Source organism: Amblyomma maculatum, chromosome 6 (genome assembly GCF_055883805.1).
Source record: "Amblyomma maculatum isolate TAMU_Amacu chromosome 6, ASM5588380v1, whole genome shotgun sequence".
NCBI lineage: Eukaryota > Metazoa > Arthropoda > Arachnida > Ixodida > Ixodidae > Amblyomma > Amblyomma maculatum.
The window spans coordinates 34,063,648-34,207,826 of NC_139349.1; the positions used below are offsets into that span (position 1 = coordinate 34,063,648).

The 144,179-nt window shown below is 45.1% G+C and overlaps 5 protein-coding genes across 6 annotated transcripts in view; 4 read left to right on the plus strand and 1 right to left on the minus strand.

Moving 5' to 3' along the window:
* Nucleotides 1–1,129: 1,129 nt before the first annotated feature.
* On the plus strand, nucleotides 1,130–42,887 carry LOC146185465 (venom allergen 5-like). Its single transcript, XM_084606430.1, has 9 exons — nucleotides 1,130–1,219; nucleotides 22,215–22,533; nucleotides 30,129–30,216; nucleotides 32,861–33,030; nucleotides 33,347–33,453; nucleotides 37,019–37,143; nucleotides 38,250–38,393; nucleotides 39,641–39,906; nucleotides 42,225–42,887. Exons 1-9 carry the CDS (start codon nucleotides 1,143–1,145, stop codon nucleotides 42,321–42,323), a joined length of 1,395 nt encoding a protein of 464 aa, XP_084462556.1. The 5' UTR covers nucleotides 1,130–1,142; the 3' UTR covers nucleotides 42,324–42,887.
* Nucleotides 42,888–46,534: 3,647 nt separating this feature from the next.
* Nucleotides 46,535–111,921, plus strand: LOC146185466 (CRISP/Allergen/PR-1-like). Of its 2 annotated transcripts, none has more exons than XM_084605533.1 (14): nucleotides 46,535–46,746; nucleotides 80,578–80,751; nucleotides 81,852–81,986; nucleotides 84,143–84,230; nucleotides 85,210–85,379; nucleotides 86,511–86,614; nucleotides 93,613–93,734; nucleotides 94,790–94,846; nucleotides 98,233–98,289; nucleotides 101,653–101,763; nucleotides 103,550–103,621; nucleotides 105,237–105,353; nucleotides 108,662–108,768; nucleotides 111,773–111,921. In XM_084605533.1, exons 2-14 carry the CDS (start codon nucleotides 80,590–80,592, stop codon nucleotides 111,782–111,784), a joined length of 1,314 nt encoding a protein of 437 aa, XP_084461659.1. In that variant the 5' UTR covers nucleotides 46,535–46,746; nucleotides 80,578–80,589; the 3' UTR covers nucleotides 111,785–111,921. The 2 variants fall into 2 exon arrangements, with proteins under 2 accessions (XP_084461659.1, XP_084461660.1); XM_084605534.1 differs by lacking the exon at nucleotides 46,535–46,746 and adding an exon at nucleotides 61,555–61,675.
* LOC146185467 (uncharacterized) lies at nucleotides 59,065–65,996 on the minus strand. The gene is made up of 6 exons (XM_084607826.1): nucleotides 65,241–65,996; nucleotides 62,952–65,078; nucleotides 62,652–62,897; nucleotides 61,361–61,478; nucleotides 59,828–59,908; nucleotides 59,065–59,216 (listed from the first exon to the last, which is right to left on the minus strand). Exons 1-6 carry the CDS (start codon nucleotides 65,889–65,891, stop codon nucleotides 59,065–59,067), a joined length of 3,375 nt encoding a protein of 1,124 aa, XP_084463952.1. The 5' UTR covers nucleotides 65,892–65,996.
* Nucleotides 111,922–131,496: 19,575 nt separating the features above from the next.
* On the plus strand, nucleotides 131,497–139,449 carry LOC146185468 (endothelin-converting enzyme 2-like). Its single transcript, XM_084607827.1, has 2 exons — nucleotides 131,497–131,958; nucleotides 137,434–139,449. The coding sequence occupies exons 1-2, from the start codon at nucleotides 131,497–131,499 to the stop codon at nucleotides 139,447–139,449; spliced, it is 2,478 nt and encodes an 825-aa protein (XP_084463953.1).
* A 4,715-nt stretch (nucleotides 139,450–144,164) lies between these two features.
* Nucleotides 144,165–144,179, plus strand: part of LOC146185469 (uncharacterized) — an 8,656-nt gene continuing 8,641 nt past the window's right edge. Inside the window, exon 1 of the mRNA XM_084607829.1 lies at nucleotides 144,165–144,179. This exon is cut by the window's right edge and continues 65 nt beyond it. Within this exon, the coding sequence (XP_084463955.1) occupies nucleotides 144,165–144,179 (15 nt within the window).

The window sequence follows — 144,179 nt, forward strand, 5'->3', positions numbered from 1 at the left end:
TTACGATCCGTGTTCAAAGATACTGGCGGTATACAAGCTGAACGAGGAAAGACGCTCGGATTTGCTTCAATAAAATTGTAGATTATCCCACAGAGTGTGCGTATCCAGACCTACCGACTTTGAAGAGACTTCACAGAGAAAGTTCGTTAAAAGCCTCTGGAAATTAACGGCTGCCACTCTGGAAGTCTGAGTTTTAATAGTTCATTCTCGTAGCTAGCAATAAACAGTTCGTAGGTGACATGAACGCCAACCCCACGAATACACTTCAATAGTCCGCCAGGTACGGGATATGGATGTTTGCTCGACATCGGATAGACTGGATTTCGGAGGCGCAAAGTAGACTCCATAACGTTTTTTTTTGGCCATAACGATCAGCGCATGGTGCTTGGATGGATCAGCTGATCTTTTATAAAATGTAGGAGATCTTCCTCGAGTGAAGTAACAGAGGCTTGTAACACTCGGAATGCATATACTACACGCAATAAACTAATAATGACGCATATTACGTCTTTGTTAGTGCGTGCATTCAAGCATATGATGCAACAAAGGCTCGACTCAAGGACGAGACGTCAAGGGCAACAAATCACCTCCTTTGTCTTTTCTTTTCCCCGCTTTTTGTGTCCTACATTCGGTCGCGTCAATTACATGCCGCACGTGATTACGTAGAGATAACGTAAAGAGGCTCCTTTGCAATTTGGGCATTGCCAAAAAAATAATAATTATTTCTCACTAGGATGCGTTGAGCGTGCTTTGGCAGATGGTAGGTAGCAGGCGAGATGGCCGAGCACCCATTCGTCGATGAGTTATGTGACATAACGATAGCACATGCTATCACAAAGTTGGCAAGAGCTGCAAACTCGGGCGGCTCATTTGAGGGGGAAGGTTGCGAGAGGAATCAGCCTTCCAGGCACCTTGGATGACGACGAAGGCACGCAACTCCTAGGCCACGCAGGCGCGATCGTATGTGGCTTGGTTAAAGCGCGCGTTAGGCCTATATCGGGTGACAAATTACGATCGTGATAGACATTGCTGTGGTCTGATAAGAGTGTGCGAGATATTAAAGACACAAGTTAACGGATTTGTAGTCAAGCGCACTGAATCTAAAGGTGCTCAACGAGAATAAGGGGGTGGTGGTGGTGAAAATGTTTAATAAGAAGAGCGAGTTACATGGGGGAGTCGCCAAACGAGACCCATTAACGCTAGCTGTCACGCTCATAGGGTGAGTTTGACTGTCGCAGTAGTTTTAGAAAGCTATCGCCGCCGTAGCCACTTCAGTTTGGTTTAAATGAATGTTTCATATGTGTAACACGTTTAAATACACGTGTAGAAGCTACAGCATGAGTTGCAGGCTATACCGATGTCGTAAGTGCCAAATTAACCGAGGTCATATTTGATTCTGTAACATGCTCTGAATTCTGAGCACGTAAGCTTTATTTTTAATTTTATTACTTTACCACAATTTGCAGGATCTTTTTGCCGGGATTTGATCGTTATTTATCGCTCTCTGCAACTGCGCGCTGCGGAAAATGAGCAACCGTGCAGATTCGTTTTGGCAGGGACGTCGAACTTCCCAGAAGAGAGGCGATACTTTTTCTGCATTCTGGCCTATGCAGTTGTAACGATGCTCTGTGGTGAGCCATTCTTGAGTGCTCGCATGCATGCCGACTCCGTGGCTGTCGTAGTACTACTGCTCCGTACATGTTGTGACTAAAAGCGCCATTCGTCTTGCCGAACACGGACAGTTCTCCTGTCTTCTAGGGGCTCATTCGGGGCGGGGCGCTGGCCGCCGCTTAGCTTCCTGCAGCGAGGCGTCGAAGTACTGCCTGCGTTTTTTTTTTCGGCTGTTTGCTGGCGCATCATCGTCATGGCTTCGAGGAGACAGCCGATGCTGCTGCAGAGCGGTGAGCCAGCCGGTTACGCTGTAACGCAAACGCGCGTGCATGATGACCTTGAGGAACGCCCCCGCTCCCCCTCTCCCCGCTGCCGCCGCAATATGTATATACCTACATCCCGTGTCGCACCAGCGGCGAGTGCAGAACGCGTTGTGCTCCTCTGGCTGGACCAGCTAATCCTCCGCCGCCAACCGCGTGTGCAAGCGTTAGAGTGGCCCTGGTTTGTCTTCCGGCCTCGGACATCGACACTTCTTACACGCTGGTGGTCTGCTGCACTGCTTCCTGCGTGTCTCGTGTGCGTGAGCTGACAGTGACGAGGTTGCTCTGGAATCAAGCTTCGCGATTTCTTCTTGGTTCATCGGTAAGTCATTCTATATGAAAGAAAAATGACGATGCACGCTCGGTGTAAAACACTTTGGGCTCCAGAGTAACTAACTGATTAATGCTCTGCTCGTGATATCGTCGGAACTTGGAAAGGGAGAGCTCGAATATGAATATTCTTTTGTTGCAGTTTTGCTCACGTTTGGGTTTAAACAATATTATGATCGGCTGATCCAGGAAACTGTCAGTTTCAGCAGCAAAGAAAAGCAGCAATACTTTTTGGAAAGTTGCTTACTTGAGCAAGAAGCGTTTCGGTTTAGCGGAACCATGCACTATTTCTTTTTATTTCTCGCATTTACAGTATTGGTTCTCTTAATGTATTTTCCATCGACTCTGCAATAATTCTTTCACTATATTACTGGAGGCTTGGAATGATCACAGCTTTCAGTAATTAAGCCCATTATTATACTGAATAACATTTCAATTTTTACATTGTGATCCTTCGTTGCAAGCCTGTACTTATATTCAATGGTTGTTCACTCACTTGTATACGTACTGTGGTACATAGATGCCCTCTGACTACCCAAAGGCGTTGTCAAAGCCATCTGTGCCCCCTCCTTGACTGGACCGCCGCGGCATGCTCGCATTGGAAGATGAGGGAGCTGGGTAGAAAGAGATTTTTGGGAGCAATAATTTTCGATGTTCGTCGTGGATTAGAGAGCCTCCTCCTTATTGCGCTAATGCCGCTAGTTTTCAGCCGTTTCACCACCTATGTCGCTTGCTATGTCTGGCTATCTCCGGCTAGGGAACCTCAAAGCTTGTGCGCTATCCCCTCGCCTCCCGACTTTATTTTTCTTTAGCCGCGCAAGTAGGGCACAAGTGTGTTGTCCGCTATGACCCGCCATTTTGATTACCACACCGTAGAGAGCAGATGTGTGCCGTGCAGCTGCATGTAGCGTTGTTCCAAAATTTATTAATAATTGGTTCACAGGAAAGGAAAGGCGCAGTATCTGTCACACTTGTAGCTGTGGACGCCTGAACCGCGCCGTAAGGGAAGGGAGGTAGATGGGAGTGAAAGTGAATATAGAGAACAGGTCTCTCTTCCAAAAAAGTATGTTCCGCTTTTAGATGATAAGGATAACCCAATTTAGCATCGGTATAGTATAAAAAGTCCTCAGATTGACATTACCCTGCTTTCATTTTAAATTCGGAATCGCTGATTACCGTTATTATGGAGTTTTAGGACTGTCAGAGTACGGCTAATGAGGTAACCAGTTGCTGAGCTTGCCTGACTGCATTAGTCATTCAGTTGTTATTATCTTAGCCTTTATACCATAAAGCGATGCTATGTTTTTCGGGCCCATGCTCTCCTGAATGGACCCAAAAAGAGCGTGCAGTACCTTAAACGAATAAAAAGAATAGAGGGTCTCTTAGATGTCTTAGGAAAAGAATGGTGAAAGCCTACCCTCCTTCTTGAATCATTCATCTCTTATCATTTGCCCCTTATTGGCTTTCGTTGCAGTGATACATATAATTATAATTGGTTTACAGGAAAGGAAAGGCGCAGTATCTGTCACTTTCTCCGACAAGTGTGTTTGGACGGTACACTATCCTATTACGTGGCGTTCCTTGGCGCGCGTTCAAGTGTGGCATTGCAGATGTCAGGAACGCTAGATAGGACCTAATATCAACGAATCTAGAGCACAGATCTCACGCACAACTCCCGGGCACGGGATTTCGTTCCATCAGCCTAGAAAGGCTTTATAGCCTTAAAAATAAAGCTCTCCACTGGCAACAGTAAGCCACCCTCCTTGACTGCTGCGTCGAAGCGAATCAACATTTAGATATGGTTTTATCGTTCTGAATTCGAGTAAGACGTGCGAAAGCTTTTTGCCCACAGATATGGAAGTTTATAGAGACGATGATGTGCAATAAACAGTGCATGAATATGTCGCAGTCTGCACATAGGACGATCGGCTGCGGTGGTAGCTACGACTAAATAACCAATCATCCTATCCTAGAGATCATCCTATCTACAGACGAAGTTCGAACCGAAGTGGCACTCACTCTTAGTGATGTGCTCTTCATGGTCTCATGCCTAAAACTTCGTTGACTCAGCGTGTCCTGTTGCGCGTTATGTTGGTCTGACACTGTTTTCCTGAACAATAGTGTATAGTTCATGTACATAGAACATATTTTTGTTAAGACGTACACTACTCGTTATAAAATCGTCTTTTCCAAGTGCTTGCTTTGGGCATATGTGCGAACAACGTGTGGTAATTACTCTTCGGGATACGTTTCACCCGTTACCGCTTATGCGACATGTCAATTTCAGTCACATATTTGGAGTGTTCCCAAGTGGGTTCTACCTCAGGATTTGCAGGCTTGTCCAATTTGCCACCCTACGCGATTTGCTGTATTCTGCAAAAGTTGAAGTACTGCCAAGTTTAGCATCACCAACGCAACCAAGATGGGCATGTCACAAAGGGCGCAATTGGGATTATATCACTCCTTTCCGCATTATAAATGCAATTTTAGAAGCCGCATCACGAAAAAAAAAAGAATCATAACGTTGTTAGCAATAAATTCAGCTGAATGGGAAATATATTGGTGATGTTACAGGGTTACATATGGCCTAGCGCAGTGGAGGGCTCGGCAAAAGTTGCAGCTGCGCTTGGTGGTAATGTGCAAATATGCCTAACAGATCGCGCGACAGACTGAAATGGACCCAGAATCGGCACTCCATGTGTGTACTCAAGCAAATAGTTTCCCGCAACGGAGCGGGCGACGGCGAAAGTGCGCCACTCATGGTGAAGTATCGATGGCTGCTCAGACTCGGCCTGTACACGAGCATCAATGACGAAGAAAAAAAAAAAAACAGGCTATGCGGACTTCAGACTTTAATACTACCTTATTCTCAAGGCGTTCCATTATGGAATACATGCCAACTAAATTTCCTTTGAAGTTGTATTACTGACAGCGAAGCATTTTCATGGCCGTTATGAACTATAGGTACTAGGTGAAGGGTGGCAGTTCGTGGCCCTATGGGGCTGGGACGGTAGGTCAGCGCCACTTGCGGCGGGAGCTAGCCAGCTATCAAATTTTTATCTGTTGTAGGCCGTCATTGCACCCGCCACCGCTTAGGTGGTGGACGACGGCCGTTGTTGTGGCGCGCGTCTTTCTCTCTCTCTTCGTTTTCTTTCTTCTCTATTTTCTTTTTTGTCCGCACGAGGCAGCAGAGGTGGAAGTGCTTGAGATGAGCTAGTTGGAACATCTTCTTACAAACGCTGCGCTGCTTAGTTTTAGACGGACAAAGGAACTGGACAAACGCTGAGGTTAAGTGCAATCTACCAACTGAAGTTTTATTTCTATGCAGTTGTAACGATAAGGTGTTTATTTTTAAGATTTTCATGGTTTCATTCCTTAGTTGTTCTTGCTGTTACAGTGCACTGTTTTGATTTATGTGTATTCACGATCCTCAGATTACGTCGTGCGCTTGTGTTTCCTTTTTCCTTTTCTAAGAAATAAAACTTCAGTTGGTAGATTGCGCTTAACCTCAGCGTTTGTCCAGTTCCTTTGTCTGTGTAAAACTAAGCAGCGCAGCATTTGTGAGAAGCGGAGGTGGCTCAGCTGCAGAGCCAGTAACAGGCCCGTGCATTTTCTTTTCCTTCTTCCTACAGCCACAACAACAACAGCAATAACAACAACTTCCTTTATTTGTACACTGTACATTATCATGCTAACGCACATGAGAAAATGTCATCATCATAAGCTACATGAGCGTGCTTTAGATAACATTTGGAGGACGCTTGAACTTCGCCTTAAGATTAGACGCGATGACGCCTTCTCCTCCTTTTTCTTTCTCATTTTTCCTTGACAGCGACATTGCACTGATTACCGCATAAAATGAATTTTTATATTTGCTTAAATCATAAAAAATTATTGAATGTTGGTAACCATCCCAAGCAGACGTTCTTTAGTCATACGCACCACAACGCGTTCATTTTGTGCGCATGTAACACGCTTGAGCCAACTACCCTTCGCTTCTAGACACTTTGATCGCCTTTTTATGCTCGGACAAACCCAGCAATGACAAAACTGTATCAGTGGTAGGTGAGTTTGACAGTGTCTCTGGAGCTCGGATCCATCGTTACAGTAGATCTGACGAGCGGATTGGTTCAAGGGGCTCAACATTACCCATATATACCAAAATATAATGGACTGTATGCGAGCTGCTTAAATATCTCGGTGTTCCCCTTCATGCATTTAGGTCTGGTGTACATTATTGGAGCGCGCGGGTTTAGACCCCTGAGCGTTTTGATCAAATTTTCGTGTCTCATCGGTTTTCTTTTTAGGATGGTTGTTTGGTCGCCCAAATTCAAAGCCATTCCGGCGTCATAATCGTTACTGGTCTGTTTGAGCAGAGGGATGACTCTTAGCGCACCTGTATGAGAGGCAGTCAGTTGTTCGCTTCTGGGTTTTTAAGGTGAAAGCTTTACTAACCCTATTAAATTAACCGAAAATTCGTCTGTCGTCGGCGTTGTGAACATTCGATAATACTCTTCAAGGTGGCGCTGCAACAACAATTCACCGCTGAAGCGGCTGGTGTTATGACCCAGCAGATACCCCTGTGGCAGAGTGAAATGCTTCGCTCTGCTAAAGCATATGCCCTTAACACCAAATGTTTAAAACCGCTATGGCGTAAAGAAAACAACACGCATGTGGTTTCATTTTCTTTCTTGTGTTGTCGTCTTTGCGCTGTAGTGGTTTTAAAGTCAGGAACCAATTCTCCACAGGCCGTCATTCTAAAGTACTAAATCTTCACCGTGTTCTTTTCGCAATCCTTTTTTCTTGGCCTTACCCGCAAGCGCGAAGTGCCCTTTAACGCGATATTGTTAAAAGGCACATTACGAATAAACTCTGGCCTCGGCGTTTTGAGTGGGAAATTCCGAGTATGGTGCTGACAGTAGCTGGCATGACCGGGCAATGATCCTTCGATGGTTTGTGCGACTTAACAAGACCTCACAGTATCAGAATGTTGATAGTAGCTGACTACTGGGGTTTGTAATTTGAGGTGGGAATGTGGAATAAGAATGAATTTTTCAATGCTCTCGGACGTCGAGTTTCCCATTCTACACCTAGGTTATGCAGGCACATCCATACGGCTCGTTTAAAGCGGGGCTTAATTTATATGTAGGCTGGTTGCCTATACGCTACTGCTTAATATCTGTGTAGGCGGAGCTTAAGTGACCCCTATAATTTTTACCTAGTTTGCTGAGGCATCTGAGAAAGTTTTGCTTTTGAACGAAAAATTGACCATCAGTTCATCACCACTCATCATTTATCGCTTACTATTTTGGATGAAAACTAATATAAGTCCCTTGCAATAGCAGCGCATCGAGCAGAAGAGGGAAGCAAGCTTGAAGCTCGTCGTACATAGCACTGTATTGTGCACGTGGCGTTTTCTTCGAAACAAACAAACAAACAAATAAACAAACAAACTTAACGAGTTATAGCAGGTTTATGTCGTTGCGCACACAGTAGCCGGTTTTTAGCAAATATTAAGATCAAGGCATTCCATGATGGGAAAAATTTAGAGGACATTTAACGACACCATCTGTTTAGAATACTATAGCATATAATCTTGAAGTGTGCTTGGCTCGATCCTCCATCATTGCGGCTCACCGCATGGTCTAAGCTTGCACAATCATCGATACTCCATATTCAGCGACACATATCGTTATTTCGAATCCTTATAGAAAACTGGCATCTAACTTGACTAACAGAGATGTACGCTAAGTGGGAAGCAACTTGGTATGACAGCCCCACTAACGTTGCAAAAAGAACAGTCGCGTCCAAATTTGGATACGAAGTCTCATGATAGTTTTAGCACCGTTTCCTGCTGACGCCACCCATGAGGCTGGTTATGAATTCCGCGTTAATTTCAGCTTGATTTGCTGCTGAGATACGTAGCATTAGCAGAGGTGTAACCGCAATGCTTCACGATTCAGGGTCGTGGTCGCTGTATTCCATCGGAGTGGCTCCACATGTATCGACTGCAAGTGCCTTTTTGTATTCGATTCTTGGAATGTCCTCGCTACGTGCGCTTTATGAAGACATGACATGAAACCGGTCGCGTAAACAGAAAAAAAAAACCGCTTTAAGAGAGCGTGAGTTCGGTAGACCATGAAGACATGTGCTGTAAAAAAGCGTTAAGTAGCATAGTTTTAGACCACGCGACCGCATGACTGCCACGCACTTGGAGGATGCACGCTTTGTGTGCACAGCGCATCGTCATTCCCGTTGTTATCGGGATACAGCGAGGTTTTCTAGTGCTGTTTACCACGCGTTCATGTGGATGTTTTTAAAAACCCTCACCGGGACATATTTGTACGAACGTGAATTCAGTAGACCATGAAGACACGTGATTTAAGAAGCATTCAGCAGCACAGTTTCAGACCACGTGACCGCGTGACTGCACACGCACCTGTTGGTGACACCATGAGTTGTGTGCTCAGCGCTTCGTCGTTCCAGTTTCCTGTTATCATGATATAGCGAGATTTTTCAGTGCTGTTTACCAGGCGTTTGTGTAGATATTTTCAGAGGGCACACTGGTTTTTAGAACGAGCATTCCAACTAACTCCACATAAATGGAAAAGTAATGTAACCCAGTATAAAAGCAGCCCTCAAGGCTCCGGCAGAACGTTGTCAAGAGCACACATAGAAAAGCTCCGTATGTCAAATCGCGCGTGGCACGTTATAGACGGTCGTTGGCAATAAATGCTTAGTTTCTCAGATATTCGGCTGTACGTAAAATGTCTAGCAGCTAGTGAAGTGTTGCTTTGGGTTCGTTGGGGAACCATTCTTCACACAAACCACGCGGAACGCGAACGGAAAAATGATTGAAGACGGCAGACAAGCGCCAAGTTTTGATGATAATTTATCAGAACGGTCTGTAGAAAAACAGGAGACTGCTCCTATATATATCGGCTGATCTCTCAAATAAAATTGAATTATAATTTAGCGCCTCTATACCGTCTTTATTCACTCGTACCTGCGTTTCCTGGGAGCTTTGTTCCGGGTCTAGATGCTAACCTGATGACTGGCCGATAACGATGTGCTGTTGTTCTTGGAAGGTCTCAATATTATATCGTCATTTTCTTTTAGTTCCTGTCCAGCTCTTCGTGTTTGTAGAACTCCCGAGTTAGGCGACCGTAAGGCTGATTTATATGATTGTAGGTTTCCACATCTGCAGCATTATTTTTATATGTATACGCTAAGGAGCTGCTGCGGCTAATGACTGCGGCTAAGGGGGCTGCTGCGGCTAATGACACATCAAATGCAAATTTGGAGCGCCACCGAATTCTCCTGTTCAGTACGAGCCCATCTTCGTATTAGAAACGGCTTTCTCCGCACCATGCCGACGACTCCTCAGTGAATGCTTGCGTTCAAAGAGGCCCTTATATTAGTTCTGACACATGCATACACACATACATACAAGACATCGCGATGCAGAAGGACACAATGATGGAAAATGTTAGCTGCTTCCGGCGACACGATTGCTATTGCATTTCCCCTGCCCACCGCGTAATTGAGTTGTCAAACGAAGAGGAAGAGTCGCGGCCTCAGCTCCAAGGGAAAGCAGCTTTTCCTGACAGGCAGCTGCCTAAGCTTTGCCGCGTGGTCACGTGACACCAGGCGTAGCCGTGGGCGCATGTGCTAGTGACTCACTGGCGACATGAGCGGCATAGGTGCAGCATACACCTGCTGGCTTCTCTTTCATGCCACTACATTCTAATAAAGAGCGATGCTTACGTTTGGTGGGCCCTGTTTGGAATTCCTGTTTCGCAGCACGAAAAAAAAAAAGGCCTGTGATGCAGACGGAATTTAAAGTCACGAGGTGAGAGTTATGCACCAGCCTTGATTTGCGGGGAAGTTGTCAAGAGAGCACTGAAGCCGCGGCCAGTGGTGACATAAGATATCACGATGCGGAAACATTTGGAGCAGCGAGAAATCAGACATCATTCACAAGTTATGCGATTTCCATCTTCTAAGGGTGCAAGCGACGGTGCTGTGTGATGTTTTCGAGATTCCCGTTGTGACCGAAAGTTTTTTTTTTGCTCCAGAGATAATCAATCAATACCGGTAGTTAGCCGATTGGTTATAGCTCATTATGAATTGCAGCGCGATGGAAACACGAAGGAGAGATAGGCAAACAGGCAAAGTTCCTTTTCGTGTCTTGCTATCTGACCGCCGTTTTTTCTTGCGCTGCAGATTTTCAGAAAGTACTCTTCGCTGAAGTCACTGGAAGCATGAAAAATGAACTCTACAGGTACCTCGCAGCAATGAGCAGTGCTAAAATTATAGTGATGGAGCATGAAGATACTATGAGCAGGACATCGTAACTTGCTTTATATATAGGAGGGCAGAACACATCTTCTTCGGTACCTGTTTTGGCGCTGCGGAAAATAGAAACAATCTGGAACTTAGCGCGTCTTCAAAACGCGAAGTCAATATGTTTCACAAAATAAAATAACGCTGCAGTTAATCAGGAGGCACATTATAGAGTATGATACAGTGGCGTATAAAGGAAATAAAAGAAGTACCTGGAGCAGCGCTCAGCAGAGAACATAAATATTTAACACCGTGTTCGAAGAACTGTTTCCGTGAGTTGATCACGCCCTCACCGGCGGCATCTTCAGTCGTTCCATGGTAGATGCGGCGCCTCAGAGGATGCTGGTCTCTAGGTTCAATAACCGCGGTACGAGGGAGCTCTAAGCATGTCAGAGCCAGGTGCACGCAGCCAAATGAAAACACGAATGCCGAGTGAAAGAAAAACCAGTAAAAACTGCTACACCTATCATCTTATCAGTGGAGTTAATTTTCTAGGGGTATTTATTTATTTCCGCGTCATCCAGTTCCCGCGCATTGAGAATCTGAAGTGAATATATGGTATGAAATCAACATGCGTACGAGGAGCATGAGCGCGCAATTTGAATGTAATCGGCCCTGCCCTTTCGACTAGTCTTCGGCATGTTGTCTTTATTCATTCCAAGGCTGAATGCCAAAGGAAAATGCTTATGTGTATTCCTATCTTTATTTCCAAGCGAATTCCTCTTTCCTTTCTCAAAGCCCTAGAGATGCTAATTTATGAATGACGTAATGCAGAAAAATTGTGGGGGTTTAAGCATGGCTTGAACCTAGTCATATACAGCGAAAGCTGTTGCAGCAAATGTTTCTGCGGACATCTGGATTTAATGTGCCGCCGTCACAATGTTCGAACGACCCTTCTGTCCTAGCAACTCGTTGTGGTCGTTCGCCTCTACAAACTAGCTAGTTATGTCTTCTTCGTCTTCTTCTTTTTCATCTTCGTCTTCCTCTTCTTCTTCTTTTCATTCTTCTTCTTCTTTTCATTCTTCTTCTTCTTTTCATTCTTTTTCTTCTTAATTTTCATTTTTTTCTCTTCTTTTTATTCCTTTTCTTCTTCTTTTTTTTTATTGTTGCTCATCTTCTTTCCTCCTCCAACACCTGGTCCAGCTATAGGTCTATACCACATGACAGTTGCTAGGCAACGGCATACACAGTGCCAAGCCGACGGCTTGAAAACCTAGCGCAGGGTAGCTTTCGCTGAAATAACCTTGCGACATGTCCTTCCACAGTATTGGTAGCAACTTGAGCTTTAAAACCGGCAGTGTCGAAAAGGATTGAATTAATTCCATGGTATCCAGCTTTACAGCGATAATAGTGCAAGCAAAATCTGGTTCGAGCCATACAATCCAAAGCGGGAATTTGATGTTCTTGAGAATGCTTTAAGCTAATGGGCAGTTCCTTTTGCCAGAAAATTAAAGAAGCTCAATGACACCAACAATGAGACCTTATGACCATCAGGGTCATAAGAATGACCAGTAAAAAGTGTTCTACCAGTGCCTGCCTTTCTTGCCTGTTTTGCGATCTCTATCGTTAGCTGAAGCCATGCGAGCCGAACTACTCCGAACTCCCCTTCGAGGAGGACAACCACCTGGTTTACAAATCCAATCGATATGCTTTCCGAATACAGCCTCACCTTGGCTTCACGTAAATATGAAGGCTCGTCTTAGAAATTTTCGCAAATGCAAGGTACAAAATGGGGCAATTACCCACAGAATAAGACGTGCTGAACTCTGAAAATACGAAAAGCAAAATGACCTTGGGCTCAATCCTAGGCGTCAAATAACTTAAATGATCAGTCCAAAGTAACGCAGTAAATTTTCGGCCCTATTCATACGTCACGCAGTACACCCCGTTTTCTAAACACTGTAAAAAAACAAACCCATTGTTGTCTCTCAGGGCGGGAAAATATAAGTCGGCGATCAGGTCACATTTTTCTCCGCTTATGAGCTAGCGGCAGAGCAATGCGAATTCACATAGAATTCACGCATCGTCATTGCCATCATTATCATCATGTGGACTGTACTCACTGCAGAGCGAAGGAATTTTCCACAATCCTTCATACCCGGTCCTGTGCCAGCTGCATTTACTTGATCCCTGCAAACTTCTTAATCTCATCTACACTCACATAATTTTTGCCCCCTTCCTCCTGCTAAGCCTTCCTTGCCTTGAAATTAGATTTGCTATCCTTAGCGACCATCAGTCATCCCCTCTCTGCATTACATGTTCTGCCTATGCTCAATTCTTCATGATTTTTGTTAGAATGTCATTAACTCGAGTTATTTCACTGACCAACTCTGCACGCCTCCTATCTTTTAACGTTACAACTGCCATTTTTCGTTTCATAACTGGCTGCATTGTCCTAAACTTAAGATCAGTGCATAATGACTGGAACTCTAAACACGCAAACAAAGATGCGAGAAGGCAATTCAGCGCAAAAGTTTCTGCTCGTTTACTTCGCATATAGTATGCCATAATGCTTGCTCACAACACAGTCCTCTTTCACCGTCCGGGTCCTACTAAAAACTTGTCCAATTAACCGACTGTTTTGAATTTACTGGCGTTGGTAGTTTGGAGCTGAGTGTGAGATATTGGGTCCAGCCTATATTGCTATACTGTCCACGCCCCCCCCCCTCCGGTGCGGCACAGTGGTTAGCGCGCTTGACTGCTGTTCCCAAGGATGCGGGACCGAATCCCGGCCTCGGCGGAGTGCACGTTGGAAATTGCCGGAGTCATCCACTACGGCGTCTCTCATAGCCAGAGTCGCTTTGGGACGTTAAACCCCAAAAACCAAACAGAACCTATACTGTCCACGTGATGTTCTTCTGCATGGGGTCTGCGTCAGGTGCACCTAATTGCATTGCCCGATGAAAATGAAGAAGAGAACACGTTTCCATACTTCCAAGCGATCAGTGTGGACACTAGAATCAATTTACTGGCAATCAATGAAGGGATGCTTGAGCATTCTTCGTTGATTCGTGGATGCTTTTAAACTTTGGACGCGCATGTACGCAAATTATGCACAGCAGTCCCATAGAATATGCATCAGCGTGCTTTCGTGATGCCTCGTTGTTATTTCCTCAGAGCAGAGGGATAAAGCTCGGTTTAGCTTGCACAGCTGGTCGGCACGGAAGCACCATCACTTGGCCTAGCTGGCTTCTGTGTTAGATCAGTGTCGAAAACAAAAGGCGAGGCCAAAGCGGTGCACTAGCTAGATGAGTCATGGCATGCATGTATTCCTTTCAACGCTATTCTATTCCTGTTCGCGGACAGGAATAAATGCAAGTGATGACTCTTCTATCTAGCGTGCCACTTTGGCTTAGCTTTGGCCAGCTCGTGGCGGTATATTGCATAGGATGTGGCTAATTAACATTCTCGTAATTTTCTTTTTCTTTTTTTTGTTGGGTCATTGGAGATTGCCATTGCGCAGGCACTGTTCGTGACATCAGATAAAGCGAGACTCGCTTTCACTCGCAGGGCGAAGCCCACACGTAGCTAACTCTATCATCCCTTGTGGTCACACGCGCAGTATCCTATTTAGTGTGTCCATGATGTCAAAAGAGAGCGCTAAACCGAACAACGGACAAGTGAAGAAGCACACTACAAGTACTACCTTCCTATACTTTTTTCAAGTGTTTCTTCTCTTGTGCGTTGTCTTGGTTTTCCACTTTCTTTTACATCATGGAACAATAACGACTAGCCCCAATTTCCACCCTTGTCACTCAGTGTGTGTGTTTACTCACTGCAGTCAAAACAACACGCGGCCTTCCACATAGGGTTCCAGACAAGTGAAGCGAGCGACAGCGCCACAAAGGCGGGCCTGCTTTGCAACACTCCACCGAGTACGCATGACGAGTGCTGCTTTCGAACAATAAAGAACGGTATGAAAGGTTTCGCTTCGCTTGTACAAAACGTAGACAAGGCGAGTTTTCATCTCTTGCTGCCAGGGGAGGTGGAAGGGGGGGTAAATACCTTTTAAACTCTGTGATTTTGTTATCGTTGCTCTCGTCGTCAGACGTATGCAGTCGGAAGGACGCGGTAGCCTTTCAGCGCTGCCTGCAACGTTATAGCAACCTGTAGCGGATTTTGACTGGGAAAAGAAAAACCGGGATAAGCATACACAAACAAAGAAGTGCGACGTGGATCTGGAAATCACATCAAGTTGGTGAAAAGTGCGATGAGAAACAATTAGTACGGTTCGCTCTGCCCACAATCTATGGCTATTAAAGGTAGGTTGGTTGGCTAGTTGGTTGGTTGACATATGGGGTCTGACGGCCCAAAGCGACTCAGACTATCAGAGACGCCTTAAGGCAGAGCCCAGGCGATTTCGACCACCTGGGATTGTTTAACGAGCACTGACGTCGCACAGCACGCGGCCGCCTTGATTTTCGCCTCCACTGAAAAACGGCAGTCGCGACCGGGATTCGATCCTTCATCTTTGGGCTCAGCAGTCGAGCGTCCTAGCCACTGCGTTCTAGAGACGGGGCTGCTATTTAATGGAAGCAAAATTTGATTCGAGTTTGATTTACCATTTTAGCATCTCTATAAAGTACTATGAGTACCTATTGTTAAAATATCTTATATCTATACCTAGAAGAACGAGGCGCGAGTGCTTTTTATGCCTCCAGTTCAGCATCCACCTGGAAGCTACTTAGTCCATAAACCCTTTCCATATCGATGGGTTTCGCGCGCAGGGCCTGCATTGCAACATCTGAGACGACGATCCACCGGCTGACGTAAATGACCCATGCGTGACGCGCGAATGATTCTTTTTGTTTTAAATATTTTCACTAAATCGTATTAATATGCGCACTGAGCTTTTGTGTCTTTCATTTAAAATACGAGATGGCGACCTCAGAATGATGCAGCTGACCATAAAACAGGAGGAATGAATAACAGCCTGATTAAAGGAGTTTTACTTTTTACGTCACTATAATTATTTTTGAAGAAGCATGCGACGATGATTCGGGATAGCTATTGTTTATTTAAACATGCTGTGCTTCTTGTCGGCGTCTGCCACCCATAATGATGTTAGCTGCGCAGCGAGATAAAGACGCCGCTGCATGTGCGGCCTCGTCCAAGTAGCCTGTCCAACCCTCGTTTAAACGGTAGCTTGACCTTGCTGTTTCAGATATCTCGCTTTACAGCATGTGCTGGGGTTATCTTGGCAGCTAGCGCGTCGCATCTCCTACAATTCTTTGACAAGCCTGGAAGTTTCACGGTTAGCAATGACACTAATATTGTCTCTCCGTGCGAATTTCTTGCTGCATTGGGTATGAAACGGCGGGGCGTGGTTGTTTTCATTAAGTTCGAGCTTTCCAAGGGATGTCTACTGCGTAATCGGGCCTGTGTACGACATGAGCCGTTCATCTGCCCTTTAAGGGCAAGCGAGCCTCATTTCAACGACGCGGGCGGAAACCAGCCTCTGCCATTATTGTTCGACTATGCGGACGCAGGTCACCCGTGGGCAGTATCGCGACACAAAACCGGATGGGTTGATGCTTGGTGAGCGGAAACGCTGCGCCGCGGCTGACATTCCACCTGGTGGTGTCGTGACGGCATGAATAGTTTTCCGACGCCGAAGCCTCTCATCATGTACAGTCTTTGTCAAAAGTATACGGCCCAATGGGTTCGTTTCTAACCCCTGTAAAGCGGCTCCTGGCTGCATTACTGGAATACGAATGCATACTAGACGAGAATGAGGACTAGCTTTGTCATCTATGAGATTTCGAACGCTAGAGTTGCGTTACGAGCCCTGTTACGGGGCCGAAAAGAAAAACCCCTGGGCTGTATATTTTTGACAGACTCCACATATAATTACTCGAAAGCGAAAAGTGCAGAGTTCTACAGACGGCTTGTGCTATTGTGTGTTGCGGAGTAAATAAATCAGAATCATGATGTAGGCATTACTTTCGACGTATGTATCTTGCATCTGTGAAATTTATTTTTGTGCTCGTGGTTGCAATCGCTTGCAGAGAGCACACCATCCAGTCAGACTGTGTACAGGTGCCGTTTTCCATAACGTGACAGAACACCTGTCACGCGCTCTTTTGTGTTTCCCGGGCTGTGCCTCGCGGATATGTAGCATCACACTACCTTCTTCTGTGGGCAAAGTCAGCCAGTGGTCCACGGCATCATACCATGAATTGAATCCTGGTACCTAGTGCTGCAGCACTGTTTTAATCAACAAATTGTGAGGCGCCTGAACATTGCGTATCAATATATAATTAGATACATGCTTTAAAAACTCATCACTCTTGCTATAGTGAAATGTGTGTCCAAAAAGCGTTACTTATGCTAAGGGCAACGTTTATTCAAGCTTGAATAGTCATCTGTGTGTTCAAAGAAGGCCATTTCGGTCGGTACAAGCGATGGCTGCAGCAGATAAGCTCGTAACGAAAAATTTAGGTTCGATTTCTTTCGAAGTTATTTCCACTTGATTGATATTCTGCATTGGTTTTGTTGTCCACAAAGAAGTATAACTGCAGTCAAAATTGCCTGGCATGTTTAATGGGTTCGGAAAACTCCACGAATCTGGCAAGCCATAAGCGGGACTTATCAACGAGTTAGCACATGGTGAGTTGTGATGAAAAGGGTCGGAATATCCTTCTCATATAAATCGCTTTCAGCTGTACTAATACGGTAATGTAAAAATTAAGAAATTGCATTCTTTTCAGCAAAATATTCAACTTGGTGAATAGCTGGGGTACTCAAGGAGGCGCATCATACAAATGTCGTCTCAGAAAATCGTGGATAATTTTAAAGTGATGTTTACTTCTTTGCTTACTGACGCTTCAGTGTAACTACACATTCTTGGGAGTTTATAAGTACCCCTTCGGGTGCGGCAACTAGCGCATTGCTTTTTCAGGCAGGCTTCTTCTCCCACTACCGAGAAAGAAATTAAAACTCGTGAACCTGTATTTGTAGCCATTATTTCAAAAATAGCAGCAATGATTTAATGCCTCGTACCATGGGCTTTGAGGTATTATAGTTAAAACCGTTAGGCATGTACTGACGCGCCACACATTCAAGCACACCGAATTGGCGTATTATCAGAATAGCCATCAATATTCGCACATCCACACGCAGCACACCGATATGCACAAGGAGTCTCTTCGTAGCGCCTGAGTGGCTAGGGCGCTGTTCCATTGAACCAGATGACGTATGATCGAATCCCGGCAGCGGCGGCCGCTTTCCTATGTAAGCGAAGAACATGGCGCCTGTGTACTGTGCGATGTCAGTGCACGCTAAATAATTCCAGGCGGCTGAAATTTCTGGAGCCCTCCATTAAGGTGGAGCTCTCCATAATCTGAGTTGTTGGCACGTTAGACGTCATAAACCAGCACATGTGTACAAAAAATGTAGACGCACGCCAAGTGCGCACACTCGGCAATAAGACATTGGCCGGGCAGCATTTTCGTCAGTGATATTGGCTTGTATGGAACATCTTAGAAGTGTCGTCTGATGGAACAGATAACATACACCAGCTGTTTATTTTTGTAGTGCGCAGAATAGGAGCTTTGAAAATTAATGCAACCGATTCGCATATGCACCGGGTGCTGGCGCGAATTCGCCATTTAGGATAACGCCGCTTTACATGCCCTTTTTGTGTTGCAACAGCATGGCTAATGCCCATTTTTTTTGGCCTGCCCTCTGCAGTTCTGCCTCTTACCCTCCCCGTCCCCATGGTGGAACTGATCCGCTTTCACAAACTTAAAACAAATACAAAAGTTAAAAGACAAAACATTCAGTATTGTATCACAAAATCTGTTGCGCAGTGGTCTGTACTTCGCGCCCTGTTCTAGGAAGTGGAGGGGTACGATAGGTTGGTCCCGTGCACTTCAGTTATCTGCGCTGTCCACCTTGTGCACTTCGGCAAGTGCTTGGACGGGTCATGCTTACAATGTATGGATCAAAATTGTTTGGATGCTATGCTAAACTGGTACGCGAGAAATGCACAGGCACGGAACTAAGTAAACAGAGCATGCTGCTTTGTTCTAACCGCAACGGTCGTTGGAGATATTAAGAAACGTCGTGTGTACTTGAGGAAGTACATCGGCCATAACTCTGGTGCAGATGTGAACTGGTCTTGATAAAAATTAGACATATGTCTATATAAAACAAGAGGCAGAGCACTGCCGCTATACCCACTCCGTTGGACAGTAGTACTGTGCGAATTTTTTTGTGGGCGAAATTTATTAGCTTTGTGCATTGTACACTTAGAAATACGTTGCAGCGTGATTTAAAAAAAAAAAAAAAGCTGTTTGATTACGCTTTCACTCTACTGGCTCTAAGAGAGCATAGGTGAGATAAATATGGGGCAATCGATAGATACGAAGCGTCACTCGCTTCATTTTACGGCGTTGCTACATCCTTAACTAAGTAGGCTGGCTCATGTTCTCGAGCGGATATGAGTAAGTTAAGAAGAGCAAGAGCATTTAGTTAAGCTGCGCGTTTGTAGGGTAGTTTAAGCGCATGCACACTCGTGCCGCGTAACAGGTGTGGGATGCGAAGGCCTTTTCCGGTATCGATTGTGGGCCGCTGAATACTCGTATCGTTTGTTGTACTTGTTATGCTGTGTCAACATGACGCTATCTTCTCCGTCGACTTCTCGACGTAGAAATGTGTGCCTCGTATCAGCGTGACTGCGAGTGCGTCTCTTTTGGCGGTTGCCGCATTGCTGAGACCAAGAGATAAGAACGAACGAGGGCAATTTTAGGCCCTTTCAGAGCGTCAGAGGCAGTGAAACGACCACTCATGTGAGTAACCGGAGCGAACTTATGAAGGAGAGCTCGAACTGCGAATCTGTGTTTGTTGCGGGGAAAATTTTTGAGCACCTAATTGCTATGCAGTGTATGTCCAGTAATCTAACGCCAGCTAAGTGTTAGGAAATGCGAGCGTTGTAATGTTCTGAAAAGGCCATGTTTGGACTGCTTTTTTGCTAGCGTCGGTCGGGCTTTCCTGTGGGTGGGAGGTCACCGCAGCCTTAACGCGCAGGTTTCTTTGAAGGATCCGACAAGAAAGCTTGAACAGACCAACTTAATATATTGAATCATTTGGTTCGAGCAGTAAATGTTTAATGTAGCTGGATTAAAGCAGGTGCCTGTTTGGTCGCATATCTCATGTCACTATAGCGAGTGTGCAGCTAGTTTCTTAGTAAAATCATGGCTGAACCAGTGTGGACAAAGGAGGCGGAGAATTTGTACGGTTTAATGCTCGAAATCTGCTCAAGATATGAGGGACGCTGAAGGAGCATTTCTTCGTTGTTTGTGCATTTACATTTTCAGTTTGGTTCGATATTTAGTTTCAGGCGACTCAGGCGAAGTGACGTCGTAGTTTAGGATATTTCTATTTTCACCGTTCTTCGGTTACTGTTCGCCTTTTCACTACCAACTTGTTTTATTCTGAAAATGCTCTAAGTAAATAGATATGGTTTTATATTGTGTTAACATTCTATTGTATAATTGCCCTGAGCAGCATTCGTCCTGTCGTGCGTGTTTTCTTCATGTCGTTGTTTTATTCGTGCTGCGAATGGGTTCCAATATGGATCATTACCAAGTGGCCCAAACATCGGTGTTATTGCCCTGATCTAAATGCCAGTTTCAGCTACTGTGCATATTCTTTCATTTAATAGTCTCAGTTCAGTTAATTGGTTAGCTCCGCCGCAGCGGCTCAGTAGTTAAGGCGCTGACTACTACACCCAAGATGCGAGATCGAGTCCCGGGTGCTTATTAGCAAACCATATCCCGTAGGAGCACTCGAGCAGACGACGCTCTGGCGCGTGATTCCTCTGAGCAGCGCCACCAAGCGACAAATAGTGGATATATTGTCTAAACAAATAAGAACATATTTGAAGCCCACCGTTCCCGTCGTTTTGGTGGCTCAATGGATTAACACCACGCATCTCTTCACTGATGCCACTTAAACATGCGTTCGACTCCTGTGTTTTATTGTTTTTTCTGAATATTTTTTTTTTCAATTGTCTTCACTGTAATTATATTCTGCCTTCAGTGAGCGTAGGTTACCTTTAGGTTGCGTTTATAGACACCTTTAAGTAACAATCGGTATGACAACAGTTACACTAAGCAATTACCTTTCCCACAATCATTTCATGCCTCAGTGAGTGTATGTTACCTTTAGGTTGCGTTCACTGACATCTTTCAGCAACAATCGCCCTTTACAGTGAGTGTATGTTACCTTTAGGTTGCGTTCACAGAGATCTTTCAGCAACAATCGCCGTTTAACTCGCTGAAAGCGTCGTCTGTTCCAGTGCGCCTATGGGATATGGTATGGCAATACGCGTCCCGGGTCGCGGCTGCTGCTTTTCGATGGAGGCGGAAAGCAAGGTGCCCGTGTACTGTGCGGTATCGGTACATGTTGAACGACCCCAGGTGGTAGCAACTTCCGATCTCCACAATAGCTTCTCTCATAGCCTGAGTAGCTTTGGGATGTTAAACCTTATAAACAAACCAACTAGTTCCCTGATTTAATTTTTAGTGTTTACTGTTCATCTTCCCACTCCCAAAGTGTTTTATTCCAAGACTGCTATGGATAAGTAAATATGGTGTGTTGACAGTTTACTGTTTATTTATTTACAATACCCTCAGGGCCTGTAAAGGGGAGTGGGTTAACAACAAAACAAAATAAGGATAACCGAATCGTTTACAGGGGTATGAATTTCAAAAATATCCAAAATAAATGCAAAAAGTATATACAATAAGAAGCAGCGCAAGAATCTAGTCAGTATACAATATTAGCTAAAGCAGTACAAAATTTTGAGTTATCATTGATGGAAACAATATCTACAGGAAGGTAGTTCCATTCAGTCGACGTTCGGGTATGAATGATTCTAAGAAAGCGTGTGTATCGAGGCCGATTTTATGATGATGGCCAATGCGATGTGGTACGTATTGAGGTTGAAGAAAGAATTCGTCACTTAGGCTAGGATGTTGATAGAGCTTGTGGAACAAGACTAAGCGAGATATTTTTCGACGCGATCTTAATGATGGAAGTTGAAGGTCAGACTTCATGGCTGTAATACTTTCGGTTCGACTGTAATTCGAATAGATGAAACGGGCATAGGTATTCTGAACAAGTTCTATGGTGGTGATTAGTTTTTCATAACCTGGATCCCATACAGATGATGCATACTCTAATTTAGGGCGTATTAGTGTTTTATGTAGCAATAACTTTAATGAGGATGGAGCTCTGGAAAAGTTACGGCGTAAGCAACCAAGCATGCGGTAGCGTTGTTAATTACACATTCAATATAGGTTTTCCACGTGAGGTTAGATGAAAATTGAACCGTTTTCAGTGTCTATACTGCCTCTGCTGTGAGCACTCTTCTAATCAATGTTCTGAGTTCGCTGATAGAAATGATATTACTCGGTTAACTTTCTCATAGATTCATCAGCTACCAATCAGAGATGTAAAGGCGCTTTAGATATATAGAAAAAAAAAAGGTCGCCATATTTTAATGACAGAGTAATAATAGCAAAGTACAGCTCCAGCCTGTTTAGAAACGCAAGTAATAATGAAAGTAAATGAGCTTGCTTCATATTTATGCCTTTTCAGTATATCAGTAGACAAGGGTCCCGCTGAGATGTGCACCATGCGGCTATTACCGTCGCGGTTCCTTCTACTGCTTCCGTGGTTGCTGGCCTTCCAGTATGGGGCTACAGTGGCCGCAACAGCCAGCAACTGCAGCGAGGAGTACTTGCGCTACAGCTTGGACCACACCATGTGCAAGCCGGAGGCCGCGTGCGCCATCCAGGTGGCGGGCATAAGCGACAATGTCAAGCAGCTCATCCTGAAACTTCACAACCACTACCGTAGCCTCATTGCGAGCGGAAACGAGACGCATATGCCCCCCGCTTCAAACATGCTTGAGATGGTAAGTGGAGAAGGAATTGCAGAATGTTACCTTCAGATGTAGGGCGTTGATGCTCTGCACTATCGAGTTGCAAATGCAGGGGCAGAGGTCACTTTCACAGCTCTTGTGATTTGGACTCTGGCCCTGTAATCATTGCTCTGTTAGATAGGTTTTTATTTGAAACATTTTTTTATTTGCTCGTCCTTAATGTTCGGAACTGTACAACCGTGCAATATGTATTAAAAACATGTCTAGCACCATATACAACAAACAGAAAAGGCAAATGTGTACTAAAATGGTATTTCGCACACGTCCTTTGTCCCGACTTTATGAGCTACCGGTCGATACGGTAAAATGCTAAGGTTAGGTTAAAAGGAAGCTATTTTGCATGGCTGGAGAGAAAATTTGGAAGTCAAATCTCATGCTAACATTAATGGCGCCCTCAACGAGCAGTAGCCAGCAAAGCACGCACACGTGGTCTAGGGAGCGAAAAACACTGGCGAAAACGTTTCGCACGGTTACGCAGCTCTGTTAACGGAAAAGACCGAAAGTACGGGGCCGCATGCATGCTCTCCCTACTGAAACGAAAAATTTATACAGCCTGGGTTGCACTGAGACATTACCCTTAAAACCAAACCAAATGAAATCAAATATCTGGCTAGGTTGAGAGGAAACAACAATTTTTCCGTTCAACTTCCTCTGAAACTTTTGTCGGCTTTTATTGCGAGGTATACTTAACAACAATAAGCCTAACAAGACGCACAGCTAATGTAGGAAGACAATGCATAGCCGTTTTCGTGTTCTCGCTGAATATAACAGTGGTCGAGGTGAGCCTCGGCCGGCACTCTAGCAGGAGGATTAATGAGCTATGCATTATAATATGAAAAGTCATAAGGGCGAAAGGCGTCGATGCAAAATACTTGAACTAGCGTCCTTTCTCAACAACATGTGTAATAAATGTGAACAAAATCGTAGCTACGATTTGGGGCAGCATGCATTGACCTAGGCAGATGCATAAAAGAGAAACAATACTTATCTTGTCCTGTTTTTTTTTTTTTATTTTGATACATCTAAATGTTCTACAGTGCCAGTCCTAGGTGTTTCACAATGCGTGCGATTCTGTGATAAATTATTATTTCCTGTTCACCCAAAATACGGTGCTTATTGATGAATATAAATAAGTCTGAATATTTATTGTGAAATACTCAACTTTTTATGCCTGAAAACCTCTAGAACAAAAAGAAGAAAATGGAGATGAAAGGAAAGTTGCTGCAGGAATTTTCAAGTCGTGTCTGGTATTACAGACATCATCCCCAGTTCATTAAAATGGCCTCTTGTCATCCCATAAAACATTTATCGTTGCTCTGATAACTAAATGTTACCTACTTACCTGAAACTTCACCACTATGGCATCGAAATTTCTTAGCAAGGCAGTGTGTTAAAACAGTTGGCATCACTCCGACTGCACAAAATTAGTCTAGTCACTTTATAGATGACAGATATACCCGCGTATCATATCGAAGAACAGCACCCGTTGATCGTATAAGCAGCGCTCATGAGGCAACTCGCTTTACATAACACGTAATAGGTAAGTCTGGACAGCGGAAAATTGGTACTACTGACCCTGACCGTGAGTGTCCTCTTCTCTCCTCTTGTGGTATTGCGCTCCGCGGACAATGCACGTTGTGAGGCAAGTCGACCTTGGCACGCCTGTCTGCTGCCTCGATGCGTCCGCCCCCACATTTTCAATACGCAGAAGTTCCTTACTTTTTGTTCGAGGGGAGGATTTTAGTGAGGGGACCATAATCTATTCCCAGGAGCGTTGACGCAGCGTGGTGACATTGTGCCGCGTGTGTGTAGAGGCTCGTGCGTGCCGATTCTGCGGTGAGCCTTGCCATTTATTACGAAAGTCATGGTGAATGATGAGACACTTCTAATGGCTCCGTCGAGTGTTTTCAGCACGTGCCTTGGTTAAGTTCGTGGTTTATTCGAGGTACTGCTCACCGAAATGCCCGGCGTGCGTTGTAAGCGTGGAAGCGAGGCGAAACCACGCTGGAGAGTTCTTTCAGCGAATCATTTACACTGAAGGCATCTTGAAGGCGGCATTGCCTTTGTACACATCTTCGAAAAGGTTTCTGTAAAGCGCAAAGAGATCATATAATTTCTCTGCAGGATAATGTAGCGTAAGGCAAAAAGAAAGAAAGAACAACCGTTGCTGAGAAGAGATGTAGGAGAGAAGAAAAAAGCACTACCTAAACTGATTATGCGACAGATTTCCATCTTCTCGTTCATTGTCTTATTCTGAGAGCAGCAAATGTTCCTTGCACTAGTACCGTATCCTGAAATGACTCCTATGACAGATAAAATATTACCTGTTTCATTAGGGGCTATCTTTTGTTAGTGTAATAAAATTGCGTTGTAAGAGAACGCTATCCTACAATCTGCAGAGGTCCTCGTGGTGACATAATAGGATGATAAAAGGACCAAGCGATAATCATTCTTGCAGTGGCCAAGGTCGTAAGGACGCTTGGCGCTGGTGGTGTTGAGTTATGATTCCCCTTGCCTTCCACGAAGAGACAAGCTGCTTCCGCACTGGCTTTACACGCACACCATAGAATTCCGGCAAAACATTACTGGCCCAAACTTGCTTCAACCGTCATGCGTTACGTTATAGCCTGCCGGGTCTGGACTATGCGGAGTATGTGCGGACACCCGTCCACTTTAACGACTTAATATGCAAAGATCTATTTCGGGCCGCATAAAGTAATTAATCGCTTCTGTATCTTCAAATAAGCCGTTTCTGATGCAAATTGAAGTCTTCCAGTCGGGTAGTGACGGCTGTGGCTTGAAACTGTGCATTTGGTCCTCCCGAAGCACTACTTTAAGCACGAGTGTTTGCGTAAACTGTTATCACCTCGCCGCAAATACGACTTTGCCCAACTACCATGGTTAGAACAGTTCATCTTATCGTTATTTGTCTTTTCATTACTCTTATACCTTATGATCAAAACACTCTATTACCATTATGTAAAAGGGATGAAAGTTCGCATCTCGCAACACGACGACGCCCTTTCTTTCACGGGTAGGTGATTCTACGTGAGCCACGCGCGACATCCGAGCTTAGTCGCAACGACGACAAAGCGGACGACGGTGCGTGAGGGGCACCCTTTCTTTACCCGGCTGTCTGATATAAAACAAAATAGTTATACGAACAAGAGCTTTGTTCAGCATGCTACTGCAGGGTTCAGCAAGATTGTACACAGCTTGGAGGTTAGAATTCGGGCTGCGCTGAAGCTTCATTTCAAGAGTAGATGCGACAACGCCTTTAACATAGCTCTATTGCGCCTCCATCGAAGAGCGGCTGCCGCGGCCGGGATTCGATCCCGCATCCTTGTGCACAGTAGTCGAGCGCCCTAACCAGTGCACTACCACGGCAGGGCGCTATGTAAATGGGCTAGGATGTTATGATTTTGATATTTGTGAAAGCTCCAGCATTGACTCGAACGAATGAGGCTGAACGGCATAGTTGGCAGCTAGAGAGAGTGAGAGGAGGGGAAAACTACATTATTCAGTAATCGATCAGTCGCTCCTTGCGAGATAGTAAACATGTAGATAGTAAGTCGTGGCCAGATTTGTTCACAGGACGCTACCTAGTAAGGGAACCAATTCTTTATTAGTAGCGGGCCACTACCCACTCTGACAGGCTCAATATCACGCACACGTTGCCGCAGTTGGCTCAAATGAGGCCCTCAGCAACATAGCCAGGACTTTTCAGTTTATATCCTCTTCTCCCCTTCCCGGAATTCATCAACATCACACTGAGATCATTAGGGCACAAAATTCTGTATAAGTTACAGAAAAAGACAAGCAGAAGTTTGAGTAAATAAGGAAAAAAACAGAACTGCTGACGCTTTGCATCTAGATAACATTCCACGCCTAACGAGCAATGCCAAGACAAGCAGAGAAAAAAGTGCCCTGCAGACGGGAGAAAAAGAGATAAAAACCCTTGTCTCTCTCGATCCCGGAAGCACTGGGTTGACAGTTGTAACCCAGGAATGTTTGCGCGAACCACGGACGCGGCTCTAGCTCTCGTGTACGCGAACACTCACGTTATCGTGCTCTGGTTCCGGATAGGCTGCATAACCTTCTCTTCAAAAATAACATTCAGCTTACGGAGACTGCGCGTCAGCCACTCCGTCTCTTCGCTGTAGGGACGTTGTCATTGTCGGTGGGAATTTCCAGAACATAAGCGAGAGTCCCTGTAGAGGCCAGAGATAAAAAAAGAAGAAACTAAGGAATAACCCACTGTCATAACTCCGCAGTAAGTCTGCCAGCATTTATAGTTACTGGTGCCTTCGTGGGTATATGACAATCGTTTGTATTACAATATTCTTGCTTGAACCTGCGAGCTGGGCTTGTCATACAGCCGATATGTCACGGGTGTTCGTGGTTTTTCGTGCATGTCAGTATTATGACTTGGAGTTTATCTTTGTGAGGTGTGACGAACGTAGGACGGTGGAAGGGTGAGGAGCAATGTGGCGGTTGTGAAACTCTTCGGCATGATAATAGGCCTGTTCACTATCAAGGTACGCTTTGTCATCTTGATAGATAGTAAGACGGAGAGTACTAAGAGGATCCTTCTTGCACTAAGCGATGTCATCATGACAGTATGAAGATACTAGATCATTACTGATACTAAGTTGTGAAATTCTGAGATTGGATTAAGGGGGGGCGGGGGGGGGGGGGTACTTCCATCTGCAAGCAATGATTGTACATAGAAAAACAAATCTGCGACCAAAATTATTTCAAGAAATACACAGTAAAACTTCACCGCCCCTTTCCCCTCAATCGCGACCCCAAGCTCAAGCCGTAAATCCCCCTGAGCTGGGATGCCAAGATTTTCCCCTGACGTTATTGCTTTACCCTATCCACCATTCATCATTGGCTAAAACAGTGAAATAAATGCCTCCATTATTTGCGGTATCTGCCAGTAGATGTAACGCGTTGTAATGAATGGAATCACTATATTATGTAGCGCCTGAGAGCTTTTTTGATGTGCAGGTGCGATTGCACTGTATAAGTTATTTCCACTGCAGGTAACGGTAATTGCTGTAATGACTATCCTAAAGCTCCTTTGATATATATTTAAATGAAAATAGACTTTCTAAAAGTGTTTTCAGCTATTGAAAAGAAAGCGCTGTAGCTGCAAATTCAATTCTTATATTTTTGTAGAAGCCATTGGTATGCGTTTTAGTATTGTTCCGCTAAAACATCTGCCAATCTCTTTACACTGCCTCTCCAAAAATAAAGGGGAGTAACAAAAATTCAAGTCGTGCCGCAAGGTCCAAAGCATCGAATCATGCACGGGCCTTTATCTTCGTTCTGCCGTGCAAAATAAGAGGAAATAGTTTCTTGTGTCGCAGCAAGTATTACGACATGCGTATAGTAGCTCGGTGAGAGTAAGTGCCACTTTCCACCACGTTTCTGACTGTACTACTGGTTTTACTGGTATTCATGGTGATATCATGGACTTACTCTTCAGCGAGAACTGAAAAATCGCAGCCATTTTGGCTTCAAGTGAGTAGCACCGACCCAGTTGTGTTGGTAATCTTCATGAACACTATTTAAATCAGCCGTTCTTTCTCCCACTCTACGCTGTTTTACGATTATTTCTGTCATGATTAAGAGATAGAAAAAAAGAGAGAAATCTCTATCAGGCAGGTGGACTTGTTGGGTGATGTTCAGGATGTCCCGAAGGGTAAAATGTTCGAGGATTCCATGGCGCAGCCAAATAAGCTTGTTTAGGAAAAAGATACGTACTATCCGTTTCATGCGTACCTAATGTGGTATAAGAGAAGAACGTTTTCGCAATACCCGTAGCAAGTGCGCTGGTCTGGAAGAATCTAAACAGGTCGCACAGACATGCACATAATATATACCTCGGCCTCTGCCAAGCCTCCTATGTAGGCTCGGCGGCCTTGAAAGAAGGGCGCGTGACTCCCACCGAGGGGCGGAGGACACTTTGATTCGGTTGACCTCGCAATCGTGCGAGTCGGCTTGGCTGCCGGCAAAAACGCCCCTCCGGATGGTTGGGCCAAAAATGATGAATGTAATAGCGGCTAACGTTGAAGAAAAGCCTGTCACATCATGTCTGCGTCCAAAGAATAGTCCTTTTAATGCGATTTTGTTGAGTACATTTAGTCGACATTGAGAGTGCATAAACAGTGTTTTCGCTTTCCCTTTAAGTTTATCATAACATCGAGCGAGCCTGTAGGGGGCTGTTCATTCGCAATTTCGCTTATGCCACGCAAGTTGGAGTAATAACTGCAACACGTTCGGGCTGACACTCCGGCTGTGATGTGACTTCAAATGGCGGGAATCATTTGTTATCGCAGATTCGGTTATATCACCCCCCCTCCCCCTTTAACCTTGTTATTTATTTAAGAAGTGATGAACCATTTCCGCAGCACAAAATCTTGTACACTTTCTAATGTTAGCTCGCTTTCGGCTGATGGGTTACACTGTTAATGCTATGGAAAATGGATCCCTATTTTAGATTGTCGAATACAAGTGAACATAACGAACTAAGGTACCAACAACGATCAGTTCAAGTCTTGCCTTCTCCGAATATTACAGGGAAGCTTTGGTCAGTTACACCGCAGCGAGCGGTTGATTGCAGAATTGATATTGGAGGTGGTGTCCTAGTGCAATACCAGGCTGGAAAAATCATTTCGATAGGTGGCTACTACAGGACCGAATCATGGGAGTGAGACTAGAGCAATAAAAATAGGGTAGAGCGCACTTTACAGGTACTCTGGGATCATGATTGGGAGCTTCTCAGTATCTACGAAAAGAGAAGTACTATATGTAAGCTGTACCTTACCGGTAGTCGCCTATAGGGCTGAAGCGTGAAGGCTATCGAAAATGGTTCATTGACGACAACGAAGTGCGACATGGAAAGGAAAGCAATAGATGTAAAATAGAGACACGGGAGAACAGAGTGGGTCATAAAACAAACGTGAAATAATTGTATTCGTGATAAGAATCAGAAATGTGCATGAGCAGGGCATGCAATACGAATGAACGATAATCTGCGGTCGTTAAGGGCAACACACTGGATTTCAAAAGGTGGCAAGCGTTTCAGGGCCCAGCAAGTAGTTAAGTGGGCGGATGGGATAGGTAAGCACATCTGCTACAGGACCGGCTTATAATTTGAGCAACATGGGAAAGGCGTTTACCCTGCAGTGGGCTTAGTCATAATGACGATGGTCTGTGCGGCTGTAGATTGACTGCTGTTCTGCTTTGACAGCAGGCCTCTCACCTCGGAAGACACTGTTAGACGTTTGGCACGCTCTGCACTATCTCCCTCTCTGAGAGAGACGGCCATCGATTCAGGACTACGATATATTTATTTTCATAGCTCTTCTCACCGCATTGTCACCACGACCCATTTCCTTCTCCCATTTCCACACTACAGCGCAGAGTAGTAGACCGGATGTTCATCTTTCTGGCCGACCTCTTCGCCTTTCTAATCAATAAACTCCTCTATCTGCTGACTGCTGCTTCAATACAACTGTGCCATGTACCTGAGACTCGTGCCGCCCTCTCTCTTGCAGGAGTGGGACGACGACCTTGCCAAGGTGGCTCAGGCGCACGCCAACCAATGCCAGTTCGAACACGATTGCGGTCACTGCCGGTCACTAGGTAGGTGGAGCTACGTACGATTTGTCTTACCTCTTTACGTGAGAGAATGTGATGACGCCAGCGGTAGGCGGGGGGAAGGGGGGGGGGGGGGGGGTACGGGGGGCGGCTGCCACCAAGGCACTCATTTTCAGCCCCGCAATTTATTTTTCCTTCGCTCTGCAACACACAGTATCCCTACTCGTATGTTTATTTTCCCATCCTCTCGTTTCCCCTATTTTTGCCACTCCCGCATATAAATATTCTGACGCTGTCAATGGCAAGAAAGAGCTTTTAGCTATATTGGATTTAGTTATATTATGCTTGGAAAAGTGCCGTACAGAATAAACTATATAAAAGTACTCAAATGGAATTGTTTAACGCTTCACCAATTGCAGTTTAGGTAAAGGTTTGGTAACTGATTTCTCAAATTTCACAAATGCATCAGTGCGGTACCAGTTTGTGAAGAAAGTGCTGTAAACTTGACTTCCGATTTGCAGTTATAGTGCAGTGTAGTGTTTTTAACAGAACGGATTTATGGGAAGAACATATAGCTCGCAGTTGGAGTTTTTACACATTAACAACGTTCCATAAGATATACCATAAAATGTTGTAAGAAGCTTCCATATATATTGACGGTTGCTTGCTGGCCGGCTTTCTTTCAACCGAACTGTAACCCTTTCGGGAGACTGGAAAAGCAGGGGATTCTGAGGGAGTCTTGAAAAATTTTAAATTCTTTTAAAAGCATGAATTTAAAAACACAAAACTGTGAGAAAAATTGAAAACAGGCAAAATATGATGCAACGCCTCTTTTCTTACTTTTGAAATGATGCTTTTGGTATTAGCTCTTTCAGGACCGTATTGAATAAACACCAACCCTGAAGGATTCTGTGAAAAAATGTATTTATTATATTTGGAGGATGCTGCTCTAGTGTATACTGAAACGAAGCTATTTAGACAGTCGATCCAAATGCATAGTATTTATTTTGTTTAAATTTATGTGCGGTAAAAATTAGTCAGTGCATTACTTATAAAATCACCACAAAAGTGAAAATTCATTGATATTGAAATAAAGCCCCGCAATGAGAATTTTTTAGAACACAGAAAATATGCTGCAATTCAGAAGTGCAAGATGCCGGGCTAGTTGGTACTGCATACTGAAATGAAATAATGCGCTGTTTTATTTCATTATGCTGCAATGACTCTAACCCTGGGTGCAAAACCAACGTGGGCCCATCTGCAGGTTTCTTCTAGCGTTGTTAGGAAGCAGTAGCCCCCTTTTAGTTCCCGCACCGGCTGTTGGGAACCTGACGTACCTATTCTTCGAACTGGACTAATAGTACGCAGTTAAGCGAAATTACGTAGAAAATATGTTATGTGGTGAAGTCCGATTAGAAAGTGTGCCTATCCGAGAAAAAAGTAAATATTACTAAATTAATAAAAACGTTCGTTTTCAGCTGCTCACTGCACAGCTTACAATTGTTGTGTATTTGAACTTTGCGTGGTTTATGGCTGACACGTTTTTGCGGCGCGTTTTGTAGAAGGCGGCAGAGTGCAATCTAGTTTATCGTTAATATTTCAACTCTGCTCTGAAAGCTTGATGCCCTATCCCCGCTTTATGAGGTTGAAAGAGCTTTGGACTTGTTTCGATTCTGCAGGAGCCACCACAGGTGCCTGAGCTTTCCTTGTTGCCGAAACCCTATCTTAAATTCTCTAGCAAATGGAAATAAAGCATCGGGTACGTTAAGTGTGAATGCGAAACAGTTCAAAAGCGAGCTAAATTTGAAAGTATGTTTTCAGTGGGCTACTAGTTGAAGTTCCAGGCTGATATTTGCCTGAAGTATCGTTCGATATAAAGTCAGAGTTTATAACTCGTCTTCGAACTCTTTGTTACTGCCGTCATAAAAGAATCAGTAGTAGAGAGAACGAAATCGCGTGAATGACGCGAATTTTTAACGTGTCCTGACGCGAGCTCAACACCATTTTTGTTAACACTTGAGACCACCTCGGTTCGAATAAGTATTTCTTCTATGTCTCCACTAGCCGAAAAAAAATGTGAACGAGGCGAAAACCGAAATTGCAGTTGTCGTCCTTCCTGCCTTGATGGGACTAGATGTTACAGCAGACCGAAATTTGTCTTCGACGTTCATCAGTGGGTCGAAAACCGCCGTTCATATTTAAACAGCTGTCCCGAAAAAGCTCAATTGGGCAACAGATTTTCTTTGCTTGCTCGGATAGCAAAATGACTTTTTGGCAGCGGTAAATTATGTACAATGGCAAAGCAAAAGGTAAAAACAGTAGACGTGGAGAAAAGCACATTTAATTCTTTTTTTTTTGCCTGGACGCAGCTCTATATAAAACATTGCACTCGTTGATCCTCTTGACTTCCTTTCTTAGTGAGGCCTCCTACAAAACGCTTATAGCTCCACGTATTATCTTCTAGAAATGATAAAATGGTGGCAAACATACCCCTGCCTTGGTCTCTTAGAGACAAGCCGTTTTTAGTCCTTAGACAAATTAAACGCTAAATTTTAGACGAACCACACAGAAAAATGAACGGTGCAGGCGCTGTCCCGTTCACACAATGTCACACCTACTAGCCCAGCAAGAAATTAAGGGCTTCAGAGGTATACGACGTCATGTTTTGCCTTCGTTTTTCCGGTGACAGAAAAATTTCCCGACGTCGGCCAGAACCTGTGCCTTGACCGCACCACGAGGAACAATCCGCAACCGGACTGGGAAAGTTGCATTCGCCGCTGGTATGACGAGGTCTCTCTCTTCTCCAACGCCTCGCGCTTGCCGTTCGAGTTCGACCTGCCCACCGGACACTTCACGCAGGTACGGTGACTTTCCATGAGTATCAAGTAACACGAACAGTGCTATTTCCAGCTGTCGGTCCAGAAAAATCGCAAATGAGAGGTGCTGAGTTTACAGACAAAAATTTGAGCTTTTCTTAATGCCAGCGACGGTGCTCGGTATCTTTATCTATAAGTCGATGACAAGGACAAAAAAAAGAAGCACAGCCGTCAAGAAGGCGGCGTATGGTCAAACCACCATTATAGGTCGAAATAAGCTTCAGTCTTCTGAATGTTTGTGACAACCTGTGGTTGGCTGTCCTATAGTTACATGGGTTATTCTTTTGGAATTCCTGCAGATGGTGTGGGCGACCACGTGGAAGATCGGCTGCGGCTACACACGCTACCCGTCTACGGAGCCGCCATTCAAGTACGACCTGCTCTACACCTGCGACTACGGGCCTGGGTGAGCATGGTACATCTCTCTAGTGCAAAATGTTGACTCGAACGGTACGCGCCAGTCGCCTTCTATTTCTATCACATTGTCTCTTATTCCGGCTGGAGCTCAGTAAGAAGCCGAAAGGAGTGCTTTCAGTAGAAAAGAGTTCGCACTCGTGCGGAATGACACTTTTTTTTTTTTTTTTTTCACTCAGTGATCTGTTTCACTGTCCGAGGTTTAAGGAAAAAAAGGATTATCTTTAGGGTTGCGAAAGTAAGTATAGAAATGGGTGGATATTAGATATCACGACGATGAATAGTGTCGTGCGATATGAGTTAAGTTAGTAGTGCATTAGGAATACATAGCGCAAGGAAAGATGTGCAAGGCACTCAAATGATACAACCTTGTCTTGATCCTTGGGCAGGTACAGATGTTGCCATGTTTTGAACGAAATATACGTTCAGTCTGGCTGTGCTCAGATCAGCAAACAGACACCTTGAACTACGCGGCTTAGCTGAATGTTGAAAAAAAAAAAAAAAAAAAGCAAAAACAAAAACAAGACAAAAAAAAAAAAAAGCCGGCCCAACGTGTGCACCATGCCACTTAAATTTATTAATTTAAGCCCTTAATTTGAAAAGCATGTTCTCAAATCTTTGTGCTCACTTTTTTCAGTTTGCAATTTTTCTAGAGTACAACCATTAAGAAAACTATCATTTCCAACCCCTTTCTCCAAAGGTTGCTTTGAAGGTGGTTTCCAGAATAAAATTTTATTCGGAACAAGATAAGGTAATTTTTGGGTTCCTAATTATTTTATAGGAAAAATGTATGAAATATGTGCCGTATAATGACAACAAAAGAAATGAATTTCGTTTTGAAAGTGCTCAGATTTATAAAAAAATGTCCTAAAGAACTCGCAGTTTGCTTTATCCTGCACGATGAGCTGCTAGAAGTTAATTAATCAGAAACGGTTAGTACATCTCTATGATTTTTAAAATGATAGTTTCCCTAAGCTGACACACTTACTTGCTCATTATGACAGCTACAACAATTTTTTCTAATTGACCTAAGGTGTTGGAACTTAGAATATATTTTAATAAGAAGAAGATAATGCATCCCTGGTAATTTTATCGAAATGGGCACAACAGTTCAAACGTTGACCCTTTTACTCCGCATCCACTCTTAACTGGTCGCGGTGGCCTGTGGATCATGGCGCAAGGCCGTGATCCGGATCATAGCCTCCTTATTTGCAAATTGTGCTGACTGCGGCGTCTGCTGCTCGCTTTGAGATGGTGAGTGCATGCGCTCGACTCTTAAACACATTTGGCAGCACTATAATACGGTACGGCGCGATACATCATTTTTTTTTTTCCTATTAGTGAGCTTTATCGTGAATTCTAAAGAACGACCTGTTCGGATATACGATAACACGATAAAATGAACGTTGGTTGTTTCATCGCCTTCTCTACAACCTAACAAAGCACACTTTATCCTACAGTGTGCAACCAAAATGTTGCGTAAATAATCTCTTATTTGTACAACTCAAAGAAACAGCAATTGCTAACTATGGGCGTGTACGTTACTTTGCTAAAGGGTAAACAGAGAAAGTCAAGACCCATGTAATTACTTTCCCACTTCACTTACTTCCGTCCCATGTAAAGTTCTTGAGCACATTATGTTTAGTTACATCGTTCATTTGTTAGATTTTAAGCCGTTCTTTACTCCAAAACAGCATAGATAAATTATTTTCGTGTGAAACTCAGTTAATGACCTCCTCTATGACCTTCATGTTTCTCTAGACTCTGAATTCCTAACAGATTGCTCATTTTTAGATTTTTAAAAGCTTTTGATAAAATCAGTCATTCTCTCTTATTTTCAATACTGAACCAAGCTTGGTCCCACATACTCATCTGCATTCATGCCTTTCTTAGTAAGCGCACTCAGTTTGTCTCTGTAAACAATCTCGACTCACCATCAGCCCGTGTACGTTCAGGCGTACCGCAAGGGCCGGTTATTGCGTTATTATTTTTGATCTATATAAATAAATTGGCTCTTAACTTCTCATCTCATATCTGCTTGTTTGCTACACGACTGCGTAATTTACAGAGTAATAACACGGGCGACATTACTTGCCTACAACCATAATTAAATAATATATATGACTGGTGGCGATCGTGAAAGAGGGAATTAAACATATCTTAATGCAAATGCATGCGTGTCACTCGTAGCTAACCAACGGATCCAGGCTAATTTATTAAGTCTTCTGGAATACTTCGAAGCCTAACCACATGCTTGATTATGTACGTAGAAATTTCTCTTTATCGCCACCTTCATTGAAAATGCTATTCTGCACTACACTTATCCTTCCGCAACTTGGGTATGCATCCTCTGTATGGTATCTTGGTAATATGACACTAATAAATGAGTTAGAGGCTGGACAGAATCGACGCTTCTACTTCATTGTTGTAAATTATCATTGAACAGCAAGTGCTACGCGTATGAAATCTGACCTCAAGCTTCAATCCCTATCTGTCCAGCGTAAAATTTTACGTAATTGTCTTTCCCACAACATATGCCATAACAACACGCACTTGAAGGCTACTTACATAACCATCTTTCTTCTGACCTCACGTCAACATTAAAAAAATCTCTAGTGCCTTGCTCTAATTCCTTCCTTCATAAAACTTCTCCCCTAGTGGAACCATCTTTCTCAGAAAGATAATTGCATCATCGACCCTCCGCGACCTGTTAAAATCTGACTAATTGCAAGATGTTGACCTCTTACATACTAACTATATCTCACTGATATATTTCAAATGTTTATGTTTGGTTGCTTTATTGACTCCTGCATACTGTATTCCTTTTGTCCTGAGTCTCATGCTGAGCTGTTTTTAACAGCATTGCTTTGTATCATGCGTCCTCTAGTACTTGCATTCATTTCACTAAGCTTTGAGGGTAGAATAAATGAATTGAAAATTTTTGACATGTGGATACCCAATGAATCCAGAAGCATAGATATTCCTGGGCTTATATTTGGTCTAATGGGCAGATTTTTATTTAGGTAACCAGAAAGGCATTTAAATCAGAACCTTTGTCACGGAGAAATTTTCTGTCGCGCTTATTTCAGACTTAAGTTCTATCCGGCTATATTCAAATAACTAGATGGGTGGAATTTAAAAATTCACTGCCAACAATACCATGGCAAGAGAGTCAAGATGTCACTGTTATTATCCCCCTGCGATGTACTGTTTTTCAAAATCATCGGTCTAAGTTTTGTAAAAGATTCAGATATATTTCGCTCTTCAATGAGTCGTCGATTAAAGTGTCCACTACGGGCATGTGTAGATTCGTGTAGATTCGGCTGATTAGTTGCCGTGTTATATGCCACCGTATGCTAAACGCAGTTGATAAAAAGTAGGATATCTAATTTCTGTATTCTTAACCCGTTACCCGCAAATCGCCTTCGACTTTAGCGGACTAAATATAAGCACCATGTAAGAAACTTGTATTCGCGATCGACGAGTAAAGCGTAAATTTCTCCGTTTTCTCTTCATAACGTGTGTCTGAAGTTTATTTCGACCGCCCATCCTTGCAGAGGCAACATCGTTGGAGGCGAAATGTACGAGGAAGGTGATCCATGCTCCGACTGTCCCGAGGGTACTTGCTGCGGCAGTTCTTGTGAGAAGCAAGGCATCGACACGCGTTTCAAAGAACTATGCAGTGAGTTTTATCAACACACCTCTCCATCTATGCCACTCGCAGTTGACTAGTTAGCAGGGAGAGGCAGCCAACGTATAAGGAGCTTGTCCTGCTGTCGCCAGAACCAGCCGTGTGTGCGATCGCTATTGCAGAAGAGTAATCTTAAGTAAGCATATCAGATAGTTCAGCCCAGCTATTCGAATACGAGCATCAAATTGTCGATGCTAAGTAGCTTTTCCGGACTCAGTTAAGGTGCAGCTGCCAGTGGCTGGCCCCAGGCTGGAGAGACATCGTTGGCGTAACACACCACGTGACCACTCGGAGATCACTTGGCCTCAGACCGATCACGTGGCTCACACAACACATTTGATTACTTCTCAAGGAGCCGATGTAATAACACACGTGAAATCGTCGATGCTTCTGACAAGTTCTAAGAAGCATGACAGTGGCTCACGCGGCCTCTTAGAAGCCCATGATTGGTTCTCAGGCTTCATGATGTCACCATTAGGGGTATTAAGACGGCGCAGAGAGTTCTACCCCCTGCATCTCTTTGGTGATTTCAACGCCGATATCCGGGATAACAAGGACTTCGTCATTGATCGCAGTGAATATTGATTAAAGTGTGACACGGAAGAAAGTTAATTGCATTTCTGTCACAAGGGGTACAATGTAGCAACTCATCACTGAGTACCGTAATCTTCGTGCGAGGATTTCCTGATATGTAAACGCGCTTTTACTCTGTAGATAGTCTCCGGTGTTTATGCTCCTTTTTCTGACCTACTTCCTCCAAATAAATTCACAGCTGTAATGATGTGAAGCTTAGAGCTTAAAATGTTTGAACAGAGTGAAAAGTCTGCTTTTATGTAATCATTAGTGACGAGTAAAGTTTATGGGACCACGGCTTGTACAAATCAATATTTTAAGACCACTGGGAGGTTTCTTTAACCGTCGTGCTGTCGACTCATCTCAGTTGATACTCGAGGGGAAATTTGGCCAGATGTGAATATTTTGGTTGTGTTTTAAAAGTTGATGAGCAGTGAATACATTTCTTGCAAAGTCGCTTTGTTTCTGCAAATATAGCGATTTAAAGAGGAACCTTTTCATATTGGTGCGACTTCTATGTCCAGAGCCGACAACACCCGACGGCCCTATGCCAAGCGTAAGCAAGACGAACCTCATCTGGGCGTGCCTTTTCGACAACGACACGACCGAGTCCTGCGAGACGGTCTCCCATCCTGCGGACGCTTTCACCTTGAAGAAGATGTTCTCTGGTATGCATCTGAGATGGTCTGACCTACTCGTTCGTGCTTTCTGTGCCTTCAGTAAAACTATTATTACACCACAGAATTCCGTTTACTTGGGCTCCTGTAGTTACGGCGAGGCGTTTTCAAAATCTATTCCCCCCTTTCTTTTCCGCTGCTTTCTGGAGGGCCGTATTCGCCAATTGTTTCCCAGACTTGGGTGAACCACCAACGTAATCGCTTTGTATCAATAAAGTTTATTCTCTCTCTCTCTCTCTCTCTCTCACACTCTCAATGCACCCCTCTGTTACCTTGATGAAATCTTACTACCATAGAGTTGGTTTCTTTTTATTGAAATAGAAAAACAGCATCTACATGCAATACTTTGTTGCGTTTACTGGCGCGGTTTCATAAACCAAACATGCTTTTCCATCATGTTCCAACATGTATTTTGCATGAGGAACTTTGTTTTTATTTTAGTGCAAAGTTCCACATAAGCAAGTTGTCAATACTCTACCATAAATGAAACTTCGCTGTGAAAGGTGCTGCATTCGCGCCTTCTCAGCAAGGAAGTCGATACGCGACGAAAGTTGTGTCCAACCACTGGTGAGCATTTGAATCGCAAGGCTTACACTAGGCTCGCTATGGTTTTGTCCAATATTTACAGCCAGGTAGACTGGGGTGGTTGCTTCTGAAGCTTGTAATGAGGCTTCGTACTCTCTACGGTCGCAGTCTCACAGGCGATGCGAAACCTCGTACTCACTCTTATCGAGGTTAGATATTCCAATAGTGCTTCTACGCGCTCTATTACAGCGCTTAGAAGCAAACCTTTTTAGCTGCTCACGTTTGACAAGGGCCGTGTATATAGTAAAATGATGATATATTCTAAAAAAACAAATCGTGAATTTCCACCATACTATGTATCCTTCGAAGCTCGCTGTTGTACGGCACGGTTCATCAGCTTGTATACAGCAAATAGCTAGTGCGTGATAAGATACTTTTGTGATGTCGGTAATGAGCCTACACGTCTAGGTATGTATTGACTGACCACTATAGCTGGCGCAATTTATTTCTGTACAGTATATGCTTCTTTATCTGCCCTGTATATCAAGAAGCTCAGTAATATGTTAAAACTTGAACTGTAAAAGCTGTCCCGAGGGTGTATTACTGAGGGCATGAGAGATCTGCATGCTCTTCCATATGCCCAAATAATTACCCACTTTCGTCGCGGAGATCGTCTTTACGCAGAGAGCGCTGACTGTTTCCTGTATGCGCAGCTGGCTACTTGGAGACCGTAGTCGAAGGTGGCAGCCGGGCCGCGCTCACCTTCAAAAAGACCATCAAGAGCCCGCAGTCCCCGTTCTGCATTAACATCGAGTATGCCATGGGTCCCACCAAGGCCGGCAACCCCTCCGACGGCCTGCTGAGGCTTCTCCTCACATCGCCTGCGCTGCCGCTCTTCCAGATCGACGCCAAGATCGGCGGTGACTACGTGGGATTGCAGAAGTACTCCTTCTCGCTGGACTTTCGCATACCCGTCCAGGTATGCTCGCGACGCCTACAACAAGCGCTATATAAAGCGACGGCTGAAATACTCTGAAAAATAGTTTACGCGATAGCGCCTTTATCATCGTCACTTCATTCCGCGAATTTCTGGAATTGAGAGGAGAAGGACTGGCGCAAAGTGTTGCGAAGAAAAGTATTTTGTGCGTTTCGGTCATGGTTGTTTCGATGGAGGCGAAACAAAGGGCGTCCGTGTGCTGTTGTTGTGGCTGTAGGAAGAAGCAAAAGAAAACGCACGGGCCTGCTACTGGCTTTGTAGCTAAGCCACCTCCGCTGCCTCGTGCGGACAGAAGAGAAAATAGAGAAGAGAAAAAAAGAAGAGGGAGAGAAAGGCGCGCGCCGCAACAGCCGAGGGGGCGGAGGTGGTGAAGGGTGGCTGTTCCTGGGCCTGATGGGGCTGGGACAGGTAGGTCACCGCCGCTTGCGGCTGGGGCAAGCCTGCCACTTAATTTTTATCTGTTGTAGGCAGTCATTGTACCCGCCACCGCTTCGGTGGTGGACGACGGCTTTTGCGGCGCGCGTCTTTCTCTCATAGCCGTCGAATGAGCGAACTGTAGATTCTATTGCGTAATAACTGATGCCAAGCAGGAACTGATCGATTACATCTTTAAAGGTGGCTGCCTGTCTCAAACAGAAGTGCTTTTTACGGCTTTCACGTGAAACTATTAGCGCAAGATCCCCACTATAGTTATTCGGTGGTCAGGGAGCTCACTAATCAGCCGGAGGATCACGTTCAATGTCGCCGTCGAGGTGCCTGTGTACTATGCGATGTCAGCATATGTTGAAAAATTACACAGGCTGAAATTATCGTCTCTGATAGCCTGAGTAGCTTTGGTTGTTAAATTTTTATAAGCCATATTCACTATACGTTCCGTACAATGATGGAGCACCACGAATAACTCTCGCGAGGCATTCATTTTAAGGTTTGGATAACAGGTCTAGCGTGACGCCCGATGTTTACTAGACTTCGATGTCCAACCATACGGTGGCCACTGTGACTTCACTGCAGGTCATATATCCTCCCAATACGACGTCTAGCCGCAATGCCGCATATCGGGTCAAGACAGAAGTAAAAGTATCCAGTCGGGTCCACGACAGGGGGTGCGGTTACTGCCTTGAAATAATCATGGAATGAAACCAGATTATCTTCAGGTTATTGCTCGCTATGAACAGATGAGGTACCTTTAGGGAAGATGAATTCCTTTTTTTGTGAATCTTTTTGAATTCCTTGCAACAACGGTAAGGCCACATATGCTTATGACATAAAATGAAGGTCAACAAAATCTACGGACCAAGATTGCCACGATATGTCGTAAGTACAACACAGCGTGAGCATAAAAGCTATCGGGCTTGCCGGCCAAAACAGCGAAACCAACTTTCCCATCGCAGTCGCCTGATCTGCTCCTTTCTGAACGGAGGCCTCAGAACAGGAGCACCACCTTGGTTTATTGAAATGTTGTCATAATAAATACTAATATAATATATGTATAACGCTCACAAACATACAGGAGACCTGGCTTTGGAGGTCCCCGCATCATGTACGCAGGCCTTTGAAGAATATGTTCATGTACCATCAGTTTTGTCTGAGAATTTTCTTCCTCTAGGAGGAAAGTGCGCACATAGAAAACAAGAGAAGTTACGGATAATATTGAAAGATTAAGGTAACCCGGATTCTAATCAGAGGAACAAACCAAACATTGATTCAGAGTGCTCTTCCAGTTACTAATATTGGATCACGTGTTCATAGGATACTTCGGCTAACTGTTTTTGTTCAGTGGTCGTGACAGTCATGCGTGGCGTCATCTGTGGTGCCACCAGCTGGCGTTCACAACTCGTCGTACTCTGAATCAGCGGCTGTAAATGTTTGAAGGACGAAAGCTTCTTAAATCACGTAGCAGAGTCGAAATTTGCGGTTTCATAAGCATACCTGGTAATGATGGTACGCGTAATCAGTTATTTGAAATGACACTGTACCAGCGTGCAGGCTTCGGTGTCGTGTGCATGCTATTACCGTATATACCAAGCGCAGAGAAAAGGCCCCGTGAACAAAAGTGGCATCTCGTTTGAGGGTTAAAATAGAATTAGCGCTCACAGTTTGTTTCATTTGGGGATAGGTTAACCACCTATGTATATAATACACCATGTGTGCCTAAAATACGATCGGAATGCTTTCCCAGTTTAGAAAGTCTCGAAGAAAGAAAAGAAACCTCCTTGATGGCTGCTTTCATGCTTCTGTACTGTACATTAAAACTGGGCTGTTGCAAGCCTAGAGCCTAATGGTCTGTTCTCTCTTCGCAGGTTGGCTTCGATTACTCAGTTCCAATCAACAGCTCGTCGCAGTACTTTGACCTGCACAAGCTTATTGTCAGCCAAGGAGCCTGTTCACAAAACTTCTGAGGATTCTGTGCTGCTGGACCGAACGTGCACTGTGGCGGCTCATATTTGGGTATGCGTAGCGAGTGCGCACGGCGAGGATTATCTACGGAACTTGAGGTGTTCGGTGAGCGATCCTTTACCAGGCCCTTGAGTCGAGATGAGACGACGCGTATCCGATGGTGTACAGAATTGACAGGCCGATTTTGGCATACGGCGCCTTACTTCTTTTGGTGATGTTTTTAGCTGACGATGTGCTCATTACTTGTGCCCTTTTTGTGTTGGTGTGCTGTGATTTTTTATTATTTGTTATTACGGTGTTGGCAAAACGAGAGGGAATATATTGTGGGTGACGACGAATCTTTTCAGAAAGATATTTTCTTCATTCCGAGTTTTATTTTTGTATTTCCTTATGTTTTCTTGTTACATGCATTTAGTATATTGCCTATCAACAGTATGAAAGTAGCAGGAATTTCTGAGCGGCGCCTTATGAAGTGGAATACTTGCTTCGCAAGAGCAAAGTACATAAAACACATTTGAAAAACTGCATAAAAACACGTCAAATGATTATATGGGATGGACAACGTAGCCCGGAATGGCAACTGTACAATATTCATGCAGGATTTAAGTCTCGCTTCTTCGCCAACTGCGACTTTTCAAATGACATGGTGTCGCGTAATATCACTTGACATTATGTATGCAGGCTCCACCAAAACCAGGAATTACTTTCAGTGTTTTCTGTCTTTTAGCCACCATTTTAATGCCAAATTTCGCAGACCTTGTTACCTATTTAACTACCTAAATTTTCTGCGCAAACTACGGCTCTAGCTAGGCTACTTAAGTTTATTTCAGAGTCTGAGCATGCGATGTTTTTACTGTCGTCTCTGACACACTTCGTATGGGTTTATTTTGGGCTCTGGGTAAAGCATATAACAAATTGAGAAAAAATACCTTGGTTTGCTTGCGTTTAATTGCCGTTATCTGGACTTATTTGCAGATGATGGAGCATCACTGCAAGAAATTTAGTTAGTTTCAGAGCAGATGTTTAGAAAGAATTTTTTTTTCAGTCGTTGCTACCGCACTTCAGGTTTTCCTGTTTTTCTGTGACGCAAAGTATATTAAGCTATTGCTTTTCTCAACGTGTACGCGTGCTGTCATTTTTCCGAACACAAACTGTTCAGGAACTCTGATATTCTGAAACGCGCGTTATTGTTCTTCGCTGGTGCTTTTTCGAGGAACCCCAATTTATATTGACTGTTTTCACAGATCCTAAAATTTTTACAGAAGTAATGATTTTACGCATGTACATAAGAATCGCGAACGTGTTATGGGAGGTGTTATAAATATTTACATATTTCATGTCATATGCGATTACAAAGTGTTCATTTTTTTACAAGCTGAATGGTATACATGTCCATGATTTCAGTTTTGCATGTTTTATCACTTTCACCATTGCATCCCCTCCATTTTATGTTTCAACCTCTCAAAGGTGTTCTTGATTTGAAGGTGAAACATCTGTACAATGTGCAATAAATGACCTTTACCTCTCGTATTCTATGCTTCATTGCTTGATTTAATAAAATTGCGTATTATGCGCTACTGGGCACTCTAATATGATCATAACCACAGCCCATGAATCTGGAGCCAACCAAGCTTAGTACCTGATCGTTTCAACTCAACGGATGTGCTTTCGCTTCATGTTCAAAAAAAGGGGCCTGTTTAAAAATAATTACGCCTGAAATAATTATCATTGCACTGCGCGTATACAAGAGCACTCACAATGAGCGGCGCAATGGCAGAACCAACAAAATTGTTTGAGAAACTTTGCAGGAGGAGATACTTTATGTTATGCAATGTAGGGCATAACGGCTCCTTAATTTAGGACTGAAAAGAGACACACTCTCAGAATGACTCTAAGCAGACGTCATACTGTTTCTGTATACATACTGTTGAATGATATCGTACAAGGTGTGTTCTTATAGCATTCTTGTGAATTTCCTTGGTGTATAGAATGTGAGCAACATTCACTTATTGCCCGGAAGAGAATACTTGCTTTTGTGTTCGATCTGTTGCAAAACTGCAATCTTCGCTAATAGTTGGTTAGTATTTTTTATGTGAAAATGTTTTTCCATCTCAGAGAGTGCATTGAAAAAAAAATTGAACTTAAAGCAATGGCAACGATTTTACCGAAGAATTATTTTAATTTCTTCTATTTTGAAAAACCTACTTGCTTACGGTTGTGAACTGACAGCTGCATGTTAAATTTAGGCTAAACCAGAGATCTCCAAATAGTTTGCCCTTTGAAAATCATTGCGACACATATGAATATAGTTTTTATGAATTTATCAATGCTACGGAACCGAAAATATTGTGCCACGAAATTTAGTGCTATGTAAAATACTTGGCTAAAATGCGGTTTGGGCAAAATAACAACGAAATTTTGAATCCGATAATGAAAATGAATTCTTTAAGAAATCTTGCGACCTATCAAAAATATAACCATTTCTCAGTAAACTTAGGGGACAACTATCGGAAATATTCCAGTCGAAATAATTTTTAGTGTGATTGTTAGGGGGGCAGCCCACAAGCAAAATTAGATTTCTACTCACAACACAGAATCGCAACGCCAACGCTGCTAAGTTTCTCTAATAATTTCATTATTTTTAATTAGTAATCTCTTACGCAGTTCATGGTGCATTTGAGTGAAAAAAATAAAGAAACTTGCGCGTTATTGCTACAGGGTAGAAATGTAGCTTGCCCATTTTTGCAGCTATTTCGCGTTTGCGTAAAAAAAAAAGCAAATCCAGCATTGTATGCGAAATGGAATGTCTCTTCCTCACAAATGTGCAGCGTAAATAGTTTAGAAGTCATCTCACTATTAAATGAATTTATAACAACTGCGGTTTTGAAAACAAGAGCGATAACAATGTGAGTGAGTTCGGGGGTGAATTACGACGGGGATGCTTACGACTCCACTGAGTTTTCCCATCGTGAATTTATGGATAATGGTAACGGCATTTTAAAACTCTACGAACAAAAAAAAAACACCTTAGCAACGACGGACAATGTTTAGTTAATTAGTGCCTCTTCTGATAAAAATTGCAAAGATTCAATTAACCTTGAACCAAGTTTCCCGAGTATTAGACATTGGCCGCTGTCGTAGTCGCTGCTGTTGATTCGATCTTGGTTCGCTTCCACGCTTGATGGGCTTCTCGGAAAAGGGCCAGTCTGGCTTGTCGTTGTTCGATGGTCGCGGAAGCCTGTCTGGCATGGGTGCGATCTTTGTCTTCAGCGGGGTTGCGTACGTGCGTGACGTATTTACCTAGGTTAAATGAAGCAGCAGTGCAAATGAAACTTTATGAAGACGATGGTGTTCAGTGCACAGTGTGAGAGTATGTTACAGTGAGAACTTGACGAAGACGATAGTGTTTTGCACAGAGCGAGAGTAAGTTGCAGTTTTAGACGAGGCGTGATTTGCTGCAGCGATATAGCGCTCTCGCGCCTGGGCACGACGATACATTCGATGCTTGATGCAGAGTGCGCCAGATGAAAAAAAAAAAAAAAATGCCGCGAACGGGTGCGGGACGCCATTTGTGGAACGCATGGAACGCTCAAGAATAGCATTGAATAAAACGAAACTCACAAATGAACCCAGTAGAGCTAGCTCTGTAAAATACAGCGGCCAAAGCCACAGGCACCTCTAACGAAAGTATTCATCCGCGCATCTTTGACGCACGCGTAGTCAGTCATGATTTGTAGTTTCAGCTCTAGATGAAAGTAAACCGGACAAGTGCGAAACTTCCCAGGGGGCAGAAAGAACGAGTAACAGAAAACAAGTGGCGATAGACAATAAGACTGAAGGAAAAAAGAAAACCTGCGACGAACGATCACGAAACGAACGAGTCACGCTGACAAGGAGGGCAGCTGCGGCTTAATGGATAGCCCGGCTCCGTAACACGCAAGCTCGCCTCACTGGCAAGCCGCGTAGCTTGCAAACTGACCTCGCAAGGCTTTAGTTGCCTATGCGTGGCTAATCTCTTCGAGCAGAGCTTCTAACACACATATATAGCTCGCCAGCAAGCGTCGTTTGCTCGGCTCGCCCGTGTCAGCTCGATGGGCGCCCGTAATCTATTGGGAACCCTTATCGTGCAGCCGAGTTGCCTCGGCACAGTGTAGCGGAAAAGAAGCGTTAACCATGAGTAGGAGATAAGCGCGGAAAAGGGCATCAAGGAAAGAACGGGTCTTCACAAATTTCAACGCTGTACAATTTTCAGGAATAGTTTTGTGGCTGACGAAGATGCGTGAAGAGGAGTGCCGGTCTTGTGGCGTAGTATATAATTTCGACGTTTGGTTCTGCAGGCCAACACTTCACAAGTTAATAGTTGATGCAATCAGAGCGTAGAACAGCTTACGCTCAACGCGAGAAGATAGTACCTTCTGCAGAAAGGTATGTTGAGCGTATATTGCATTTATCAGTACGTACATACAATGGCGCACCAGGTTGAAACAGAGCTGAAAATTTTGTCTTTACCACAATTCAGTCATGAAGTTTTAGAAACTGAAATTTTCAGTACCTGTTTTTGGGGCTTTCCTTTGTTAAAGTGACAACACTGCAGAGTAACCCGCGCAACAGAAAAATGATACATTACAGAAACGATATCGTTAAGACCAAGCATGCTACCTTATGTTGGGCCCTAAATGACATTTTTCCGACTGAGCATGGACAGACTCAAATAATGCTGCTAAAGCTGTGAATACTGATGAAAGATAATGTCACTGGGTTGGCAATGCAGCCATTTCCACATCATTTAAGTATTCTGGGCTGACATCATGAGTCTGAATGTAAACTTCAGTCAATACAGTTCTTCACTACTCTAGACTTGATCATAATGCAGTACTTTTGACGGCACAGTGGCAGGTACTAATACTTGAGCTGCGGTACCTACGGGAAAAATGTTCGGAGTTTAAGAAAGAAAAATATTATTGTTTTAAGTTTAAATGCTTTTTTTGATTGTCTGCTTAACTCAAAAGCACGGTGCTGGCTGTGACTTCCCTAGCACCGCCTGTCGGGACAATCTGGAGGTACATGTGCCAATTATCAAGGGTCCGTTTACAGCGTGAGTAGTTAGTTTCTATTACGCGAAGTATTTCAATTAGCTTAATGTGCGCCATGCATTCTATCATTGCCGTCATAGCATATTGAGATGTAAGATTGCCGGGGCAACCGGAAAGGGAAATCTGTGACTTGAGCATGTTTTATGGTCGGCTTTAAGCGGTGATCCAATCCTTCAAATTTTGTTCCTTGCTTGTTTCCACTCCAACTGATGGCAATGAATTGATGACTTACATAAAACTGTTTATGACGCCGAAGAATTAACGTTTGCTACGAGAACAAACGGAACTAAGCTAACCAGTTGTCGCTGAGTGCTTAGTAAAAGGAAAAAAAAAAAACAAGCGCAAAAGTTATTCGAAGGGACATTATTTCCCCCATCTTAGATGGTTTTCTTCAGGTGTGACGTCGACTCTTTGCCATCAGCCTCCCTACACGCACTGCACGGCACAAGCTTCCCTCATACTCCCGAAACTAATTCGGTCCTGTGCAAGCTGCAGCCACATAATTTTCTCAGACTTACAGATGTCATTCGCTCACTTGGGCTTCTGTCGCCTTCTGCCATGGCTCCTTTCTATCGGAATGCAGTCAGTAAGCTTTAAATACCACCGGTTATCTTGCCTTCGTAAGATCTCAGGGGCACGTATTAGGTTAAAAACTACCTCTGGATTAGAAAGCAGTCAAGGATTGTCACAGAACGTTGAATTAAAGGAACAACTGAATAACCCAAGGCGAGCTTCAGGAATGCGTCAAGCCAAAGTGAATTGTTATTGAAAATACATAAGGAATCCCTCATAAACTATAAGTTGAAATGCACTAACGCATACAGGAAAGCTGATTTATCAAATATGCTTTCGAAGGAGGCGACGAAGGAAGTTGAGTGGGCTTATATTCGCGCTATATTCTTTTTTTCTCTCTGCCATGAGCGTACCCTTCCGGATATATCATGAAGGCGAGTTATAAAGGGGGCTGGAACAGAAACTCTTTTCCATTTTCTCCCAGGTGCGCGTGAACGCTTGCACCTGTGGGGCATCGGCCACGATTTAAGGCGTTCCTTTTTTTTTTTGATGCATCAACAATCAGCTGCCAGGCGACACGAATATTACAAGCAACATGCATACAAGAGTCGTGCACGACCATTTCGGTACTAGCTTGTCAAGGAAGATTTTCCTTAGGCTTTTTTGTGGAAGAAATCATTTGTACCGATCAAGAGTCGCACTGGTTAAAGACGACGGCCTCGCTTGAATAATCAAGGGTATGGACGCTGCCATCTGCGGCACTTATACTCAGTTCTTTTCCTAATCTCTAACGGCAGGTTAATTCATTATTTTTTGTATGTCAGCTTAACATGCATACAATTCCAAACCATTGATGGCTGGTAGGGTGAATGCGTGAGTTTCTGCGTTTAGTGGGGTCAGAACAAGATGTTTTTGTCGTGAGCCCACGGTAACAGTTCAAGATTCACCCAGATATCAACGACGCGCTGTTGATTCTCCAATAGTAGCTTATTTAACCATTATTATTTCAAATGGCGACTAAATCTGTCCCTGCTTTGACGATCGCAGCATCCTAGGTGTGATTTCTTGCACGCCACATTCAGTGCGGTGATGTTACCGCACAGATTGTTATATGAAGTAATAAAAACGGTGTCAGATATGCATACTCGACGGAAACGAGTTTTTTTTACACCTCAATGAAGTTGTACGGGAGCGTGAGGTAAGAAACGATGCAAAAGCAAACAGCACAGAACTCAGGCTCGTTTTTATGGAGACGGAGATGCATCCCAGGCGACAGCGGCTTTTGCTTTAACTGCAATGCAAATTGAAAGGAGGGGCAGCGCGTGGGTGCGCAAGTTCATGATGAACCTCAGCAACGAGTATAACCGTTAACAGAAAATGTCAGACCCGACTTGCAGAATCGCTTAAATTTTTAATTGCTGGGTCGCCCACTTTTCACTCACGTTATGCCGCAAGCTAATGCGAACGCAAGAGAAGAAAATGATCGAAAATGGAGTTGCAAGCTCATTGAGCCTAACCTACGCGTGCAGTATTTGAAAGAATCAACAAACGGTCACAAAAACGCGTTTTCAGCCATGAGCCGTGCCCCAATTGCTGCGCACAAACGAAAGTCAGCATGGGATACGTTTATATCGTTTGATAAAAGCAGAAATCCGGACTTCGTTTCGTTTCTCGCCCACAGGTGTCGGCGAGGACTGAAGGCGTATCTACAGAGACAAGAAAATTCTTTTGACGTACGGCTTGCCGTGGCGGTAGGGACATAGGGTATGCAGTATCATTCGTTCTGCGATGGCAGATTTCGTTTCATGCAGCTGTGTCGGCCGCTCTTTGGTGTCAACGGGGTGATAAACGAACGCGTGCGCCCGCGAAGTTTGCGTACAGCAAATTTTAGCACTGGTCAAATCATCGAATGAAGCTTTTCTTCAACACAACAGCTGTTTCAAGATTACCAAAGTCTTGTGTGATAGGTGCAAGCATCCGGTAGACGCGGACCGTATCATTTCGCACCACTGGCCTCATACAAATGCACTGCGCCAGCGCTTCGAGCTTTGAGGTGTTCCAAAAATTACCAGGAAAAAAATAAGAAAAGAAGGACGCCGCCCTTTTCAATGAGAAGTGGAGATGTTTGCATGACAGTGTACATCGCAGGCTGCTCCAGTGCAGACCTCGAACATGCATACACGTAGTGCTGCCAAGAAGAGAAAATGTTTGCGTCCGGTGGAAGAAACCCTAAATCTGTTTCGTTGGTTTCGGATCTGAGCATGCCGTTCTGAATTTCACTTCAATGTTCAAAGTACTACGTGATTCTTGCACGTATTACACTAAAAGCGAAATGATGCGATGTAATGTGCCCAACAAATCACAGGTAAATGTCAGCACGAAACAGCAACAGCCACGTCGTAAGAATTTCTGGAGCCGTTCTCCAAAGTGCGTGCAAGGCATTGAAGTAAAATAAACACACAGTGTGAAACTTGGCATCCACGAAAAAAACATCAGTCTATAATTCACTTGAAAGGCCACCGCGGTGTATAAATCTCCTTCACTCTCCAATGAACGCCGCTTCTGCTGCTGACAGGCTGAGTTGCTGAGAATGCTTAGAAGCACAGCATTCGAGGTGCACTTTGGCTCTCGCGTTCTTCAAGGCGATTACAAAGCAATAATATTGCGCTGTTAGACAGGCAGCTGTCCTCGTCCTGTCTTGCGTGTCACGTGATAGTAGGTACTCCTCAATTGCTGGAAGTTATGTGCACGGTTTTGCACATATATTAATCTGACGCTCTTCACCCCACGTGCAAAGTTGGGTACAGTAGCTCATTTTTTCTTTTTATAAGCTTTTCATGCCTAAAATGCATGAACTACGAAAAAAAAAAGTGGCGCTTTCAGTGTGAATATGCAGCATGTTTGAGATTCCAAGGGCAGCTCTCCCGATGGCAGTTTCAAAGCAATAAATGAGATGCCAATGAGCGAAGTAACATGAAGGGGCTCAGACATGATCATAAAAGTTACGTAAAGCGAGATTGCTGCATCGCACTTAACCTACAGCCTGCTAAAAGGCTGCAGCCGTTACTATACATCTTGTAAAGAAAGGAACATTTATTGCGAAGAAAGAAACATTAATTGACAATCGCCACCAAGAGGAAAAAAAATTAACGTTGTAATTCCTATGTCCCGAATGTGGTAGTTCGACACCTAGTTTTGTAGCTGGTCCATTTAAGACAGCTGGCGCATTGCTTGGAAGCAGCCTCAAGATTGAAGGCTTACTCTGAGCGTTTACGTCGCTGTAGTAAGACTCTGCCTCAGAGCAGCACCCAAAGCGCGTTGGAACAGCGTGTGCTTGAAACTGTTCTGCAAGCAAGGTCGTGAATAACATCGAAACTGGTCGACAGCCAGCAAAAGCACTGTAGTCTGTAGAAAAAGAACCACTGGCGGAAATTCTGTGTTCGAGCATGGATATTTCCTGGCATAAACAAAGAGCGGAGTATTCTGACAAACTTCTCACTTTTTTATTTTTATGGAAGACAGAGAAGAGAGCGCTGTGGTTCTAACGAGCCGCACGATCGACAGACGAGCATAAACATTTACGAAGCGGGTGCGCTCCAAGCTACCTTGTCAATATATGATGGAAATTACGTACCTACGCTAGACATGCGTTTAACGAGGAATGACGAAGGGTAGCAACGTTCTTCAAAGGCTAAAGCAGACAGCAGAGCGAGATTTTGCTTTTGCAGTCGCGAAACATAGTGCTGCGGTACGCGAAGCCCATACAACGACAGAGATCGGTATATGTGTTGTGCCATGTTTGTTACTGGTTTTAGTCCCTGGGTTCTTGTTTATAGTATAATCATCCATTTTATTTTTGCGAATATAACAGGTTTGTCGAAATAGTTTTTATTTTTCCCCTGCCAGGACATTGCTTCTAGTCATCTGAAGACCAGTCGGCACAGTCTCTCTAATACAGCACGAATAAATCAGGAAGGGGGTGGGGGTAGTGTAGATATGATGTTTCCATGGTGTAGGAATGAAATAGATTTGTGTGTTCTTTTTTACTATTTATTGCCTGATGTGCTCGTGCATTGAGGCAATAAACGCTCACGCAAAGTAAATAAGAAATGAATTAAGGCTCTGCAGTGTTGATAGTACTTTTCTATGTTCGCGGACGGAAGCTGCGCTCTCATCTGAATATGTGCATCATTTATGACGTGCTTTGTAAACAAGCTAGAGCCAAAGCGGACTATGTGGAAGGAAGCACACTGGTTTGTTCTCATAGTTATTCACCATGACCGAAAGGTATAGTAGAAATTGACCAGCTGTAACTACCTTTTACGAAAAACAATAGGAAGATGCTGCTGACTAGCTCATGCACTCTCAGCAGCACTGCTTCTTATCGCCTAGAGCCCTCCGTCATGCTAAACTTTTTCGTTATATATTAATTGGATTTCCAGGATAGCTTTCATAAGTTACAAGAAATAAGTTACTCATTTGAAGAAGCGGCACTTACTGAGGCACTGTATACTTTTTTTTTTTCGAAGAGTTTGCCACAAGGCATAAGTTGAGAAAGAGGGAATGGGATGCAGGAGATAGAAAGTTAAAAGATGGAGTGAAGTCCAGTTGCGCTTATGTATTCGAGAAGGTTGGCAGTATAGCGATTGTCCATTGTCCATTTCTCATAATCACTATCGCGATTCCACCGCAGGCCCACCTTATACCTAGGGCGTTGAAGAGGGTAATGAAAATAAGCTAGCAAATCTACAGAGGCTCATAACGAAAGAGAAAGCCAAAAGGAAAATCAGAAAATCTGTTTGAATAAGGGTAACCGAGCAGGTAAACACGATCTTTACGCTGTATTAGACTGCGTGTTCTTCGGGAAATTGGATTAGGAAAGGAAGGCTAATTAACTTTACCAGATAATGAGTTACAATCTTGGATCCGCTGCAGACATTGCCCTGCTAAGTAAACGGACGAACAGCGGATCATGATTGGATATCTGAAGATCAATCATTGTATCTATTTACCAATCGAGGCGCGCACCTAAAAGACGTGGTTTATTGTTTCTAGCGGGACAGATTAAATGGTACGTTCCATGCACTGCCATGAAGAAAAAGATAAAAACTCTCACTTCCACTCACGCCTGGAGCTGAATGCTGCGCTTGCTATAGCGAGGAGAAAGGCAGAGAGGGTTATACCCCTGTTACACGGGCACGTTAACGGCCGTTAAGGAGAACGGCAGTTGGCCTTAACGGCCGTTAGGCGGAGTTACACGGCTGCGCGAGCGCCGTTGGAAATCCAACGGCGATTGACACCAACGAAGGTCTCCGTTCCGCCGCCGTTTCCGTCCGTTTCGTCATGAAGTAGGCAAGATGGCAGCCCCCAGAAGCAACGTGTCTCCGCTGCAGGCGAGCGCTCCGGCGCAAAACCACTTTGCCTGGACAGCGGCACTGACGCATTTACTTATAAACTTGTGGCAAGATTACCTTGCCGTGCTGCGAGCGCAGAAACACAGTGCGCCCGTGTACGCAACATGGAAAGTGCCGTGTGAGCGCAGCCACCACCGTTCCGTTCCCACGGCCGTTACGGCGTTCAACTAACGCTCAACTGAACGGCCGTTGAAAACGCCCGTGTAACGCGGGTATTAAGCTAGCGCTATCACCACCTTATTCCGTCGCACCTTACCCCTCTCGCCAGTGGTCGTCTTGCTCATTTTACTCTTTTAATTCCTTGCACTTCCGCGCTGAGGCTACGGAAAAATCACAGCAATCTCGCGGAACAGGCCGTTAACAGCATTCGCTTTAGAAGTTGCATATTTGTCCCAAGTATTAGAATTCTACGACACCTTTCAATTTTGTGGAAGCTGTAGGATTATTTGAGATACTCATATGTACATGTTGATAGTAATGGTCTAAGCTTTCAACATGTAGCAAACACTTGCTTTAAAAAAATGCCTGCGCTCGTTGCGAATAGTCAAACTGTTATAGAAAAAATTAATGGATGGGTTTTTGTTTTTGAAAACAATTGCGAGACGACTGTAGAATACGGTGACTCCTTTGTGGCCATATTGATACAAATGGTCTAAGCTTCCGATACAGAGAAAAAAGTTCTTTCTGACATTGACTCGCCTCTCACAAGGATGAGTTTAGAGAAGAGAGGGTGTATACTTGAGAGTAGCTCAACCTTTGCATAGAAAACCTATAGAGGTTGTTTTTAAATAGTTGTGAGGCAACTGCCATAAATTGTACGATACTTTCGTAAATATAATGATATAAATGGTTTAATCTACTGATGCGGGTCATGATTTTGCCTCAGAGGTTTTCCCTTTTGTGACAAGAATTAAATATGGTGGACGTGAAAAAGCAACGGCACAAGTGATAAAATTCAGTTCAGTTCAGTTCAGTCGTTCGTGACCCTATGGACCATGTCACGCCACGCTTTCCGGTCTCTCACTATCTTCCTAACATCACATAACTTCATCTGCAGTGCCTCGAGGATGCCATCTAACCATCGCGTTCGCTGCCTACCCCTTCTCCGGCGACCCTCAACCTTTTCCAACATCAAATCTTTCTCCAGTGACTCCTCTCTTCTCATCAGATGACCAAAGTAGCTGAGCTTTAACTTTAGAATTTGACCCTCCAATGAGCAGTCAGGGTTTATGATCGACAATATCGACTGTTTTGATCTTCTGGCAGTCCAAGGAACTCTCAAGAGTCTTCGCCAGCACCACAATTCAAACGCGTCAATTCTTCGGCGGTCAGCCTTTTTCACAGTCCAACTCTCGCATCCATACATCAAAACTGAAAAGACCATAGCACGAGTTATACGGATCTTGGTTGGCAGACTAATGTCTCTGCTCTTTACTAGGCGGTCAAGGCTAACCATTGCTCTCTTTCCCAGAAGCAGGTGTCTCCTAATTTCATGGTTGCAGTCTCCTTCCGAAGTAATCTTGGAGCCCAAGAACAGAAAATCTGCCACAGCTTCTACTTCTTGTCCATTGATGTTCCAGGACTTGATAGGGCAAGACGCCATGATCTCTGTCTTTTTAAGGTGCAGTTTAAGCCCAAACTTCTCACTCTCTTCTTGTACGCGCATCAGAAGTCTGTTGAGTTCCACTTCACTTTCTGCCATTAAAGTGGTATTATCCGCATATCTAAGGTTGTTGATACGTTTTCCAGCAATCTTCACTCCAGCTGAAGACTCGTCCAGACCGGCCTTCCTCATGATGCACTCTGCATATAGGTTAAATTGGCAGGGCGACAGTATGCAGCCTTGCCTTACTTCTTGCTCGATCGGAAACCAATGAGTAAGACCATGCCCAGTTCTGACTGTGGCCTCTTGCCCTTCATACAGGTTCCTGAGGAGACAGATGAGGTGAATTGGAACTCCCATCTCTTGGAGAGCTTGCCACAATCTGCTGTGATCTACGCAGTCAAACGCTTTCGCATAATCAATAAAGCAGAAGTAGATGGGTTTCTGGAACTCTCTTGCTTTTTCCATGATCCAGCGAAGGTTAGCAATTTTGTCTCTAGATCCTCTGCACTTGCGAAACCCAGCTTGCACGTCCGGAAGCTCCCGATCCACATACTGCTGCAGCCTACCTTGGAGGATTTTCAACATCACCTTGCTAGCATGCGAAATAAGCGCGATCGTGCGGTAGTTGGAACAATCTTTGGCACTGCCTTTCTTTGGAATGGGGACGTAAACTGACCTCTTCCAATCCTGTGGCCACTGCAGGGTTGTCCAAATCTTCTGACATAATGTATGCAGAATGTTAACAGCGTCATGGTTGAGGTTTTGAAGCAACTCAGCTGGAATGCCATCAATTCCGCTAGCTTTGTTCTTAGCAAGGCCGGCTAAGGCCCATTCAACTTCACTCTTCAGGATGCTCGGCTCGAGATCAGTAATCACAACCGTCTTATGTTGGGTTTGCACATTCGGGTCCTTCTTGTACAGTTCTGTGTATTCCTGCCACCTCTTCTTTATCTCTGAGGCTTCAGTGAGGTCCTTGCCTCGTTTGTCCTTTATCACGCCCAGCTTAGCACAGAAGCTTCCTTTGATATCTTTGATTGTCTTATACAGAACTCTTGTGTTCCTTAATTGGCTGTTGTCCTCAACTGCTTGGCACTGTATGTTCAGGAAGGCATGCTTATCTCTCCTTGCTATTTTCTGAAAATCCGCATTGAGAACCTTGTATCTTTCTCTTTCCCCCATAACGTTTGCCATCCTCCTTTCCTCAGCTATTTGCAAAGCCTCTTCAGATCACCAGTTTGCTTTTTTGCATTTCTTTTGCTTTGGAACTACCTTAGTAGCAACTTCTTGTATTATATCACGAACATCAGTCCACATCTCTTCGGGCTCTCTGTCTTCTAGATCTAATTCTTGAAATCGATTCCTCACTTCCACAGCATATTCTAATGGAATTTGATCCCGATCATACCTGACAGGCCTTCTAGTTTTCTGCGTTTTCCTTATTATTATTATTAGCAAAGTAAAAAAACCCGCCTAGAAAGTATTGTGATATGCTAATTGGTACCGCGAAGCTATACATTATGCGAAAAAGTTACTATGAAAACGTTTTCAGAGAAACAGCCAAAAATTTTTTGGTATGGGTAGAAAAAAATTGTATATTCATGGCGCTCGGCTGTGTAAACGTAGTAACATTACTGTTGGATTTAAAATCACTCGCAAATGCGCGCAAGAAAGGTATTTAACGATGATATATGTCTACAAGGGCTATTATTAGGTCTGTACTTTATGAACTGCTTCTTTTCACTAAGGACGCAGCCGATATGAGTTCTGCGCAAACGACCGTATGAAGCGAAGGAAACGCAGTTCATTTCTCTTATTTGCTTGTTGTGCTCAAGTTTATTTCGTTATGTGCAATAAACTCCATGTGCCACATGAACAGTGAGAACGCAGGGGTTCGACTGCACAGAGTCAGATTCTGTCAACGAAATTAGTTACTATTGATGCAACTAAACAAAAAAGGGGAGTGGGCGAGGGGTTTTGATGCTAAATTTAAAATGGAAACAACTCTAGCCAGATCCGAGGGAAACACAGCCAACGCTAATTGAAAACTCGCATTCAACCGGCATGGTGGCACGCTAGAAAAACTGGTGTGCCCTGCAATTGGGGTAGAGTGGGTGAGCGGGAACCCTTATTCTCGTTAAGGTGTGAATTCTCCTATTCCTCTGGCGAATGTGAAACCTTCAGTCCTGGGCCGCAGTGGTCTTCGCCGTTTTGTAAGCTCTGTTGATCAGCTTAAGATGCCCTTCCGGTTGTGAGCAGGATTTAGGAGCCTCACACTCCTCAGGTGTTTTTCCGGTGTTTAAACCTTTCGGAATCGCTCCTTATAGATCATATCGGAAAGATGCAATAAAATTGTTGCCGTGCTACCAAGCGAGAATTTCTGCATGCTGGAAGTCGTGTAACCATCTAGAAGTGTAAGTATAGTCGTTAGTCAAGCGTACTTGAAGGACAGTACATCTTAAGTTCAGGTTTTGACATATAGTGCTTTTTTCTCAGCAGACGGTGATACATGAGTGATTTTAAACCTGAGTGGGGTGGCGGTTGAGCTAGCGATACAGAGTGTTGTCGCTCAGAGAAACCGGCGGCAATCAAATAGTTTCTGGAGCCTATAAGCATTTCCTGCTTTTCCGCGGTAGAGAAAGAGGTAATGGCGTTACCTGGGCATTTTTACCGGCTTATATGGTAAAGTGTTGGGTATTGCGTAGCGGAAATTCATTCTCATACCTTCTAGGGTGGGTGTTCGTGAGTAGGCTCAGACTTGATTATGTATTAGTCTGCAGCTGTCTCGCTGTCTCGAGGAAACCTGCTGCTCCTTGCTAAGATTGTTTTGGGGAGGGGGGGGGGGATGGAAGGGGCGTACGTCTTCAGTATGGTTCTTTGGTGTTCTAGGATGGCTCCGTATCATCTAATGACTGTGTCCAGTACCCCGTCGGTGTCTTCGTTCCCTTTGGCGGATGCTCAAGTGTGGGGTCGGCCCAATGGTTCTCGCCGAGTGTCATGATCTGGTGTCCACGTAAGGAAGCATCTCGAAAAAATAATTTTTCTCGTCTTGAGTAGGCGGATGACGCCATACGCTGCCATACGAATGACGTTGCCATACGTTCTACATAGCGTCTTGACAGTTCATAAGAAATTGTGCAGAAATATCTTCCCACTGGTGGGTGAGGGTGATAGCGAAAGCTTCTCAGCCTCTAGGGTGCTACTGATTTTAGTCGAGGCGCGGTTGATTTTCCTATGTTGGTGATCGACCGTGTCGGCTACGTCGTCATGTGGTTCTCTGCATGTGGTCATTTTGATGTATAAATACGTCTTTTTTTTCCCAGCAAGCGTTTTCCCTTCAATTTATATATTGCCCTTTTTCTGGGCTTGCGTAATTTTGGATGCCGTTTTTCGGAGTTTGGTCGACCTCGGAATTTGATTCCATTGAAATTTTCAGCATATTCTCCATGCTGTTGGTTTAAAAGAAAGTATCCCTCATTGTTCAACGACCTGATCTGCATATTTTCCCGAATTTCCGAAACTCTGCGCTGTTCGGCGTTTAGTCCACGTGGTTGTCATCGTTATGGAGGACGTGCAATTCATTGTCTGATTTTCAGACAGTGAACCTAGGCGTTCAAAAACAGATGTCACACTTAGGGCATCACATCCTAGAACATTTAGTTGGGCGAGTTGGTGTAGGCTCATAACTAAAAAACGGTTCTCAAAAGTCTAAGGACAAAAAGAACGACCGACACAGGACAAGAGCTTATCTCACAACTAAGGCTTTATTCATAAAACCTGTGGTATATAAAGGAAGAAGGGCCTGACGGGCGAATACAGGGGCAAATAAAACAACGTGAGCACGATGCTCAAAACAAGTCAAGAAACACGAGCTCATTACTAGGTAAAACAACAGAAGGTTTGCTAACGCAGCCGCGATGATTTGTTGCGATAAAATATGTTTCTGACACTTTTTTCGTGGCGTGGTTCTTGTTGGCACATAACATCTCTGCATGACTTAACAAACCTGTGCCCCCCTTTTTTTTTTCATCACTCCGCACCATTGGCAGTGAGTGACAAGATAAGATTGGTCATTGCCGTTTGCCAGATTATTCTGGTGCTCTTGCAAACGCTCAATTATTCAAGCAGCAACCAGTGAGTCCAGTGTGACGGGCTCCTCAACAGAGGGGAATGCTGGGAACAATGCCTGTGCGGCAGTTGATGAGCGGATTGTTGTGCACGACGCTGCACCCCTTTCTTCCTTAGAATCTTCTTGCTTTAGTCTGACAGGTGCTGAAAGCATACATCAGCACTGTGTATTTTTTTCTAAATGCTTTAGCCTGTGTGAGGCTTGATGCAAATAAGATAAAACCGAAGTTTTTCTTTTCCTTTTTAGGACAAATGAGTGGTGTTTCCTGTGCCACCAGTCGCTTTACGCACTTCAGTAACCGCGAGCAATCCTAAGTTACAGTAGGATCTTGGTACCCGGCACTCCTAATCCTAGTAAATTGTGAATACAAACTGTGAGCGATACCACTGTGGTAGGGCTTAGTCGAATAATTTCTCTTATAAGAACTAATAATGCAGTTTTTGGCCAATTCATAGTTGCCTGAGCAGAAATTCAGCAGTGAGCTGATCTCGGTTTTACTTGCAGCAGGCGTGATCGCGGGCGAAACGTAGCCGCAAATTCAAATACTGCAACTCCTCGCCTAAGGGATTGTCGAAGGAGAAGTGCAAATCAGACCCACACTCTCTAAGCACGTTGACGAAGTCAACAACCGAGCCGCAAACCGTCCGCATTCTGTGAAAAACAAGTATTCGTCAACATACCTAACGGTGGTGTGATGCAGTCCTGAGAAATTCTTTTCGAGGTCCCTGTCAGGATACATAAAAAGTTCGCTCACCATGGGGCAACGCTGGACCTAATGTGCACTCTGGCTTTGTATGAATACAGCTTGCCACGAAGGTGTGCACGAAGGTGAACTCTATACAGGTAAAAACACAAGCTCAACACTAGCTGTTGAAAGTTTTCTCGAGCTTTAGTACTTTTAGCTACATTCAACATTCTTAGGGTGGGAGGAGTAGCCGTATTCGCAGAACGCAAGAGTGTGCATTGGGTCCAGCAGAGTCCTGTGTTGAGATAATATTTTATGCTTGTTCACGGGGACCTTGAAAAGAACTTACCTGAACTGCATCACACTGCCGTCAGGTATGTTGACGATGACTTTGTTTTCGCAGACCGCGGACGTTTAGCTGCTCTGGTGGTTGACATTGTCCATGTGTTTAGAGGATGTGGGTCCGGTTTACACTGCACCTTCGAGGCGCCTTTAGGTGAGGAGCTGCAGTATTTCTATTTGCAGGTACGTTTCACCAGCGATCACGTCTGCTGGAAGTACAGCTTGAGGTCGGCTAAGCCAGTGCTCAATTCCTACTCAGGCGACTCTAAATTGGTGAAAAACTGCATTGTTCTTACCTGAGAAATCAATTGACTGATTCCTGCCAGCATGGTATCAGCGACAGTTTGTATTCTCAATTGACTGGGATTAGAACTGCGTAGCACCAAGATTCTATATAACTGAGGCTTGCTCTTGGGTAATAAAGTGCGTAAAACGACAGGTGGCCCAGCAAGCACCGATCAGGAGTCCTAAAAAGGAGAAGCAAATCAGTTATACATTATTTTAACTAGGTCTCACACTGGGTAAAGAATGTGGCAAAAAGATCCAGCGTTGATGTTGTGCTATTAGCACCCGTCAGACGCAGACAGTTGAGTCCAAAAATTGAAAAGAAAAGAGATTAAAAAATAATAAAAAGGAGGGTGTTGTTCACAGTGATTCGTTCATCATATGCCGCACAGACGTTGTTTCCAGCAATGCCCTCTTACGCGCAGCCCGTTACTTAGGCAAATCAGTCGTTTCTTGACTAAAGGTTTGAACGAGCACCAAAACAATCTTGTAAACTGTAATGACAGGTCCTATCTTGTCAGTCACTGCCAGCGGTGTTAAGTGATGAAAAAAGAAAAACAGTGCGCTGTTTTGTTAAGTCATGGACAAGTGCTCTGTTTTACCTAACAAGGAGCTCGTGTTTCTTGAGCAGCGTGCTCGCGTTGCTTTGTTTTCTCATGTATTCACGTGTCGTGCCTTTCTTCCTTTATTACCGCAGGTTTTATGAATAAAACCACAGTGGTGAGTTCAGCGTGCGTCCTCTGTCTGTCTGTCTTCTGGTGCACTGCGCACTATTTTTGTTTTGTGCACTGTTCTTTTATGTCACTTCCGCGGCAACATCCAAGTGATAAAAGCGCAAGGACAAAAATTCTTGGCATCGCACGCACATGCGACGATGTCGCGTCGTAGATCGTGAGCGACCAGTGCTTACGCGTGAGTCGCTACATGACGTGCGACGGCGTCAAAGGATTCTCGTCCCGCAGGCAGGCAGCTTGCCTCTGACGCCATTACCCGAGTGGCTCCCGGGCGGCGTGCTTGTAACAGCTGAGCCTGCGGCCGCTATTCGGAGGCAGCCGACACCGCCGTCCGGCAACAAATCGGCGCTGCTGCGGCGCTGCTCGTCGGTTGCATAAAATGAGCACGTCAGAGCGCAACCTCGCGCACAGGAGCGAAGGCGCGCGCGCGAGAAATCTAACGAAAAATCGTTCTCTCGCCCTCCACAACGTGTTTCGCGCGCTTTTTGATGTGCCGACCGTGAGTACGAGCGGTGATCGAGGCAAGGCACCGACAAAGCGGAGCGCGCTTACTGAGGTGGGGATGCGAACGATTCTCGTTTCTTGTGCAGTTAGTTATGCTTGTTTTGCCATTACATAGTTTCCGTGGCGGCTGGCCTGTTGTGTTATTCCTGGTAGCACCGGAACAAATGGCGCTGATTTTGCAAAGCCAGGCTGCGCGCTTGCGGAGAGGAGAGGGTTTTGAGGCGTGACCGTTGAATTATGTTCGCCGTTTCACCTAAAATGCGTAGTTAGCCGCAATTGTGCATAGAGTGCTTTTTTCCTCTTTGTGAAGCAATACGTTTTGTTATATATATATATATATATATATATATATATATATTCACTAGCACTGTTGTTATCATGCTTCGATAATTTTCAGAAAAACTTGAACCTAACCTTAAACGTCATGTGGATAACGGTTGCAAGAGTGGCAGCCTTTAAAACGAACATTGCGGAAACCGAAAATGCTTGGCTTCTCCATGAAAAATGTTTTCTTGTTACTAAGCGCCAAACAGCCGCTGAGCTTGCGCCAACGTTGGCTTGCGCGTATTTGATACCGACATCGTTACTGAAGTTGGGCGTTGTGTCACGACACTATTAGAGCTGAGCTGCCTATCAAAGACGCAATATGCGGCCCGTGCTCACAACCACAAAAACTACCTATGCGTGAGTGAGTGAGTGAAAAACTTTATTTAGTATATTTAAGGAAGGGGGATGTGTAGGTGGGGTCCCTAGTCCGGGACTCCAGCGGCTGCCGCTGCTACCCGCGCACGTGTCACGAGGGCCCGTTGGGCCTCTAGTCCAGAGCTGGATAGGGCAGCCTCCCACCCCTCAATTGTTGGCACTGCATTCGGATCATCTGGAGGATTGTGTGGGCAGGTCCACACCATGTGGTGCAGGCCTGCCTTTTCCCCGCAATATTTGCATTTGGGGTCGCAGAACCCGGGGTGTATTGTGTTTAAACGGGCTGGTGTGTTATATGTATCTGTCTGTAGGCGTCGCCATCTGACTTCCTCCGCTTTGGAGAGCCCCTTGACTGGGGGTGGATATTTTCTGCGAGAGAGTCTGCAGTGCTGTAACCTCTCCGCATACGTCGCCAGAGGGCCGGGATAGGGCGGTGTGGAGGATGGAGGGGTCGAGTCCCGGGGGAGGAGAGCTCGGGCAGCGGCATGGGCGCACTCGTTCCCTTCCACGCCTTGATGTCCCGGTGTCCAGACGAGGCATTTGTCTTGTTCGGGGTGTCCATAATTTTTCAATATTCTGGCAGCCTGGGGACATATTCGCCCTTTAATGTAGTTGCGGTAGGCAGCCATAGAGTCTGTTATTATATAGGCGCAGGTGGTATGCGTGGCGGCTAAAGCAATGGCCACCTCCTCCGCCATTTCTATATTGTCATCGCAGATGGTGAGGGCATCAACCAGTTGTTGGTGAATCACAACCGCTACCGTGTACCCCGCTTCTGACTTTGCTGCGTCTACGTAGTAGGATTCAGTGTCCGTCCCGTACTTTTCCTGGATGTATTTGGCCCGCGCCTTCCGGCGCCCTTGGTGGAACAGAGGATGCATATTGCGGGGTAGGGGATTGGCTATGAACGAGTCTGACCACCCGGGCGGTATAGTCTGTTTTTGTACGAGACCTTGCGGGCTAGTCAGGTTAAGGTCCATAAGAACGGTCTGGCCCGTGCGGGTTGCTGCTAGGCGATTTATCTGGGTGGCGCGTTGGGCGGCAAGGAGTTCTTCGGCTGTATTGTGCACCCCTAATTGCAAAAGACGTTCTGTGGAAGTGCGTTGGGGCAGGCCCAGCGCCTTTTTAACTGCGTTTCGTATAATGAAGTCGATTTGCTTATAGTCTCCCGTTTTGAGGTGCAGATACGGTGTCGAATACACAATTCTATTAATGATGAATGCTTGAACCAGGCGCAGGGTGTCTTGTTCGAGCATACCCCTGTCGTTGGTAGTGACCCTGGCTATCATACGCGCAACCTGCAGACTGGTGTTTTTGAGCCGAGTGAGGGCGTACACATTTCTGCCCTTGTCGTTGATGTAAAGCCCTAGAACCCTGATGGTGTCCTTCTGTGGTATTGGGTTTCCATTGAGGTTGACTTCAACAGTGGGTCTGCGTTGGCGGGAGCTGTGTAGTACCAGCAACTCCGACTTTTCGGGGGAGCAAGTAAGGCCGCAGTTAGCGGCGTAGGCTTGCACGATGGTTACGGCCTCTTGAAGGCGGTCTTCGATTTCCGCGGTAGAATAGGCAGTGGTCCAGATAGTGATGTCATCCGCGTAGAAGGCGTGCCGTAGATGCGATACCTGATTTAGCTGGGCTGGGAGTTTGATTAAAGCAATATTGAAAAGTAAGGGTGATAGAACAGCTCCCTGTGGCGTGCCGCGTGTGCCTAGCTGTATTTGGCTGGGTTCTGCCAGACCGAGGTCGGCGTAGACGGTACGACCGTGAAGGAAGTCTTTAACATATGCATAGGTCCTTGCACCACAATTGATGTGGCTCATATTTTCCAAAATAGAGTGGTGCTTTACGTTATCAAACGCCCCCTTGAGGTCAAGAGCAAGAATTGTCCTGAAGAAAGGCTTGTTAGGGGGGTTTATGACTTCTTCCTTAAGCTGGAGGAGTATATCTTGGGTGGATAGGCCAGGCCGGAATCCGAACATGGTGTGTGGGTACAAGTCGTTTTCTTCAAGATATCGGGTGAGCCTAATGTGCACCGCCTTCTCCATAACTTTCCCTACGCAGGAGGTGAGAGAGATGGGCCGTAGATTGTTAATATCTATGGGTTTGCCCGGTTTGGGGATGAAGTGCACCTCCGCAGTCTTCCACTCGTTTGGCAGGCGGCCCATGCGCCAACAGTTGTTAATGTAATTCGCGAGCTGCGTGAGGGCTGCGTCGTGGAGATTGGCGAGGAGTCCCACCGTGATCTTGTCTTTCCCAGGAGCTGTGCCTCTGCGCATGGCTAGGATGGCGGCCTGTATTTCGTTGACGGTGAATTCCGCATCTAATTTCTCGTTTGGCTGCCCATTATAGGGAGGGAGGGGGTCCGTGTCGACTGTGGTGCAGAAGTACTTTTGTTTGATGGTTTGTACGAGATCTCTATTGGAGCCGCGGTAACCATGTAGAGCCCTAGCAAGGTTCTTGCGTTGGTCGCTTTTGGAGTTGTTGGGGTCAATGAGGCATCTGAGTAAGCTCCAAGTTTGTTTCGAGCTAAGGTTACCACTCAGGGAATCACATCTTATCAGCCAATTTGATTGAGCTAGGTTCCATACATAGTCCTCTGCAGCTTGCGTTAGGGTTGCGATGCGGCGTTTGAGCGTTCTGTTGTGGCGCTGGTGGCGCCAACCTTTCACCAGGCCTCTGCGGGCATCCCACAGGTGCAGGAGATGGGAGTCAATAGCAGGGCGGTCTAAAGATGTTTTCAGGGCACGGGTGTACTTAGAGGACAGGTGCCTAAGGTCCGATGCCCAGGAAGCGTAATCAGTGATATCTGGGTGATCAAGGTCAGCTTGCTCTTTTCGAAACGCGGTCCAATCAGTGATTTTGGCAGTACCGCGCATATGTCGATGCGTTTTGCTTGCAAGATGAATGATCAGAATGAAATGGTCACTGCCTAAAGTTTCCAGTGTGTTTTCCCATAGGCAAGCTTTACCGCCGTGGGTTAGTGTGAGATCGGGGCTGGTGTCACGCGTGACACTGTTGCCAAGTCGAGTAGGTTGGGTCGGGTCGTTCAGCATGGTAAGCATGAGGTTTGATATGGTGTCTGCTAGGATGCGGCCTTTCTTGTTTGCTTTAGGGTAGCCCCAGTATGGGTGTTGCGCATTGAAATCGCCCAAAATAAGGAGCGGAGCTCCTTGGGCGACAGTGAGTGCCTTTGTGAACACCCTGGCGCAAGGGAAGGCAATTTGGGTGGGTTTACTGTAAATGTTGAGAATGTAGGTGCCCGTACCGTTGCGGTGTCTAGGTAGGATTTGTACAAAGTCGTACACTACATCATCTTCTTCTTCTAGATCTAAAGCAAGTGCAGTATAATCCTTGTGAACCATAATGCAAGTTGCTGGAGTGCGTTGGTGTGTGGAGTAATTAATGAGTTTTGCGGAGTTGTTAACCTCCTGTAAAGCGATGAAATCTGGTTGGTTTGGGAGAGAATCAATGTATTGTTGGAGTGAGGCTCTCTTACGGCGGAAGCTGCGGCAGTTCCACTGTAGGACGCTTAAGTTGTGGGTGGTTGCTGTCCGGGCGGTAGGCATGGTACAGGTGGAGAAGATTCTTCGGAAATGGAACGCATAGGTTCGAGGGTGGGTTCGAGGCAGGATTCCAAGTCTTCGTCCGCGACAGCGTGTCGGCGACGGAAGCCTTTCAATCGTGGGGAGGCAGACCGCATGAGTTCCGCCACCTGTTGTTGTAGGCGCGCTATCTTAGCGTCGTGAACTCGTTGGTTTTGAAACATAGGTTCTAGTAAGAGCTTAATTTCTTCCCTCATCTGTGGCACGACTGGTTGCATAGCCACCTGAATCATCTGCCGCATACTTTGAAAAAGTTCCGTCCTTAGGTTATCTATGGCCTGGGTTACCCACGTTTTAATTTCGGTATACTGCTCGGGTTCCCCTGTGGCTTCAGATCGGATGGTAGGGGGGTTGGGTGCCAGTGGAGAGGCGCTAGTGTCAGTGGAAGGTAGGGGGTTAGTTTGCGTGGGTGATGTGTTGTTTTGGGGTTGAGATAGGAGCTGTTTTAACCGGCGGTTTTCGGCTTCGAGCGTGTTAAGCTTATCTTGCATTTTGGTTTGTGCCAACAACTGAGGGGAAGTAATGGCTACCTTAGCCCAGCTCACCTTTTGTGCGGAGCCGGCTCGCTTGTCTTCTCTTTGACTGCCGCCTCGCCGCCCGGGTGAAGTGCTGGAACGCCGGGAGTTTGCAGAGCCTCCGCTGGACGACCGCAGGCGCTGATGTTTATGTGGCTCACGGTGCTGCACTGCAAGCGTTGTCTGTCCCTGGATGGGCGGGTGCTGGTTTGATCGGTGCCAGATCGCTGACCTCGGGGGGTTGGTGTCCGATATTTAAGTTTGCATCTGTTTGAGTTGGTGAGGTGATCGCCTCCGCAGGTGAAACAGGTAACTGTGCACTCATGGCCAGAAGATGGGTTCTGAACACCACAGGAGGGGCAGCATGACGCGTCCGGATGAGGACAGACGTCTTGGCGATGGCCTACCTGGCCGCATTTCAGGCACGTCGGTGTGGTTTTCTTGTATAGCCGGACCGGGGTCGCTTGCTGGTAGAAGAAGATGTGTCGGGGTAATTTGTGCCCGTCAAATGTGAGGGCTACCATGACTGTTTTCCCTATGCGATGGTCCTACGCGCGGCAAACGCCGCCTCTGTTTTCGTATCCCGACGACGAAAAGAAAACAAAAAAGAAAGAAAAATGAAAAGATTTGCACGGAATAGCTGCTGCTTCGGCAGCTTTCAGTATTCGGGCGAACAGGAGCGCGATATATCTAAATGAGTGTGACATGCCTGCTGACAAAAATTGTAAGGATGATAATGAAACTCCCTAATGCGGAATTCAAGCTCAGCTTTTCAAGCGTGTTTCGATTTCTTTTTAGACAGAGAACAATAATCTGACTCAAGCAGGCCACCAGTCGCTTTCTTCCTTTCTTTCTTTCTCCCTCTCTGTCCCCCTTTCCACCTGTGCTCGAATCCCTGTAGAAAACTCCCTCCGATGGAGCCAGACTTTAAGCATAGGGCGTTAGTGAGTAATAAATATAAAGCACATTTCTCCAGCCAAAGTACCACTTTCTTGCGTTATGCTTCGGCTATGTCCAGGACGAATAAGAGCGACCATCTGTAGTTTTGAACTCCAATGCTTCATCTAACGAAGCCCGCTTCATTCGGTTTCGCTAAGTTGTTTTCTAGAGACTGCATTTTCGCTATCAGGAATCAATAAACCGAGCAAAGCAATTTGCCCGTTGTTTTTGCACACCTTCTTGCCCAAAATATCAAATTATTTTCTAACCATGTACAGTGCCGCTCTGTCTGTGAGATACGATGATGTGTAAAACACCAAGCCTACCTCAACAATCCGTGTTGTTTATGTGCGCCGCAATCTGTCTCGATGAATAATGTAGATGAAGTTAGCGCAAAGACATTGACAAAGATGTAAAGAGGAGGAGGAGGAGGAGGAAACATTTATTTACAGTGAAATGATTTGGGAAGGGAGGTGCGTATGGTTGTGCAGCTGAGTGGCAGACCCCATTCCGGGACTCCGTTGACCGCTGCCGCTGCCCGATCTCTCTGGACCAGGACACGCTGAGCCTCCAGGTCCGAGCTGGACAGGGCCGCCTCCCAGTCCTCCCTAGTTGGCTGTTTTATAACTTTCATTTTTGTATTTTGCTGGCAGGCCTACACCATGTGGTATATAGGTCAGCATACTGCTCGCAGAATTTGCACCTACCCATGAATGTCGGGTTCACGTGTTTTAGTATGGCGGGATTTAGAAAGCACCCGGTTGGGAGCCGTCTAAGGTGGCACTCCTCAGATCTGTCGAGACCTTTGGTGGGTCCCTGGAGGGCCCCTCCTGCAGAGGCATAAATAATTTGTAATGTCCGCATAAGTTGTGAGCGGGATTGGTATGGTTGCCTCGGATTGAGCGGAACCCCGGGGGAGGAACGTGAGCGGTCTCGATCCCCTGCACCCCCTCCATGCCCGGCATTTTTGCGCATGCTCATAGTTGCCTTCATATTCCCTCCGTCACACCCCAATTGGTAGTAGGTCCTGTCAATCGTCGTATGGGTCTCTTTGCCGCAGAATATTCAGACGCAAAGAGACGCATACGACGATTGACAGGGCCTACTACCAATTTGGGTGTGACAGAGGGAATATGAAGGCAACTATGAGCATGCGCAAAGATGCCGGGAATGGCAAGCAAATACATCACGCAACCGATATATAGTTATGATAAAATACATGTTAAGAAAAATACATTCTCTATCTTAAATCTGTAAAGAAGTGTCACTCTCGTGGCAATCCGATAGCTTTTTAATATAAAAGGACTCTAGGACGAGAGGAGCTTACCCGTGCCCCACACGTGCTGACACAGGTATGAAACATGCCGCCTATTTTCGAGGTTCTGTCATTACTCTGTAAAGTTTTTGCGTACATCCGTAGCCGATCATTAATGTTGAGGCCAGTTTGGCCTACATATGAAGCTCTGCATGAAAGCGGTATGCTGTATACTAACTACTCCTGCGGAGCAGTTGAGATAGGCGATGTAATGTCTTGTCTTCCTTTTTTTTGGCTTTTATTTGCTTGACATTTATGTGTAGCTCACATTTGATATGACTTCTTTATATCTTTTACTGACCGCTCATTCGATTGATCCTTTCATGACGATCGTTTTTTGAAAGTATTTACAGATGTTGACGATTTTTTAATCCTGTTATGGTCGGGGACTTTTGCATGCCTTGACCTAGTTCTTTCAAAGATTATAACTGCATTAATGAATTGGGACGAGGGTTGGTTTTTAGAAATGAACGCCTAGATAATCGAGAGTTGATGTTATTAGACTCAAATATTATGGTCTGTGGCAATTACGTTTGCCCTATGTATTCTCCTCGTGCCAGCAAGGAGCTGTTAACACATGACTCATCACACTCCAATGTTGTGAAAACAGCCATTGCTTCTCGCTGCTTAGAACCTGCTCTCCAAAGAATTCGGCCCTTATAGAATTCAAGAGAGCCTCAACGATCAGGTTTCCCGTCTCCTGGCGGTAGACTTCCCTAGACCGGTAATTTAAGCAGTTTCTGAAATCTTCCGACAGAAAAAAAAAAAGGTGCCCAGAAAACAGGACCTGATTTCTCACCTTCTAAATTGGTGCTGGTCCCATATGTCCGTCATGTGTCACACAAACTCAAGAAGGTGGCTGGTAGGCGTCATGTACCTTTGGTATGTTCAGCCACCAAGAAGCTGTCAAAGCTTTGCCGCCGAATTTCTGGCTTTCGCGAGGGGGCAAAGAGACATGACATTGCTTATGTCAACTGCTCCACAGGAGTGGTATAGAGCATAACGCTTTATAATTTATAAAATTATGATAAAACCTCGGTGAATTGTTGGGCGCGTTGGTTGGACATTATGTTAAAACAGCGCTAGAAACACGAACAGATAGAAACACAAACACACATTGCGCTGAACTGACTACTAAAGGTTTGTTCATGAAGCATGTCTTTATATACACAGAGAGGTATAGAAAATGGACAACCAGTTCCGTCGCGTGACATAAAACGTCACCCTCTCTTTTTCAAAAACGCCCTTTCCTTCGGACGAATTATTAGGTGGTGGTAGAAACATTTTATTGGCATTGGAACAGTGGGGGCGAAGCCCCCTTCATGGCACTTGGGTGCTCTCTTACTACATGGGAGACACCCTTATAATGCAAAAGAAAGTCCTTGAAGAGCAATCCTCCTCACTGCACTGGAAATGGTCTTGCGTTGGTCTTGACGTGAGGTGATCTTCAAGAGACTCCCAGTAGAACTCTGCGACGTTCGGTGATGGGGGATGAGGAAAGGTGGGCCATGTAAGAAGGATGTGTAGGAAGTGTCCTGATTTGACGCAGAGTCTGCATGATGAAAACTGGTCTGAGTATCGGGCATGTAGAGGTGTAGGGCATGGAGTACGAGTCTGCAAGCTTCGCCAGTGTACTGCCTGCGCAATGGTGAGAGAAGGGGTGGGGGATGTATATTCCCTTCGTTTGTCCTAGTAATACAAAAGAATATCACGGAAGGAGAGCAGGCCGGCGCTCCTCGGCCTGTAGAGGGGCTCCATTCCTCTAGCCCGGAAAGTAAGACCTCGGGCTAGAGAATTAACCTCCTCGTTGCCAGCATGTGCTGGCATCCAGTATTAGGGAAGTGCTGCTTACACGTGTTTCTTTATCATCTGATATATTTACAGCCTCAATAATTTCTCTTGCTGTTTGGTCTCGGTTTCGACCTATACTTCCGTCTTTTGGAAGCACGGTTCACACTTGCAGTCCTGGCAATGATCAACAAGATTCTCATCTCTTTTTCGATTTAAATTGTTCTTGGGCTCACGGAACCTATCATTTAAACAGCGCCCCGTTTGACCAACGTATGTCTTTCTACATGTCAACGAAATCTTACACACAACTGCTTTTTCGCATGCGACCTTGTGTTAATTTTTACACCCACTGACGTTCCCTCTGGGAAGGTTATTATTTTGCACAACTTTTCCAACTTGTCTGCTGCGGAAAAAAAACACCTTTGTTTGCGACCGAGCGGCAATTCTTTTCAAGTCGTTATTTTATACATCTTCAAGTTGTCGCATAACTTGAAGAGAATTGCCGCTCGAGTGGTCGAAATTACTCCATTGCCCTCCACCACGGCTTCTTTTTCTCTTTTTACACTTTAACTCCCATCTTCCTCCCTTCCATTACGGCGCGGTTCAGGTGTTCGCAGAATCAATTGTGACAGATACTGCGCCTTTCCTTTCCTGTGAACCAATTAAAACAAAAAAACAAAACAAAAATGATTTTTTTTCTGATATGTTTCTGGCTGTGTAATCGTGCGTAGGGCATAATTTAAGGACGCTAATTTGTTTGACAAAACGGCCAGTGTAAAAGCTCGGCTCTTCCTAGAGGACTTTATATATATATATATATATATATATATATATATATATATATATATATATATATATATATATATATATATATATATATATACATTTCAATATATATGTATATATGTATATATATATATGCATAAATATACAATATATATATATATATATATATATATATATATATATATATATATATATATATATATATATATATATATATATATATATATATATATATATATATATATAAACCTATCGGTCCACTGTGCGACTGACACTTCTTTGCGGACTTACGACGGTGAATGTGCTTTTCTTAATTGGCTTGGTTTGGTTTATGGGACTCAACGTCCCAAAGCGACTCAGGCTAAGAGAGACAGACGCCGTAGTGGAGGGTTCCGGAAGTTTATACTACCTAGGGCTCTTTCATGTGCACTGACATCGCACAGCACACTTAGCTTGTTTTTGTCATAATCGTATAATGATTGCGGGATGTGTTTGCTTGCAGTGCCCGGAATTTTGGCGCATGTTCATAGTTACCTTTAACTCCCTCCTGTCACAGTCCCGTAAACAGTTGGTGGAGCGCCTGCCTTTTATCGTATGTGTCTGTTCTTGTCTTCGTTAGTTTATGCGCTATATTCATGTAATTATGCGGAACCAACTAGCCGAACAACTAAAAAATTTGTTAAATAAAGCACAGTAGATGGCTCCGCCTACCAAAAATTGGACAGCAGCTTAATGTGGATGAATCCTCGAATGATGTTGATGATGATGATGATGATGATGATGAAAACGCTATATTTTGAAGAAAAAAAAAACAGAAGGGGAATAATCCGAAGTTGTGTCGGATCTTTAATGCGGGATTCCTCTGAGTAAGGCTGTCGCCTGGACGGACACGGTTAGTAATCGGCATAAATGACACTGCTCTGCTTAATCTAGTCCCTTCGCTGGGCTCGGGAACTTTTGCCATGATAAGCGGAAGTTCTGTAGTACGCATGCACAGGATGTTCATTGTATTTAGAAGTCCGGGTCTTCGGGGAGAGAGAAGCGAGCCCGCGGAAGGAAGTATGGGTGGCGGCGTGTGCGCGTTCGTTTCCCTCTGTCTCCTGATCACCTCGTTGAAAAGTACCGGTTTGCGTGAAGCGCTTATCCCATATTGTTTCAGGATCTTGGAATCTTGGGGAAAAATTCTGCCCAGCATATAAGTTCCGCACAAAGTCTGCGAATGTGTAATGATGTATTTGAATCAGGATGCGAATCAGCCATGACGATCCCGCCTTTTCCCCCGGCACAATTGCTCCGTGCCGTATAAAAAGTCCATCGATCGTTTGTCGCTGTTTCCTCTATAGGGCCAGAGCAATAATCAGGGAAGCTTATGATGTCCTCGGCTGAGGCGCACTACCTCCGCACCGGTGCGCAGGAACTGACGTCAAACACTGCACGAGTAGGCCCTCGCTGTGTGCTCCAGCCGAACGTGTGAAAGATCCGGAGAGGGCCGTCGTTCTTTCTGCCGTCTGATCTCCGTAGCCTCCGAGATCCTTGACTGTCTCGGAGGCCATCTTACGCTCGTACAAATGGTATGCCGGCTCATGCAGGCGAAATGTTGCGATTGTAGCGGCGTAGGTTTGTCAGCCACTACAACTGTGTTATGCTTACCAGTTTCTGTCTGTAGATTGCACAATGCATGTATTGTAGACTTTCAGCTACGCACCAGTCGTAAGCCGTTGGCTGTGTAATGGCAGTTTGCATTGCAGTTGCTAACATGTTCGTTATTGTTTTACTATACGCCCACCTGAAATGCAATTCCTCGCTTTTTCTTCGTCAAAGCTCGCTATCCGCCGTTGTAGAGCGAATACGGATACGATGACAGTGTCGTCTGCGCGCAGCGTCTGCAAGCGGGCGCTGCACGACGGGATTGCACTACGCACCACCGTCTGTCCCCACGGTGGTGGCACGGTGCCGCACACTCGTGTCGTGCTCGCCCCAGCCGAACGTACGGCACTGCACGAGTGACGACCAGCCGAACATGAGGCAGCGTACGAGTGCGCAGAAAACTCCACGAGTGCCGTCAGCCGAAGACACCATTAGAGCAGCTCCGGTCTATCGTAATGCTATTGCGGTTGCATGTTTTTAGAGAAGGCAGTGTCCCAAACTAAACTTTTCTCTCCACTTGTTGAATATGTCTCATCTTCCGCGTAACCGCTCATTTTTAAGTCTTCCAGTATCTTGGAGCCAGCTTTTATATCTGTCAATCTGGCATATTGGCATAGTATGCCAAATTCTAACGGCTTGTCCGTCGTATTGTGCACCCCCAACTATAGCTAACGCTGTGTATATGTCTTTATCGGTAGTCCCAACGCGTTCTTGAATGCTAATTGATTATTGCATCCAAATATATTAGGTCGCACTTCTTGATCCGAATGTTAGTGTGAAGGCCAAGGCCAACCAAGAAGAAGATAATGTGGAGGGCGGAGATAGGGAAAGAGTATACGGGATGCCAGATGAAAGAAAGAAAGCTGAAAAGTTGAAACAGTCGGTACTGAATCAAGAGCAGATATATACTTAGTCCTCCAGCTTGGAGGGTAGTCGGCCAGACTGTGGTGTCGACAGCTACTGTAGGGCCGCCACTCGAAAGTGATCCCTGCCAGGTGCGCGTCTTTGCATGCTGCCGCTACCCGCCTGTTTGCTTCTTGTATTGTGGACGCGGTCCCCCTTCTCACACGTGCGACTTGCATAGGAAGGCAGATCGGACTGCCGCCTCAGGCTTTGCAGGATGCTCTTAGCCGGAAGGCCATCCATGCATAGCAGAGGCACAGCGGAGCACGATGTCGGGTTGTCGTACATATGGCACCCTTCTAGCTGGCCGGTAACGAGCATCCAAATCGCACTTAAGCCTTTTTTGCACTGTGACTGTGCAGTGCGAAAGGCAGTCTCGCTTAATTTGACCGCTGATGCGACAAAGCACGCCAGAGGAAGCACTGAGGATTTGAATTGGGCATTGTTTTCAGAGTGTGGAAGCCAGAAGCTTCCCTTTCCACCGGCTCCGGGTCTTAGGCATAGCAGCTAGGTGGCCTTTTCCTTTCTACGTCGTTGCTTTTAGAAGTCAAGCATGGGTGGAGCGTGTCAGTGCACCTGTGGGAATGATTTAACCAGCAGCGGCAGCGTGGATGGGGCGGCGGTGTGCGAGAGGCAAGTGGGAAGAGAGACTCCCGACAGGAGAGGGTTCGATGCCCTCACTGGAGAAAGTGTGTTGCCGTAATCTTTGTTTAATGTAATTTGTATTGCTAGTGGGGCCTTGGGTTACAGGCTGAGGAATACCCACGTGGCTGTGCCCATATAGCATACTATATATTCATTGGACAATTGATGCGTGGGGCGGCCACTGAAAATGACCGCCCACAATTCTTTGTTGTTTGAGTGTGTAAAAAGTGATGTGATTGAGGAGAGCTGTGTCAAACCTGTGTTGGGGCTGTATGCGTAGGGAATGTAACGCGGCTGTTCTACTTAGGCTCTAACCATTTAGGTCGAAGGCGAAGTTGTTCTTTTTGTATATTCATTTCTGCTTCCAGTTTTACTATCTGTATAGATGTTTTGTTGTAAATATATTCTCTGCTGTCACCACCTTCAAGTGGGCATCTTGGTCTTCTCCAAGCCGAACTACATGACAGGAATGGTTTAAGAATCTTCCGGGAAAGGAAGCGAATATCTTAAATTCTACTACGAAATGCGGGTAGTTTTGTTACGTGGTATCACCGGTGTTGCGAAGGGAAGTGGCGTGAGAGGAGGAATGGAAAAAAGAAAATTCGAGAGTGGTGAGGTACTGGAAGAGCCAATGTTTTAAGCCATTTTGGAATGATTGAATTAGAATGCATCGAAGTGACAGGTTAGAGAAAGTGGTTGCTTGTCGGTTCTGTCGTAATGGGGACTTCGCGACAGTCGAAGCCAGGATGTCACGTTCAGGGGTAGACTTGTAGCCGCTGAACCCACGCGCAGAAAGTCATGTTCTTATTCCGTTATGAAAATACAGAACAAACGACTAGTTCTGCTCTGTCTGGGAATGCGGGGGGCTTAAGAGTGGTCGCACTATACGACATATGCATGTCTGACAAGAATGAACTTTCATGTGCGTCTAAGCGACTTGTTGAGGATGGCTTCGCTTCAAGCTTTTGCCTTGATCGTTCGCTTTATAGATGGGAAAGCTGGGGCAGGAAACGATACATGATGTGTGAAACGCTAAGATAAAAAAGCAAGACGTATGCCAAGCTGCGCAGTCTTGTGAATTCTTCAAATTTCTAACAGGAATGATGGTATCTCCATCTACATCATTGAAAGCGCTGTTTTGTCTGCATAAGCAGAGGGTCTGTGTGAGTAAATTGTGAGGCGATGATGGCTTCGTGATTTGATTAAGAATTCTTCAGCAGTAATACGGGATTTTTTTTTTGCGGACCGAAATGGTAGGGAGAAGAGCGAACATAATGGTAACGAAGATACACTAACAGAGTGATGCTTAAGTGGCAGTAGAAGCTTAGAAGTTATCCCATAATCTACCTCAGGGTGCACAAGTGTGATGTTTTCAGGCTGTAAATACCCTAGAAGTGAATGGGCCTTGGTGCGCATGCATTTAATAGCGAGTTTTATAATAGGATGAGCGTTATTCAAATGACCTCACGGGTGCCATTTTGTAGTGCAGAGCACAGCTTCTGCAGTGCAAGCCGTAGCACACGACGATAAGCATATTAGATATGCTTGCAACCTTATACCGTGTTATACGCGCAACAAAATAGCGATCACTCTGACGTAGGCGCATACTTCTTATAGGTTAGGGTATAAGGGAGTAGTGGGGTGTAGGTACGCATGCGCGGAGTGCTGCGCTGAAAGTGTGAAATGTGAGGATAGGTGCGATTAGCGTTCCCCTATGTGCTCTGACCCAATTTTGAACTGCCTATATACCTGTTAACAGTTAAACAGAAGCAGCTAGCTCTTGTTTGCGGAGTACTGAGCTAGGTGGCGGTAGCTAATCGAGCCATTGAGGAGATTACTAACCGAAGGTGGCTCTACGATATCAAATCGAGGAAGAAAATATGAGCGTTTCAAAAGCAGGGATTTAACAAAGCCCAAATTACCCAGAAGGCCTTCTAATAGGGAGCAACGGAGACCTGTCAAACAAGGAGCACGTATATGCCTAACCGCCCGTCTTAGTCCTTCCTCTCCGGGGCAGTGTGAGCAAGCCGCGCAGTCAGTCAGTCATTCACTTAGTCGGCAAAGCGTGAGGCAGGCTTGGCTGGGGCCGCCGGCCGTTCCAGGAAGCGGCGGAGCTCGGTCTTTGCTTTCTCCCTTGCCGTTTCCTTCCGGCGCACGCCGCCGAGCAGGTGGTCCTGACACCTCCAGACCCTCGGCCTCCACGACCTCTCGCTGAAGTCGAGCGCAGCCCGGCACGGGCAGTCGAGCCGTTGTCGACACACGCCAGTCACGGGTAGCATGTGCCGCTGCCCATGACACGGCCGGGGTGACCACGCACGCATGCTGAGAGGAAGACAAGTGAGAGTTTTAGGGCCGTTGGCTCGAGCTAGTTTCCATTCTCATTGCCCTTGTGTCACTGGACTTGTCGAGAACCTGAGATTTACTGCGTGCGCGTGATTGGGTGGCCGTATCTGGGTGGTTGACGCCTGCTTGTCCAGTGGTGTGGACGGCACTGAAACTTGGCGATAGCCCCTCCCTCTTACCAGCGGGTCGAGTAACCACAACTCAGCTGAGGAGGGCGACAAAGCGACATCTAGTGACGTGGGATCGTCGATTACAAGCGATTGTTAGCAAGTCTCCTTCTTTGCGTCGAAGGTCAAGGATTCCTTACGATCCGGGCGGCAGAAAAAGTTTGGCTCCTCGACAAAAGGAGAGTCCATTTCTGGGTTATACGAAGGCGGCTGGAACTTTGGATGATGTCGGCGGCATTCGAGCGCCTAGTGTACTGTGAGGTGAGTAGAGCGTAGGAAAAGATTAAGAATCAATTTTCTCGAAAGGTTCAAAGCCCTTGTTATAGTTCGATATTAATGTTTTGCTTGTGGACCCCAAGACTTGTGGCAAAAGAATTCGGCGAATATGTACAGTCTCGTCAAAAAGCATAGGGTCCAGGGCGTTAATTTCTTATCCAGTTTGTGCGGCTCTTAATAGATTTGCATTGTTGCGAATCTCCTGACGGTAAAGGTTTTTCTCCTACCTTCTCCAGTGAGAACAGCTGCGACTAAGACAAACTCAACATCATTACACGGCTCTGAATCAGACCCCGTGTGCTCTACACTTTTAACAAATGCTGTATCTTACGTCTAATGTTTGGGCATAGGGATTTCCTTTTTACTTTATTTCTCCTTAAAAAACAATCATCCGTAGTCTTTAATGTATGGTGGAAAACTGCACTCACAAGCTCAAATTGATAATCTCGTTTGTCCGCAAAGAAGGCAAGGCCTGAATAGTCACTCTTACCTGACGTCCAGTTACTTGACGTCACTCGAAACTTTATCTAATAAATCAGACATGTCGACCCTACAGCAACAGTGCGAATGGCCATTCAACTTTCTCTGTAATTGTTAAAGGGATATAAAATGAAGTGTTCTTAGGCAACTGTCAAGGCTTTTTTCTCAGCAAGGCAACTGAACGAGCCTCATGATACGTTTTCGGTCGTCACTCACGTATAAGCCGAGGAACATGTACTTTAAATGCATGTACTGGTCTCTGTGTCGTCATAAATATGCAACAGTATATCACCATTTCAGCGACTGGGATGCGCGTTTGGAGCGACGATGCCAAGCCCAGCAAGACGGGATAAGCGCAAATGGGTATCGCGTCTCGAATAATTCGATGTGCGCGAACATTCGCAATAACGCATTTACTCAAGTTATTGTGCAGCACTATCGGTTAGATGCAACAACGGGAGAATATATAAGACAAAAGGAGTAATGATTGCACGATAAATATGACAAAAAATGTGAGTTACTAGACCAAAGTAGCGAAAACCTGATTTATACAAGCCAACCTACTTGTAAGGCTGCTCAGAGCTCTACTAGCTTTACACAATTCTTGACTTGCCAGCCCTATTATTATGTGTGAATACAACCGAAGGGATGGAAACACTTTCCGCATAAGAGGGAACAAGTGACAGAAAGTGTTCGGTGTGACTTGAAGGGAATATTAACCTGAGTTTTATTTTTTTAAGTTTTCCGTATGACTTTGGACGCCTTATATTCTTTTGGTGTCTTACCTTTACATATTTTTCTGACTGCATTTAGTTTCTGTGCGTGCCATAAAAGCTTACATAACCAAAAGTTATGCTCTACTCAGGTTCTCATGAGTATCTGTCCAGCAACGCTCAGACCGTGAGGAGCCGGTGTGATGGCATTAGGATCTTGTCCATTGCTTCGATGCTTTTAACTGCAAATTTTAAGAATGAAATAGTGGTACTCGTTCATAACAAATTCACCTACAAGCAGTACTACCAATATTATTGAAAACGCTGTCGCATAAAAGTAAGCAATATAAAACACTATTTACAGCGAAGTGGCCGTTGTGAGCAATGTATAAATCTCAGAGCGCGCACTGTTACATCTCAGGACTGAATGCTTTCATTCATATTCGACTCTTCCCTCTACGCAAAGCATTGTAACTGAAGCGATTCGGTGTTGGCAGAGTTCGCGAACGTTTGTGAAATGGTATAGGCTTCGAACTTCTGGGCAGATAGTTCCCCGACGACCTCACTACTTCCAGAACCAGAGTCTTAGGTCTTGATATACGCTAGGAACTAATTAGGAAGTTGCCTACATGCATGAAGTTGCGCCAACTTTAATGATTTTTGCTTTCCCCCTAACGCTTAATACTGCCGTTCATATGCACATGCTTGTTAGTGTCCGGATCTACTTGACTTTGTCACGCTTTTCACCTGTCTGCCGACCCGTATAATAAGAAACGTTTGCTAAAAAAAACACAAAAAAACATTGACTAAGTTGATCACGGCTTTCTGCGCGCTCCAACGAATTCAGAATCTTTTCTTAGCCGTCGGACACGCCGCTGGCAACGTCCCAAGTCACGCTGCACAAGAACATTTCATCGCTTGCGGAAATGTGTTAATGTGTTAGCCGTGTCACGGCTTGTCCGACATCATGTCATTGGGTTTCGTGAAACGGTCATAAATATGAAGTAGGCGAGGCAAAAAAAAAAAAAAAAAAAAACGAGAAATGAATGAATGCTGATGCCTGCGTATGAACAAGTAGACTATGGAGGAAACTGCTATATGCGCTGTCATACTGGCTGAAAGTCCTGCAGCTTAAGAAAAGGAAAATGCACGCAGGAGATTGACCTTGGGTTGGGATTTGTAGAACGAGTAATGTTTGAAAAATTTAGCAAGACAAAACTATGATTCCCGCAAAAAAAATTTTGCGTGACGATAAAAACAAATCTTCTTCTTATTCATCTGGGTTCTGGTCGCCTTCAGCGCTTGCTTGGGCGACAATGTCTTCACTTCTTTAAGTTCGTCTCAAATATTTAACTAGTGTGTTTACCTCGTCGACTTTGCACTCGTCACGACAGAGCAAACCCCATTCGTGCGCAAGGAAACTTATCGGACTGGAGGGTTGGAAGAGTTGCCCACTGCCTGCATTTTATTGAAGTGATGCTGTTTTACCGGTCGGTCGAATTGGGTGACTTCGTCTGCTGAAAACTCTTCTGGCTTGGCATATTCCAGGAGCTCGGTCATCCGTGTCCCTTTCTTGTGGTGTGCTAGTAGGAAAGTTTGTATTCTTACAGTAAGGTTGAAATCAAGTTCTACCTTTGGTCGTCATTATTTAAGAGGTGGTTGATTGCATTCGGAGGGTGTCGAAGATCCCTGATGTTTTTTGTTCTCGTCATTATTGTACATAGTGTTGAAACTGAGCCAAATATTACACAAAAACATTAGGAACCTCGTCGTGAACTCGAGTTGTAGGCCCTCCCGAAGAGAGGACAGCATGCCGCTGCTTTCCGTCGTAGAGTTGCAGTGGTTAGGATGCTCGACTACTGTTCCCAAAGATGCGGGATCGAATTCTGGCCACGGTGGCCGCTTTTCTATGGAAGCGAAAAGCAAGGCTCCTGTGTGCCGTGCGTTGTCAGTGCACATTAAAGAGCCCCAAGTGGTCGAAATTACCGGAGCTCTCCACTACGACGTCTCTCATAGCCTGAGTCGCTGTGGAAGTTAAACGCCATAAACTAAACTAAATTACCTTTCTGTTGCAGTCGAAAACAACTTTGGACGCACTGAAGTCTGTTGTTTTGTTTTGCACTCCCACAGACTGACAAGCCGATGGCGGCGCGGGTGAAGGGTGGAGGCTCGATTGGGACTTCACTCGTGGCGTGCCTGTGCTTTCAGTGTTTGCTGCTTTGGGGCCACTGCTGGGCATACCGTTGTAACGACGAGTACCGAAGGTTGTCGCCCCGCCACACAATGTGTCTACCACGCCGAGAGGTGAGTTCTTTAAAACTGGAAGAACTTAAAGCTCACATATGCCTCGTGGAAACCAACGAAGCTATTCTGGTTACATGTCTTTTGTGCTTGTTAGGGTTACAAAAGCGTGCAACGTACAGTTTGAAATGCTGTGTGTCGGAATGAGGTCACATGGTTGCAGAGGACTGCACGTTTCCGCCGAGATATATCGAGGAACGTATAGCCGCTGAAAGAAACAAGCGCTTTCGACAAAATGGGTAAATTTACTAACAAGGCAAAGTCGCTCTCTTGAAGATTTATGGCAGCACTACGGTTAGAGACGGAAGAGAACGAGGCAGTTCTTTGTCGCGTAGCACGCGCCGACCTGACAAATTCTAAAAGCGAAGCCCGATGTGCGAGAAAGCACGTGCCACATCAAACTTCTGAGAAAAAACGAGTCTCTGTGGGTTGACAGTATATGATCTGATCCCGTTCGCCCATTTGTGTATTGTATTCTACACAGATTCCACCAGGTAATAGTTGCGTGTTTTGTATTTGCCTTTGGTGTCAAAATTACGATCCCAGAGCACGCAGGGTTCACCAGGGTGCCGCTCTTTTGCCTGAGGGTTCTTGCTCTTTTTACACACGCGCCCTGCCTCCGGCCGGCTACCACGATACGTAGGCAGCCACATGAATTTTATTGGTCGATTTTCTTTCTCTTCTTGCCTCTATGCAGCACGTCTTCATCCGATTTTATTGCCTGTCACTCACTCATGGGCCCGAAATTTTGGACCAATATATAATTTTCCCCCGAAGAAACGCTGTGTAACAGTTTCTTTTCGAAATGTGGCTTCTATAAACTCCTGCACATTATTACTTTCAACAAAGGAAACGTAAAATGTTTGCCTCCACCTTCTGGGTAGCCACTTAGGAAAAATTGAAAACTTACATAAATTCTGGTTTCATAAAAGAGTTTTGAGAATAAAAATAATGGACAGTGATGCTAAATATTTTAGTCGCATAGTAACCCTAAAAGATGGGAAAATGTCTTTTTTTCTTTTCTGTAAAATTTCCTCTATTGTTACAATGTAGATAGCGAAAAAGCATGGAGTCTTCTAAACAGTACGCGCTGCATTCCACAGGACTGTTCGATATCATCAGGCGGGGTAACAAAGAAAGATGTCAAAGATATCCTGGACGCCCACAACAGCTATCGACAGAAGGTTGCCAAGGGCCAAGTTCCAGGTCTGCATCCTGCTGCCAACATGATGGAGCTGGTAAGCACGGCAGTTACGTCGGGTCATATCATTATTTTATATACATTTCGATTGGGAACATTTTTTCCGGCGCGGCGCTAAAGGCAACACTGGGTGGTTTTCTCTCAACGTCCTATATATAAGGAAATACGCGCAGCGTGGGTTTTCGAAAACGCATCGAAGTTGTGTTATTATGATTTCGTTCAATTCATTTTCACTCATTATGAAGTGCTCTTGGTAGCCAAGTAAAGGAAGTTTTGTACCTCATAGCTATGGCATAGTAAAACGAAGCTCTATACTTAAAAAAAGAAAACGTTTAGTGGCCATTTGACGCAGGAAGAAACAGTTAGAGCTTTCCAGCAAGCCACCTGAACGTTTTAAAAAAGATGCTCCCTAAAAGACGTTTATACCCTTTGAACCTTCCGCTACAATATATCTTAAAACAGATGGGCAAATGGTTCTGTGTTAATGGGCGTTTTCATAATCATAAAGCAATGCCACCTTATTATTCAGACAGAATAAGCAGCAATGTCTTGTTAGTGCAAAGGCTACCATTCTTTTGCGGCCCCTAATAGCACAAAGGGGGAGGCGGAAGGTAGGGAGTGCGATTATGGACAGCGCAATCATTTTCGCGCCTCTTTTCCCGCGGATGGCCTGTGCTGTATACCTACAGATCAGTTATATGGGCATTATTACTTCGGATGCAATAGTACCATTAATACACAATTCAACGCAAAGGGGCTCTATTCTTGTCGATAAGGGCCAGCTACCTACAAGTGGTTGGGGTGGCGACATGATAGATATTTTTTGTGAAACCACGGGCTTAATACCGATGATATTTCTATTATACGACGCATCGTCATAGAACTAGCGAGTGTTTTCGTTACTTGAAGCAAAACAGCAAAATATTACTCTAAAGTTTTCTGACTGCTAAGCATAAGGCTTCAGATTTTGCGGCAAGAGGTACCTCACAATTAGGATCTCTTTAACGTTTGCGAAGCTGTAGGATTAGTGTGTCTGTTCTATCAAAAATCTAATCACGGTGCTGGATCGCAGTCATATGAATCACGCTAACCAGTGAGAATAGAGAACTTCCACGTTCATGAGCTAAGCAATGAATTAAGTTGTGCCATCTGTCGTTATAAATCCAGTATTAAGCACAGCGTTTTAGATGACGGATGATGCAATTTGCGGCTATTTTGGCCATCAGAGAATACTTAAAATTCAGCAGACGCACTTAGGACGAGCTGCGTGTATGAAGACGAAACGCGAGTTTCCGACATCTACTTCCGCGGTCCGCCTCACCACGTGACCGGTAGCGTGATGCTATGGCCATCATAGAGATGCCCGCTGTACTCTTTCTGCTTCTTCGATGGCGCCCCCTCCACACATCCTCATACCCTGACTGTGCTTCTCTCCTATGACACCTGCTGGGCTAGGTCATGTGGCATAGGTAGGGGATTAAGGTTTATACGAATAATATGGGGTACATGTGTTGGTTCGAATCTGTATTGCAACAGTGAGATGTGTTGTCGGCCTAGTTGGTGCAGTACTTCAGACATCTTAAGTTACGCGAACGAGACACACACAAGACAGGGTACAGGACAAGCGCAAACTGTCAACTGATTATTGGAAAGAAAGAGGAACGTATATTTGTGTGTGTGTCTTTGTTCGCGCAACTTAAGATGTCTGAAGTACTGTATCGCAAACTATTTCGGTAGATGCATGTTAATTGGGAAGCGAGATGTTATGAGACCACCGTAATGCTGCACGATAAAATGTTGCGTCAGAATTTTGATACGAAAGAAGTACAACCTGGCGCCACATGAAGGCCCGTAAATGATGCTTTATGACCAATCAGTAGTGCGTCAGAGGCGACAGGTGGAAATGGGTGCTTCCACAGGAGTATCTGCTGTGAATTTCGTCATCTGACTAACCACTTCGATGGTCTAACAACGGTTGTTGCGACACCATTTACACTTATAACAATTGAGTTTTCAGAACACCGACGACAGGCGGATTTACGCGTAATGGGGCAAGTAAGGCATTCCCTTTCAAATTAAAGCGCAAACAACTTGGAATTTGCTTGCACTGATCTTTCTTCTCGTAACCTATTCCTATCTTTTTTTTTTGTCTTCTTTTGCCTATGGACAGTTAAGCACCAAGTAACTTCGCAGGTGTGGGACAAGGAGCTTGCCGCTGTTGCCCAGGCGCATGCTAAGCAGTGCCGATTTCACCATGACTGCTACTCCTGCCGCAGGGTTTGTAAGTTCGGGTTTTTATCCCGAAACCGCGTCTTTATATGCCTTAGCTGCATGAGTTGGTGGTCCCACTGGATGCCGACATGTGTGTCATTCCACTACCTTTGCATAAGACAAGGTCGTCAGTTTAAAGAAAGGTCCCGAGAAAGGAAGAGAAAGGGGCTTAAGAAAGAGTGTATACATGGTTCAAAGAACACATATCATGAGGCAAACATATTCGAAAGAAACGGCTCCTAATGAGGTGGTATCAGTAAAGTTATTAAACATGTGATCGTGTAATCAAGTAAGAAAGTAAAATTTGCAGCAAAGCCTTATTGCAACATCAGCTTTTAGTGACGATATCGAAAGATACCCCTTGGTAGAGGAACCTAGTTTTAGTACACACGCCATTAGAATAACTATGGCTAATGCTAGAACTTTTATGAAACACTGCATATTTATATCCTCACTGTGAAGAATATGAAGGCCCGCAAAACATTTATGCTTTTGGCCTAAAATAAATGTCTTTTAAATTAAGCTTAAAACAGTTTGCCCGTGTGTTTGGCAATGTTCAGTTGTCAAAGTCAATTAAGTTCGTTGTTTCAGAGGCTTACCTAATTGTCAATGCTTTCCGGTGTTGGGCTAATACTAGAAGCGGCACTGAACGAAAATGAAATTGATGTTTATAAAAAAACTGTCACGTTATCGAAAGAAGGTAAAAGACGAATAACTGCTGCTTGGGCATTAAGTGTGAAATACCATTAGCGATGCCGTTCTGTATCAATGTTTGAGAAGCAACACCGAAACTGCAGACACTGCAAGCTTTAAAATAAATGGTGAATAACAAACAAGATAAATTTAAGATTTTTCTGAAGTGCTGTTCACGCGCTTGAGTCAGCATGAGGTTCAAATAATGAAGCATTTTTATCAAGAAATCTCAGAGCGTCTTACCGCTGCTCCTGACTTATCCCCGCGCTAAGTAATAATAATCGAATTCCTCTCAGCCAGGTTCAACGCAGGTCAGAACTTGTTCCTGCATTATTCTTCTTCGTTGCAATTACAACCGACCGACTGGCCAGGCGTCGTAAAAAGCTGGTTTGACGAATACAAACTTTTCGATCCTTCTGAGGTGGATGCTTTCCGTACAGTTCAGGACAGCGGGCATTTTACTCAGGTGAGAACACTGGCGCATTGCAGTCACAGTCAACACTGCGGCGTTCATAAACTTTCGACGGAGAGTTCAGTTGCAAGCTGCTGCTATCCTCGCGAGAATTCTGTTAATATTATGTGATTTTCAAGGTTCGTTGACCTCAACATCTATGGAGTATATTAAAAAAAATGAAGTACACGAGTTTCTTCTTTTTTTTTTGAAGTTCTAAAAAAAGTCAAACAATAAATTCCCGTAACGTCGTCTTATCAACAGTTGTTCCGGGAAAACTTTCGCATTCATCAAAATGCATAGTAGTTTAGCATTTAAGCTTTGCTCCCTTGAATTTGTGCATCTTGCAATTTTTAATAGGTTTAAAGCTGGCAAGCTTTTATTGCTGTCATAGTTGTAATAACTGGTCTCATTTCCGTTCTTCTGACATGATTGCTATATGAATGAAGTTAAAGCTGAATTCAAAAGTGCAACACTGGTTATTGTAATGACAGAAAAGATGACACCGCTACTTAATTATGGCTCACACGAAATCGAGCAGAGCTTGATGATTCCAATTTTAAGAATTTCCCCGTCATATGAATTACAAATCTGGATATGCTTTGTTAGCTGCACTTTGTAACAGCAGCCCTAATGCGATAGTTCCTTAGTGACTGATTGACTAGCGAAAATAACGTACGATACTGATTAGCGTACGTGCACAAATGAAGTGCCTAGTAATTAAGCTAGGCTATCTGTCTTTATGCTAAGAATTGCAATGACCGCTCTACAGAAGCCGCTCTTCAGATGTCTAGCAAGAGGAGGAAAGTGCTGTGAAAGGGCTCAATGTCCACTTCTATGCTATTTGCTAGTACTCAAAATGCACAATAAAGAGGATCCAGAGCGCTAGTGGCTCTACTTTCGATTGTCTTGAATTGAGAGGTCATCGGTAGAAATATTTTGAATACAAGAATGCGACCCGGTGTAATAGGACCGATTGCAGCACACTGTTCTCTGTTGCTTAGGGAACGGGATCAGTCACTAGTTTGTTCCGGCTGCAGTATTGGAAAACATTTCATAGATACCTCGACATGAGCACTCATTTGTAAACATACATATATCAATAGTGATGGTATTTTGTCCTGATGCATCGCCGCTGAAGAACAGATGATTTGGGCCAAAACAACTCACATCGGATGCGGCAAGGCCAGGTTCAAGATTGAAGGCGAGGATTGGTATCGCACTCTGTACACATGCAACTATGGCCCACTGTAAGTCCATGACGAATCTGTTTCTTGTTCCCTTTTTGTACCGCATTATATGATATGAACGTCACAGTCATTCCTCGCGCTTTATGTAAATACCACATCATATTAGTAGCGCCTGTCACCAATTTCGAGCACTCTGTTCATCATCTTGCTAAGGCTTTCGCGAATAAAGATATGAAGGATAAGGTTTGTAGCTTATACCACTTTCAGCTACTCAGAAGTATACAGCCCAAGGGGTTTGCTTCCGGTTCTTGCATTGTGCCCCGATTTGCTTTTTCAGCTACCATAATATCTTAAAAGATGCAAGGCTTCGCGTCCTTAATCTCCAAGCTGCTTTGGACTGCCGGATGCACTAGGGGGTGCTGCTAAACAGTTAGGATACATGAATCAGGCTAGTTCTACACTGCAGCAGGTAAAATACCTTGTTTTGGTCAGAAGCCCTGATCGAGCAGCGCCTCCCGGTTTGATGTATGCAGACGATATTGTACTGCTAGCTGAGAGTCTGGAAGAATTGCAAACTCTAGTTAAGTACTGCGGAGACGAAGGGGACGCTCTAGGCTTTAGTTTTAGCGCAGTGAAGTCGGGTCTGATGATTTTCAACGGCTCAACTGATTAGGGTCTTAAAACACAAGGTCATGAAATACCCAGAGTAGCAGAATATAAATATCTGGGGGTATGGGTAAACGTAGGATTGGCATACATTGGAAAGCATGAGCAATCATTTAAGACCAACGGGCGAAAGAATGCCGGGATAATGAAGCATAGGGCTTTATGGGGATACAGCAGGCATGAGGTTTCGAGGGGTATTTGGAAAGGAATTATGGTGCCCGAACTTACTTTCAGAAATGCGGTTTTGTGCCTAAAATCAGAGGTACAGTCGACATTAGAAATAAACCAGAGGGCCGTTGGACGACTCGCACTAGGTGCCCACGGCAAAACCACAAATGGGGCTGTACAGGGAGGTATGGGCTGGGCATCTTTTGAAGTACGGAAAGCTCAGAGTAAAATATTATATGAGGAACGCCTGAGGAAATTGGACAGTAACAGATGGGCAGCTAAAGTATTTAAATACATATACCTAAAAAGCGTTGACTCACAATGGAGGAAAAGAACTAGGGAAGTAACTAGTAAAGTATGCTAGTAACAAGGACGGAGAAATAAAGATCATTAAGAAACAGGTGATAAACACAGAAGGTAAAAATTGGATAAATTCGATGGAGAAGAAACAGAGTGTGGAATTATACCGAAAGTAGAAAATGCAGATCACGAAGGAAGCTTTCTTTGATAACTCAAGAGGCTGTGCCCTACTTTTTGAAGCTAGATCAGGGTGCCTTAGAACACGCGGCTACAAAAAGAAATTTAACAATGAAGATGACGCATGTGCTCTATGTGGTAACTCCAGTGAAACAATTGACCATATTACACTGGAATGTAATGGTATCCACCCGGAAGTTGATGCAGGCGCAGTCACTGTTTCTGAAGCTCTGGGGTTTAGAAATACCAGTGGCCGGGTGAATAAACCGGCGGTGGAAGCTAGCAAAAAACGACTGGAAGATTGGTGGCCTAAAAACAGAGAGGTGACATAATGTTAGTAATGCAGAAACAAAAATTTAATAAATAGACTGATGGGATAATGTATCGGCAGTGCAGCGGTGGCGTAGCGGTAGAACATCCGCCTCGCATGCAAGAGGACCGGGGTTCAAATCCCGGTGCCGCGCAATTCTTCACCGGATGAAAAAAAAAAAAAAAACCGCGTGTCGATGGAATAGCAGAAACAGGTTTGGGGTGCGACCTGATGCCGGTGAACACCTCCAGCAACGCACTCCCTCACCAGAATAGGAGTTGGCCACCCTGGTGCAGTAATTGGCCGCAACCTCCTATGATAAGCTCCATAAAACCCCGGCCCTCAGTCACCAGCGGCTGCGGAACAACTGACCACGGCGGCGGTCAGACCTGTGACGCAGCAGGGGGTGCTAAGAAAGCCTGGCTCCGCTGGACAGGCCGCCATTGGAAACTGACCCTGGCAACGTTTAATGCTAGAACCCTAGCTAGTGAAGCTAGCTTAGCAGTGCTGTTAGAGGAACTAGAGGGCATGAAATGGGATGTCATAGGGCTTAGTGAGGTTAGGAGGCCGAATGAGGCATATACTGTACTGAAGGATGGGCATGTACTGTGTTATCGAGGCTTACCAGAGAGGCGACAACTAGGAGTAGGTTTCCTTGTCAATAAGTATATAGCGGGTAATATAGATGAATTCTATAGTACTAATGAGAGGGTTGCAGGCATCGTAATTAGGCTTAATAAGCGGTATAAACTGAAGGTTGTACAGGCCTATGCACCTACATGTAGTTATGATGACCAGGCAGTTGAAAGCTTCTATGAAGATGTAGAATCGGCAATGCGAAAAGTAAAGACGCAGTATACTGTACTAATGGGCGATTTCAATGCCAAGGTAGGGAAAAAACAGGCTGGAGACAAGGCAGTAGGTGACTATGGCATTGGTTCCAGGAATAGCAGGGGGGAGTTACTAGTTGAGTTTGCAGAGCGCAATAACTTACGAATCATGAATACCTTCTTCAGCAAACGGAAGAACCGGAAATGGACATGGAAAAGTCCGAACGGAGAGACTAAAAATGAAATCGACTTCATAATGTGTTCATCCCCCGCCATTATGCAAGATGTAGAGGTAATCGGGAAAGTGCGATGCAGTGACCACAGGATGGTGAGGTCCCGAATTAGCCTAAATCTGAAGAAGGAACGCAACAGATTAGTAAGAAAGAAACCCATCAATGAATTAGCGGTGAGGGGGAGGGCAGAAGAGTTCAGGATCTCGCTACAGAATAGGTTTTCAGCTCTAACTGAGGATGGCGACATTACCTTAGAGGCAAGGAACAATAATTTCAGAGATATCATTACTGAGTGCGCGGTAGAAGTAGGCGGTAGGATAGTTAGAGAGGATACTGGCAAGCTGTCTAAGGAGACGAAAGATTTGATTAAGAAACGCCAGAGTATGAAAGCTTCCAATCCAACAGACCAGATCGAATTGGCCGAGATATCAAAGCTAATCAATAAGCGCAAGGTGGCCGATATAAGGAAGTATAACATGGAGAAAATTGAGCATGCTGTAAAGAACGGGGGAAGCCTTAAAGCGGTAAAGAAGAAATTGGGCATAGGCAAAAACCAGATGTATGCAATAAGGGACAAGGCGGGCAACGTCATCACTAATATGGAAAAGATAGTGAAAGTAGCCGAGGAGTTCTATACAGATCTCTACAGTAGCCAAAGTAGTCAGGACCGTAATGAGATTGGCGGTAGGGAAAAACAGTCAGACGTTCCACCAGTGACGAAGGACGAGGTCAAGAAAGCACTAGAAACTATGAAAAGGGGGAAATCAGCTGGAGAGGATCAGATAACTACAGATTTGCTGAAGGACGGGGGGGATATCGTGCTAGAAAAACTGGCCACCCTGTATACGCAGTGCCTGGTGTCATCGACGGCACTGGAACCATGGAAGAATGCAAACATTATCCTCATTCACAAGAAAGGCGACTCTAAGGACCTTAAAAATTACAGACCAATCAGCTTACTGTCTGTTACGTATAAGGTATTTACTAAGGTAATTGCTAATAGAATCAGGACAACCTTAGACTGCAATCAAGCAAAGGATCAAGCAGGGTTTCGGAAACGGTACTCTACTATCGATCATATCCATACCATCAATCAGGTGATAAAAAAATGCGCGGAATATAACCAGCCCTTATACATAGCATTCATTGATTACGAAAAAGCATTTGACTCAGTTGAAACCTCTGCGGTGATGCAGGCATTGCGAAATCAGGGGGTAGACGAGCCGTACGTGAAAGTGCTGGAAGATATATATAGTGGCTGCACAGCAACCATAGTTCTGCATAAAGAAAGTAACAAAATTCCCATAAAGAAAGGTGTTAGGCAAGGAGACACAATCTCCCCAGTACTATTCACAGCTTGTTTAGAGGAAGTATTCAGAGACTTGGAATGGGAGCAGTTAGGGATAAGAGTAGATGGAGAATACCTCAGTAATCTGCGATTTGCTGATGACATTGCCTTGCTAAGCAACTCGGGGGATGAACTGCAAATAATGATCGATGACCTAGACAGGAAAAGTAGAAAGGTAGGCTTGAAAATCAATATGCAGAAGACTAAGGTAATGTTCAACAGCCTCGGGAAGGAACAGCCGTTTACATTAGGTAGCGAAATACTGGAGGTAGTAGGCGAATATGTCTACTCAGGACAGGTAGTAACCGCAGATCCGGACCACGAAAAGGAAATAACAAGAAGAATACGATTGGGATGGAGCGCATTTGGCAAGCACTCACAGATTATGACTAGCAGCTTACCGGTATCGCTCAAGAGGAAAGTATACAACAGTTGCATCTTGCCTGTACTCACCTATGGGGCTGAAACGTGGGGGCTAACCAAGAGAGTTCTACTTAAGTTGAGGACAACCCAGAGGGCTATGGAACGAAAAATGGTAGGGGTAACATTAAGAGATAGAAAGCGTGCAGAGTGGGTCAGAGAAATAACTCAAGTTACCGACATTCTAGTAGAAATTAAGAAGAAGAAATGGACATGGGCAGGACATGTAGTGCGAAGAGAGGATAACCGATGGTCGCTGAGGGTAACAAACTGGATTCCAAGGGAAGGAAAGCGTAGCAGGGGGCGGCAGAAAGTTAGGTGGGCGGATGAGATTAAGAAGTTCGCAGGGGTCAAGTGGATGCAGCTAGCACAGAACCGGGTTAAGTGGAGAAATATGGGAGAGGCCTTCGCCCTGCAGTGGGTATAATCAGGCTGGTGATGATGATGATGATATATATATATATATATATATATATATATATATATATATATATATATATAACAATTATTACAATATAGGGAACAAAATGAGCATGATAGCTACTGCTATCACCCCGTTTCAAAGGGACGCTCCTATATTCCATCCATCCATCCGATGAAAATTCCTTGAGCTGCATACTTTTGTCGGGGGCTGCACATTTGTAACCTGGTTGTTGAAAAACCATTTCGCTGGAAAGAAACACGAACCTATGTTGTGCTTTTATACTGTGCAAGTTGTTCATGAATACCAAGCTAATTCAACAAACTCTTTACCCCCAAACATGAATCAGGCTAGTTCTACACTGCAGCAGGTAAAATACCTTGTTTTGTTCAGAAGCCCTGATCGAATTTCATTCCGACCTAATGCTATCGGCGTATCGGCGCAGAAGGAGATATCGCCTTCGCGGTTTCGTGATGCCCCTTTGTTAAAAATGAAGAGTTGAGGTGCATTCAAACATACATGTATTTTACAGCCTTTTGAGGCACCCTTCTACTTGAGGACTCACATGGAGGCCTGCGCCCCGCTGTGGTGGTGCAGTGGTTACGGCCCTCGGCTACTGTGCCCGAGGACGCGGGATCGAATCCCGGCCGCGGCGGCCGCTTTTCGATGGAGGCGAAAAGCTAGGCGCCGGTGTTCTGTGCGGTGTCAGTGCAGTTAAAGAACCCCAGGTGGTCAAAATTTTCGGAGCCCTCCACTACGGCGTCTCTCATAGCCTGAGTTGCTTTGAGACGTTAAACCCCACAAACCAACTAACCATCCAACCAACATGGAGGCCTGCACTAACTGACCGATAACGAAATAAATAAAAATGAAAAACTAAATAGAATAGGAAACATGTCGGCGAGGTAGGTGTATCGTAATATAAACGCAGATAGACATGACACCTCGCAAACGACGCCTTCGTGGCAAAGAACAGATAGCTGATGCCGCAAGTCATGCACCAAGACTTAGCTTATAACTCGGTCAAACCTATAGTGACCAAGGTAGCGAACTAAGTCCATGATGTACCAGAGCCATATGCGTTGTAGAGAAGGGTTCACGAGTGCAACGCTGACCTTAGTAAAACTTTTTGACAGCACAATCTTTCCTGGTGATTCACAGTTAACACAAGACAGCTCATCGCGGAATTCGCAGATAGTTCGTTTGCATACCCTGGAGAAAGGTCACTTTATGTTCATCTTCGCAATTTATTCCTACAAGAGTGCTGTATCTAAATATATGTTTATCTAAGTTCTTTGATATTGCTACGTGAAGGATTAATATGCTTACAGGATATTTGGAAAAGTACTAGCATATACCCGAGTGAGGCCGAAAAGGGAACCATATTGAAACTTCGCACGAAATAGATGAAGGCGTAACAAGCACAAGAACACGAGCGCCAATACGAGCGTCCGTGTTGTTTTGCGTGTTCCATTTTTGTCTTTTTCGCGCTGTTTGAATACGGATAACAAAAATTAGTTGTGGTTTAGCTCTGGTTAACCCTAGTTGAATTGCTAAAGCAACGGCGGAAGCTTCTTTTGTCTGCTGCAGTATTCCCCTATCACGCTCTATCAGTGTAAAGTGCTACATTATTGGGAACACTTAAACTCGTTTGACAGGTGTATGTTCCACTCTTGGCTGCGGAGCGTTTGTAGTTCGGGACACGTGTGGAATAGAATAATCAGGTGCAAGCTAAAGTTCAAGTGGATGGGCTTTCTGCTGATTTCAGAAGCTTCAATAAGATCGGTTTTGGTTAGCAGGTGTGCATTTGGGAGAATAGGTCTTTGTTGTTATGACTGAGTTGGAGTCTGATATGAATCCAAGCAGTATTTTTGGCTCAGCGTCAGCCATTAGAGAGCGCTTAATGCATGCTGAGTGTAACAACGCTGTTATGACATAGTTTAACGATGCACTTTGTCAGTGCAGCGTATGGGAATAAACTGTAGAATAACTACAGCCCTGGCGTTCTGTTCTGGTGTACTTTTATCATCAGACAAATCCGCGGAGTGCCTAAATCAATGGAATTATAAAGTTATGGCTGATAATAATAGTTTACTCTCAGAATTTCCCCCCGAGTGCTTCGAAAACTAGCCTCTAGATCAAGAATAGACTGCTCAAACAAATTGAATTATTTTTTATGCAATAGGGGAAACATCGTTAAATCACGGGTGTACGAGAAAGGCCCACCGTGCAGCCATTGCCCGAACCAAACAACGTGCAGTCTTTCTACGCCCGGTCTGTGTACAACGCGCCCAATGCATTTAGGCCGTGAGTACCAGATGTTGAGAACGTGCATGCATTGGGTGAAAAACAGGCCAATTTTGCAATACTAGGTTATAAATACATGTACGAATACCCATTTTAATCTTAAGAAAGAACACTGGATGCAGTTACCGGAAAAGGTATCACTGACCGAATTTTTCTAGTGCTCATTAGAAGGTTATAAACGTGGATTAGCCAATTAAACTAACCTTCCTGGATGCTCTTGAACAGCTTATAGATTATAGTAATGAGACATGACTCGAATCACACAGGTGATTCAAGGAAATAACACATAACGTCTGAAGGATTTCAGTGATTTTCATTCTGTCTGTGAGGAGGACGCAGATGAATTAAGTCCGCTTTGAATCTTAAACATTTGCGTAACGAATCTGAGAGGTGCACTATGCTTTTGTTCGGCTGTGATGTAACTATCGTGCAGACAATACTACAGAAAACCCCATCACAGTGACAAAGTGATCAGGGCACTGTACTACTGAACCTAAGGGCACGGGATGGAATCCCTGCTGGGTTTTGGTGGAGGCGAAAAGCAAGGCTTCCGTTTGCTATGCCACGTCAGTGCAGAACACCAGGTGGTATAAATTTCCGGAGTCCTCCACTACGGCGTCTCTCATAGCCTGAGTCGTTTTAAGGTGTTGAACACTATAAACAAAACCAATATTACAGATAACGACAGTTGATTATAGGTCCTTGGTCTTTATATTTGTACAACAGAACACAAAATCTGCAAAGCTACGCTTTGAACATGTCTTGCGGTGCGGTAATATATATGGTCGTATACGGGCACCTGCAGTCCGAGGCGGTTTTTAATGAATACATAAAATACAAAATGATTGGAATTATTTTGCTGAGGGTGCCTCACAGAATCAAACGAGCTTAGTGGTAAGAAACCTATATGAACTTCCTTTTGTTATCGCTTGGAACTCTTACTAGGTCAAAAGACAGCTCATGTCAGGCCAAAATGAACATGATGTATAAAAAGTGTGTCAAACTATTTTAGTGCTCCGAGCATTGCATGTGACAGACGTACTTTTCGCTTGCAGGCCTGGCGCCTGCCGATGTCGTTAGGGTGTACCACTTTCCACAGCGGCCACAACATCGTGAGTTGTTCCCTCCTAAAGCTAGCTGTTTCTTCCTCAGAATTTTAAGGGAACGTGCACGGTTTATGATTTTGTATTGTAAGAGAAATGCGTTGGAAGTTGCGGAGAAGTTATTGTTCTTATGCTAATCTTTGCCAGGTCAACTCAGGCTCATGTATCACTAAACAATTATACCTAGTTAAAGAAAATTACACACTCATTCACTTGCAGTAGTTTACAATCATGAATTGGTTGCTAGTTGAAAAATTTTTTAATAAATTACTTTTAAAATGATACGAGTGATGCTTGGCGAAGCCTTCAATTTTTTTTTTGTCATGGTTACTAAGCTGCACACCTTAAAGACAAAGTTTTCATCTTAAGAAGCAGAGACGTGTTTAAAATTAAAAAAAAGTAGCACTGTACTTTTAACTTATAATGCGCTGCGTAGCACTCACTATCTCTTGGAATTTTACCCAAACATTTTCCGTTGGAGGTGAGCGCAGGGTAAGCTCAATCAATATACAAATTTTTGTTCGCAACAGCATTCTAGAAAGACCATGCTGCAAAGTAGAAACTACTAGTTTATTAATATGATTGGCAATCTATGATATGTTTTCAATGCACTTCAAAGTACCGCATGAATTGCTAATATGGTTGTAAAAAGAGCCTTTTCCGACATATTTATCCCTGCAATTTCCAAGTGTCACTATTTATAAATGCGGAAGGCTCATATCCTGCATTGTCATATTATATAGCGGGTTTCAGTTTTGCTTTTGCTTTACTGTATGCAGCTGCGTACTTGAGCGCAGTTTTGCCTTAGTGAGCATTTTGACATCAGACAGCTTTATATATTATGCAGTGCTTTTTCTCAGATCTCTACTTTTCTTGAATTTCAACAGTGGATAGCGGAGCCTGTAAGTGCTAATATGTTTAGCAGAGGTTTTCGATATCTGCGCATAATACAGTTATGTACTTGAACGTTTATAGTGCCGGAACTACACCATCTCTATAACGGGTGTGGAAATCATTCATTAAAATTTTTTCTTTTAAAGACATATAAATTACACTCTGATACAATTTCCATGCAGAGACTGCATGGCAAGGCGCAGGCTTTTTATTTCAGGAGGTGCAGCTAAAAGTCGATTGATCACCTCAAATTAATACAATTTTTTATTTTTGGTTTTATATCCACATCTGCAAAATTACCGCCCGTCAACGTCTAACACGAGTTTTTAAATGGCGAGGCTGGCATTGGGGTTCCAGATTTGAACCGTTAAATTATGGCTGTGTAAACAGCTCAGCCTAGATATCTCAAGATGAAAATTGGTAATATCGCGCTAATTTTTAACGCATTCAATACTTATGCAGTTAACTCTCCCATATATATATATATATATATATATATATATATATATATATATATATATATATATATATATATATATATATATATATATATATATATATATATATATATATATATATATATATATATTATGATTAAGAAGATATTCACATTGTTTCAATGAAGGGTACTGGACAGTTGGTTAATGTTTATGGCTTTCGTTTCCCGGTATAGTATTGGGACATAAATTCTAATCGTTCTTAATCCACTCTCACACGTAATGTTGAGTGAGAGGTCTCGGGATTGTGTCCAGGTCCCGGCGGCCGGATTTTGATGATGGGGAAAAATGCGGAAAAATACCAGTGCGCCGTGCAAAATATCTCGTAACGAAACACATCTGATGTCTGTTTAGCGATGCGATAGCAATAAAACTATGAATGGTCAACTTGGTTGATGACGTCATGAGGTCACGTGATATGACCGATCACTGATCATTTGATAGGGCGGGTAACATGACACCTCGTTACATGGCCGAGGTTTTAGATACTATTGTAGCTGGAAAATGCCTTAGTCACATAACAGGGCCAAGCTCCGCGGTGGGCTGCGTGTCAGTTGGCAACTGGGCTATGTTGTGTGAAAACGGCTGGCGTATTAGGATGAAATGAAGCCCAGAACCATCGTCCCGTTTATCTTCAGTTCAGTCGTTCAGTCGTATCCGACTCTTCGTGATCCTATTGACCATGTCACGCCACGCTTTCCGGTCTCTCACTATCCTCCTAACATCACATAACTTCATCTGCAGTGCCTCGAGGATGCCATCTAACCATCGCGTTCGCTGCCTACCCCTTCTCCGGCGACCCTCAACCTTTCCCAACATCAAATCTTTCTCCAGCGACTCCTCTCTTCTCATCAGATGACCAAAGTAGCTGAGCTTTAACTTTAGAATTTGACCCTTCAATGAGCAGTCAGGGTTTATGGTCGACAATATTGACTGATTTGATCTTCTGGCAGTCCAAGGAACTCTCAAGAGTCTTCGCCAGCACCACAATTCAAACGCGTCAATTCTTCGGCGGTCAGCCTTTTTCACAGTCCAACTTTCGCATCCATACATCACAACTGGAAAGACCATAGCACGAGTTATACGGATCTTGGTTGGCAGACTAATGTCTCTGCTCTTTACTAGGCGGTCAAGGCTAACCATTGCTCTCTTTCCCAGAAGCAGGCGTCTCCTAATTTCATGGCTACAGTCTCCTTCCGTGGTAATCTTGGAGCCCAAGAAGAGAAAATCTGTCACAGCTTCCACTTCTTGTCCCTTGATGCTCCAGGACTTGATAGGGCAAGACGCCATGATCTTTGTCTTTTTAATGTTCAGTTTAAGCCCAAACTTCTCACTCTCTTCTTGTACGCGCATCAGAAGTCTCTTGAGTTCCGCTTCACTTTCTGCCATTAAAGTGGTATCATCCGCATATCTAAGGTTGTTGATACGTTTTCTAGCAATCTTCACTCCAGCTGAAGACTCGTCCAGACCAGCCTTCCTCATGATGCACTCTGCATGTAGGTTAAATAGGCAGGGCGACAGTATGCAGCCTTGCCTTGTTTATCTTACTTAGCGAAAAATCCCAACAAGCGAAGGGAGCGATCACAGAAGTGTGGTACCGAATGTAGAGTTTCAGGTTGGCTGCGCAGGCTCAGTGTAGGTGGCATGCAGCAATGGGGACGAGACTTTGATGCTAATAACATAAGATTAGGATTACAACAGCACACACTGTAATGAAATATCCTGTAAATTATTAAACCCCTCCGGTATGGCACCTCATAGTGCATGTGTTTAAGGACTTTACACTCCACATAGTCCCCGTTAAGTCATGCTGGCTGACCTCGTTTAAAGCGCTTGGTGAATTCATTCAAAATGACAAATTTAGTTTCCAAGTGTGAAAGCTAAGTATAAGATCGCATGACATAGGCACATAAGAATGTAGTTGGCATGTGGCTTTAAGCTGTATATTATTACTTACTGCTTACTTGTCGCTTATAATATATCTGCCTTCCGTTTGCATTTCAGGTTCGTCACTTCTGGGACATGTCCGGGTGTATCATTTCCCGCAGCCTGCACAAAGACGTGAGCTGTCATGCAAACTTGTCGCTCTAATAGCAGTTAAAACATGAAGTAATGCATGCGCAGTATCGGTGTTATTGAAGTGCCCAGTAAAACTTCTGCCGCTGTTGCCTGCTTTTCATGTCCCGTCTCACGTATTCGATCGTTTGCATTTTTATTTACTATTTACGTTTACAGCAAGTATTATTTTCTGTTCTATATAGAAATGACGTCTCCTACTGGGCAAATTAAGAGCTACGTTTTATGACTAGAACAAAGTGTAATTTTCGAGTAAAACAGAAAAGAAACAAAGCGGCGAAAATGGGTAACATGCGAATTCAAAAGCGAATTCATTCAATTTGAACTGAACCCTGAGTGCAAGGTTAAGAAAATCAATGGTTATTTAGGCTGCAGTTTATAGAATACTGGCTTAGACTGCTTCAAAATTACACTAGTAGGTTATTTCGTATACGGGATGCGTAGGTATCCTGGCATGTGGTAAGTGGAGGGCCGCGCAGTATGTGACATGCATACTAAACAAAAACTTTTCTAGCCTATATCTTCCCCTTTAAAGCTCAACAGACGGTTGAAACTCCGCATCACAGCCCTGACAAAACAGGGATAGCCATACGCAGCAGAATTAGTACGAAGAAAATTCAAGACACGGAGAAAACTAGACAGCATGCTGAATCCGGTTACAACTAAACAAGCCACCAGCAGGACATTATTGAGGATTGCCCCTAACCTTCACTGTAGGACGGGAACCTGATGGAAGCTGCCATCTCCTCCACACACACACACATACATACCAGGGACGCCCAAACCCAGAGCTGGGTGCACCAGTAACCATGGCAGAACTCTCTGCAGCAGCATACTCGAAACACCACCTCAGGAATGGATTGCACGGCACCCCAGTCTGCCGGAACATGATCAAAGAAAACCTTGAACAATTCTGGTATACATAAATGCGGAACTCTGGGAAGAAGGTGAAGTCCCAAAAAATGGCAACGCTCTCAGATAACAACTAACCGAAAACCTTGAAACTCCTAGCGATCGAGGCCCTGCATGCATTCAATCTAGCAAACATGATCTTTCGGCAAGCTATTTCAGTTATGCACACTCGATTGCAAAGGTGTGGGGAAGACAATAAGTTCTTCCCTTACAGAATGTTCAGATTTCGCAGTGGGTTGTGGGCTCAAGATTCGTTTCTTCGCATCCAAGAGGAAGTCCTGCAAAATTTTTCCACACACTGCGAGCGTCTCCTGTTAGCATTTGAACATAAATGTGGAGTTTGGCATCCGGGGTTTGAGGCAATCCTACAAGAGATAATTAACGTTCACTATAGGGCTCAACTGAACTTTGCAAATCATCTTAATGAACAGGACAGTGACGATTGTATAGAAGATAAGCACACAAATGTCATACAGACACCTATATTGGCGGCACAAGCAGCTATAATTTCGCCTCTACAATTGAATATTTCAATGAGGTGACTGGACCTGGATTTGGACAAAAACCTAGAATAGTTTGCGCCCTACACGCAGACGGCACCACCATTAACCAAAGATCCCTTGCTCGAGCGGAACATGTAATCTCTGGAATAGGCAGTCGGCTAGGTGAACGGGTTTGCAAGCAATAGCTGATTCCAATGTTTGTCGGTGAAGCCAGTGGTTCTATGTTTAAAAGGATAGAAGCTACTTAACGGGAGTAGTTGACCTCTATATGGCAGTTTCCAGAAAGCAGAGTGGGACAAGATCCGAGAATTCAGTAAAATAATCAAGATGATCTTGCCATCCATAATCACCGAACTGTCATTAAAGCAGTCAACAGGGTGATAACCACAGTAACACGTACGCCACAAGACAGGTACGAGGTAAGAAGACACTGTCCGCCTAGTCAATGCATTAGAGGTTAGTCACCTTATTTGCAGCCAGCCATACCATAGCCTTTACATTGTGAACTCAAGGCTATAGACGTGGTCATAGGCGAGGATTCAAAATAGTTCTTAGCCTCCTTAGTCAGACTGCCACAGGAAAGTCATAAGCCTAGATTCCATAACACCTTTGAGGAGCTCAGAGAAGCCAATTCATCTGCGAAAATGACGAATCTGCAACAAAGGCTGGTGGGAAGTTACTCTGGAAGCTTCGTAAGCAACTAGACTCCCATGCTACACAAGGGCAAGGCTCCCTACACTTGCACTTCCGTGAAAGCAGATTAGTGACACCCATGGCATCCCATATGTATCAGACATCAAAACAGAAGGCAGGCAGGAGTGAAAGCCAGGAAGAACCAGGATTGAGACACACGTCCTAACAGGACTAGGTGCCTAACCCGGCTCAAACAATTCCCCAGTGGTAGTTCTCAACTCGCCGCTCAATTAGATCATGCAGGCCTCCTTTTATGCGAATCACTCACAGCAGGCAGAAGCCATAGCAGTGATCCTAGCAATCAAATATAGTTGAAAGGTTGAGATCTCACCCATAAGGCGGTTTGTTGCTATCTCACACAAGGCCAAACGCGGGGAGAGTATTGGATCCCTGAACACGAAGGAATAGTGGGTAAACAGGTGGTGCTTGGCCCAGCCCAAAAAAATAGTTTGCCGGGCAGACCAGCAACCCCACCCAAATATTATTCCTCTAACCATTATGTATGTGGATTGTCTGGAATATGTGAGGCTGGAGGGGCGTAAATATCTACCGACACACGAAAGAATGACCACAGTCGAGACTACTGATTGGTACTTCATCCAAACTAACACATTTCCTAGCTTACATGTCAGAAGTAAGATATACCGTACTCTATTCCATCTATCTTTAGGCTGGACAGCAACACTACAGACTTTACCTCATACAGAACGAATATAAGAGCATTCAGAGGTGGCGCTGCCCAGCAGGCCTTGGACGTCAAGCAAAGGATCATCCATCCTGTGATTTTGGGTTATGGGATGAGAAAAGCCAGCTGAGGCCTGGACTGAGGGAGCTAATCAATATGCTCGTCCCTTCCCCATTCGTCATTGCCCTTTTCCCTGCATAAAGTAGTAACTCACCCCTCTTTCCCCCAGAATAGGTCTTCTTGTTTCCCACGTAATTGATTTTGTTCTAGATGATTTCAATTCTTTCAGCTACTGCTAAGAGTTCTTTTAATGGAGACAGGTGATCTTCAAAATTACCCTCTCCATGGCTTCGCTGGCTGTTTGCAGCCTTCGTCTGCTGCTGAAGCCAAGTCGATCGAGGGAAAACGGCCACCAGGCCACGATGTGAAACCCACAGGCGTAGGTACAAGGTGGCATGCTTTTGTGGACTATGGTCAGCATTTGAGATTACAAGCAGGAGTTCTTTGCTGTTCCCAGTCAGGTGAATTGCAACGTGCATTTCTCCCCATTTGCAGGCATGTTTAATACCATACCTAACACAGCCATATCACCGATCCCACTGAGAGCGATGCCGTTAGAGCCTGTTCAGAGAATTCAGCAAGGGCGTGTGCCTTTTAACCCTGACGGTGAGGTCCCTTTTATATGCGCTGTGTCTGTCCTTCAACGCACGTGTCTGTCCTTCACGTGTCCAGTCTTCGTAGCGGTGTTTTTCTGTATTCTTTTATATGTATTTTTCTATACTTAACAATTAGCTTCCTGCTTATAGCTCATGCAAACAGGAAGAAAGCATTACTGAATTTCAATTAAAATGCAGCGGTTTTCACGGAGTTGGCTAAGTTCTCTATGATGCTTGGAAGGTCGTCTTTTGCCTTTTAAAAGCCGCGACAAAATGCGCAGAGAAACAATCGCTGCATGCAGTTGCTGCACTTCCGTTTTATTATTTAAATGAATTTATTGTTTATAGTATGAGTTCACATATTGAAAATGCAAAGTGTTAGAGGTACGTGCATCGAGCGCATGCATGCATTTACTGGTATGCATTTACTCAGGCGGTTATGAAGTTTATCATCTGTCCGGGTTCAGTGTGGTCCGAGTATCCTGTCTCTAAAATGGTTAAAATAATGACGTGTTATTTACTTTTCATATAGCCCAACTAACATTCTTTAGAAAGCAGTAGAGGTAACACTTTTGTCCTCGGCTTCAGTAAGCGCATTGGTAGAAAACATACCCCTTAAAGGGACAGAACAATGGAATTTAGGTCTCAAATGTTTTTGGCGCAATGGAAAGGTTGATGTCCAGCATGCTCGATTCCATAGCGGTTTTGGTAGAAACACCGTAGAAAAATTTTGCCTAGAATGTTTCGATCAGTGCATGTTCCCGTTTTTATGTATTCCGATGCTGGAAACCATGAGCAGCGACAGCGATGATAACTGGTGGTCGACAAAAAAGACGTGCCAAAAACAAGAATAAACTTCCCTCGCCAAACAGTAATTAGACATTGTTTTTGCTTAGAGTAACATCCTTTTTAGTTTCATACTCAAGGCTGTTGACAAAATAACGCACGCCTCGTCGACAAAGTTTTCGTGGGCAGTATCATCGATTCATTCCCGGAATTCCAAACATTGTGGCGACATCAAGTGGCAAAACCTGAAACCTGTAACCTCGTGGCGCGAAAAGAGGGGTGGTTTTTATTTAAGGACGCAGTGGAGAAAGCGCAAAATACAATAAATATGACAAGCATTCCTAGAAGAAAAGCGAACAGTGTGCACTTACGGAAATCACCGATATTTTGCTGGCATGTAGTCACATGGAGTACAGTAATGAAAGTAACAGGGTTTCTTCGCTAGATTGCGCCTCGGTTGTTTTTATGCGATTTTCAATGGCAAATTAAAATTATAAAGCCTCCTTTCTTTGATATTGTAGTGCTAGATCTGTATTATATGAGGCAAGTTCTTTTCATCTCCACCATAATCTCATGACATATTTTGGCCAGTGTTCTATCCCTTTAAATTCTGCTCTTACACTGGAAGGAAAGTGAATGCTATAGCGAGCACTTACCACACGCCTCACACCGGTGCAAGAATGTATTGCTCTCACGTCATGTTCGTGAAATGGACATTGTAATTTATATTTTCTATTCACCATAATGACGTCCGATCAGTTGTAAAGGTTTCTAATTTTGTTATTGAGGGCAACGTTTTCTCAGATTTAGCTAGTCAGCATATTTTGAAAAGAGTTATTTTATTTATGCAGAGCAATTATTTCAAGTCAAAATTCCTGCCAGTGCACTACAGACAAGCACTATTTACATTTAAGACGCTTAAAACTATTTAAATTGAATTTTTGGGCAAGTTTCATAACATTTGTCCCTGACAATTTTATCTCTCGCTCTCCACCCCTTTTGTTTTATAGCTGCCGGCTGGCGGTCGGGGAATCTGCGGCCGGATTTTTACTACAGCCCAGGAGTGAACTTCGCAGGATATCGTAAGGGCAAAGACACCCTTTTCTCCTACTCAACATCATTTTAATATAATCGTTTTTAAGCTGAACAGTGGGTTTAAATGAATTATAACACTCGAATATTGAGTATGGTAAGGTTGCTTGCTTTAACATGATAGACGATTACAATCGATGAGGTGGGATAATTATTTTGGTCCATGTAGACGCCAGCGAGCTTTAAAACAGAGTAAGCCTATCGGTTATGGAGATAAAGGAATAGCGGGGTGTAAGTGCACGTGATCTTACTGCCATGCTGAAAATACGAAGGGAGTGGCTAGGTGCGATGCGGGTCCCCCTATGTGATCCGACCCTATTCTAAGCTGTTTATTTATTTTCTTTGCTACAAAACATTTAGTACATCATTCGAAATGTTCCTCTAACGTTCCGTGAACGTTTACGGATGTAAGCCAGAACGAGGAGAGTGTACATGCACTCAACCATTTGAATACAAACCACTGTGCAACATTTCCACCTCAAAAACTCATACTACCAATCGTTTATCCTTGACTAGATTAAGCTGCTCTTCAATGTGCGTCTTGCTTAAAAACTTTGACAGGTCACACATGAGCGGTCGCAGGTCAATCGAAAAAATTCCGTACACCGAAATTCCGGGAATTAAATTTCGAGTCATGATTTCACATAACTAAACAGATTAAAATTCATAAACGTTGTCCAGTATCTCACTTTACACAGAGAGCTGCAAATATGGGTTTTTTGCCTGGAAGAATTCGTCGTCTAGGCATTGAATTTCTGGTTTTCCCCTACGAAGTTTTATCCTGAGCACAATCATCCCAGCCTTCAATCAAGACCGATAAACTTTTTAGAATCTTGTTAGAGGCAAGCATCTGCAGTTGATGAATGCTCAGCTGAAGTGGAAAATGCTCCTATTTTATCAAAGCTAGCATTTGGCAAACATTCCAGCTGATCTCCTTGCAGGTGCAACTTTGCAGCAATAAATGTCTTCTAACTGCCATTAGCTAACCTTCTGAAGATAATAGACTCACTGTTGTCGCGACATACTGAAACACGTGCCATCAAGTAAATGGCGTCAGCTAAGTTTTGTTTATAACTTGGGTTTTCATTATTTACTCGCCATATATACAAGGCAGATGAGCGATCCTTGATGGATAAGGAAATGTTTGTTTTTGACTAATAGAATTCAACAAAGCAACCTGTTTCTACTCAGTAACCACAATACAAAAGTTGTCTTAACTACTTCGAGAAGGGTAGGTGAAGAAATATCCTTTCTGTATGCTTTTTTTTCAAAGAGGATACACTGATTGCCTTTGCTGCCTCCAATATGTCTGTTAAAATGCCTATATTACCAGGCGTATTCCATTTCTGCAATATTTTTCTACGTTGACAAAGGTCATAAATTTCGGTAATAAACTCTTAACTGTTACAATGTTATCAGAGTTTGTGTATTGATACTATAAATGCCGAAAACACACAAGGCTGCTTGTGCGAAATTCGGTAAATTCTAATGACCCAGGCACAGCAGACGAAACGGGCTCTTGAAATTTGCCTAAATTACATTAAACAAGTGCGACGTAGTTGCAGTACTCTACACGTATTTATTTCTTCGTAAAATGTTGCGCAGAACCGCAAAGGCTGCCTCGGGAAGCGAACCAGGGGCTTCCAAATGAGGAAAAAGGAAATAACGCAGCCTTCGCTGAAAAGCCACCCTGCAAGTGCGACGCCGCCGCATTAGAGCAAAGTAAGTGGCAAGAGCTCATGTAAGGTACGTGCCATCCACAATAAACCACCGTAGAAATTCCTTCCTGCTTTAGGGAAACTCAATACGAGGACTAAAACGGGCAAAAGGTTTATGTTTGATAGCAGTCGATACAGTCTTGTGGCGACATCAGGCGTACAGTAATAAAATGGGAACTGCTAGGCTTACAGCACGGTTGTTGTCATTATAAAATAAATACTTGGTCAAGGTCAATGTATTTCAACAGTGATCTGAACGCAACTCCGCAATGGTGGCATCAACGGTCCGATTCAATTGTCATCAAGATGAGAAAGACTGATTTCATCTCTGCTCTAATAAAACCCAACTGTATGTTTTCTAAGCAAGAGGGCCCAAAATGATGACAACAACAACAACAACAACAACAACAACAACAACAACAACAACAACAACAACAACAACAACAACAACAACAACAACAACAACAACAACAACAACAACAACAACAACAACAACAACAACAACAACAACAACGACAACAACAACGACAACAACGACAACAACAACGACAACAACAACGACAACAACAACAACAACAACAACAACAACAACAACAACAACAACAACAACAACAACAACAACAACAACGGTACTTTCTTTTGTATTTATTTTAGCCCTGGTCTTGTACTAGGGTCTACAACGGGTGTCATGCAAGAGGCAGCAGGTTCTACGTATTCAGCTAACCTACTATATGCGGTATTTGATTTTTCTATTTTTTTTCTCTTTCATACCACGGGGATCTCTTTTGCAGGAATGAAGTTCTTCCTCCGGGTATAATGGCCGAAAAAGAAATGCAAAATGTTAGCGCGCTTTACGTAGCGCGCGTACGTAAATGTGATACTATATGGCTTCACACCGTAATGCAGCGGAAGGGGGCGTTCGATCGAAATCTCTCCAACCAGCGCTTGTGGTCCCTCGCCTGGCTTCATTTGAGAGCTAAATGGGCGCGCGGCGGTATTGTTATCAGTGGCAGCATTAGATTTTAAGTCCTGTATTATTTGCTGACAGGAGTCAGACATTTTATTTTCTCGAGCAGCCTAGAAGTTCTGCCCACCGTACAGCGCACGGAAAAGTAGCGCCATGCTGATGGCAATAATGAGTTAAAATCCGTGGGTAGTCTGAGTATTCTTGGTTATTTTGCAGGAGATATCGTGCGTTAATCAGGAACACGAGCTCCGTTGCAGGTCTCTAAGAAACTTCAAGAGGTTTGAATTTTTTCACCTTTGTTTTGTTGTCTTTAAATTCAGCAGACACAGATGCACACAGAGCCCCAAGCATCGATTGTTTTCTTGTGCTATCCAGCAGTTGCTCACCTCTTTAGCGATTTCTTCAGCGCGCAGGGCTTTAACAACGCAGGCGAAGCGCAGCGTAATGGAGGAGCTAACGCTTCTTGTGAATATTTTTGCAAACACTTTCCTCTACACCGGAGTGCAGCCAATTGGACAACTGAAAGAACTTTGCGAGCGGAAACGGCACGCAAACCTCGCCGAAATGAGTTCTGTCAAACTATTCGCATTCAGGCGTGTCGAGTTCCGTACGAGAAAAGCATCGATTTATCCGCTCCTCTCTTGTCTATCTTTTATATTACATGCATTTCAGGAGGTAAACGTGCGGCGACTCTACTTCTTTCGGACCAGAAGACGAGACCTGTCAGAAAGTCAGTGTAAAATCGAATTTGCCCATTTTCACTTCGCCTGTGGCGTACTGATTGCTGCAGCGTCGGTACCTTATTATGTGCGCCGTTATTGTAATCTGGCCTCAAGCGACGAGGCCGCGGGCATTGTGAAAGTGACAAAGATACCGCTGCGTGCCCAATTGGGTCTCATATGATGTCAGAAATAGCGCCTTAGGCCTCTCAAAAGTTGCAAAATATGGATTGTTTTCTCACACCTATACGTTCAATCCTGGTAAAATTCCGCACGCGTGACATGGCTACAGGTTTTGATGAACGGGTAAACAAAATAAAGGCATCAGGCTGCCCGGAAAGCGCAATCAATTTCGCATGTCAAAACACTTGCGCAGTGAGTAAAAGGCAGCTGACCAAAGAAGGCAATTGACGAGAAACTTAAACCAAAAAGTTGATGGTGCCATAGAAGCAACGACTATTCACAGCAACATGGTCAAACTCTATTGCGTACAGGTAATCTTTTCGACTCCAAACTAGCTCTAGAAAGTGTGCGGCTTAGTAAGCAGAATAAAAGCGAATTGGAGGGAAAAAATAAAAATAAGAAAAGGCCCAAGACATGCCTCACTTCGGGGTTCATCCCTTGCAAAACAGGTACGGTAAACGAGCTGCCAGTTTCCTATGGCAATACCTACATAGATCTGACAGGACGTTGTTGCAGCTAAAGGAACACAAAAAGTCGCTCTCAGGGAAAAAATAAAAATAAGAAAAGGCCCAAGACATGCCTCACTTCGGGGTTCATCCCTTGCAAAACAGGTACGGTAAACGAGCTGCCAGTTTCCTATGGCAATACCTACATAGATCTGACAGGACGTTGTTGCAGCTAAAGGAACACAAAAAGTCGCTCTCAGAGTCTAAGTCCTCGCATTTGTTTGACAACTTCTGGGAATGCAAATATTGTCAGGCGGATTTTAAGTTGAAATGTAAGCCGGTAAGAAAAAATGTGACCTCCTTTATGAGCCACCTGAAATTTATTTATCCAATAAGGGACGACTTGAGCGCGAAATCACGGAGGCTATTTCCCTTTCATTTCAAGAAAGGGAAATAGAAGTGCGCACAGGCCGAAATTTTGCCTCGCTTCCATTCACTTAACTTGCACATTTATTCATATCAAACACTAAACGAAAAGTGAAAAATATCGCCCATGTGCGTGTATGGAACGCTATTGCGTCATACCCTTAACGGGAGCTTAAGTTTTCCCCCAAGTTTTAAGTTTTATTTCCATCATTCATTTGGTGACGTTTGAATCTATATATTTCTCGTACATTGAGTTAGATTCCTGTTTATTTACTAGTTTCATGACGAGATCTAAATAGCCCTGTTCTGTCACTAGTGAAAACAAACCAGTAAGTTTATGAAATTAAGGTCACTTGCCGCTTTTTGTTACCCATAAACATCGTTTCTAGAATCACACTCATGGCACAACTTGTGACGACGCATAATAGGCCTAAACGCCTTTGTACACCGCGGTTTAGCAACTGTGTATTTGAGTGAAAACGTATCCAAACCACAAAACTGGAATACCGGGTTAGCGGGGACTCCAAGCGTATGTCTTCCTCACGCAACTCTCTTGTTTGGCCTCTTCTAGTGAGAAAAAAGGTCCTTAGCATGATACCGAAAGCACCCGGAATTGAAGCGGATATAAACATCAAGTGTCATTGCCAAAACAGTTTTGCTCAAGGCGCAACACATCAGGTATGCAAATGTGCTGCGGAGCAATATTTCTATGCTGGAAAACTGTTTGAGAGCACTGTCATGTTTACTTAACTTAGATTATGAACTCAGTGTACCAACATTTCTTATTTGAAAAGCAAAGAATATATGAGTTGTATCAATGACAAAAAAAATCGTATATAGGTTAACAGTGGGTGCAGGTCCTGTAGGAGCTGGTTCCCATCGGTTACTCATATTTGAAGTCATGTAGGCCCTGTGCGGTTTTAGAGGTTCATAAATGAATGAAGCGAAAACGTCACAAGGTATTCTTACGGGTAATTAATGAGCGCAAGGTAATGAAGTTATCACGTAATGAGAACATAAAAAACACTACAGAAGAGTACGAACAAGTTTGCATAGTTTTGTTATTCTTTTTAGTGTTCTCCCTGCCGCGGTGGCGCAGTCGTTAGAGCGGTCGACTATTGTACCTAAGGACACGGGATCGAATCCCAGTCGCGGCGGCCGCTTTTCAACGGAGTTGAAAAGCAAAACGCCCGTGTTCTGCTCGATGTCAATGCACGTTAAATAACACCAGGTTGTCGAAATTTTCAGATTCCCTCACTACGGCGTTTCTCATAGCCCGAGTTGCTGTGGGACGTTTAGCCACAGAGCAGAGACCAAACCACACCAATCTCCTTAGTGTTCGAGTGTTAGAATGGCTTGTTGCAATTAACTAAATGACATAGGTGACGTAAAGAATGGAGGTAACTAGATTCACACCTTTGTCACAAAAACCAAAAGAAAACTTACATGAGAGCAATCCGCTGTCAACGGGAAGTGCTAATAAGTTGGTTGGGGAAACTGATTGAAGTGCTTGTTTTCCTGAGTGCGTTATGAGCGTTGTCAAAGGAACAGTTCACAATGCGATGAGTCAGTTCGTAAGTTAAAAACCCTACTTGTTGGCTGGTGCAGTTGCGTTGTTATTGCGCCAGATGATTGTGGAGGATTGGTCATAGTGTGGGGCAGGCCCCAAAAGAGATGGATTACTCACGCTCAGTTCAAGCAGCACTGGATTGAAGGTATACATTATGCCCTAATGAAGCTGTCTTCGTAGACAAGTAATTCTGCCTCCATCTTAGCTACCTGTTCTTTCAAGCTCACCCGGATATCTTGAGTCAGCGTTGTAGGCTGTGCGCTTTAAAACGAATCGGTGGTATTATCTACTATATCGGTTATATGTTAAACCAACATTTTTATTCAGGCTGCCTCTGCAAAGTTGACGCCAAAATTTTGAATTAGGTGCAGTCAGTGAGGTAGACGAAAATCGGGCGGGCAAGCCACGTCATCTGCATAAAAACAAACTGAAAAATAACTTGTATTAAAGGAGCTCAGGAATTTCTCCTCACGTTGATCACGATATTCAGGGTATCATATACAATGTGTTCAAAGTTACACTTTCTGGACCCTTTCAATAAATTAGAACTATACACAGTAGTTTGGCAAATGGGATATGCGGCCAGGTGGACACAACCTGTGAGAAATATTGTCATCGGAATAATCCTAAATATTTAACGCTTTATTTACGGCAGATGCATTCATGTTTATATCGAATCCTGGAAGCAGTGGCATTGGAATACTATTGTATGTAGTACAATTTGTAAAGAGCCTTCTGAACTTACACATCTAGGCCCTATGCTTAAAGGCGTCCAAATTTCGGTATATGAGGCTCTATAATTCCTGCGATACAACGCTGCTGTCATAAATCGTATAATTATGCATGCGAGGTCTCGGAAATTCGCACGAATATCCCTTCTGATGTGATGCAGCTTTGACATGGAGCGAAGCGCTCCATGTCAAGAATGTGAAGAATCAGGACACGGGGATAACGATTTGCTCTCGGCCAACGTTTTTGTTCTTATCCTATGAAACGGAAGAACCACTGTGCCGACTGATCGGGGCGAGGGCTGCTTCTTCAAGATTGCTCTTAGGATGGGTGATAAGAAGTGGTGCCGTTGTAGATTTCGCTTCATGCCACACGGCTAACGAAAAAGGAATCGTTACCACTGTCGCGTGTAAGCTTGTCAAACGAAGCTCCATATGTGCTAGCGTCGCCATAACAAGGTGGAGTTTTTCGAGCCATGCCATGTTCCTGCATGCGTATTTGCACATATTCGGCTGCAGTTTTAGAATACATGTCTCAGAAAAACACCGCATTAAAAAAAATGCACAAAGTGTAAAAACCTTCCAAGGCGACTATTGTTCGAACAGAATGTAAAGTTTATTTAGGTTTACTGCTGGCGTTACGATAATGGTTATATTTAGTTTGGCCTTCCTGTCCTAGTAGTCCAAAGATAGAAAAGATTTCAGTGTATTGCACCTAATTTATTTCTGTGAAAGTGCGGGAAGCCGCAATTTTAGCATCATGAGTAATAAATCCTGTCTGGTGTTAAGTGTTAGACTTCTGTGGAAGATATTGAAGTTATTAAAGCGAAAATGAGCCCAATAATGGGAACTGTGAGTAGTTCCTTCTTGAAGCCGCCGGGGAAGACAAGGAAGAGAAAAGGAGAATTGACCTAAGAATGAATATTAGTGTAAAGGTTTCTTGTTTTAAACAATCACCAAAAAAAAAAAAAAAAGCCAAAGAGGTATAAAGCCTTGATTCTAGTCTGCAGAAATCGCCGTGTTAGCTTGTTTTTTTCGTCATAGTGTGTGTAGCGGATCGTACGGTTTGCTTCATGTAGCTTCTCCTTGCGTTCTTCATTTGCTTTTATTACACCTATTTTCCATGAAAAGACGATTTTGATCATCACATTTCTTTTCGATAATGGTAATATATGAACGCAACAGACTACATTAAATTGGTGTGCAAGAAAGCGACGTTATCGTGTGCAACACAGAAAATTGTGAAGTGTTTCATGTAGTTTAGCTTTCATGCATGAAGAAAATACAGTTCGAAGTGCAGTCCGAGAATGAAGCTTTAGAAAAATGTGATGAGAATGAGTGGTGGTAGTTACAATTAACATTATATCCACTGCTCTATTTGCAGGTCTTGAAGTGACTAGATCGTCTCGACTGACACATTTGCAGCATCATGCAGAACGTTTCATTTACGCAAACGTTTCATGCATGGAAACGTTTCATTTACGCACGTACTTCGGTCACCCTTTCATACCTTTATTTTAGAAACCTCTTATATACGTCTACAATAAACTTATTGTGAAAACCTTTTAACCGAATATCTCTCATTGCAATCTGTCAATGGTAGCATGGCAGTAGATAATGCCAAGAGATCTCTAAGTGCGAAATCTTTGGTAGAAAAGGCAGCACAATGGTGATATCGTATGAATAGGGCAACTGCGCTCAAAAACACGGACAACCGAAAAGGAAAAGAACACGCGTGTTTTTTAGCGCTGGTGCCCTTTCATACGGTGAACGTACACCAACCAGGCCAACTTACCGCTCTACTGCAATGCTGTTAACTACTGCAGTGTCAAACATATTCCCCATACTGTATTCATCATTTATGAATGCGCAGCAATGGCAGGTTTGTTTATATAAGGGTGCGTTCAGATTCGCCAAACAGAAAGTTGCTGAAAGCACTGGCAGCAAAAAGAAAAAAAGTTAGAAGTTGAGACAAAGTACAAGTTTATCAAAGAAATGTAAATCCTTTCAACTTGACTATACTGCCGAAATGATCTTCAAGTGAAGATTGGGCACCGGAGTCATTTCTGCCAAAATAATTACATTTCACTGGCGTTCTTTTTTAATTTTTTAGTAACAAAGTGCGAAGGCGTTCTTCAACACTGTTTCTTCGATTAATTCGAATGTGACCGGAATTTTTAATTTAAGATATGTAATGCTTGGAGCCTAAGTTTTATATCTTTAGTTTCGATCTGAGCTCATATACGCAAAGCTGTTGAAAAAATAAACCTATAGCGAGAATTAAGAGCGTCGTTTAGTTCTTTCCAATTTTTATTCCACATGATTTTTATGTACCATATTTCTACGCTCCACTCTTTAGCGTACGGCAAGGAACACAGAAAATGGTCTCCTGCGTTTAGAGCATGTACCAACAATCAACTGCATATCATCCACTCAAACGCAACATGGTTCAGGGATCAGGCTATTCTCTGCTGTGAAGTAGTGCCATATGCTTACTAGTTGGCCCTCTGTTTTTTTCCACTTTACCTCTTACTACATACGCCAGGGCAGAGTTCATTTAGCAACTTTTCCCCGATAACTGAATTGAAATTGCAAAAACCTCTTCGCAGTGTAGGGACCGCTCTCATTTTGTAGCATTACACAATGAAATAATGATTCATGAGTCTGAAACCCCGTATTTTCAAGTCACCAACTGGGGTTTGATTCATACCTGTTTCCAGGAAGAATCGACTGCCCACTAACATTCGCTTTCAATATTTTCTTCTGCAGTGTGACTCTGATTCTCAGCCTTAGTTGTAACGCAGTCGTCGCAATGCGTTACGTTTTTTTATCCCCTGACGCTTGGGAGGCCTCGACACTCCCTCCCATCCCCCTTCCGATGAGTCACCGATAAAAGGTCATAACCATTTTATAGATTCTGCCTGTATTCCTTGAGATCTTTTGCAAGTACTTGAAAGAAATCACCTGAAGGTATTGAGGTTCACTAGGTCATTTCTACTCGTGTGCCTATGTTGACGAACGATAGGTAGTTTCTTGTGGATGCTACAATTTCGCAAACCACATTAAAGGAAGAAGACCACAACTCAGAAGTGCGCTAATATGAATGGTCTTTGTCTTTCTCACTTTTAACCAGCCCCTATAATGTAGCCAATCTGAAGAAACGCAAGTGTAAGTTAATGCGACGGTGCGCAGACCTTTACGTTCAACTGCTGTCACAACTGCGAAATTCATTGTGGAGGTGGCGCTGTTCGAAGCCTCAAAGAGCGCGCTAATATGGAACAAAGTTTTCTGAAATAAAAAGAGTGGAACAAAGACCGAAGAGATTGTATTTGACGCTGTGCTTCAGCAGCATCAGAGGCTGAAGAGTGTTTGGAATCTGTGTACTCAGCTCAGTCAGCTGTAAATAGTAGCGGAATGGCCGCATATATATATATATATATAATATGTCGACGATTGTAGGCGAAGTTCTTGAGGCCTCAACCACACATCGCAAATTGACCTCCAGCTATCAACCGCAGACCAATGGGTTGACTGAGCGGTTCCACCGGGCGCTTTCTTACATGTTGTCTATGTACATCGACCAGGACCACCGAAACTGGGACGTAATACTTTCTTTCGTTACGTTCGCCTACAATACGGCTGCACAGCGGACCACAGGTTACACCCCGTTTTCCCTAGTTTACGGCCGCTTACGCCAGGTTTCGAGCCTTCAGCGTAGCGTGGTCCGGTAGTTACGCTTTGAACCGTTTCTTTACACCACCTAACTACTGACGTCATACTAGCGCGAGAGCTGGGCTACCAAGTCGGCTCTTTAGCGTAGCGTGGCTCGTAACCACGCCAGGCGTTTCGCGCTTCTCCCACTATAGGTGCGCTGTGGTCTAAAAGATGGTAGGGTGCCTCTAAGCGCGCCCCCATCCACCGCTCCGGAGCATGAGAACAGTGCTACTATAGTGATCTAGAAATCGTCTAGAGCACTATAGTGCCGCCCCTACGCCTCCATATCTCAGCCCACGCAAGTGTATCCCGCTTTTGCGGCGGCTGTCGCTGTTGTTGTTGTGGCTGTAGGAAGAAGGAAAAGAAAATTCACGGGCCTGCTACTGGCTCTGTAGCTGAGCCACCTCCGCTGCCTCGTGCAGACAGAAGAGAAAATAGAGAAGAAAGAAAAGCAAGAGGGAAAGAGAGACGCGCGCCGCAACAGCAGCCGTCGTCCATCACCAGCGGTGGCGTGTGCAATGACGGCCTACAACAGATAAAAATTTGGTGCCAGGCCAGCCCCCGCCGCAAGCAGTGGTGACCCACCTGCACCAGCCCCATCAGGGCAGAGTGTCGCGTGGGTCACCACTGCTTGCGGCGGGGGCTGGCCTCGTTCCTTGGCGCGGTTTCAAGATTGGAATTGCAGATGCCAGGAACGCTAGACAAGATGAGACTTCTGAAGGAAAGGCGCTGTATCTCACACTTTCTCCGAGAAGTGTGCGTTTGGATGGTACGCCATCGCTCCTGGCGCGTGGCGTTTACTGGCGGACGTTCAAGATTGGGATTGCAGATAACAGGCACGCTCCTGAAGCGCTCACCTGGGGGTATTTAACGTGCGCTGACATCGTACAGCACAGGTTAAAGATACTCAGGTGGTCGAAATTAGGTGCGCTGTGGTCTAACCGGTGATAGGGTGCACCCAAATAGGTGGTGTCGTTATGGTGCCTAGTGTCGTCTTCCATCGGAGACACTTCGCCTCTCTTGCTTTCACAATCTCCTAGGCTTAGCTACAGCTAAGCCATTGTGTTTTTTAATGGCGGTGGAAGGTAGCCTTATCCAGCAATAATATAGAAGGCCACCGTAAGGCGGCAGCGTCAGGAACTGGCGTTCTGATAGAGCAACGCTATCCATTGACACTCCAAGTCCGTGTTAAAAAAAAGTTTTCAATCACTAAGGCAATCAATCATCCATAAATCAATCAATTTGGAGAAACGAATGCACAGCAAAAAAGCTAAAACAATTAGTTCTGGTTTAGCCCTGGTTAACCCTAGTTGATTGCGAACGCAACGGCGGAAGCTTCTTTTGCATGCTACATTATTCCCCTAAAAAACTTTTGCACTGATGGAGGCACCAGAGCCAAAAAACGAGTAGCAGCTGCAGTCCTTCTTGGAAACGGTCAACTGACATGGAAAGTTTATGCAAAGACTATCAGTGTAAAGTGTTACATTATTGGGGACACTTAAGCTCGTCCTTTAAGGCTATGACGCGAGAGCGTAAGCTACCAGCCCGCATATAATGTCACGCTTTGACCAAGCCGTATGGACGTGCCAGCGTGTCGTAGGGGTAAACAGAAGGCAAACGGTTGTGGCAGGCTGATTCTAATATCACCCTCCCATATGAAAGGAGCGACCCGAGATAACAGCTCCTGCCCGTTTCAGTGCCGACTCGGGGACCACGGACACTGCACACAGCGACGAGCAGTTAGACCTGGTGTAGTTAGTATTATTACAAATGTTACAGCACTTTTATTAGCGCCAATTACATGCAGTCAGCATGGCGGTTGTCCAACCAGCACTAGCACTGCAGTTGTCACAAGCTGCCGTTTCGGGCGCCAAAATGACTGTGCAGGCTGATGAGGTGAACGTTCACCACGTGTCGAAAGGCGGCGAGGCGGACAATGATTATCGTCGCTGCGGCGGAAGGCACCACGAGTGTTCGTGCAGGTTCAGGAATTTACGCAGCGAAAAAATGCACGGGCGGACAGAGAAACCTGGGACAAGTCTCCGAGGCACGGGACAGAACAGGCAGCAAAAAGAAGGACCGGCGAGATATCGACGTCGCCGCGGGGTGATTACAGTAGACCCGGTAGATACGCCACCCGAAGATGAGAACGGAGAAACGGACGTCGGTAATCTGTAGTTACTGGTGAGCAGACCAGCGAATACCGCCGTCAGGCCACAGCCAGACATTGTGAACGTCCTGGAGCTGAGAGTCCCACCTATTTGCGCTGTGGATAGCGTTAATGGTCAGTCGATACGCATAGAAGTTCACATTCGGTGATGGATTTTCCGAGGATGGCTATGGAGAAGTTTTATCTCAAGTTACGAGGATACTTTGGACACCAATCGGCGGTGTCCGTGTTCTTGGATTAGGGCTAGTGCTTGTTGGACATCCGCCATGCTGACCGCATGTAGTTGGGGCTAATAAAAGGGCTGTAACATTTTTAACACCTCCTTCTTTTGTCCGGGATGAAGAAAGATGAAGCTGTCACAGCAAGGCTGCGAAGTAGAAGAAGAGGACGTCACTTGTGCCGCTGCGCCCACGAATTTGCGAAGAGCAAGACAGGCCCGGTAACGGCACCGACTGTGTCACTGGCCTCACATTTCTTCACGCCCTGGCCTCGGTGAAGCTGAGCACAACCATCCATTCATGGGACCACGCCGCTCTCTTTTCGGTTCCTTATCTTCGGTGAGTCGTAGCGATGTCGTGTGCAGAGCTCACTGGAAAGGAGCCCACTGAAACTACTTTCCTCAGTGGAATTGCACACAGTAAAATGCGGTAATACGACGTGGTAGCTTTATGGGTCCGAAACATTTTCGTCGTGGTTTTCTCATTCCCATTTTTTAATTGTTTTGAAAAGCTGGCTTACCTGTAGTCACTGTTTTCTACTATATAGCAGTTGGTAATTGTTGAGCGTTAGCCGACGAAGCCCGAGAGCTACTAAACAGTTTTTATTCGAGCCCAGCGTAAGCCCAACTGCGCAGCGCTAGCCGCGCCCAAGCTCCTGCTAGCTTCCGCGAGCGCACAGCAGCGCCCCCACGCTATCCAAGACTAGCCACGGCAAGTGGCTACTGCCTACTACATCTCCCCTGACAGAGAAGTAGTCTCTAAGGCGGAATGACCAACGTCCACACTGTGTGCTGGTGGGAGGCGTTCGCGCAAGCTGTGTGTGAATCTCTGGGAGAAACTGAAATCTCCGGGAGCATTACGCCCGTGCCGTCACCTTTATGTGTGTCTTCATATAGAGAAGCTTCATAGACGTCTTGGTTCTCTCGCTTTTCTTCCGCAGGCTTGAGAAAAGGCCTACTACAACAATAATCACCATGTTAATCTTTCCAGGGTACGCAATCAGTGTCATGCTTCAAGGTGGTTACCCAAAACTTTGTAGTTACCATAAACTTGAGCAGTAAATGCCTCGAAAATCAGTTCGAAAGCGCTTTTTTCTAATGTCAACATTACAGAATTCATTTGTTAAAACGTCAATTCTAATATTTCAAACTTATTACCATTACGTGTGTAAATGGGCGAATGTAGATATATATAACGGGATATTAAGGAACTTTCATACGGAACTGGCACTTTGTTCTTGGTGAAAATCTAGGCGTAAAGCTGAAAGTTTTTCTTCAACGATGTTCACGTATATGAAAAGGGTGGCTGCATTCACCGCACAGTAGCCTAATTCGTGCATTATCAATGTTGTTAGTTTTAACACATGCTTTGCTACTGGCAAGGAATTGCAGAGCCATAAGAAAAGACAGCCATATGGTGTCGGTAGGTCCCGAACCAATGATCTCCGATTCTATCGTTCGGGTGCTCTGCCGTTGTTTACGGCATCGGCTGTTCAACCTTCTACTTTCTTCGGTGATGATGTTGCGTGCGATCTATCCTTGAGAGTGTTCCCTCACGCCTCTCTCCACGATAACGACGTCATAGGGAGCGGGAAAGGGGTATCCCAAACATTTCGCCCTCCCTGTAAGACCTTGTCCTACGTGACACTCGAGGAATCACAGGACGTTCCATGCCCGCCACACCCGCGGCTACAGCGGAGGCGGGCTCTGGCGAACTCTCAAGAATAGGTCACACGCAAAATAATTACTTAAGAAAGGATAATATTGAACGGCTGCCCACGGAGCACAGTGTTAGGACGTCGGACTCGGTATTCGGAGGTCGTCGGTTCGCATCCCACCCGAGGCAAGTGGCTGTTTCTCTTGTACTTCCTAATCACTGTTTGGAGGCTAACAGCGTTAGAACATGGCAGTAAGAGTGTTATGTCGTTTCTATTAAGTATATCCGCGCGTAAAATGGGAGAGTTTGCTTCCAATTGGCGAAATTTACTTCAACGCTCAAAATTGGGGAAATTGATTTAGAAATCGATTATAGTCCTAATTTTGCTATTCATTAAAATGACTCGCTTCTTCACTTGCGCAGATTGCAAAGTTTCTCCCGAGTCCACCGCGAAAAGACCCAAATTCAAACAGGATCTCTCTCGTTCCTGGACTCTTCCTGCTGACGTTTGTAGCAAGTGTGGCGCTACTAGCCCTGTTCATAAACTACATAACGGGAAGAGACCATAATACCTGCTCCACGGTCGCCTGCACAGCCTTCGCAGAGCTTTTGAAGTCATCTATAAATGACTCGATCTCCCCTTGCGACAACATTGGTTTATTCGTCTGCCACGGCTGGCGTCGCAAGCATCTGTACTCAGTTCAGCAAGAACACTTCGACTCCGCGCTGGCAACCATGTTACACTTCACTGAGTCCGTCAAGATTCCGCCGGTGGGCCAGAACGGGCTGCAACAGGTGGCCGCATACTACCGTAGCTGCCACCAGCTCTATACGACCGATCGCAGTGACGCGCCACTCGTGAGGGCTTGGCTCACCGAGGCCGGTGTCGTGTGGCCTGAACGCCCCGCCAATCCTAACGTACTCAGCACACTCGCATATCTAGCCCTCAACCTCAGCTTCTCTAGTATCATCGACATCGAAGTAGCCAGGACGAGTAGAGGACGTGCCACTGTCTTGCTCAAGCCTGCACTAAGTTTCTATTATTTGACCGGCAAACACATTTCCAGATCAGAACTGCTCAGGATATTTCACATCCTATTAGACACATTTCCGCCAAAGGACGCGGACACCAAGCATCCATTCGTAACGTTCCAAGACATCCTGCGTGCTGAAGTTATGATCGGGGACTTAACCAGGTCACTTGCTCGTTCCCACCAGCAGGTGGTTCTGGGAGACAGGTTACTTCGGAGCACTATTGAGTGGAACTCAACCATTGCCCGATTCCAACGAACTGGCAATGATGTCTCATTTCGCAGCTGGTACCCACATTTCGTGGAAACCTTTGTGCGCCTGTGGAAAGACAACGGAGAGGATGAGACGCACCTCCTGCTTTCGTGGCACGCAATGTGGTTCTCTGCCTACTTCGCGCGTGGCCGATTTCGGATTCTGAGTGGCATAGAGCACGCTCATAAGCAAGAGTACCAGGGCACGCTGTGCTTGGAGCCACTGTACCTCTCCCTGGGCGACGTGCTGTTCACGTCGTACAGTGCCCTCGTTTTCCCCCCTCGTGTGCGCCGTGACGTGAAGGAGTTGGTGCTTTCAATACGCGAGGCATTCACGCGTTCCTTGAACGACGACCCAAGGTTTGTTGTCATCGCAAGCAGGCTAGCCGGCTGGGCCTCTGTCAAGCATATCTTCTCGTTGCTGGATTACGCCGAGGTGGAGAGAAACCTGGCCCATGGTCCTATCCCAGGGTTGCCCGACTTCGGCGATGTGTTCGCTCTCAATTGGCGCACGGCTATGCAGGCATATCGGCAGTACGACCAGCCTCCAAAGCGTGTGCTTCTATCCGGTACACTTTTCCGTGCACGCCTCTTTCAGATCAACGCCGAGAACCACGACTTTATACTCGTTCCCGTCGCGCTCACCTACCCAATGTACGACTTGGAAACTACAGCCTCCATTAAATACGGTGGGCTGGGCAGCCACGTGGCGCTTGCCTCGGCTCGTATCGTTCTGGGCTTGTACGAACGTGAGGGCGGCGACGTGCCAGCGGAATCCCGCCAAGTCATCACTACCTTTCGTCAGTGCTTAGAGGGCAAGCTCGCGCACGAGAATTCACGCTCCGGTCATCGGGTGGTCGACGAACTGCTGGCTCTGATTTTCCTCCTCGACGCCTACTCCCGATCCGACAACGATGCGAAGTTCAAGCTAGAGGCTTTACCTGCATTTTCACCTAAGCAGGTGTTCTTCCTTACCTGGTGCTTTATGCGCTGTACTGGATCTGAGTCGACGCCTATCGACGCGGACCCGTGTTCGCCAGTGCTGCGTCATGTGAAGGCATTTGCGGAGGCTTTCGAGTGCGCCGAGGGTACAGGGCTCAACCCGGCTCGCCGATGCGAGCTCTTCCCACATCTGTCCGCAGGGACAATTGAGGGACGTACGCAATACACCGAAGCTTGATAAATTATTCTCTTTATTCTGTTGTGGTAAACGCTTCCGGAGATTCTACTTCTCAGCGAACGTTTATTTTCGAATCATCTTTTAATTCCTTGCTACAGCCCTTTCGCTCGAACTCTAACTTTCTCTATATCCTTTCTCCAAGTATTTTTGTCCTCAATATAGAACGTTCATACTGGAGTGCGGTGCCATTTGTGAAACAAAGCTTTATTATCCCTGAGCCGTATTACTTAGGAAAAGGTCGCCTGTTAGCGCTCAGGACTTCTAGGCTTGTATCCTATCAAACGTTTTTTCATCGGAATCTGTGATACACTGATGACGTTTGTGAAACGAAGACACAAGGTACCGTCTTTGTTGGCTTTTTTGTGTGCGTAAGGTATTACATGTTATATTCTGCTTGAAACGGGTACTAGCGACGTCTTAAAGAAGTACCCAGATTACCGCTTTGTTTCGCACTGGGGTATGTAACCTGAACAAAAGAAATGTGCACTTTAAAACCTTTCGAAGATGAGTCTCACATTTGTGTTAGCCGCATTTCGCATCTTACACATGATGAAAAACGCAGCTGAACAAGTGATAATGCACAGAAGTGAGAGAGAGAGAGTGAGTGAGATAGAGACACGCACACACAAAGACCATGCTGCACTGACTAATTTACATATCGGCCTCCTCTTCTTTCTTCACTACTTCCACGCACACTTAACTTTGTCCTTCCCTGTCCCTCCCAGTAATCTAAGAATTCCTTCCCCTTCAATAAGGAAACTGAGGCGTACTAACGGATTGTTCATGGACAACAGATATCTCCCAGTCTTCAAAAATATTCCTTTTCAACTTGTCCTTGTTCCTTCTCAACAAAAACTCCTCATTTTTCGCTCTTTCAAATCGTGGTCACAAATTGAAAACCGTGTGTTGTGATCTCATTTTACCGTTGCCCTTTTCAAGTTCTTGGATACCTAAGGCGCTTACCGATTCATTAGCAGGTGACTTGGAAGGCCTGAACATGATATTTTTTCCTGATTTTAACAGACCGTGAAGGGGTTCTTGAGGCACCGCACACCTTCAATGTTACCTTTCTCCTTTCTCTAGATTGTACGAATCTTAAGATTTCTCCGGTGCGGAAAGAACATTTATATAAAGAAAAGGGAAGATCACTTGCAGCATTTGAGAGACTTGACTGCCATTATAATCATGATGTGAAGGGTCGTGTTGGTGAAAATCAGGTCATTTACTGGATGCTACGCATGCTTTATTTTGCTAAAAAATGTGCGGGTCAAACGCAAAAGCAGCACCATAAGGGATTTCTTAACGCAATTCATTAGTTTATTGCCGACAAGAAATTTCTGTGATTTTTCATGCTATTGCTAAAAGAAATATTCATTAAAAAAAGGTTCCGTTTTAGATTTCGGGTGGAAGTTGGGCCCCTTTTACGACGTCAAGACTTTAGCGCCAGCTGTGGCGGGAGATCTCTGGTTGTGTTTTGTTGCATTATTCTCTGCTGCTCACGCCTTTGAAAGCTAATGGAAAACCCCGAATGTTATCATTCTGCATCGCTGTATTCTCAATCTTGCTTCGATATAAAGAATATGTATTGGTGAGAGAATGCGACAGTATTGCGAAATTACCTTAAACCATATGTCGTCGCCTTTATGACAATAGTTGCTTCGATACCATACAATCAGTAACATTATTCTTGTGCGTGAAATATTGCTAACGTGTTTTTACTCTGATCATGTCTAAAATTGGTTCCCAACTACGCACACGAGACCACGAAACTCGTCAAAATAAAATTCTCGGGCGCACTTTGGACCACTAAAGAGCGTTGAGGCTAAAACCTTTATATGCCCCGTGCTATAGTGCCTGGAATATTCTAGGCACTATACCCGTGCGCCGACTATACTGGCGCTCATGAAAGCCACCTAGCGGTCGTTTTGAAAAGTCTTTCCAGGACACGAGTTGCGGCTACTCTGCATCGCTGCAAGGATGGGCGATGTTCGCGGGGGTGAATTTTTTTTCATTTTTTCATTTTCTGCCAAATGTTTTTATGGTTAGCTGTAGCATAATGTTAAGGTTGGCCTTTGTGTTGAGGCGAAAATATTGATGACGCTACAGCCATCTAGGAGAAGCTAATGTGTACACGCCAGGTGCCTCCTACAAGCAAGCGCTAATGACTGCATTTCTGAACCCTGCTTCTCTGTGGGTATGCTGCATCGACTGATCAATTCTTTTAACGGAATGATCACTATTTTGTTTTGATTTACCCTGCTTTTGCTTGCAAGCTCTTTTAATAATAATAATAATAATAATAATAATAATAATAATAATAATAATAATAATAATAATAATAATAATAATAATAATAATAATAATAATAATAATAATAATAATAATAATAATAATAATAATAATAATAATAATAATAATAATAATTGTTTCCCAGGAAAGGAAAGACGCAGTATCTGTCACACTTGTTGTGTGGACACCTGAACCGCGCCGTAAGGGAAGGCAGGAAGTTGGGAGTGAAAGCGGATAGAGAGAAAGGGGTGCCGTAGTGGAGGGCTCTGGAGTAAGTTTGACCACCTGGGGATCTTTAATGTGCACTGACATCGCACAGCGGCGGAGGCGACGGTTGTTGTTGTGGCTGTTGGGTCGGAGGTAATCTGTACGCAGTGACTGCATACCTCAAGCCTCAAGATGCGACATGCAGAGGAGTCATTCCTGTCGACTTGGAAACCACGGAAGACGAAATCATGCAAGCCATTTACTCTCCACAAGCTGCGGTCATCGGCGTTCGCCGCCTTGGGAAAACAGTCATGGTACCCCTCACATTTGACGGGCACAAATTATCCCGACACATCTTCTACCAGCAAGCGACCCCGGTCCGGCTATACAAGAAAACCACACCGACGTGCCTGAAATGCGGCCAGGTAGGCCATCGCCAAGACGTCTGTCCTCATCCGGACGCGTCATGCTGCCCCTCCTGTGGTGTTCAGAACCCATCTTCTGGCCATGAGTGTACAGTTACCTGTTTCACCTGCGGAGGCGATCACCTCACCAACTCAAACAGATGCAAACTTAAATATCGGACACCAACCCCCCGAGGTCCGCGATCTGGCACCGATCAAACCAGCACCCGCTCATCCAAGGACAGACAACGATTGCAGCACCATGAGCCACATAAACATCAGCGCCTGCGGTCGTCCAGCGGAGGCTCTGCAAACTCCCGGCGTTCCAGCACTTCACCCGCGCGGCGAGGCGGCAGTCAAAGAGAAGACAAGCGAGACGGCTCCGCACAAAAGGTGAGCTGGGCTAAGGTAGCCATTACTTCCCCTCAGTTGTTGGCACAAACCAAAATGCAAGATAAGCTCAACACGCTCGAAGCCGAAAACCGCCGGTTAAAACAGCTCCTATCTCAACCCCAAAACAACACATCACCCACGCAAACCAACCCCCTACTCTCCACTGATACTAGCGCCACTCCACTCGCACCCAACCCCCCTACCATCCGATCTGAAGCCACAGGGGAACCCGAGCAGTATACCGAAATTAAAACGTGGGTAACCCAGGCTATAGATAACCTAAGGACAGAACTTTTTCAAAGTATGCGGCAGATGATTCAGGAGGCTATGCAACCAGTCGTGCCACAGATGAGGGAAGAAATTAAGCTCTTACTAGAACCTGTGTTTCAAAACCAACGAGTTCACGACGCTAAGATAGCGCGCCTACAACAACAGGTGGCGGAACTCATGCGGTCTGCCTCCCCACGATTGAAAGGCTTCCGTCGCCGACACGCTATCGTGGACGAAGACTTGGAATCCTGCCTCGAACCCACCCTCGAACCTATGCGTCCCATTTCCGAAGAATCTTCTCCACCTGTACCATGCCTACCACCCGGACAGCAACCACCCACAACTTAAGCGTCCTACAATGGAACTGCCGCAGCTTCCGCCGTAAGAGAGCCTCACTCCAACAATACATTGATTCTCTCCCAAACCAACCAGATTTCATCGCTTTACAGGAGGTTAACAACTCCGCAAAACTCATTAATTACTCCACACACCAACGCACTCCAGCAACTTGCATTATGGTTCACAAGGATTATACTGCACTTGCTTTAGGTCTAGAAGAAGATGATGTAGTGTACGACTTTGTACAAATCCTACCTAGACACCGCAACGGTACGGGCACCTACATTCTCAACATTTACAGTAAACCCACCCAAATTGCCTTCCCTTGCGCCAGGGTGTTCACAAAGGCACTCACTGTCGCCCAAAAAGCTCCGCTCCTTATTTTGGGCGATTTCAATGCGCAACACCCATCCTGGGGCTACCCGAAAGCAAACAAGAAAGGCCACATCTTAGCAGACACCATATCAAACCTCATGCTTACCATGCTGAACGACCCGACCCACCCTACTCGACTTGGAAACAGTGTCACGCGTGACACCAGCCCCGATCTCACACTAACCCACGGCGGTAAAGCTTGCCTATGGAAAAACACACTGGAAACTTTAGGCAGTGACCATTATCTTGCAAGCAAAACGCATCGACATATGCGCGGTACTGCCAAAATCACTGATTGGACCACGTTTCGAAAAGAGCAAGCTGACCTTGATCACCCAGATATCACTGATTACGCTTCCTGAGCATCGGACCTTAGGCACCTGTCCTCTAAGTACACCCGAACCCTGAAAACATCTTTAGACCGTCCTGCTATTGACTCCCATCTCCTGGACCTGTGGGACGCCCGCAGAGGCCTGGTGAAACATTGGTGGCGCACAGAACGCTCAAACGCCGCATCGCAACCCTAACGCAAGCTGCAGAGGACTATGCATGGAACCTTGCTCAATCAAATTGGCTGACAAGATGTGATTCCCTGAGTGGTAACCTTAGCTCGAAACAAACTTGGAGCTTACTCAGATGCCTCATTGACCCCAACAACTCCAAAAGCGACCAACGCAAGAACCTTGCTAGGGCTCTACATGGTTACCGCGGCTCCAATAGAGATCTCGTACAAACCATCAAACAAAAGTACTTCTGCACCACAGTCGACACGGACCCCCTCCCTCCCTATAATGGGCAGCCAAACGAGAAACTAGATGCGGAATTCACCGTCAACGAAATACAGGCCGCCATCCTAGCCATGCGCAGAGGCACAGCTCCTGGGAAAGACAAGATCACGGTGGGACTCCTCGCCAATCTCCACGACGCAGCCCTCACGCAGCTCGCGAATTACATTAACAACTGTTGGCGCATGGGCCGGCTGCCAAACGAGTGGAAGACTGCGGAGGTGCACTTCATCCCCAAACCGGGCAAACCCATAAATATTAACAATCTACGGCCCATCTCTCTCACCTCCTGCGTAGGGAAAGTTATGGAGAAGGTGGTACACATCAGGCTCACCCGATATCTTGAAGAAAACGACTTGTACCCACACACCATATTCGGATTCCGGCCTGGCCTATCCACCCAAAATATACTCCTCCAGCTTAAGGAAGAAGTCATAAACCCCCCTAACAAGCCTTTCTTCAGGACAATTCTCGCTCTTGACCTCAAAGGGGCGTTTGATAACGTAAAGCACCACTCTATTTTGGAAAATATGAGCCACATCAATTGTGGTGCAAGGACCTATGCATATGTTAAAGATTTTCTTCACGGTCGTACCGTCTACGCCGACCTCGGTCTGGCAGAACCTAGCCAAATACAGCTAGGCACACGCGGCACGCCACAGGGTGCTGTTCTTACTTTACCCTTACTTTTCAATATTGCTTTAATCAAACTCCCAGCCCAGCTAAATCAGGTATCGCATCTACGGTACGCCTTCTACGCGGATGACATCACTATTTGGACCACGGCCTATTCTACCGCGGAAATCGAAGACCGCCTTCAAGAGGCCGTAACCATCGTGCAAGCCTACGCCGCTAACTGCGGCCTTACTTGCTCCCCCGAAAAGTCGGAGTTGCTGGTACTACACAGCTCCCGCCAACGCAGACCCACTGTTGAAGTCAACCTCAATGGAAACCCAATACCACAGAAGGACACCATCAGGGTTCTAGGGCTTTACATCAACGACAAGGGTAGAAATGTGTACGCCCTCACTCGGCTCAAAAACACCAGTCTGCAGGTTGCGCGTATGATATAGCCAGGGTCACTACCAACGACAGGGGTATGCTCGAACAAGACACCCTGCGCCTGGTTAAAGCATTCATCATTAATAGAATTGTGTATTCGACACCGTATCTGCACCTCAAAACGGGAGACTATAAGCAAATCGACTTCATTATACGAAACGCAGTTAAAAAGGCGCTGGGCCTGCCCCAAAGCACTTCCACAGAACGTCTTTTGCAATTAGGGGTGCACAATACAGCCGAAGAACTCCTTGCCGCCCAACGCGCCACCCAGATAAATCGACTAGCAGCAAGCCGCATGGGCCAGACCGTTCTTATGGACCTTAACCTGACTAGCCTGCAAGGTCTCGTACAAAAACAGGCTATACCGCCCGGGTGGTCAGACTCGCTCATAGCCAATCCCCTACCCCGCAATATGCATCCTCTGTTCCACCAAGGGCGCCGGAAGGCGCGGTCCAAATACATCCAGGAAAAGTACGGGACGGACACTGAATCCTACTACGTAGACGCAGCAAAGTCAGAAGCGGGGTACACGGTAGCGGTTGTGATTCACCAACAACAACTGGTTGATGCCCTCACCATCTGCGATGACAATATAGAAATGGCGGAGGAGGTGGCCATTGCTTTAGCCGCCACGCATACCACCTGCGCCTATATAATAACAGACTCTATGGCTGCCTACCGCAACTACATCAAAGGGCGAATATGTCCCCAGGCTGCCAGAATATTGAAAAGTTATGGACACCCCGAACAAGACAAATGCCTCGTCTGGACACCGGGACATCAAGGCGTGGAAGGGAACGAGTGCGCCCATGCCGCTGCCCGAGCTCTCCTCCCCCGGGGCTCGACCCCTCCATCCTCCACACCGCCCTATCCCGGCCCTCTGGCGACGTATGCGGAGAGGTTACAGCACTGCAGACTCTCTCGCAGAAAATATCCACCCCCAGCCAAGGGGCTCTCCGAAGCGGAGGAACTTAGATGGCGACGCCTACAGACAGGTACATATAACACACCAGCCCGTTTAAACACAATACACCCCGGGTTCTGCGACCCCAAATGCAAATATTGCGGGGAAAAGGCAGGCCTGCACCACATGGTGTGGACCTGCCCACACATTCCTCCAGATGATCCGAATGCAGTGCCAACAATTGAGGGGTGGGAGGCTGTCCTATGCAGCTCTGGACTAGAGGCCCAACGGGCCCTCGTGACACGTGCGCGGGTAGCAGCGGCAGCCGCTGGAGTCCCGGACTAGGGACCCCACCTACACATCCCCCTCCCTTAAATATACTTAATAAAGTTTTTCACTCACTCACTCACTGGCTGTAGGAAGAAGGAAAAGAAAATGCACACACAGGCCTGCTAATGGCTCTGTAGCTGAGGCACCTCCGCTGCCTCGTGCGGACAGAAGAGAAAATAGGGAAGAAAGAAAAAGAAGAGGGGAGAGAAAGACGCGCGCCGCAAGAACAGCCGTCGTCCACCACAGAGGCAGTGGCGGGGGCAATGACGGCCTACAACAGATAAACATTGGTGCCATGCTAGCCCCCGCCGCAAGCGGCGTTGACCTACCTGTCCCAGCGCCATCAGGGCCAGGATCAGCCAACTTGGCGGAGGCGACGGAGGGGGGCTGCTCCTGGCCCTGATGGGGCTGGGACAGGTAGGTCACCGCCACTTGCGGCGGAGGCTAGCCTGCTACCGAATTTTCATTCAGACAGCTACAGACGGGCTCACTCCCCAGTCCGTCGCTGATGCATAGAATGTATCCCGAGACGCACCCGACAGACAAATGCAGTCTGCCGAACGGAGACGGCCGGCTTCGTAGACATGCTGTGGAATTGTACCAAGTACCAGGAAGAAGCTAAGTCTGGGAGGATCCCGCCGCGACTGGAAGCAGCCGCAGGGAGCGACAATCAAGAGGAGCAACTCTGGGCCGTCCAACAGGTCATCAAGGCGCTGGCCCGGCAGGGAACCAGCGAGCCGGTCACGGCGAGCCGGGACCCAGGCCGCGCGGCCGGTGCCCAGACGACGACGTAGGCCCCGTCCGGAGCGCGCGCGTGCGAGCGCGCGTTCTACTGCAGGCCCCGAATAAACATTTTACCAATCCAAATATCTGTTGTAGGCCGGCATTGCACCCGCCACGACTGTTGTGGAGCGCGTCTTTCTCTCCCTCTTCTTTTTTCTTTATTTTCTCTTCTGTCCGCACGAGGCAGTGGAGGTGGCTCAGCTACAGAGCCAGTAGTAGACCAGGGCATTTTTAGAGCGCAGCTCTTTGGTGCCCGTTCCCGGGTTAAATTGGTTCACAGGAAGGGAAAGGCGCAGTAACTGTCACACTTGCTCTGTGGACACCCGAACCGCGCCGTAAGGGAAGGGAGGAAGGTGGGAATGAAAGTGGAAATAGAGAAAGAGGAGCCGTAGTGGAGGGCTACGGAGTAATTTCGACCACCTGGGGATCTTTAACGTGCGCTGACATCGCACAGCACACGACGCCTCTTCGTTTCGCCTCCATCGAAACGCAGCCGCCGCGGTCGGGTTCGAACCCGGGAACTCCGGCACAGTAGTCGGGCGTCTTACCACTGCACCACCCCGGCGGGGCCCCGTTCCCGGGTATCGTATCGTCGTCGGCCGCGTTGGCCTCGTAACCAGCGCCGCCCCATTTCATCCCCCAAGGTCGAGCCGGCGCTTCAGCAACCGAAGCCTCGCAGGAAGAGGGGAAATGAAAACTGAGTCAGTTTTGAGTGGGGTCTGAGTTGAACATAGGATTTTCGTGTTGGGAGACAGACACACGCTCATAGGTTGCGAAGACTCACTGTTTCAGGCTGAATAAAGGTAGATTTACCTCGCGGAAATCACGTCCTCATGGGCACCAAGCATAATTCTATGAAAAGAATAGATCATCTTTTTTTTTTTCACTCTTCCGTGATGTGGTACTTTTTGCCTTTTATGCTGCTGTTGTTAGGCTGACCTGTAAGTGGCGCTGTACTTCTCTTTTGGGCATCTTGCAGCATTTCTCTTGCCTAGCCATTTCGGAAATAATATAACCTGGTGCAGTGAGAGACGTCCTTTGCATCAGGCTAGGCTCTCTAGCATTATTATTTTTCTTCTTTTTTCTCTAGGCTGTCTATACAAACCTATACATTTGTTTCTATTTCTCTCTTCCTTGTGTTTGGTTTATCGGCACTTTCTCTCATTTTTTATTTTTTTTTTTGTTTAATTCTTCTGCTCCAGAAAAGCTACGTCGACTTTGCTTACTCAACCTACCGGGTTTAACTAAAGCTAAACCCCAGCTAATTTTTTGATAAGGTGTGTCGTGAACTGTTACTTTTACAAACTACAGCTATTGAGTATGGACCACCAACTTCTTACTTGGATTTAATATTGTCTTACTAACCCTTCTCAGTAAGTGTCAGCCAATAACCAAAACTCTCACTCAAACCCTGTTCATTCCGGCGTGCCACAAGCATAGAGACTCTATGGCCACAAAGCTCCATCCTTGGTCCTCTTCTTTTTCTAATTTGCATTAACGATTTGCCTTCCCCCTTTTCTCACATGTCCATTTATTTGCTGACGATTGTGTACTTTTTCGTGCAACAACATGCAGCGGCGATGTAACCACCCTTCAATATTATCTGAATGCATTTAATCATAGTGTAAAACATGGGTCATGGAATACAGCCTCAATAAATGTAAATCCCTTTGCGTATCCAGAACATGCAGCAGAAACTCTCACTTAAGTCTTAAGTAATGTTCTCTTAGAACCGGTACACTCGTACAACAACCTTGGTGTACACATCATTTTCCCTTCTTACTTGGTCTTCACACATCGTATATATATAGGTAACAAAGGCAATCATATCCATGGTTACATCCGCCGCTATTTTACCAAGGTGCCTTCTTCCCTCAAACTTCTGCTATACATTCGACATAGCCGCAGCGAAAAAAACACAATCACAGAAGGAAGACACGTACACAAGGACCAACGCTGCACTCACAACTGGTTTATTTCCGAGAAGAACGCGAAAAATATTGCTTAGTACGCGCATGCGCGCAACAGGTATAACGAGAGAGATAGATAGAGATAGAGATAGATAGAGAAAAAAAAATATATATATATAAAAATAAAAACAAAAAAACACATGTGCCAATGCCAAACGAAAACGAAGCTTGCACAGGAGAATACATTTCATCTGGCGCAGAAAAGCTCGTATTCAGACTTGTGCAAAACGATAGAAGCCACACTTATACAGTTGCCCCCCTTTTTTCTTATATAATACGACTCTAGCAGCTCACGTGCTGTTTCATTACTGCTTTTGCCTAGAATCTTTGCACTATCGAAAAGCGGCTTACAATGCATGCATGCCCTGCAGTGCTCAACCAGGTGCGCATTCTCATTATTCTTTAAATTTAGGGCATGCTCCCTTAGCCGGTCGTTGACACAACGCCCAGTTTGGCCGACATAGGCTTTTCCACACGAGAGCGGGATCTCGTAAACCACTCCCGAATTACAGTGCACGTATGGCCTGGCATGCTTTTTCTCGCAGCCATTTCTTCTGGTTTCAGTGCCCGAGATACGAGGGCATAAGCGGGCCAGCTTCACCGGAGCTGAGAATACCAGAGGCACCCCGAACCTGCTCGCAACTTTCTTCAGATTGTGCGACACTTTATGCACGTAGGGGGCAACTTCCGCCCATTCGGCCCATTCAAAGATAATAAAAAGAAGTATTGTGAATTTGTGCCTAGAATCAGCGCTAGAGAAATCGTGCGAACATGAGATGCAGGCCAGCTTTGATAACCAATTGGCAAGATTTGTGGCGTCAGGCTACCCTTCGTCGGTCGTGGCAGCTGTTTTCGAAACCCTCCTTAAGAAGATCAACACCCGCACTACGAACCTGAAGCCAAGAGAGGACAAAAGGGCCATGCGACCGGAAGTTGCCCCCTACGTGCATAAAGTGTCGCACAATCTGAAGAAAGTTGCGAGCAGGTTCGGGGTGCCTCTGGTATTCTCAGCTCCGGTGAAGCTGGCCCGCTTATGCCCTCGTATCTCGGGCACTGAAACCAGAAGAAATGGCTGCGAGAAAAAGCATGCCAGGCCATACGTGCACTGTAATTCGGGAGTGGTTTACGAGATCCCGCTCTCGTGTGGAAAAGCCTATGTCGGCCAAACTGGGCGTTGTGTCAACGACCGGCTAAGGGAGCATGCCCTAAATTTAAAGAATAATGAGAATGCGCACCTGGTTGAGCACTGCAGGGCATGCATGCATTGTAAGCCGCTTTTCGATAGTGCAAAGATTCTAGGCAAAAGCAGTAATCAAATAGCACGTGAGCTGCTAGAGTCGTATTATGTAAGAAAAAAGGGGGGCAACTGTATAAGTGTGGCTTCTATCGTTTTGCACAAGTCTGAATACGAGCTTTTCTGCGCCAGATGAAATGTATTCTCCTGTGCAAGCTTCGTTTTCGTTTGGCATTGGCACATGTGTTTTTTTGTTTTTTTTTTTATTTTTATATATATATTTTTTTTCTCTATCTATCTCTATCTATCTCTCTCGTTATACCTGTTGCGCGCATGCGCGTACTAAGCAATATTTTTCGCGTTCTTCTCGGAAATAAACCAGTTGTGAGTGCAGCGTTGGTCCTTGTGTACGTGTCTTCCTTCTGTGATTGTGTTTTTTTCGCTGCGGCTATGTCGAATGTAAGCTACCAACTCGCCCAAAAGCTTCTTTACTGAATTCTGCTATACAAGACGTTAATACGCTTGAAAATAGGATACGCCGAATCTATCTGGCACCATAATCATGAAAGCCGAATTAATTCTCTTTAAATGGTCCTAAATAACATAGCCCGATTCGGTCTCTCCAACTATAACAGGATTCTACGTAGGAAAATGTTCTGGTTAAAACATTTGAACAACATTAATAATGGTAGCACAGGAATTGATAGCAGCACATGTTTAAAACAACTTCATTATCAGTCGAAGAGACGAAACAATTAAAAAAAAATCAGGCCATATCAAAGTCGCATAAATGCGCTTAAGTTTTCATTCTTTCAGCGCTCAATTTCAGATTGGAAAAAATGCCCCCCCCCCTTCCCTCCCGGGGTGGCGCAGTGGGTACGGCGCTCGACTACTGTGCCCAAGGAAGCGGGATCGAATTCCTGCCTCGGCGGCTGCGTTTCGATGGAGGCGAAACGGAGTGGCGTCGGTGTGCTGTGCGATGTCAGTGCACGACCACCCCAGGTGGTCGAAATTTCTGGAGTCCTCTACTACGGCGTCTCTCATAGCCTCAGTCGCTTCGGGACGTTAAACTCAACAAAACAAACCAAACCAAAAGAAACTAAATGGCGAAATGCACAAGCGCGAAAGAAACTTCTGCTCAAAGCGGTAATTATCACAGACCCCCCAGTTTTTGTCTAAGCCGCAATCGTGCAAAAATTCACACATTTGAGAAAGATCAAGCTCATATCCCATCCTGTACACACTGTGGGCAACTCTTCTGCCCACGAGAGACACACAGACCGGGCGAGCCGGGACATAAGAACAGGTAGTTTATTCCCCACATGGCGGCCGTCCAGGACTGAGGTCAGGGGACTCGCGGCCGACAGCAGAGTAGCAAGCGTGAAAGCTAGAAAGAAGAATGACGAAATGCCCCAGGTGATCGTGCGCCTTGCTTATATATACCCCAGCGGACAAAGGAGGGGGCAACAGGGCGCAGCAGAGGGGAACAATGGGAAAACGTCTCTTGCTCACAAATGGCTGTAGCAGGCACCGACAACATAAATGTGATTTTACTCTAACCAATACCCTGATAGATGACTCCGGTGCAGTAACTGCCACTCTCCCACATCTGGTGCAGATATGGTAGTGAGCAGCCATACTTAAAACACCACACCCTTTGTATGGCAGCACTGTTCGGCAATAATCCGGAAGACAGCGCAAGATCATCGTCTGGGTCGAGGCGACAGCGGGTGGCACCGGTGTTCTGATATAAGAATGGTAACCACTGACGCAACTACTCGATAAAGAAAGCTCCAATCAATCAATCAATCAATCAATCAATCAATCAATCAATCAATCAATCAATCAATCAATCAATAAATTGATAGAAAAAGAATGTACGGCGAAAGTGAAAACGTCCCGATCATTGAAAGAACGCCCCGCCGGGGTGGCGCAGTGGTTACGGCGCTCGACTACTGTTCCCAAGGACGCGGGATCGAATCCCGGCCTCGGCGGCCGCTTTTCGATGGAGGTGAAAAGCAAGCCGCCCGTGTGTTGTGCGATGTCAGTGCACGTTAAAGAACCCCAGGTGGTCGAAATTTCCGGAGTCCTCCGCTACGGCGTCTCTCATAGCCTGAGTCGCTTTGGGACGTTAAACACCACAAACCAAACCAACCATTGAAAGAGCTGTGTTGGAAAGTACAGTGCTTTGCCTGCCATTTATCACATTTTAACGTGAGAGCATTAAGGGCTCCATGTCGCAGAAAAGCCGGTGTCGGCGTTTTGTTTGTACGCGAAAATGAGAATAAATAAAGAATAAATAAAAAGTTCGCGGAAACACGCGGGCTCTAACACGGTTCCTTCGCAGGGAGAGGCCAGCACGCAACCACTCCGCCACAGAACCGCATTGCTCCTCTCCGAATAAAGGCGGACCTAATGCATGCATTGACTTATTACTGTAAGCTAATTATTAGATACATCATTAAAAAGAAACTAATAACAGAAGTAATAGTTAAGCTAGTAGCAAGAACATTTCCGCATTGCTTGCCTGCGACGTACTGGAAAATTCCTTCGATCATACTGCGCTGCCGCAACTGTTCGCGCGAGCCGCCACCCGACCCAAAGCCTTTATAAATCCATCAATCGTCTTCAAAGCATTGGTATTTAAACATTCTCGCGTTGAACTCTTAACAGCAAAGCGTAAGCGTCCTCAAATTATTTTTTTTATGTGTTCTCAAAGAGGAGCCATAGGTTTTTCGCATCGTTTATCGTGCTTAAAATTTACAACTCCTTCTTTGGCTCGAAATAAAAAGAACAAGCAGTTACAGCAGGGCTGAGAAGGAGATAACGAAGAAGAAGAAGGCTGAAAGAGATAAGAGGACGTCAATTGTGCCACTGCGTCTACTCATTTGCCAAGAGCAAAATAGTAGCTATAACAGCACCAACCGGTTTGGGGGCCTTGAACTTTTTTACGCCTTGGCCTCGGCGGAGACCAGCACAGCCCTGCCTCCACGAGACCACGCCGCTCTCGTTTCGGTTCCCTCTCTTCGGTGAGTCATCACGATGCCTTGTGCAGTGTGCACCTCCAAGGAACGCACTGAACATACTGCCGACAATGGTGTGGCGCACCGTGATTGATCATGCGACGTGGTAGCTTTATGGCCTGACGTTCTTGCTGTGATCTTCTCATTCAGATATTTTAGTGTTTGGCAAAGCCGTTCACAGTGTTGAGCGTTTACAGCTAAAAAGCCGTTCACGGTAGTGGGCGTTTACAGCTATTGCATTTAGTCTTCATCATCATCAGCTGGTCTAGACCCAATGCAAAGCGAAGGCCCCATCCATATTCCTCCAATTAACCCTGCCCAGAGCTAGCTGCATCCACTTTGCCTCTGCGAACTTCTTAACCTCGTTCACCCACCTGACTATCTGCCGTCCCTTGCTACGCGCTCCTTGCTTTGGTATCCAATTTGTCACCCTTGTATGTTATTTCTTCAGGATAACGCTAGTGGTAATTGCATTTGGTACTTACCGCTTAAAACGTCACTGGAATTACCATCAATGTTTTGCTGGAAGGGGTGGCTACCAAGTATTCTTTGGTCTGCCGTGATTCTCAGCAGCAAAAACCACGAGCGCACTTTTTTCATAATGTTGAGGTCAGAGAACTCGGTTATCGAAACCTCACTTTTTATATTTCAGGCTTATTACCACTTTCTGTGTCAATGAAATAATTTAGCAACCTATAACGAAAAGGATATCAAGGGATTGTCGCAAGGAAGTGGCACTTTATTCTCGATGGAAATTGAGGCACAAAGCTGAAAGTCTTCTATCGAAGACGTTCACGTACATACACGCAGTGTACATTTACAGCCATGGTACGGCAGGGTCGAAAAGAGACCAAACCACGCGTTACGGTCCTTAACAGCCTGCGCGGCATATTTTAGCGATCAAATTCGCTTCTGAAGCTATCCCAGTTTCCAAAACATAGTGAAATGGCACATGTGACAATTGCACGTATTCTACGGCGTTGTTAGCAATTTCTTAACTCTGTCCAATATAAAAGCTAATGTCCTGTTGGTTAACTTGAAAATGTTAATGGCACTACGAAGACGTGCGATGTTTTGCAGCGACTGTTCCCGTTCAACAACAGAACAGTTAAATGAAACTAGCAAAGAGGAATAAAAAATAAACGCAGAAAGTGCACTATAAGACTGCAAAATTCAACTGCAATTCAAATTCAAAATTCATAACAGAAGCGTTGTCGCATTGATGAAAATGGGGAGGGGGGGGGGGGGGAGGAGGGGCACCTAAGGTAAACTTTGAAGGATGAAATTGAACGATAGCTTTTATGGTTCTCTTTTGCGGCTCCTCTCGTGGTTCCCCGTGCACGTACTACGTGTTCTTTCTTCTCATTTAAATGCAAATTCCTTATTTTGTGCTTTTATAATCTCACGCTATCTTACTAGCAGACACCTGATACTACCATGTTATCCATTCACCGGTAGTAAGCGGCCATCAGATGTTGATATAAATGGGCTCTATTTAACCAATCCGTATGAGCGTGCCAGCGTTGCCTAGCAGTAGCTTATCGGACTCGGCATCCAAGGGCAGTGTAAGTTTGATGCCTATCAAACCTCCTGCCTCCACCAAGCAACCCGAGCTGGCAGCTCCTCGCAACGTCCCTTTATCACACAACCGATAGAGGAATCTGCTCTGCCATATCACTGATACCAGAGACATACGCACTCTTGATGCTTAGCTCACAACGCTGAAAATGCCGGATGTTCTGCAGAGTGGAGCCTTTGCTGCTTTCGTGTTAATAATGCACGAAATAATTCTACTTAATTCGATCAACTTAACAACTGCCATAGCAGATTCTCATCAATAAAAACCATAATCCTGCACAGAAAGGAACGTGGCACGCGGAATTGTGAGCTGTTTCATGAAACTCTACAGAGATTACTAAGTCGGTTCTAGCTGAACTGAATCGCGAGGTTAAAAGGAATAACATATTTTATTCTCAGTCAAAAGAGCAGATACGTGGCACAGAGACACAGGCGCCGCTAGCCCAGCGTATTTCTCCGGTGGCAGAGCGTCTATACTAAAGTCAAACTCTTACCTTTGTTGATAACTTGTTGCTTCCATGTGATTAAAACAAACCGGAAAGAGAAGTGCTTTGTTTCCTTAAAAATCCATCCAAGGTTTATTTTGCAATTCAAGAGAGAAATACCATAAGAGTAATCGAATACTAAATAAAGCAAGTAACGAGCTTCTTATATCGTGTAGAGAAGCACAACTGTAAGCTCCACACACAGTAACAAAGTAGAAGATTGTTCATATCTGTACCGCACAACAGGTGGAATACTATCAGTGTATTTTCCGGGAGCAGTCCTCAGCGCTGCCAAGAAAGACCGATTCATAAAATTAGTGACTGATCTGGCAGTTCATGATAGTCCTAATGTTGCTATTCGTTGAAACGGCACGCTTTCCTTACCTTGTGCAGATCGGAAGGCTGCTACCCGCTCCAATGACAAAAGCCCCGCATAGAAACAACATACCTCTCGTTGCCGGGCTCTTCCTGCTGACATTCGCGGCAAGTGTGGCGCTATTAGTACTGAGCATAAGCTTAATCGCGGACGAAGACCAAACCACTTGCTCCACCGTCGCCTGCACAGCCTTCGCAGAGCTGCTGAAGTCCTCTATAAATGACTCAATCTCCCCTTGCGACAACATCGGTTATTTCGTCTGCCATGGCTGGCGTCGCAACAATATGTACTCGGTTCAGCAAGAATACTACTACTCAGCGCTGGAAACCATGTCACACCTCACCGAGTCCATCAATGTTCCGCCGGTCGGCCAGAACGCTCTGCAGCAGGTGGCTGCAGTTTATCGCAGCTGCCACCAGCTCTATACGACCGATCGCAGTGACGCGCCACTCGTGAGGGCTTGGCTCACCGAGGCCGGCGTCGTGTGGCCCGAACGCCCAACGAATCCAAACGTACTCAGTACACTCGCATATCTGGCCCTCAACCTCAGCTTCTCTAGTATCATTGACTTCGAAGTAACCAGAACGAGCCGAGGACGCGTCATCGTTTTGCTCAAGCCTGCACTGAGTTTCTATTATTTGACTGGCAAACAGATTTCCAGATCAGAACAGCTCAGGTTGTTTCTCATTATACAAGATACATTTTTGCCCACGGAATTGGATACCAAGCGTGCATTCGTATCGTTTCAAGACGTTCAGCGTGTCGAGGTGTTGATCGGACGCCTAACCAGGTCACTCGGTCGTTCCCATCAGCAGGTGATTCTGGGAGATAATGAGTTGTTTCGGAGCACCCGCGAGTGGAACTCGACAATCGCTCGTCACCAACCAACTGGGAATGATGTCTCCTTCAGAAGCTGGCACCCGGGGTTCGTCGAAACCTTTGCGCGCCTGTGGAAAGACAATGGGGAGGACGAGATGCACCTCCTCCTTTCGTGGCACGCGGTCTGGTTCTCGGCCTACTTTGCGCGTGGCCGCTTTCAGATTCTGAGCGGCGTAGACAATGTTCATGCGCAAGGGTACCAGGACACGTTGTGCTTGACGCCACTTTATCTCGCCCTGGGTGACGTTCTGTTCACCCCATACAATGCCCTCGTTTTCCCCCCTCGCGTGAGGCGTGACGTGAAGGCTTTGATACTTTCAATACGTGAAGCATTCGCGCGTTCCTTGAACGAAGCCCCAATGTTTGCTGGTGTCGCGAGCGGTCTAGCTGGATGGGCCTCCGTCAAGCACGTCTTCTCGCTGCTGGATTACGCGCAGGAGGAGAGCAACCTGGCGCACCGGCCGGTTCCGGGCTTGCCCGACCTCAGCGACGTGTTCGCGCTCAATTGGCGCAAGGCTATGCAGACATATCGGCAGTATGACGAGCCTCCAAAGCGTATGCTTCTATCCGGCACACTTTTGCACGCACGCCTCTTTGAGACTAGCGCCGAGAACCGCGACTTCGTACTCGTTCCCGTCGCGCTCACGTACCCGATGTACGACTTGGAAACTACAGCCTCTGTTAAATACGGTGGCCTGGGCAGCCACGTGGCGCTGGCCTCGGCGAACATCGTTCTGGGCTTGTACGAACGCGAGGGCGGCCACGGAACAGCGGTATCTCGCCAAGCCATCACTGCCTTTCAACAGTGCTTGGAGGGCAAAACCGCGCACAAGCATTCGTACTCCGGCCATCGTTTGGTCGAAGAAATGCTCGCTCTGGTTCTCCTGCTCAACGCCTATTCCCGATCCGACGACAAAGCGAAGCGGAAGCTTGAGGATTTGCCTGGATTTTCGCCGAAGCAGTTGTTCTTCATTACCTGGTGCTTCATGCGTTGTGCTGGATCCCAGTCGACGGGTGCCATCGAGGACCCGTGCTCGCCAGTGCTGCGTCACGTGAAAGAATTCTCGGAGGCGTTCGAGTGTGCTGCGGGCACGCGCCTCAATCCGGCGCATCGATGCGAGCTCTTCCCACATCCACCCACTGTGACACGTTAGCGACGTACGAAATGCACCGCAGGTTACGAGCTATTTTCCTCGTGCTATTTGGCCAATGGTTTTAGAGATTGTAGTTTTCGAAAAAAAGGAAGATTTTCACGTCACCATTTGGGATTCAGTGCAACACCCCTTTCGCTTTAGCCTTTTACTTTTTTATTTGTCGTTGCTTCAATTAGTTTTTTGTCTGCGATATAAAGCTTGTATGTGGTGTTATTTGCCAAAGAGAAAATTTAATTTTTCCAGGGCGATATCAACAGGATAATACCGCTGTTTTGCCCTCAGGATATGTAGGCCTATGGCCCATCAAAATGCTTTTTTTTTTTTTTTAGTAGAATGTCTATTCTAGTAAGTTTATTTTTGAAATGAAGACACAGAGGACCACTTTAGAATGCTTCTTTTGGGGTGTGTCTCTATGAGTCAGGCACTAGAGCTGATGGACGGTTTGAAATACCCAAATTTCCGCTTTGTTTTAGACTGCTGTTTGCAGCCTCTGAAAGAAAAATCGAAGTTTCACATTTGTGTTAAATCTTTGAAATCGTGTGCATAGATTAAATGGCGTGTATTGTCATGTCATGTTTCGTTTTAATTTTGAAGCTTTAGGAAACCAGATGAACTTAGCCTACGGCTTTTTTATGCAGCGCCAATCTCTAGGTCTCGTCTCTCCAGCGAGAATTAGATAGGAAAGGTGAACTATAAACAACAAAATTGATGCATTTACAGCATTTGGAATACTTAGACAGGGATAAGGAAGGAATGCAGGGATGTTTAAGGCCTCCTGTTGGCTCTTTACACAGAGGAAAAGGCATAAGGGGATTAAAGAGTTGAATGCACAAGGGAGGAAGTTGGGAATGAAAGTGGAAAGATAAATAGGAGCCGTAGTGGAGGGCCGCGGAGTAATTTCGACCACGCTCTTTGCTTAGGAACCAAAGTGTGTTATGTTAAGGAAGTATATGAATATCAGCTGTACAACAAATTAGCGGACGGCGGAACCGAAGCTCGGCGAGTACAGCGATGCTGTGAATGTGTTTGAATGCCATTCACCTCAAATATACTTGTCACAAATGTCGTGCAATGGCTTCTAGATGCATGTTAAATCATTACACGATATTTATATTGTAACCAGAGACACTGTTCTAATGTAGCCCGTTTTAAAAATGACACAACCGATATCGGGTTAGTTCAATATCAATTTATAAAGCGGCCCTTCTGATATTTGGAGGACACAGGACAAACTGGTCCGACGTTGCCAGTTTCTAAATACTAGCCGGCTAGTCCAACATCGGGAAGACACAGCACTCACTGATCCGGTGTTGCCAGTGTCTAAATATGGCTTGTCTAATATCGGGAGGACCCTGGACAAACTGGTACAGTGTTGCCATTTTCTAATACGGCTAGTCCAATACCGGGACAACACAAGTCAGATTGGTTCAATGCTGCCCGAATTTGAGAGCGATGATGACAACACTGGGGGAATACGTAAAACTTGGCCCATCATTGGATGTGATGTGTACTAGCGGAACCTATGGTGAAAAACCGTGACCAATCCTGGACCATTGTTGGACCATCGTTTTCCGGTGTACTTCCAATGTTGGGTCATTGTCTTGTGCTGCTTGGGATCTGGCTCATTTCCCTCAACGCCTATGTAAGCAGAAGCCCAAACGATATTGCGGTCAGCGGGGTCCACGCTGTAGTGGCTGTTTTGTAGGAATAGGGAGGCTGGGTGCGTTCCCAGCTCTGCTCGACGTTCCGACAATACCCTCGCGTGTCAAAAATTGTTGTTTTGGACATGGGATGAGATGCAGACATTTGAATGGAGACAGCCTCTGTGTGTATTGTCATGGGCTCGGAACGTAAGGCCGTTCAGCGATCCCCAAGAAAGAATTATTTATGACGTTATTTTATCCAAGGGATGATTATTTACGGAAAAATAATTAATTATCCGGTTTTCTAACGCCGGCGCTCGGGATTCACCGTGAAAAGGTATTGACGGGGACTGTTCGCGATAAGTTTGGCTACGGGTGCAGTGCTGCTGTTGGACGGCGCCTGCGCAAATGAAAACGGAGGCGACAACCGGAGGTCTGCACATCGATCATTAGCCGATCACCTTTACATGGGCAGTGCGCAGGGCCTGAGCTATTTTTAGATTTTTTTTGCATATTTGTCTTATAGTTTTGAGTTGTGGTGGAAGAGGAGGATAGCAATTTTTAATCGACGATATATCCTGTGTTAATGATGCTAGCTCGAATATTCTTGGCCCGAAGTCACTGGTGAGGAAATACCTATCCTCCGTTTGTTTTGTTAACTTTATTTTAGCAGTTTCATAGACCGTTTAACCCCCCGCAACGACGTAGACTATTTCAAGACACTTCTAAACGTAAATAGATGCGAGGGTGTGCATACCATTCCATGCACCAGCTCTCAAGACTGCGAAAGCAATAATGGAGATGGTACTGTTGTAAGCCGGAGCATACCGAACCGGAACGATATTTCAAAAAACTAAGAAATAGTATTTCTGAAAGCAGAAGGCGCGTTGTGTTCTTCATCAAAAGCAGAGAAAGCTGCTTGCAGACTGAGTTTCAGGCTTCTTAAGAGAGCGAGAGGCGAAAACTAGTTTCTTCTTCTTCTTCTTCTTCTTCTTCTTCTTCTTCTTCTTCTTCTTCTTCTTCTTCTTCTTCTTCTTCTTCTTCTTCTCCTTCTTCTTCTTCTTCTTCTTCTTCTTCTTCTTCTTCTTCTTCTTCTTCTTCTTCTTTTTCTTTTTCTTTTTCTTTTTCTTTTTCTTTTTCTTTTTCTTTTTCTTTTTCTTCTTCTTCTTCTTCTTCTTCTTTTTCTTTTTCTTTTTCTTTTTCTTTTTCTTTTTCTTCCTCTTTTTCTTTTTCTTTTTCTTTTTCTTTTTCTTTTTCTTTTTCTTTTTCTTCTTCTTCTTCTTCTTCTTCTTCTTCTTCTTCTTCTTCTTCTTCTTCTTCTTCTTCTTCTTCTTCTTCTTCTTCTTCTTCTTCTTCTTCTTCTTCTTCTTCTTCTTCTTCTTCTTCTTCTTCTTCTTCTTCTTCTTCTTCTTCTTCTTCTTCTTCTTCTTCTTCTTCTTCTTCTTCTTCTTCTTCTTCTTCTTCTTCTTCTTCTTCTTCGATATATGGCACATACCAACGAAGTTTTAGAGAGCTGTTTCCATTTTTATCGTCATTGTCATCGGTACTATTCTCCTGGCCTGACCCAGAACTTTGTGATCCCCCGATACAAAGGGGAATGGCCGCATCAGCATCAGCATCAGCATCAGCATCATGCTGCGGTGGACAGTGATGTGACACAGCGGGATGAGAGGGCCGTGGCTGTGGAGACAACCAAACGACGCTTTCAGAAATGGTGTTGGTGGCGTTGCGCCACGGCGGGACGGTCTCCGCTACAGTAGCGAATGGAGTTGACTAGGACCTTTATGCTCCACCTGGTAAAAAAAAAAAAAAGCCTCAGTAACAACCCAACCAATCCAATCGTCGCTATCGCTACTACCATCATTATAAATAAATAGAGTGTTAGAGTCATCACTATCATCATTATCGCTGTCACTAAATGCAGCGTCATTTTTATTGGTATTGCCATCATTACACTAGACAACGAGAATTAAGATCTCTTTCTCACGAGTCCTGCGTAGAGAAGTGATTGGCGGGCTCGGGTGCTCGGCTTAGAAGCGGAGAAGTGAAGGGGACAAATATTTAGTAGCAGTGAGATGGATGTTTTCTATTTACACGCTCTGCACACTGCGCGCACGAGCCAAGAAAGGCTGTTGCCTTAAAAGCGCCTGGAATCGATATACTCAGCCGAGTTAGCTTAAATAGTACTGGAATATCTGCATCCTTCCAGCGGACATGGCTCGGCTACTTTTGATAATGATGATGGTCCGCCTACTTTCACACAACTGTTCTTATTCAGCCAAAGCTGCACATTGACATTCACCTTCAGCGTCCTTTTGCTATTGAGCTATTGTAATGGAATGTTACTGTAATCCACGATGTGCCTGAAGGGATGAGGAGTAAGCTTTTATTGATAGGCGACAATCGGTTCGCATAGGAACACTAGAAACTATTCCCCTCAAATTCCGCCTTTTAAATGTGACGAAATATTCGGAAAGAAAAAGGCTTTATACGTGTTTATTGCACTGTTAGTTGAAATGACCAGACGAAGGGGAGGGAGCGAAATATGCTATGCGTCTTACGGGAGGTGGGACTCATAACCAACCCCTGTGTCATACGGTGTCTAATTAGCTTTCGAAGCGAAGATTCTCTTCGCTAGCTAAAGCAGTCACCGCGCAAGCGTCAGTTTGACTTTCAAGTGACCTTGACAGATACTGTGCTCCCTGTAAAGTTTATTAGCGTCATTGTTTAAGTTACGCGCAGATAATTAGAGACGTGTACAGAGTATACTGCCGGCATGAGCCATGTATAGGTTTGTACCCTCTGCGGAAAGAAATGGCAAAAGTGTAAAGCATGTGCTCTCACCTTATTCACGCAGCGGTTGAAGCAAAGGGAATAGATTCCTATTCGTACTGCATAAAATTGCATGAACACCATTTCATTGAAGGCTTCTGTAAACAACATAAATGTACCACTGAAATAAGCTTTTCTCCTTATTCAGCGGAGATCAATGAACAAACTTCCAACTCGTCAATAACACGAGCTCACCGGATTGCCGCTGCTCACTGTGTGAAGAAGTAGAAGAAGATGATGATGGCGGACAGAGGA

Excerpts from the sequence above, each read along its gene's own strand:
- LOC146185465 (XM_084606430.1), top strand. The coding sequence starts at position 1,143 with ATGTTTAATAAGAAGAGCGAGTTACATGGGGGAGTCGCCAAACGAGAC. Across the intron at positions 1,220-22,214 it reads CTAGCTGTCACGCTCATAGG|TATATCAGTAGACAAGGGTC; the intron begins GTGAGTTTGACT and ends ATGCCTTTTCAG. Across the intron at positions 33,031-33,346 it reads CCACCGGACACTTCACGCAG|ATGGTGTGGGCGACCACGTG; the intron begins GTACGGTGACTT and ends GAATTCCTGCAG.
- LOC146185467 (XM_084607826.1), bottom strand. The coding sequence starts at position 65,891 with ATGCCTACCGCCCGGACAGCAACCACCCACAACTTAAGCGTCCTACAG. Across the intron at positions 65,079-65,240 it reads CTTTAGGCAGTGACCATTTC|TACACCCGTGCCCTGAAAAC; the intron begins ATTCTGATCATT and ends CTGTCCTCTAAG. Across the intron at positions 59,217-59,827 it reads AGGTCCAGCGTTGCCCCATG|CACCTGTCAGACTAAAGCAA; the intron begins GTGAGCGAACTT and ends GTATGCTTTCAG.
- LOC146185466 (XM_084605533.1), top strand. The coding sequence starts at position 80,590 with ATGGCGGCGCGGGTGAAGGGTGGAGGCTCGATTGGGACTTCACTCGTG. Across the intron at positions 80,752-81,851 it reads TGTGTCTACCACGCCGAGAG|GACTGTTCGATATCATCAGG; the intron begins GTGAGTTCTTTA and ends TGCATTCCACAG. Across the intron at positions 105,354-108,661 it reads CGCCGCCGCATTAGAGCAAA|TGAGAAAAAAGGTCCTTAGC; the intron begins GTAAGTGGCAAG and ends GGCCTCTTCTAG.
- LOC146185468 (XM_084607827.1), top strand. The coding sequence starts at position 131,497 with ATGCAGGCCAGCTTTGATAACCAATTGGCAAGATTTGTGGCGTCAGGC. Across the intron at positions 131,959-137,433 it reads ATAATGAGAATGCGCACCTG|ATCGGAAGGCTGCTACCCGC; the intron begins GTTGAGCACTGC and ends TACCTTGTGCAG.